Source organism: Megascapheus bottae, chromosome 16 (genome assembly GCF_031878675.1).
Source record: "Megascapheus bottae isolate mThoBot1 chromosome 16, mThoBot2.hap1, whole genome shotgun sequence".
NCBI lineage: Eukaryota > Metazoa > Chordata > Mammalia > Rodentia > Geomyidae > Megascapheus > Megascapheus bottae.
In genome coordinates this window covers 3,618,254-3,728,360 of record NC_143524.1, presented here as the reverse complement: position 1 = coordinate 3,728,360, position 110,107 = coordinate 3,618,254, and the positions used below count along the sequence as shown (strand labels likewise).

Below are 110,107 nucleotides of genomic sequence, written 5' to 3'. Positions count from 1 at the left end.
CAGATAATCCATCTTCATGCAGGCTGAGGAAGGCTCACTCCAAACCACAACTCTGCTGCTGGAATATCTTTCAACAAGTACAATGTATCTGTGTGGTTAGGAAATGTGGCAGCTGTGGTGATGATAGGAAGGGAGAGCTGCAGTGAAGAATGGTATACACTTGGTTGTTCAGGGAAGGCTTAGTAGCAGAGGATAAGGAGAAAGTGAAGTGAGGCAAGCAGAAAATATTTAGTTAGCTTTGCACTAAGGAGAAGGAAACAAAAATGAAGAAAACAACTATAACAAAAAGAAACACACACACACACACACACACACACACACACACACACACACCACAAGTAATGTTTCAGCAATCTAGTTACCAGCCAAGAGCATAGGTAGTGAGGAAGGGCCAGAGATAGGAGAGGGCGTGAGGGACAGGGCAGCTCTAATTGTGACACATGGGAAGTCCAGGTGGGGAGAAGGATCAGAAAGAGAACATGAGAACATTTGATTTTGAGATTGAATACTGAAAGGCAGATGTTGTGATTCAGGCACCATGACTTCAGGGGGCAAAAAATGGAGGTAAAAAGCAGAACTAAAAAAGAAAATGGGAGGGCCGGGAGTTTGGCCTAGTGGTAGAGTGCTTGCCTAGCATGCATGAAGACCCGGGTTTGATTCCTCGGTGCCAAATACACAGAAAAAAGCTGGAAGTGGTGCTGAGGCTCAAGTGGTAGAGTTCTAGACTTGAGAAAGTCCAAGGACAGTGCTCAGGCCCTGAGCTCAAACCCAGGACTGGGGGAAAAAAAAAAAAAGAAAAGCAAAAGAAAATGGGAGAGAGGGGGCCGGGAGTTTGGCCTAGTGGTTAAAGTGCTTGCCTAGCATGCACGAAGACCCAGGTTCGATTCCTTGGTACCACATACCTAGAAAAAAGCCAGAAGTGGTGCTGAGGCTCAAGTGGTACAGCTCTAGCCTTGAGAAAGTCCAAGGACAGTGCTCAGGCCCTGAGCTCAAGCCCAGGACTGGCAAAAAAAAAAAAAAGGAAAAAGAAAATGGGAGGTATAAATTTGTCTGTATGTGATATCCATCAAAATGATACAAATTAAACAAAATAACCACACCAAAAAGGTAACAAAAGAGCAACAGAGATAGACTTATACAGGGTAAAATATAAACTTCCTATTTTCATATGGGAATACACCTGTGTATATGCACACACACACACACACACACACACACACACACACACACACACACACCCCATCACCATCTCTTCCTTCAGGTTTCTGGTCCTCTCTTCCTTTGCTTTTCCTCTCTTCACAATCTACTCTCTTCTGTGTCATGAGCTTCTTCTCTTCAAGGAATGCAAAGGGCAGGTGCTTCTATCTCCCCACCTCCCCTGCCCGCTTCTGTTTTGCTTTTAGTCATTTTTCATATAGGGTCTCACATTTACCCACAGACCAGCCTGGGCCAGGCTTCCTTTATACTTCCCCTGTTGCTGAGATGGGGCCAGACAGGAGACAGATAGGAGATAAGAGCCTTGCTAACTTTTAACCCAGGCTGGCTTCCGATTATTACTTCCCTACCTCCGAAGTGTCTGCGATTACAGAACCCATCTGCCTTGATTACTCTGATTTTATCATCAGTTGAGCAATCCAAAAGAGAGAAGCAGCAGTAGCTATGGAAGGCAAGGGCATAGGAGACTGGCAAGTGGTTCCTTAAGAGTCAAGGGCAGGCACGCCATCGGGGCTAGGATTAGCAACTGGGTTTTAGCTGGCTGCCTGGCCTTAGGCCAGTCAAGATAAATCAAAACCAAACTGACAGAAGGTAGCTATAGACCACTGAGGTATGACAGCATCAGGGACAGCTAAAAGTAAACAGACACCATTGGGTCACTGGTCCATGGAATCGCCAGTGCTGTGTCTGCGAGTCCTGGCCCGAGGGGCAAACACTTGGGGTCTCAGCTGACCCCGGAGTCTAGGAACCTGCTGCTACATGATAGGTTTCGAGGGTCTCAGGGAACTCCTACTGCCTGGTATCTTCCAATGTCGGGGTCTACAGACAACCTCCAAGGCTCCCAGTCCACCCACCATTTCCATCTGGGCACCCGCCAGCTGGTTCGCGACACTTGCCTCACACGGGCAAAGTCCTGGCCTCCTTTCCCAGCACTGAGAAAAATAGTCCTCAACTAAATAAGCTGATTGACTCGCTAAAAGAAACCGTGAGGTCCGAGACTACAATCAAGACGTGGAGAGCACACAAAGGTATAAAAAATCAAGAAGCAGGTCACAAGCCAAGCGCCAGCGGTCCATGCCTTCCATCCTAGCTACTCAGGAGGCTGAGTCCGGAGGACTGGGATTCCCGCCAGCCTGAGAAGGAAAGTCTGTGAGCCTTTCATTTCCAATTGCTCGCCTTACCCCCCATACACACACGAGAACTGGAGGCGTGGTTCAAGTGGTAGAGCACCCATCTTGAGTTAAATAGGAAAGGGACAGTGCTCAGGCTTGAGTTTGAGCCCCAGTGACAGCACGCACGCACACACGAATTAGGTCATGCCACAGAGCCCATTAGATGCTCTTAACCATACATACAAAGTCCATGTCCTCTTTCGGTGAAGGGGTTCTTGGAGGGGAGGCCTAAATTCTATCCCTTTCGGGGTCTGTTGTCTTCTTCGTGGTGACTTCTTGTGAGATCTATAATTTCAGGCTGTGAGCTCTGCACCTCAGGGGCTCTGGGAGTGTCGGAGGCCCCTCCCAAACAAGGTACTGTCTGGTGGTTCCTAGACCTTATTGACTCTTCTTTCTTTGTAGGAATTCTAAACATATATAAACTAGTCCTGAACGTGCAGTTTTTAAAAATCCCACAGGAAATTTCTGTCACCAAAACCAAATGTACCTAAATAGAATTGTGTGTGTGTGTGTGTGTGTGTGTGTGTGTGTGTGTGTGTGTGCATGTGCCAGTCCTGGGGCTTGAACTCAGGGCCGGAGCACTGTTTGACAGTTTTTACTCAAGGCTATGCCCTGCCACTTGAACCACAGCTCCACTTTCAGCTTTTTCTGAGTTTGCAGTACCGAGGAATTGAACCCAGGGCTTCATGCATGCTAGGTCAGCACTCTACCATGAGGCTATGCTCCCAGCCCCTGGAATTTATCTTTCTGTCCTGTTCTTTAAGGGTTGTTTTTATATACAGCTGTGTGCGTGTGTGAACCAGTCCTGGGGCTTGAACTCAGATCCTGTATGCTATCCCTTCCTTAGCTTTTTCCACTCAAGGCTGATGCTCTAGCACGTGATCCACACTTGCACTTCTGGCTTTTTGCTGGTTAACTGAACATGACTTATATTTTTTTTTTTTGCCAGTCCTGTAGCTTGAACTCAGGAGTCTGGGCACTGTCCTTGGACACTTTTTGCTCAAGGCTAGTGCTCTGCCACTTGAGCCACAGCACCACTCTGGCTTTTTCTGTGTAGATGGTTCCGGGGAATCAAACCCATGGCTTTGTTCATGCTAGGCAAGCACGCGACCACCAGGCCATGCTCCGGACCCCCTTATAGATATTTCTGCCTTGGATTTTAAACTTGGATCCTCAGAGCTCAGTTTCCTGAACAGCTGGGGTTCCAGGTGAGAGCCACCAGTGCCCAGCTTCAAATAGACAAACTCACAGAATGGCAGAGGCTTCTGGAACAAGATGGTTCTCAGGATTCCAGGTGGAGGCTGCCTCGTGGATTGACCTACTTGGGATCCAGAGCCTTCACGAACCAAGAATGGGAGGCAACCAAGGGCCATGGAGATGCTTAACAAGGCCAGAGGTCGCTGAGGGATGGGACCTGGCTCAGATACCTCCACCCAAAAGAGCCAGCCTGCTGGGGCTTGCCACCCTGACCTGGGGCACTGCCTGTGTGCACGTGCTGCCGCGTGGGGCCTTTGCACATACACTGTGTCAGAGGAGCTATGTGTCCCATGTAAGTGTGGGGGTCAATCCCTGTGCCAGGAACAGCAAGAGCACTATGGGGTTACCCACGGACCACCAAAGGTCACTGCTGAAAGCCCTGAGACCCTCACCCCGTCCTGCATGGTGAGCAGCAGAGATGACTCTGAAGTGTGACAACTGCAGACCTGTTGTGCACACATACCCTGTCCTCTCAGCCTGCTTGGTGCCCACACACTAACCACGCACACGGCCCTGGCTCTCAAGTCCTCCGGGAGGCAGTGGGGCCCTGCCAGGTGGGGAGCCCTGCCTGGTGGGGTGGGAGAGCAGCCACCAGACCGCGCTGACTTGTGGGGTGTGCAGGCCCCCATCATCCCTGCCGCTGGTCCCCACCTGTGTCTGTCTCCCTTGCCTCACACTTAGAAGACAAAAATCCCCTTGAGTGCAGGTGGCCTGTCATCCTAACCACTCAGGAGGCTGACATCTGAGGGGCCCTCTTCAAAGCCAGCCCAGGGGAGAATATCGGAGACTCCTGTATCTCCAATGCATCTGCAAAAACCCAGAGACGGAGGTGGGGCTGACGGTGCAGCTGAGCAAAAAAAAAAAAAAAAAACAAGCTAAGGGAGAACGGGAGGCCCTGAGTTCAAGCCCCAGTAGCAGAAAGGAAAAACAAAACAAACCAAACAAAATCCCGTCTGTCTGGAAGAGTGTCAGGTCCCGGCCCGGGCGTCTTGAAGGTTCTCAGTGGCTCCTCTTCCATGGAGACCAGTCTTCAGGCCGGGACCTGCGGCTCTCGGGGACCCCTTGCCTGGTGGGCGCCTGGCGCGCACGGCTGGGTCTCCCCGGCCTCCCGTGCCCGCGCTGGACTGGCGCTCGGGGCACTGCCCCTGGGCCACCATTGGGCCACGGCCCCTCGCCCGCCCAGCGTTCTGGTGGCCGCTGGAGATGAGGGTCCCCTGGGCCAGGATCAGGGGCGTGCGCCCCTGGGCAGGAGCCGCGAACCCCAGAGCCGAGCGCCACCCGCGTGGGGCTGAATCTCTTTATTATTCGTTTTCTATCCAAAGAGGATCCTGAGGGAGGAGGAGACGCACCACGCGGCCGGCGCCCCAGGACCCCGGTCCTTCCTGCGGGCGCACAGAACCGAGTGGGGACCCTGGGCCCGAGCGAGGGCGCGCGGGGCTCACTGCTCCTCGGGCCCGTCGTCCCCCAGCGCCTGCTCGTAGGGGCAGAGCCGCCGGCGCTGCGGGCCCGGGGGCTGCGGGCCCGGCCCCCCGCCGTCCGCCGGGGCCCCCGGCTCGCGCTCCGCGTCGCTCTCGTCCGAGTTGTCCTCCTCCAGGTAGCGGTAGCCGCGCACTTTGTGCTGGGGCCGCGGGATGCGCGGCTGGCGCGGGGCCAGGCCCCGCCGCAGCTTCTGCTCCATCCACAGGTACGAGGCGGCCGCCGCCGCGAGAGTCACCAGCAGCACGGCCAGCTTAGCCTGGGCACAAGGCGGGGTGAGGGGCGGCCCGCCACGCCTCCCGGGGCCTCCCCACGCCTCCCCGGCCCCGCAAGGCCTCCCCAGCCCCCCACACCTCCCTGGCCTCCCCGGGCCTCAGATCCCTTGGGGCTCAGGTTCCCTAACTGTAATGTCGGCCTCTCACAGTAAAACTGAAGTCTAGAAACAGGTGTGGCCTCCCTAGACTTAGCTTAGGCCACCTCCATTTAAAGGCCCTGCACACAAGTGGGCTGCAGTGGCCTCAGGTTAGACCATAGAGCCAGGCCCGTTAACTCAGCCAGGGCGTAGGGATCTGAGCACAGTACCCGAGCCTGAGCCCCCACACTCCATGCCCTAAGCCCTCAGTTTCCCTCTTGCCTGGTGAGCTGGGGAGGGGCCCTGGGAAGCCAGGATCCCATCTATGGCTGGTGGACAAGGTTTCTGCCATCCCCCCTAGCAGCCTCACCTTCATGGGCAGACTGGAGCCCAGGTACACGACAAAGATGGCCACGGCCTGCCACCAGTGGTAGATGGTGAAGATGAAGTCCTGCCTCTCCTTGTCTTCGTACAGGATCCCCAGGAGTGCTGCGGGCAGTGGGGGGCAGAGGCAGGCAGAGCCAGAGCCAGGGTTAATGGATTTCCCTGTGGCTCTCCTAGGCCCCATCCCTGGCTAGGCTGGGCCTCCAGCACCCACTAGTGGAAGCCCTCTTACTACACTGCTCAGTCAGGTCCCGCCCTTGACCCTCCCATCCTGACACCAGAGCTGAGGGGAGCAACCAAATGTGCAAGCCCAAAGTGTAAGGCAGGGGCGCTTGTTTCTTCCCTGGGGATGAGCAGAAAGAGCGAGCACTGGACAGGGAGTGGAGTCAGGAGGCTGACTTAAGTGCTCAGGACTGAGTGGGACCAGAGAAGAGAAGTTAGAGGTGCAAAGATGTAGATTGAGATGTTGTTTCTGTGGGTGATTTGGGGGGCACTTAACTCCACTCCCCAGAGCTGCTTTCCCAGCTGTGGACCGAGCTCGCAACATATTACATGTTAAGTTGGGAAGCTGTAGAGCAGGCAAGCTCACTGGGCACCTGGCAGCCCAGGAGAGCTGCTCACTGTTAACTCTCTCTGTGTTCAGGCTCAGGACATGAGCAGTCTTCTGGGGCCCACTGGTGGTGACATGCAAAACGGTGAAGAGAGCCAGTGTTGGTGGCTCACACCTGTAATCCTAGCTACTCAGGAGGCTGGGATCGGAGGAGCTGTGTTTGAAGCTAGATCATGTAGATAAATCCATGAAATTTGTATCTGCAACTAATCAGCTAGAAGCTGGAGAGGGAGGTGTGGCTCAGCTGGTTTGAGCAGCAGCGCTGAGCAAAAGAAGTTAAGACAGAGTGTGAGGTCCTGAGTTTGAACCCTATTGCCAGAATACACAAAAAAATGTTTGTAATGGGACCAGCTGTCATAATAGACGCTGACACTGCTGACCCACGCGACTGTTGCATGTGACTGCCAAAGGCTCACCCAGGCTGGTGGCCTGGACTCTGCTGCTGCTGTGCTCTCAGCCTTCAAGCCCGCTTCTGTCTCAAAAACGCCCAGATCTAGATGTGTAGCTTAGCATTGGAATGCTTGCAAATGCAAACCCAAGGGTTACAAAGGAAAAAGAAAAGAGCTCAGATCTGTACCTACACCCTGGGGTATGGACAAGACCATCTGCTGTTATGCCCTGGTACAAACAAGACCCAGACGTTTACTTCCACTGTCACAGAAACTAGGATGGGCCTGGCCTGAGAAGGGGGTGTCTGGTATGCTTTTCCCGCTGTCTCTGAGGACCGTCCATAGAGCCTTCCAAGTCCACATTACAGTACGCCCTACACTCCTCCAGCTGTCCATATCCTTTCCACTGAACACAGAGGTCCCCACTTTCCTCTGCTTCCTCCACAGAACCCCGTGGCAGATCCCATGCCTGTCTGTGGACTGGAAATGCTCCCTGGCCGCCCAGAGGCTGCCACAGCCCCCCCAGCACCCCAGGGTCCAGCGCAGATACTCACTGCTGAGCCCGGTCTTGTTGAACGCGCTGCCCACACCCCAGAGGGCAGCTGTCACATAGAGGATCCATCTTTGTTGCAGGACCCGAGGCGTGGGGGCCCAGAAAAAGAGGACAAGGATGAGTAGCAGGTGCAACCCTGCCCCAGCTAGCAGGAGCACTGAACGTGACAGCCACAGCCCCAGCACACCCAGGAGGGAGGCAGCTGAGGCCCCCAGGCCGTAAGCTATGAGGAGGTAGGCCAGCCGCTCCAGCCCCACGGAGCACACGCCATAGCCCTGTGGAGACAGGAGAGAGCACCCACACAGGCTGTCACTTGAGGCCAGCCCTTGCTAGACGGGCACCTCCCCTAACTCAGGACCTCTAGGAAGCACGTGGATGGAAAACGTGAGTTTTTGGATTATGTCCCCGGGGCTATATCTCATCGGAAACCAAGTCCTTATTCCATTTCAGCTCCAGGGAGGGTAAAGCGAGGCTGTGCACTGCTGGTTCACCCCCATAACCCTAGGCTGAGATCCAAGGATCTCCATCTGAAGCCCACCCCAGCAAGAAAAGAAAATCCATGAAATTCTTGTCTCCAGCTAACCAGCAAAAAGCCAAAAATGGAGCTGTGGCTCAAGCAGCAGAGCACTATTCTTGAGCAAAAAAAAAAAGCTAAGGAACAGGGGCTGGGAATGTGGCTTAGAGGTAAAGTGTTTGCCTCGCATGCATCAAGCCCTGGGTTCCTCAGTACCACATACACAGAAAAAGCCAGACGTGGCATGGTAGCTCAAGTGGTAGAGTGCTAGCCTTGAGCCAAACAAGCTCAGGACAGGGTCCTGAGTTCAAGACCCAGTACACACCACCCACACATTAAAAATGACTCATCCACGATAGAGGGGACAAGAGTGGAAACAGAACGGAGAAAAACATTTGGATCTTCTCGTACATTGATACATGGACTAAAAAGTCAACCCTAGGCAGGCTGCACTTACCAGGGCGAAGCCAGTGCAGGCAAAGAGCACCTCGAAGCCGCTGTAGATGAAGAAAGGCACGAGGTGGCGCAGGCGGAAGTCCCGCATGTGCTTGAAGGGCAGCTGGAAGATGTTGCCCCAGCCCACGCTGCGCAGGTCAATCTCCTCTGTGGGCCGGTAGGCGGCGCCACACAGGCCCAGCACCTGCAGACAGGAGCTGTTAAGGGATGGCCAGCCAGGCACAGACCCTGGGCTTCAGCCCCGACTGGGCCCAAGAACCAATCCATGGGCACACGCAGGACAGAACTCAGCCCCGCCCTCAGCCCCAGGCCCCTCCTCCAGACACGCCCCCGACAGGCCTCAGCCGCAGGCCCCTCCTCCAGACACGCCCCCGACAGGCCTCAGCCGCAGGCCCCGCCCCCAGACACGCCCCCAACAGGCCTCAGCCCCGGGCCCCGCCCCCAGACACGCCCCCAACAGGCCTCAGCCCTGGCCCCGCCCTCAGACACGCCCCCGACAGGCCTCAGCCCCGGGCCCCGCCCCCCAGACACGCCCCCGACAAGCCTCAGCCCCAGGCCCCGCCTCTGGATCCAAGGCCACACCCCCACATTCCATTCCCTGCTCAGACCTCCTAGCTCAGCCTGGTTGCAGATCTCATCACACCTTCCAGCCCAGATCCCCTCACAGGTCACAGTCAGTTCCTTGGCCCCCCTTCCCCAGGACTCTGAGATTCCACCTCCAGCCATGAACTCACCTCGCAGGTCCAGAGTCCACTTCAAGGTCACTACCCTGCTTGTGCCACTCCAGGCTGCCCAGGCTCCTGTCTGGTCACACTCATCCCCTCTCTCTCTGCCCCATCCCCAAGCCCGGGCCTCACCAGCAGCATGGCCAGAAAGGCCACTGCCATGAGCACGCTCTCCACCACAATGAGGTTTCGGCTCCATGGCAGCGTCTGCAGAACTGTCTTGTTGAAGCCCTTGAGGATGCCATGGCTGTCAGTGCCTGGGAAGGGAGAGCAGGGCGTCACAAGGCAGGGAGTGGAGGCCCAAAGAAACACAGCAGTGGGAGCTGGGTGGTGGGACAGGCCGGGGCAGTACAAGCAAAGGAGGAGGGCTCCTCTGGGGGTCAGGAGGTCAGGGCCGCTAGGGAGGGACCAGTCCACCTCCCACCACTCTGTATTGACTGACTGCATGCCTCAAGCAGATGGCACCTCCTCCTCCAGGAAGCTTCCCTGTCCTCCTCCTACCCTCTCTCGGCCTCCTGTATCTAACCACATAGTACTGGGCCCTTTCTGTTCTTGGAGGCATGAGCCGTGGGACCGATGGATGAGGAGGCAGGCCTGGGGGACCGCTCCTAGCCTGCGTGAGACTCACCACAGCTACGCACGTTGCACAGTGTGTGGTTCAGGTCGTACAAGTAGTAGTTCAAGAAGTAAATCATAGGCAGCTGGGCGCAGGCAAAGCTCAGCTGTGGACAGAAGAGCGGCTGTGGCCAGACTCTGGCATGGAGTTCGGGAGAAACCCCCCCACAACGGGGCAGAAGCTCCCCCAGCTCCGAGGACCAAGGAAGGACTCCCCCTCCTCCAGTGGGTACTGTAAGCTGTCATGACAGGTAAGTGAGCAAGGGTCAGCTCCAGAAAAGAAAGGTAGGACTAAAGGGCTGAGGGCACTGCCATGGGCTCCACGTGTGGGATCTGGGCCTGGACCACTAGCATCCCCCGCCAACGTCCCAACGGACACACTCACGTGGAAGAAGCTATAGAAGATGGCTTGGAAGACCAGGAGGTAGGGAGCGTGCGAGCCCTGAGGCGGCCGGTGCTGCGGCCCGCGATCCTCCTGCTCCTTATAGTGAGAGTACTCGTAGTACTTCTGGGCCATCCTGGACCACAGACGAGTGAAGGCTCTCCCTGCCCCTCCGCTGCTCCCCAGCCCCCCACTCCCTGCACATAGAGCCTCAGGCTGGCCAACCCCAGGGGAGGAAGCCAGGCGGTGGAAAGCTTGCCTGAGGTGGCCTAGCTCAGGTCTCCAGCCTCCCATCCTGCTGGCCTCAGGCTTACCGGGTTATATAGTTGCCCATGGAGGCCCAGAGAGGCACGATGGCCATGCCCAGAGCCACGGCAGCAGGCACAAGAGTGTAGTAGCGCTCCCAGTAGTTGGTGGAGACAAAGAGGGCATAGATGCCTATGGCCAGAAACATCATCCACTTGGTGCCGAAAAACCTGCAGGAGAGGGGGGCATGCTGGCACCACAGGCTCAACCGACTGCTCAGTCCACAACCCTAGGTCCCAGCTCCCAAGGCTGTGTGAGGTGGGCACAGAGAGCCCTGCCTGAAGGTACAGTCTTCTCACCAGAATAAGTCTCATGGTAATAATGGGAGGGGCTTGATGAGTGACAGCATAAGAATCCAATCAAAGCAAGGAGGCTGATCAGTTAAAAATCCCTCCCCCAAAACCAGGTACTCAGGAGGCTGAGATTTGAGGATCATGGTTCAAAGCCAATCCAGGCAGGAAAGTTCATGAGACTCTTATCTCCAATTAACCACCAAGAAATCAGAAATTGCACTGTGGCTCAAAGTGGTAGAGCCATGAACAAAGGAGCTCAGAAACAGAGTCCAGGCCCTGAGTTCCCATGTCAGACCAAAAAAAAGTAAAAACAAACAACAACAACAACAAAAAACCACTCCTGGTTTCTGTATTGTGTTCATTACACCCTTTGTTTTGACTTCCAGGAAGTACTAAGCAGACCATGGTGGGTTTTCTCAAACTTTATCTTCCATTTCTCAGCCCCACTTCTCTTCTCATCCTCATTTGTTATCTAATACATAGATAAGCAGTCTTCTGTGGTCATACAACAGCACATTTGATAGAGTAAGTCAGCAAAACATCAACATTTTCCCTGCTGTGAGGATGTGGTTTAAAAATTGGCCCACCTGGGCTGGGAATGTGTCTTAGTGGTAGAGTGCTTGCCTAGCATGCATAAAGCCCTGGGTTCAATTCCCCAATACCACATAAACACATAAACAGAGAAAGCCAGAAGTGGCGCTATGGCTCAAGTGGTAGAGTGTTAGCCTTGAGTAAAAGAAGCTTAGGGACAGTGCTCAGGCCCTGAGTTCAGGCCCCAGGACTGGCCAAAAAATTAAAAAAATTTGACCCACCTAGCCAGTGATCCCTTTCTAATGGACAGAATGCAGAACCCTTTGGGAAAGCAGGCTGCACTAGGTACCAGTGGCTCACACTTGTAATGTTAGCTACTCAGGAGGCCGAGATCGAAGGGTGAAAGTTCAAAGGCAGCTGGGGCAAGAAAGTCCATAAGTCTTAGCTCCCAACAAAAGCCAGATGTGGAGCTGTGGCTCATGTTGTAGAGCGCTAGCCTTGAGCAGAAAAGCTCAGAGACAGAGACCAGGCCCTGAGTTTACACCATAGCACCGACACACACACAGATAATAATTACTAAAAAGAACCAAACTTAACAGGAGCTCAGAACCATGGCTCAGAGCCCCATCTCTGTCAAGGTTTTTTTTGTTTGTTTGTTTGTTTGTTTGGTGGGGCTTGGAGCTTGAATGTGGCCTAGGCACTGTCCCTGAGCTCTTCAGCTCAAGGCTATCACCCTACCCTTGAGCCAAGCCCCACTTCCTGTTTTCTAGAGGTTAACTGGAGATGAGAGTCTCAAGACTTTAATTCTCGGGCTGGCTTTGAACCTTGATCCTCAGATCTCAGCCTCCTGAGAAGCTAGGGTTACAAACATGAGCCACTGTGCCTGGCTTCTGTCAAGGTTTTGAAGTTGGCAAAACATTTAATCATGAATGCTGCAGAAAAGGCTAAGATATGTCCAGCACAAAAAACAAAGTGGGCCACACACCCATGTGCTCTGGTGTGCAAGGATGTGGACTTGATCTGCACGTGCTGGCAAGACAGTGCCATCTGCTGAGGAGCTTTCAGGCTCTTTTTCTCAGATGCCAGTTATAATGACCTAACACTGTGCAGCTGTGGTTACAGCAGACTTAAAAACAAAAAAGAAAAAAAGGAACTAAACTCATGCCATTTTTCCAGCAGTCTCTGAGTCCCTGTTCTGCAGGGGAAGGACTGATTTGTGCGCTGTCCAGGAGGCTTTACTAAATGCCCTGAGACACAAATCTACAGATGACCTTCTGTCTCTGCTGAGAGAGATAAACCCTCCACACCAGTCATCAGAAGTTGAGCCAAGAGTGGGTGTTTGGCTTTAATAGGATGATCAACTCCTCTCTAGGGCCCCCACAGATGGTTCTGGCAGGGGCTGGCACCCACGGAGACAGTGGGGAGGAAGTCATGCAGCCAAATACAAGCAGTCTGAGCATGGCTGCCTGGTGTGTCTGGCTGGGCCCAAGATCTCATTTCTACCCCAGACCCAGGTTTCCCTCCTTTACTCCCATCCTCTCAGGCAGGCTGGCAAGGGCTCCCTGTGAAACCTCAGGCCAGCTAGAGCCCTCGGGCTCCAACAGTCTCTATACCCAGCCTGGGAGGGCAGTGCTGTCACCTGATAAGCAAGGGTGTGTAGAGAAGGGCGGCGATGGGCGTCACGTTGATACCCATGAGCATCTTGCTGTCGATGTCAGGCAGCCCCATGTTGCCGTATTTCACTTCACGGTAGGTCTCGTCGTAGTGCAGGATCAGCTGGATCTGAAGGAGGCCTGGGGACAGGGGCAGCATGGAGGAGCGGCCTGGTCTATGGGAGGACTGAGCCAGCATGGAGGAGCGGCCTGGTCTGCGGGAGGACTGAGCCAGCATGGAGGAGCGGCCTGATCTGCGGGAGGATTGTGGATGGTGGAGGAGCAGCCTGGTCTGCGGGAGGACTGAGGATGGTAGAGGAGCAGCCTGGTCTGAGGGAGGACTGAGGATGGTAGAGGAGCAGCCTGGTCTGAGGGAGGACTAGGGATGGTGGAGGAGCGGCCTGGTCTGCGGGAGGATTGTGGATGGTGGAGGAGCGGCCTGGTCTGCGGGAGGACTGAGCCAGCATGGAGGAGCAGCCTGGTCTGAGGGAGGACTCGGGATGGTGGAGGACAGGCCTGGTTCGCATGCACCCAGGCAGAGGTGGGACACACGCGTGCAGGGCTGGAGGGGGGGACAGGAGGCAGGGAGCAGGAGGCAGGGGGCAAAGGGGAGGTGCAGGCGGCAGGAGGCAGGGGGCCAGGGGCAGGGGACAGGGGGCAGGGGCAGGGGGCAGGGGGCCAGGGGCAGGGAGCAGGGGGCAGGGGGCAGAGGGGAGGTGCAGGAGGCAGGAGGCAGGGGGCAGGGGGCCAGGGGAAGGGGGCAGGAGGCATGGGGCGGGGGGCAGGGGGCAGGGGCAGGGGGCAAGGGGCAGGGGGCAGGGGGCCAGGGGCAGGGGGCATGGGGCAGGGGGCAGGGGCAGGGGGCAGGGGCAGGGGGCAAGGGGCAGGGGACAGGGGGCAGGGGCAGGGGCAGGGGGCAAGGGGCAGGGGCAGGGGGCAGGGGGCAGGGGGCAGGGGACAGGGGCAGGGGCAGGGGGCCGGGGGCAAGGGCAGGGGCAGGGGCAGGGGCAGGGGACAGAGCTCCCGCGGCCCTGGGGCGCAGGTGCGCGGAGAAGCAGAGGCGGGAAGCGAAAGGGGAAGAGGCGGCCGCTCGGTTTCTCTTCCCCCCGGGGCTGCGCCCCGCCGCCGGCCCGCGGCCCCGTACCCAGGTAGACGCCGTAGGTGAGCATGCCGCCCGCGCTGGCCGCCAGCACGTTCTTCAGCACCCCGAGGCGCTTGCGGCGGTAGTAGCGGCGCTCCTCCTCCTCCTCGTTGTAGTTGGGGTACGCGCCCACCAGCTCGTCCAGCTGCGGACCCACAGGCCGCTCGCACCGCTCGTCCGTCCCGCCCCGGCCGCCCGGCCGCCCCTCCGCTCCCGAGCCCCGCTCACCGGGGCGTCGGGTCCATCGGGGGCCGCGAAACCGTCTTCGTCTCCCTGCAGGCCCGCGGGCCCTGCCACCGGGTAGAGCGGCGGCTCCGCCTCCATGGCTGGCCAGGCCCGGACCTGGGGCTCTGCGCTGGTCCACCACCTCGGTAGCCCCGCAGGACTTCCTCCCGCGAGCGAGCCAGACAGCGACGCTAGGACGGCCCCGCCCCGTCAGCCCCGCCCCATCCCATACGGCCCCACCCCGCCCCGTCAGCCCCGCCCCGCCCCGGACAGCCCTGTCAGCCCCGCCCCGTCAGCCCCGCCCCGCCCCGGACAGCCTCGTCAGCCCCGCCCCGCACCGGTCAGCCCCGCCCCGCCCTGGTCAGCCCCGCCCCATCCCATACGGCCCCGCCCCGCCCCGGACAGCCCCGCCCCATCCCATACGGCCCCGCCCCGCCCCGGTCAGCCCCGCCCCAGATAGTTTATGGTGGAATAATTGACATGATACAAAACTTTATTTTTGGCTTGTCACTAACGAGCTCCCCTCAATACTGCCTTTGCCAGACTCACCGCTGTCACCCCAGCCCACCTGCCATGTCCTAGTTTTCCGCCCGCCCTAGGGAAGAGGCGCTGGGGGCAGAGGGACTGCGGTGCTCTGTCCTACAGGGGAGAGTCCAGACACTACTAAATCTCCTGTATCCCCTATGGAGATGGACACCCCCCATCCCTGGCTTTCCACCTCCTTAGAAATGCCCAATATCCAATATTCAGTTCGTGTGTGTGTGTGTGTGTTGGGGCTGGAACTTGGCCTGGGCGCTGTCCCTGAGCTCTTCAGCTCAAGGCTGCTGCCCTACCCTTGAGCCAAGCCCCTCTTCCCATTTTCTAGAGGTTAACTGGAGATAAGAGTCTCAGGTCCTTTAGTGCCCAGACTGGCTTTGAGCCTGAGTAGCTAGGATGACAGGTGTGAGCCACTGTGCCTGGCCCTGTATCCCGTTCTATTTCACACTCTGTACCTACTGGTTGGAGGGCCCTTCCAGCCCACCCTGAGGAAGAGTGAGTACCACTATTTCCTACCTGGGTTTCTGTTCATTGTCTGAGAAGCCGGCTGGTACCAAGAAACCTAGGGCAGATAGTTGTACCAAGCTCTTACTCGGTGATCTGTAAACATGATTGGATGGATGGCCTAGGGACCAGATGACAAGCCCCACCCCCCCAGGGGTCACTGGGAGACACGCTGGACTCTGGAACTGGCAGAGGTTTTTAGATTTGCGTTGGTGACATTTCTCCAAGTGGCGCCCAGGTGCAGCTGTGGGTAAAGCAGGTCAGTGAATTGGCACAGTGATGCAGGTAGCTGGCTGCCTGGAAGTGGGAGCTGCAGAGGAAGCAGGGGAGAGGGTAGGGGCGGTTCAGGGGCTAAGGAGGGGGCAGCAGGCAGGAATGTAGGAACGTAGGTGACACCAGAAACTGCAGTGGGAGTGAACTACAAGGTTCCTTGTCTTGAGTGATGACAGAACCATGGCGATTTAGTGGTGTAGAATGCAGTGGGCAGGTGTGTGGCTGGGATAGGTTGGTGGCTGCTGACGTGGTGGTGTGGTACACAGAAGGGGGGTCACTCCAAGTACCCAAGAAATGCTGTGGGTGGGGAGCAGGCCTGGCAGGGCACAAGGTCCTACATGTCCTTCTGTGTGGCCCTGATTGGGTCACCACATTTCTCTGGGCCAGAGAGCATGCACAGAGATGTCTAATGGCGTGAGAATCTGCAGAGATGCCTGCGAGCTTTACTGAGGGGACAAACTGTGCCAGATGCAATCACAGCTGCTCTCTGAGCACCATTCCCATGACTTCGTAACTCTGCACCTGGGACAGCCACCCTGGCCTGGTGCAGGCCCACTCACCTGAGTCAGGAAGGTACTGGCCTCAAAGCTGGCAAGGCCAGGACCCGAGGGACATCTAGTTCCTTAGGAGAGCAGCAAGGAGGGCATGAGCCCATCCACACGGTTGAACTGCTGTGTACTAGCAGGTGATGTCCAGAGTCTCACGGCTTTTCCTGCCAAAGCTGGCTTTGAACCATGACCTCCAGACCTCAGCCTCCTGAGTAGCTAGAATTACAGGAGCCCTGAGGGACTAAGAAAGGAAAGAGGGGACAGCCTTTATTGTCCCACAAAGGTTCAGTGTCCAGTCTGTCTCTTCCTCCCCTCCTTCCCCCCCACCAGGCGTTTCGTTACCCAGGGACAGGCAGGCTTATTTGGGGGCGTCTGCCCAGGTTGTGAGGATGGGGGTCCCCCAAAGGCCCTCTAGCCAGAGCGGGCACCCTCAGAATCCACCAATGCCACTCCTGCACCAGGCTTCCTAGGTGGACCCTTGATCTGCTGGGTGGCCTTGGATCCGCGGGCCTCATGGCTGACTGACAGCTGCAGGCTCAGCCCCAGCCAAGCCCCGCCTGGTTCTAGGCTCTGTCAGAGCTTCTGCCTGGCTCAGCTCCAGAGAGCAGTGGAACAGAGCTGTCACATGCTGAGCCACGTGACAGCTGGCGGGTGGGGGCTGCATCCCATGCGGAGGCTGGGACTTCCGTGGCCCCTGACCCCCATCCCTACCCCAGGCAGCTAAAGCCACAGGGCTGCCCACGAGGGCGTGGGCCCAGCGACCCGTCGTCCTGCCCTCCCAGGTAGGCAAAGGACCCAGGGTGGGGCCGTGACACGCATCTCCCGGGTGCAAGGTCGGCCCAGAGGCCCTGGAGAGGAGCCTGCAGGCGGGCCCAGGGCACCCGCACAGGGAGCTGGTGGCAGGGTCCCCGGGCAGAGGCACAAAGGGTGTCCCTCCCCCACACCTGCAACCCAACCACCTGCCTGTCTGCAGGATCTTCCTCCTTTGTGCCAGGCTCCACAGGTGTGCCAGGTGGGGGGACAGGCCTCTGCACCACGCGGCAGGACCCCAGGGATCGCCAGGGTGACACGTAGTGTGGTGGTGGCTGTCCTGAAGGCGGGGAGCGGTGCCTGGGAGCTGTAGGGCTGTCTGAGTCTGTGGATGGGGACACGGGGGAGCAGCTGGGCCTGCTGCCCAGGGGTCCGTGTCACGGGCCTATCCTCTCGCTGGCCTCCGTGCCTCGTTGGTATAGTGCCAGGGCTGGAGAGGAAGGTCTCAGTGAACAGGGTACTGTACAGACAGACAGGAGCCTAAAAACCAACAGCAAAAAATCCCAGATGGGATTTCTGGACTTTTTTTTTTTTTTTTTGGTCAGTCATGGGACTTGAACTCTGGTCCTGATTGTTGTCCCTGAACTCTTCAGCTCAAGGCTACCGTCCTACCCCTTGAACCACAGCCCCACTTCCTGTTTTTCTAGTGGTTAATTGGAGGTAAGAATTTCTTTTTTTTTTTTTTTTTTTTTTTCCAGTCCTGGGCTTGAGCTCAGGGCCTGAGCACTGTCCTTGGACTTTCTCAAGGCTAGAGCTCTACCACTTGAGCCTCAGCACCACTTCCGGCTTTTTCTATATATGTGGTACCAAGGAATCGAACCTGGGTCTTCATGCATGCTAGGCAAGCACTTTAACCACTAGGCCAAACTCCCAGCCCAAGGTAAGAATTTCTTATTCTTTAGTACACAGCTGGCTTTGGACTATGATCCTCAGATCTCAGCCTCCTGAGTAGCTAGGGTTATAGGCGTGAGCCACTGGCATGCAGCTTGGACTTTCTTCATTTTACAGAGGGAAACTGAGGCTTCAGGTAGAGGATGCCTGCAGGGAAGGTTGGGGAGAGGGCCCTTTTTTGCTAGTCAAGGCCACCAGGCCCACCCACACTATACTTCCCTTCTCCTAGGGCTGAGCCCCTCATACACCTGCTATGTGTCCCCAGACTGGTGCCGGCCCTCTCTGGGCCCTGACCTCTCTGTGGAAGAGATCTAGATGCCTGAAGCACACAGTGGCTTGCCACTTCAGCTGGCCCAGGGCCAAGGTCAGGCACAAGGCCAGGGCAGCCCCACCCAGCGCTGGTGGTGTTGGACATTTCATAAGCGCAGAGCTGGGGCAGAGCTGGGACACCCAGGAAGAAGAGTGGCTTCCGGGGACCTCAGGTACAGCGTCTCGAGGAGGCCGGGACTGTGTTGATCAGGCAGGGCTGGGATCCTGGACACAAGGATAGCCTTGATCTGCTGGGAGAAAGGGGAAGTTGGAGGGGTGGGGGAGAGGAGGCCTCTCTGTCTGTCTGTGTGTCTGTCTGTCAAGCCCTTCTGTCAGGCTCGGTGGGTGATCTGTTCATCTGTCTGTCTGGCACAGATACTCTGTCTGTCAGACCTGAACTACCAGTTCTGGGGGTCTGAACATCCTGTGGGGGGCCCTGGAGGAAAGGAGCTTCCCGTGAACCCCCAAAAGAGTCAACGTCTCATTCAGATGACACTGTGTCCCGGGTGCTGCCAGGGAGACCAGGCTGTTGGGGACAGGCGCTGGACAACAGAAACAACTCTGCCTTAGCAATGGACTTTGTAGGCCCAGGGTAGGAGGGGCCCCCAGCAGAGGGATTTCCTGGCAGGCTGCCTCTCTGTGGGAGGGGCTGGGTGTGCTCAGCCTGCAGGCTGAGGGGTGCTTTGGGCTAAGCGCCCCAAGGGCCCAGGCACATCAGGGGCTGCGCACAGCTCTGGCAGGCTTCATGGAATCCAGGCTCAACCTACATGGCATCAGATCGGAACAGAAAACCCTGGGTCTGTGGGCTTTGAGGCCAGCCCAGCCATGACTTCCAGCAGACCTGATGGGGTGTGGTTGGGGTGTGCCCAGGCTATTTGACCAAGCATCCATTCTCCTCTGTCAGCCATGGCTGGATCTGACAACACGCTTTTATCCCCAGACCCACACTGGATCCAGGCCTGTCAGGCCACAGAGATGACCCACAAGTGTCGTCCAGACTCCCCAAGCTCCATGCCAGGCCCTCCCCACAGACTGCTGCAGACTCTGTCCTCATTTCACAGATGGGAAAAGTGGGCCACAGGGCCCAACAGCCCCACTCAGTGACCTCCAGCTAGCAAATGTAGTTGCTGAGATTTGAACCCAGGTCATGGGACCCGCCCCCCCAGACCATGCCATCCTGGAAGCTTGCTGAGGAGGTCTGAGCAAGGAGAGGTAATCAGCTGCAGCCTCTGCAGGGAATGGGGAAAGGGCGCCTCCACCCACCAATCCCCAGAGCCTGGGGCACAGCCCTGACTGCCTACCCATCCCTCCTCTGGGCTTGAACTCTGGGCCTGGGCGTTGTCCCTGAGCTCTTCAGCTTAAGGCTACCGTCCTACCCCTTGAGCCACAGCCCCACTCCTGGTTTTCTAGTCTTTTTAAATATTATTATTATTATTATTATTATTATTATTATTATTATTATTTGCCAGTCCTGGGTTTGAGCTCAGGGCCTGAGCACTGTCCTTGGACTTTCTCAAGGCTAGAGCTCTACCACTTGAGCCTCAGCACCACTTCGGGTGGTGTATGTGGTACCTAGGAATTGAACCCAGGTCTTCGTGCATACTAGGCAAGCACTTTAACCACTAGGCCAAACTCCCGGCCCTCCACTCCCGGTTTCCTAGAAATTAATTGGAGTCTCACGGTCTTTAGTGCCTGGGCTGGCTTTGAACCATGATCCTCAGATCTCAGCCTGCTGAGTAGCTAGGATGACAGGCGTGAGCCACCATGCCCGGCCCTCCTCTGGGTTTTTGCTGATTAACTGGAAATAAGTCTCTTTGATTTTATTGCACGGGGGCTGGTTTTGAACCATCCTCCTCAGAGCTCAGCCTCCCAAATGGCCAGGATTACAGACATGAGCCACTGGCGGGGAGGGGAGCGGCTGGGTCTGCCTGTCCCACCTAAGCCAATGAGGCAAGGAGACCCTCTGGATTGGGACCTGCCTAGAAAATTCCTACAAATGGGACTGAACCCAGCCACGCAGCCTGCTGCCCTCACCAGCACCTCTTCCTTCTATGGGCAGGGAAGGGCCCACCAGGCTCTGGTTTACAGCCCACAAGTGTCCCCTGCAGAAAGGAACTCTGACTGTCCCTCAGCCCCTGACGGGGCCACACCCAGGGAAGGAGGGCTTAGGGCCCTGCGCCACCCAATGCCTGGCTGGGAACCCTGGCTCTCTGGGTCCTCGGTGGCTCCCCAGTTCTCGGAAAGCATCCTTGCCAGCTCTGCTTACCTGGGTGCTCCTGGGGGCCTCAGTCCTGAGTGCGCAATGGGGGAGGAGGCAGGGGGTAGCCCTGTTGCTAGGAGCAGCTACTGGAATGTTCCAGACCCCGCCCCGAAGAGCTCCCTGCCCACAGGCTGCCATTGGCCCTGAGCGCTTCACATTGTTGTGGGCTCCACTAAACCTCCAGTGAGGGACAGGCCGGGCTGCAGTGCCGCCTCTGCAGTGCCGCCTCTGCCTGCATCAGCGGGGGCCTGGGGAGACGTGGGGAGAGTGCCAGCACAGGGGCCACACACCTGTAATCCCAGCTACCCAGGAGGCCGTGGTCTGAGGAACACAGGTCGAAGCCAGCCTGGGCAGGAAAGTCCCCGAGACTCTTACCTCCAGTTGAACAGCCTAAGGCCAGTGACTCCAGTGGTGGAGTGCCAGCCCTGAACAAAGAAGTTCAAGGACAGAACCCAGGCCTGAGCCCATGATCACACGTGCGTATATGCGCATGTGTGCACACAGGCCACGCGTGAGGGAGGGGAAGCAGTATTTGTGACCTTCTTAAGCATGGTTGACCTTTACTGAATGTCCTGGTGACCTGTGAGTTTTGTGTCACTTTCTCTCATGTGATGAACAAGGAAACTGAGGCAGGTCTCACGCTGGTAAGAGCCTGGCAGAGGGCACTCCGAAGATGCTAGGGCTACGTCCTCCTTTGCTTCTCCTGCCCTCTCAGGTCATCAGGGAGCGGGACCTCTGCCCAGGTCACCAGGTGGCCTGACGTCCTGTGCCTGTGGCTTTGGCTGGGGAGAGTGAGCAGGTGTCACTTTACTTCCCACCCCGCTGGGTCCACTCTGCGCAGGCGTCTGGGGTGGATGAAGCCGGCCTCGGCCCGCTGGCCCAGCCCTGGGGACAGGGAGCGGTGGTGCCCCAGGCCACCTGGGCTACACGCTGCCCCCCCAGGCAGGGAGCCGCCTGGCTGTGTCCTCGGGGCCGGCCCTGTGTGGTTGGGTGTCCAGGGCTGTCTGCCTAGCCAAGTCACGCTGTCCTGTCTGTCAGGATGGAACCACTGGAGGACACGCTGCAGCGGCTGCGGGAGGCCTTCCACGCGGGCCGCACACGGCCGGCCGAGTTCCGGGCAGCGCAGCTCCGGGCCCTGGGCCGCTTCCTGCAGGACCACAAGCAGCAGCTGCAGGAGGCGCTGGCCCAGGACCTGCACAAGGTGTGGCCACGGGGGTAGGGAGTGAAGGGGAGGGTGCAGGGGGACATCTAGGGTGACATGAGGGGGAGCAGGGATCACAGTGCTGAGTTTCTTTGAGAAGGAGATATTAGGAACATGAAGGGGGAGAAGGAAAGAGCTGTAGGGCACAGCATGTGCAAAGGCCCTGTGGCAGAGGGAACTTGATACATTTATGCTTGAGAAGCCCAGATATGGCAGATGAGGAGACCAGGGAGGTGGGCCACACCAGCAAGGTCCTGGTTGGCCCTGGAGGACTTGGGCTCCCTGAGGGCACTGTGGGTCTCTGCCTGGAGGTCAGTCCCAGTTCCACCAGCAGCCATGCAAAGCCACCCCCCCCCAAAATAAAAACACAGTAGGTGAGTCCTAGCCCATCACCCAACAAGGCCGCCCTCTTTCAGGACACCTGTCCAACAAGTTGTTCCAATGGTGGTTCTTCTCTGAGTAAAGTGTCCCTTCCTCCAGCCTGCTGGGTTCCCTTCCTGGGGACCCAGTCTCCCCGCCTGTCACCAGCCCAGCACCTCAGAGTCTATTTTCCCCTTCAGCTCAGATTTCGCTTCTGCCTTCCCATCCTCACAAAGGGAGCAGTGGCCCAGAAAATTCAATCCGTGCCTCATTGTGATCTTGGCCAACCTGCTGTCTGCATCTTCCCTGTACTCTCACCTCGTCCCCTTCCCAGAGCCACAGCACCCCAACAGGCTAATGTCCTTGTGCCCAGACAGCCAGGAAGGGCAGAGCCAGGGGTGAACCCTCCCAGCTCCCCTATTCTAATTCAAAGTAGCTGTGACTCTGGCAGGACGATGCTGGGCTGGTATTTCTGGCCTGGGCCCGGGCCCCATCCTGCGGGGGGAGGAGGGGTAAGTGGAGGGGGAGCACACAGCTGGCAGAGTTCAAAGCCAGATCCTCAACTCTGCCTCCTTCTCACTCCTGCTCTGGGCACCTCACAGTGGCCCCTGGGAACTGGGAACCCGCTCCCCTGCCCACAGCCCTGCCAGGATCCCTGCTCAGAATATTACAGACATGGTCCAGGTGTCCTGGGCTCCCCCTTCCCTTGCTTCAGATCACAGCTCGCGTGTGGGATCATGTAGCCAGGGGCGACGGGTACTCTGTAATCCAGCAGGCAGGTTACGGAAGCTGGAAGATGAGTGAATGAAGCCACCCTAGGCCAGAGGCCTGCGCCAACACCTTCTACGCTTGTCCTCATTCTCTGTCTCCTCCACCATCTTCCACTTTTCTCACAGAACTTGTTAGGAGCTAGCTGGGCTCTGGGCTGTAATCCCAGCTACTCAGGAGAAGTGAGGCTCGAAGTCAGGTCAAAAAGGTTGTGAGATCCTGTTTTTACAATAGCTGGGAGCTGGGGGTTACACAGCTGCCACCCAGCCTCTCACTGGAAGGGATCCAAGCTGCTCTGGGAAAAAGATCCTATCTCAAAAACAGCTCAAACTGAGGGTGTGGCTTGAATGGTGGAGGGCCTGCCCCGCACGCTCCGTACCCTTAGTTGCTGCTGTACTGCAGGTGCAGGAACACATCTGCAATGGGATGTGTCCACGGTGAATGAATGAATGAATGAATGAATGAGTGGTGCAGGCCCTGCAGGCATGGTGCTGCCCAGCTCTGACCCGTCCCTCCCTCTAGCCGGCCTTTGAGTCCCTGGTGTCTGAGATTGTCATCAGCCAGGGTGAGGTGGACTTGGCCCTCAGGAACCTGCAGGCCTGGATGAAAGACGAGCAAGTGTCCCGGAACCTGGTGAGTGGCCTGGGCCCGGGGGACAGGAGGGCTTCGGGGGCCGCTTGCTCCCAGGAGAAGGCCTCCCCCGCCCCTCGCCGCTCACCCAGGCTCCCCATCCAGGCCACGCAGCTGGATTCCGCCTTCATCCGGAAGGAGCCCTTCGGGCTCGTGCTCATTGTGGCCCCCTGGAACTACCCCCTGAACCTCACGCTCGTGCCCCTGGTCGGGGCCATCGCCGCTGGTGAGCGCCCTGCCCGCCACTGACCCCTCCTGGCAGGGTCTGTTCCCAGAGCTCACCCGCTGGTGTGGGGAGGGGCCCGGCCACTGTCTGCTCTTCCCAGCGCTCTCCCCACACGGCCCGCAGGGAACTGCGTGGTGCTGAAGCCCTCCGAGATCAGCAAGAGCATGGAGAAGGTCCTGGCGGAGGCGCTGCCCCGCTATCTGGACCAGGTAAACGGGACAGGCAGGCCCGTGAGGTGGCCAGCCTGGGTGTGCAAGGACCCTGGCGGTCCGTGCCTGGACTGGCTGGCCCCGCTCACAGCGCCTCATCCTTCCTCCAGCCTGGGTGGCCAGGTGGGGAGTGGGCTGGAGGGCCCCAAACGAAGGGTAGAGTCAAGCGGCCGTGCCACTCTGCAGAGCTGCTTTGCCGTGGTGCCCGGCGGACCCTCGGAGACGGCACAGCTGCTGGAGCAGAGCTTTGACTACATCTTCTTCACAGGTAAGCTGGGACCTCCCTGGGGAGAGAGCTCAGGAGGACCCAAGGAAAGTGGTCAGCCCTGGAGAGCCCAGACAGGGCAAGCCATCTGGGCACCTCCCCACCAGCTGTGAGGAGCCCTGGGGCAGGGATCCCGCAGGCGGTGGGAGGTCACTGGACCCTGCCCGCCCCTCAACCACTGTCTCCCAGATGGAGCTCCAGCCGGGCTCCCGCCCTCACCCCACTGCCTGTCCCAAGATCCCCAACTCCACCTGGCTTCAGAGTTTCTCCAATAGTAAAAACCCCAGAAGTCAGCAGTCTGCGCTTCCAGGGGCCCTGGCATCTCTCTGGACCCTTTTCCTGGGGGCCAGAAGCTGAGCTTGCCCAACCTGGGGACACCGGAGCAAAAAGGGGCTCCTGCTGGCTGAGGGGCAGGCACCTCCTGCAATCCCATGGGTGGGAGGGGCAAGAGGGGGGGGGCTCTGTCCACCAGGCCAGGACCTCCCTGCTGGCCTCCCCAGCTTCTCCAGGCCTCAGTTTCCTGATCTGTATGTCACAGGTCACTGGCAGGTGAACATGCGACGCTGTTTATCACAGAGCATGGCAGAGGCTCACTCCCTGAGTACACAGAGTCTCAGGCTAGAAGTTGTCTGGGCTTGGTTGGAGCTCAAAGGGGCTGGAAGTATTTTCTTTTCTTTTGTGTGCTAGGGACAACACGTGTGTCTAGCAAGCAAGTGCTCTAGCACAGAGCCAGTCTTAGCTCTTGGATTTTTGTTGGTGGTAGTGGTGGTGGTGGGGCTTGAACTCTGGGCCTGAGCGCTGTCCCTTAGCTCTTCAGCTCAAGGCCACCACCCTACCCCTGAAACCACAGCACCACTTTCAGTTTTCTGGTGGTTCATTGAAGATAGAATTCCGGACTGGCTTGGAACCTCGACCCTCAAGCTATTGGTTTTCTGAAACATGGTCACTGTAGTGCAAGATAGGCTGAAACTTGTGACCGTCCTACTTCTCTATCCTCAGTGCCGGGATTACAGGCACGGGCAGCCAAACCAGGAAGGACCTCCGAACTTTTTGAGTTGAGGGCAACCAGTAAGGAGTAAGAGGCGGCTTCCAGAGCTGGGCAGTGGGGTCGGGGGTACAGAATGACCGGTCAAGGCTGAGGGGCCTTGCTGGGGGCCCCCTGGACCCGGGAACCAGGAAGGAAGGAAAGAAGGATGTGAGCCAGTGGTCTCCCTCAGATCTCGAGCACAGGCTTGGAACGGGGCTCTAACCTCAGCAATAAGGACCCAAGCGTGCGGTGAGGCCTGTGGTATTCAGAGTCCTGGAGCGGCCATGGGCCCTGCTTAGGACGGGAACAAGGGAACTGTGGTGAACAAAACCACCGCTGCCTTTCTAGGGCCCTGCAACCCTGGGGCTCATCGGGGAGCGCTGGTGAACAGGACCCCAGCCTGCAAGATGGCAGAGTAGTAAAAGCCCAGTGAGGCCCTCGAGGGAGGAGCAGCGATCCCCAGGTCAGGGTGACTGAGGGACATGAGTTCCCTTTCACGCCCAGGGAGCCCTCACGTAGGGAAGATCGTCATGGCCGCTGCCGCCAAGCACCTGACGCCCATCACCCTGGAGCTGGGGGGCAAGAACCCCTGCTACGTGGACGACGACTGTGACCCCCAGACTGTGGCCAACCGCGTGGCCTGGTTCCGCTACTTCAACACCGGCCAGACCTGCGTGGCCCCCGACTACGTGCTGTGCAGCCCCGAGATGCAGGGGCGGCTGCTGCCCGCCCTGCAGAGCGCCATCACCCGTTTCTATGGCGACGACCCCAAGACCTCCCCCAACCTGGGCCGCATCATCAACCACAAGCATTTCCAGCGGCTGCAGGAGCTGCTGCGCTGTGGCCGCGTGGCCATCGGAGGCCAGAGCGACGAGAGCCAACTCTACATCGGTGAGTCCCCTCCCGGCCCCGGGCTGCCCGGGTGGGGTCCTCATGCCAAGGGCCCTGCCTGACCAAGGCTGCGCCTGCGCCCGCCACCTCGACACCGCTGCACGTGGGCTCGCCATGCTGCGATCCAGAACACGAAGGTGCCACACACCGCCTCAGTTCTGAGCCCTGACGCCTCCAACCCAAACCCTGATCCCACAGCTCCGGCCGGCTGAGCCGGGACCCAAGTTCCAGGGGTCCAGGCTGTGGGTCCAAATTCAGAGCCACCTTCTGCAGTCCCCTGAGGCCAGGACCCCAGGCCCTCCCAGGCTGACAGCCTGCAGTGTGGGGGGCAGAGCCAGCCTGCTCCTCCCTGGCGCCCGTGCCCTCTGGGCGCTGAGCTGTCCCTGTGCCCGCAGCGCCCACGGTGCTGGTGGACGTGCAGGAGACGGAGCCGGTGATGCAGGAGGAGATCTTCGGGCCCATCCTGCCCCTGGTGACGGTGAGGGGCCTGGACGAGGCCATCGACTTCATCAACCAGCGGGAGAAGCCTCTGGCCCTGTATGCCTTCTCCAATAGCAACCAGGTGGGCAGCGGGGCGGGTGCACTGTCGGTGTGCTGCCAGAGGGTGGCGGCAGAGGGCCCAGGGCTGCGGGGCTGGGTCCCTTGGCTCCGCCCTGTGGGCAGCTCCCTGAGGTTTTCTCCTTGTGCCCTGGGCTGGGCCCTGGCCTGCGTTCTTCCGTTCTTCCTCACAGGGCTCAGTCTGGTAGCCAGTGTCCCCCTTGGTGCCTGGCTGTCAAGGCACACAGCGATGCTGGCAGATCCCAGAACGGGTGCTGGGTCCCCATTCCCACAGGGGCCCAAGGGACGGCCTGGGAGGCAAGTGAGGAGTGGTGTCCCTAGCCTAGACCACCACAGGAATGACAAGCAGTCTCCACCAGGCTGCTGCCCCCATACGACTCTATCTGAACAATGACTTACTCTGTGCTGGTCCTGAGACTTGAACTCAGGGCCTGGGTGCCTTCTCTGAGATTTTTGCTCAACACTAGTGCTCTACCACTTGAGCTGCAGCTCCACTTCTTGCTTTTTGTTTCGCGTTTTGGTGGTTAGGAGATGAGAGTCTCGTGGATTTTCCTGCCTGGGCTGGCTTTGAACTTCCATCCTCAGATGTCAGCCTCCTGATTAGCTAGGATTACAGGCGTGAGCCACTGGCTCCCAGTGAGAAGTCTCTTTTTCTTTTTGTTGTGGAGCTTGAACTCTGGGCCTGGGCACTGTCCCTGAGCTCTTCAGCTCAAGATTACCACCCTACCCCTGGGCCTGGGCACTGTCTCTGGTTCTTCAGCTCAAGGGTACTGCCCTACTCCCTGTGCCACCGCACCATTCCAGTTTTCTAGAGGTTAATTGGAGATGAGGGTCTCTCAGTCTTTAGTGCCCTAGCTGGCTTTCAACTGCATCCTCAGATCTCAGCCTTCCGAGTAGCTAGGGCGACAGGCATGAGTCACCACGCCCGGCTTGTGAGAATCATTTATTTAGGTCACATGCCATGTCCCAGGCTTGTGACCACTTCTTCTTTGGTTCAACTAGGAGTTTGTGGCTCACCTCGGACCTTCCCCCTATGTCAAAACCAGTCCCCCCTCCATGGTGCCATTTACCAGAACTTTCTGCCTCGAGAAATCTTGTGTGGTTTCTGGGCAGTGGCTCCGTGGACCCTCCCTAGTCCTAAGACTTCCCTTCTTGGCATGGATTTTGTGCTCTCTCTGTCCACCCTCCAGTATGGCTGGTGTTCAAGCTGGTCACTAGGCAACAAAATGATAGCCGACCTGCTGGTGGGGGCCCCTCTGCCGGCCCTCACCTGAGCTCACCAGGGGGAGTAGACTGAGTCACAGTGAGCTCCTGATCAGTGCACACAGCCCACCCCCTTCCACCCTTCCCATAGCCCCACAGACAGAAGGGCAAGGGCGGGAACGAGGACCTGTGCGGCCTGCTTCTGTACTGTCTGACCCCTGCTTCCCAGGCCCTCCCTGCCCAACCACCTCCACTACCGTCCTCAGCACTCAGATGGGATGTGTGCTGGGTTCCGCTCACCCCGCTCTCTCTAGGTGGTGAGGCAGATGCTGGAGAGGACCAGCAGCGGGGGCTTCTGTGGGAACGACGGCTTCATGCACATGACCCTGGCCAGCCTGCCGTTCGGAGGCGTGGGTAGGTGCTCCTTACCACCCCCACCCCCCGCATGGAGACAGCAAAATGTCAGTCCAGCCTCAGCACGGGGCAGGCCAGGAGCCCTACTCCTGCCCCCAGTGAGCAGAACCTTCCCGATTTGTCTGCATTTACCTGCAGACCCAATTCTGCAGGTAGTTCAGGAACGCAAGTGTGTCCCGCCGTCTGCTGCGCCCCTTGCCTTCCTCCTAACAGCAGGCTGTGGTCTTGGCCTGTCCACCCACCCACAGTGCCATGGCCGCTGCTCCCTGGTGTGGGCTGATCTTTCCCCTGCCATGCCCCCACCTCTCCTGCAGGATACCCAGAAAGCCTTTGCCCCTGACCCCGCTGGTCTCCAGATCAGGAAGCCCAGGGCTGGCCCAAGCCTCTGTGTGACCCAAGTCAGCTCCTTCTTGTCTCTCAGCCCCTTTCCCCAGTGACGACAGGGCCACAGAGGGGACATACCAGCCCTTCACCTGCCGATCTCAGCAACAGCTTAAATAACAGTAGGACCTGGCTGGCTGAATGGTGGGGCCTGGACCTCCCCAGAGGGCAGCAGCTCCACCACAGCACTGGGTGGGCCAGCCTGGGTGAGCATGCAGCGTCCTGGCTGCAGACCCCACTCTCCAGCCTCCCTGAGCTTAGCTCTGGCCTGGGTCACTTCCAGCCCTCAGGGGGCGGTGGGGCCTGTGAAGAAGGGTGGAAGTCTGTCTATGGGCAAAGCTTAGCCTACTGCTCCCGAGCTTTGAATCAAGGCAGGCCTGACTCCCAGCGCACGGAGGCCACTTCTTGCTGCTCTTGCTCAGGAACCTGCTCAGGCCTCCCCTGTCTGCTCCCCCAGCCATACGCCATCCCCTCCAAGGCACTGAGTCCCTGCCAAGCTTCAGTTCCTCTGGCCCCCACCCCCAGCACCCTCAGGTCCAGGAAGTTCACATCTGACCCCAACTTCTCCAGGGCTGCGGGCCCTGCAATTCCCTGGTTTGCTTCCTTCCTCAACACTGAGTGTTCATGAGGGCACAGTCCTGCAGCACAGTGTGTTGCAGGTCTGAACACTTGATGACACCTGCCCTCACCTCCGGACCCGACCCTAAGAGGTAGAGCACAGGACACAGGCAGGCACCTGCCCAGACAGCTCTTCAGGGCAAAGCTGAGAGTCAAACGTTGTGGAATTTATGACCTCTGTGTGCCTATCTGTCCCCACCATGGTGTCTGCATCAGCTACTGAGCAGGTGCTGGCACCAGGTTGAAGGGGTTCACCCCTTTACCCACAGTGCTTTTTGATGAGTCTTCTGGACAAATGGAGAAACTGAGGTTCAGAGCTCAGGTTCACCTGACATCTGCTTGGTTGCTGACCCTGTGTTCTATGCTACCCTGCAGGCAACAGCGGGATGGGCAGGTACCATGGCAAGTTCTCCTTCGACACCTTCTCCCACCAGCGCGCCTGTCTGCTGCGCAGCCCTGGCATGGAGAAGTTCAACGAAATCCGCTACCCGCCTTACACGCCAGGAAAGTTGCGGCTGCTGCTGCTGGCCATGGAGGAGCGGCGCTGCAGTTGCACGCTGCTCTGAGCCCTCCCACTGCCTCCCACTGTGGCTGGGGCCACAGTGCAGCCTGCCCTGCTCTCCCCTGCTGGAATGGCAAGGGTGGGAGTCTGGGAAGCAGATCAGTGACCAGCCCCTCACCCTTGGCGCAAGTGTACGGGGAAAATGGTCAGACTGGGGGGGGGGCACTTCCCGTGGAGGGTGCAGCAAGAGTCCTGGTGCCAGGTCCTCAGCCCCAGGCAGATCCTCTGTAATCTGCCATGCCTGTCTTTTCTGAGCTCCTTCCCCAGATGGTCAGAATAAAAGGAAGGCGCTGCCGACTCGGGCCACAGGTGTCCTGTCCTCTCTCCTGGGGTGCAGCCGGGATGAGATCTCTGCACACAGCGCCAGCAGCATGGACCCGGGGCCACTCCTGCCCCTCGGGGCCCGCTCCGCCTCTGGGATCCACAACGACCGGGGCTCTCGCACCCTGTGCCCCGTCCCCGATCTCGCCTCCCCAGGCTCCTGCGGCCTGGAGACCTCGCACGTCCCGAGCCCCCATTCTTCCCCCCGCACAGGTCTGTCCCGCACGCCAGGTGCAGGTCTGCGGGAAGGAGAGGCGGGGGCAGCCACCGATGCAGAATGGTTCTTCCACTCTGCGCGTCCGGAAGCAGCCGCGTGGGTCCGGGGTTTCCGCAGGGAGCTTGTGCGGTCGGCAACTGTCACCGCACACCCTCAGACCCACGCCGCGCACCCGCGCTCCCGCCCCCAGCCGGGGCTTAGGCCACGCCCCGGACGTCCCGCCTCCGGGGGCGCGGAGCTCTCCGCCCATTGGTTTCTCCGAAGCAACATGGCGGCCCCCGGAGAAACTTCATGCCCTACCGCTCCGGCAGCCAATCAGACGGAAGACATGCGTAGATCCCGCCTCCTCCAGGGGCACAACTGGCCAATCGCAGAGGGCAGACGCGGCAAGGGCGAAGCCAGCAGCCCAATGGCAGTGTCCTTCAGCTAAGGTCCGCCTCCCGGCTGACCTGGCCGCTCCTCGAGGGAAGGAGCGGCGGCGCCTCAAGGTGGGTGTTCGGGGCCCCTCGGTGAAGCCTGGGCCCGGGCTGCGCGGCGTCGAGGACGAATCTGGTGTCCTCACCGGCCCCGAACCCCTACGCCCAGGTTCCATCTCGCCTCGCTCACGACCTGCGGCCTCCGCGTCCTCCGGTGCTGAGCGGCCGAGCGGGAAGCCGGCGCCCTCAGGGCGCGTGCGCGGCCTGCCCCGCCGCCTGTCGCGTCCGCGGGGTCGGAGGTCACGGGGAAGGTCGCCGAAGGTCGCCGAGGGTCGCCGAAGGTGGCGGGCCGGGAGCCTGGACCTGGACGGCGGGCGGCCGCAGGTCGCCGCGCGCGGGCTGAGTGCCAGGCCCCGGGCCACCTGCGTGGCCGCTGATCTCCCTGCCTCGCTTCCTCGACTCCTCTCACCTCACGGGCGACGTCGCCTGCCCAAGGTCATCCTGTGGGGAAGCAGGGAACTTGAAAATGATTTCTCTGTTCCGGGGTCCCCACCCTGCTAGTCCCCAAGCTCAGAGTGTGACACTGGGCCAGGCACTTGGGTGACAGGAGGACAGGAGCCGGTGAACGGGGAGGTGGTGGACACAGTCACTTACATGACAGGAGGACAGGGGCCGGTGAACGGGGAGGTGGTGGACACAGGCACTTGGGTGACAGGAGGACAGGAGCCGGTGAACGGGGAGGTGGTGGACACAGGCACTTGGGTGACAGGAGGACAGGAGCTGGTGAATGGGGAGGTGGTGGACACAGTCACTTGCATGACAGGAGGACACAGTCACTTACATGACAGGAGGACAGGGGCTGGTGAATTGGGAGGTGGTGGACACAGGCACTTGCATGACAGGAGGACAGGAGCTGGTGAATGGGAGGTGGTGGACACAGGCACTTGGGTGACAAGAGGACAGGAGCTGGTGAACGGGGAGGTGGTGGACACAGTCACTTACATGACAAGAGGACAGGAGCTGGTGAACGGGCAGGTGGTGGACACAGTCATTTGGGTGACAGGAGGACAGGAGCTGATGAATGGGGAGGTGGTGGACAGTCACTTACATGACAGGAGGACAGGGGCCAGTGAACGGGCAGGTGGTGGACACATGGGGAGCAGGAGCTCTGGGGATGGATTTCACAGGCTTCTGAGGAGGTGAGACGCGGGGGTTCACGAGGTCTCCCTGACTCAGCCCAGGCAAGGTAGGTCAGACTGGAGAGCAGAGAGGAGCTACCCCACTGACAGGAGTGGGGTCATACTGTGATGAATACCTTCCTCCCCTTCTCCCTTCCTCTCTCCCCGCCTCTACCTCCATGATCCCTGAGCTTTTATGCTCAAGGCTGGCACTCTGCCATTTGAACCACCACTTCACTTCCAGCCTTTTGAGGCTTAATCAGCCATAGTGTCATGGACTTTCCTTCCTTGCTAGTTTTGAAGGGAGCTCCTTAGACCTCAGTCTCCTGAGGAGTTAGGACTACAGGCGTGAGTGAGTCGTCGGTGCCTGGCTTCACCTTTCTCTTTTCTGTGCCCCCAGATGCGCTGTCTGACCACCTCCATGCTGCTGAGGGCCCTGGCCCAGGTTGCACGCACAGGTAGTTCTTGGAGCTTCCTGAGGTGGGGGAGCCGGGTTTCCTGGGCCACCGAACATCACCCCTTGCCTTTCCTTGCAGGACACCCCAGTGGCCGGAGCCTCCACAGCAGCCCAGGGACAGCAACCTACAGTGAGTACCAGGGTAGCCCTTGGCCTGGGCCTTCCTGACCGTTGCCCTGCTAGAGACCGCAGAGACCTGCCTTTTAGCCTTTTCCTTGCCGGGACTCCTTCTCTGGTCCTTAATAAAAGAATATATATATATACATATATATATGTATATATATATATTATATATTGAGCCAGGTGCAGTGGCCATGCCTATAATCCTAGCTGTCAGGGGGCTGAGATCTGAGGATCGCAGTTCAAAGCCAGCCCAGGCACTAAAGAACGTGAGACTCTTATGTCCAATTAATCACTAAAAAAGGGGAAGTGGGGCTGTGGCTCCAGGGCTAGGGTGGTAGCCTTGAGCTGAAGAGCTCGGGGACAATGCCCAGGCCTAGAGTTCAAGCCCCATGATCCACAATTTAAAAAAAAAAAAAAAAAGATATTTTGGGGGCTGGGAATGTGGCTTAGCAAGAGGGTGCTTGCCTAGCATGCATAATGCCCTGGTTTGATTTCTCAATACCACATAAACAAAAAATGCTGGAAGTGACACTGTCATGGTGGCTTAAGTGGTAGAGTGCTAGCCTTGAGCAAAAAAGCAGCTCAGAATCATTGATCAGGCCCTGAGTTCAAGCCCCAGGACAGAAAACAAACCAAAAAAAAAAAAATTGTAAAGGTGATACACAGTGGGGTTGCAGTTATATAAGTTAGGTAATGAGTGTATTTCTTTTTGAACAGTATTGCCCCCTCTTTCTCTCCCAATTTTTACCCTCCTGACTTACCCTGCCTTAGTTTTAATTCTAAAAATGACCACAATAGGCAGGGCACTGGTAACTCAGGTCTGTAATCCTAGCTACTCAGGAGACAGAGATGTGAGGGTGGAGGTTCAAAGCTAGCACATATGGAAAAGTTCATGAGACTTCTTTTCTTTTTTGTTGCCAGTCTTGGAGCTTGAATTCATGGCCTGGCCCGGTATCCATGAGCATTTGTGCTCAAGGCTACCACTCCACTTCAGGCTTATTGGTGACTCATTGGACATTGAATATGAGAGTCTCATAGATTCTGCCCAGACTGGCTTCAAGCCATGATTCTCAGCTCAACCTCCTGAGTAGCTAGGATTATAGGCATGAGCTGCTAGTGCCTGGGTCAAGTACTTTTTAAACCTTTGAATCCTCAACCTCTGCCAATGGAACGTTTGGGCTTCTGGTTGGCTGTACTAACCCCCTTTTTTGCCGGTCCTGGGGCTTGAACTCAGGGCCTGGGCACCATCCTTGAGCAGTTTTGCTCCAGGCTAGTGCTTTAACCACTTTGAGCTACAACACCCTTTCTGGTGGTTAATTGGATATAGTCTCACTTTCCTGCCCAAGCTGGCTTTGAACTGTGATCCTCAGATCTCAACCTCCTCAGTAGCTAGGATTACAGGCATGAGCCATCAGCATTGGCTGCAAGCTGGATTCTTTAACCTCCTGCCGTGGCTTCCATGCAGAGTATGTGAACATTCAGGAAACACCGACGGACATGAGGTCAGTGACTGACCGGGCAGCTCGGACCTTGCTGTGGACTGAACTCATTCGAGGTGAGGCCCTGGGGGCAGACTAGCAAGGTACTTTGTCAGCAAGGAGGCGTGTATAGGGCCTGTGCTTTCCTGACCATTGTCCTGCACTGCTCACAGGCTTGGGCATGACTCTGAGCTACTTGTTCCGGGAGCCAGCCACCATCAACTACCCATTTGAGAAGGGTCCCCTGAGCCCACGCTTCCGAGGGGAGCACGCGCTGCGGCGATACCCATCTGGGGAGGAACGCTGCATTGCCTGCAAGCTCTGCGAGGCCATCTGCCCTGCCCAGGTGAGCCTGGCCCCTGACCACCTCCCTGGCTCAGCCCCTAGGAGATGCGTGGCCGCAGGAAAATCCCTTTCCTGCCTTCCGCCTCTTGCTCCTCTCTGAGTGAACTGAGAAGGCCGTGGTGGCCAGAGGCTGTATGTCACCAAGTCAGCAGGTGAAGGCTGCGTGGTGTCTGCGTCCTGCCTAGGGGATCAGCCCGGTCCCATGGGTGGCCACTTTTCCCTGGCTCCACCCCAGGAGAGCGTGCAGCCAAGGTCCCCTCCCTGGCCTGGTGGCTGCTCCTCAAAAGCCTGTCTTTCAGTTGCCCAGATTTTCCCAAGTCAGGGCTCTTGGTGTAGAAATGGATGCAGTGTGGCTCGGGCCTGGTGTGTGTACCCAGCCAGATTGCGGGCAAGCCCAGGCCTTGCCATCTGCTCATGTCCTCTGTGCTGGGGCTCACAGGACTCCAGGCCAAACCTGGCTACTGCTGGGTCTTCCATGTTAAGGGCTGTGGTCTTGACACTCCTCCTTAGCCGCTGCCTGAGCACGCGCCGAGCTGAGCCGCAGCAAGGCTGGCTTCCAGGCGGTGAGCGCACTTCAGAAGCTAGGCACTGTAGCAGCCTTTTCTCACCTCTGGGGAGAGAGAGAGAAAGAGAGAGAGAGAGAGAGAGAGAGAGAGGGAGGGGAAGGGGGAGGGGGAGAGAGAGAGAGAGAGAGAGAGAGGGAGAGAGAATGTGTGTGTGTGCGCTCACACATGCACATGCTTGCCTGCTGTTACTGAGGCCTGAACTCGGGACCTAGGCTGAAACTCTGCCCCTTGAGCCACAGTTCTGCTTCTGATTTATTGCTGGTTAATTGGAGATCAGAATTTCACGGAGGGCCCAGGAGTTTGACCTAGTGGTAGAGTGTTGCCTAGCATGCACAAAGACCCTAGTTTGATTCCTAAGTACCACATACATAGAAAAAGCTAGAATGTAGCTCAAGTGGTAGAGCTCTAGCCTTGAGAAAGCCCAAGGAGGGAGCCCAGGCCCTAAGTTCAAGCCCTAGGACTGGCAGAAAAACAAAGATGCTGCCAGCCAAGAGGTCCCCTGTGAAGTCGGAGCAGCTACTCTTCGGGGAAGGTGTGAGGTCCTGGCCTCCTCAGAGGTCCTCCTGGCTGTTAGGCCTTTGAGACTGGGCTCTGCCCCACTTGCTGTGTGACTTCAGGAGCTCACCAGCCTCTCTGAGTCCCAGTTGTTTTGCTTTTTTTCTTTTTGGCTAGCCTTGGGGATTGAACTCAGGGCTAGGCACTGTCCTTGGACATTTTTTGTTCAAGGCTGGCACCCTTGAGCCACAGCACCACTTCTGACCTTTTCTGAGTATGTGGTACCAAGAAATCAAACCCAGGGCTGTGTGCATGCTAGATGAGTACTCTACCACTAGGCCATGCGCCTGGCCCCTCTGGGTTTTTTTTTTTTTTTTTTCTTATCCACCAAGATGGGATGAGTAGTGCTAAGTCAGAGGTTTTTGTTTTTGTTTTTTTCAGTCAGTCATGGGGCTTGAACTCTGGGCCTGAGCACTGTCCCAGGCCTAAGGCTAGCACGCTACTACTTGAGCCAGTGCCACTTCTGGTTTCCAGTGCCTAATTGGAGATGAGTCTCACGGACGACTTTTGTATCAGGGCTGGCTTTGAGCCAGGATCCTCAGATCTCAGCCTCCTGAGGAAGTGAGAGGTTTTCAGCTAGCTGTCGGGCACTTCCTGCACAGGGAGAGAGCCCTTAGGGCTACAGGCCTGCGAAGAACCGGACACAGACAACCTTCCCTCGGGGGAGTTGGGCCTGGGACCGGAGACAGAGCAGTAACAAATGCCAGGTGCAGGAGGCGTGCAGACCCAGGGCATGTTGGCCTGGGGAGAGTCTGGCTGTGTGAGGAGGGGAAGCCCGTGCAGAGGCCAGGGGTAGGAATGGCATTGGGGGTTGACCCAGCGCCAGTGCCTGGCTGGCAGTGACCTTGGCCCCTTCCCCAGGCCATCACCATTGAGGCTGAACCTCGGGCGGACGGCAGCCGCCGGACCACCCGCTATGACATTGACATGACCAAGTGCATCTACTGCGGCTTCTGCCAGGAGGCCTGCCCCGTGGATGCCATCGTGGAGGTGAGTGGGCTTCAGGGGGCAGCTGGGGCAGCGGCTCCTGGACGGAGCCTGACCCGGCTGAACCTGCGCTCTGCCCTGCAGGGCCCCAACTTTGAGTTCTCCACGGAGACGCATGAGGAGCTGCTGTACAACAAGGAGAAGCTGCTCAACAATGGGGACAAGTGGGAGGCCGAGATCGCCGCCAACATCCAGGCTGACTACCTGTACCGGTGATGCCCCTGCTGCCCGCCTGCCGCAGCCCTGCGGCCCAATAAACAGATCTGACCCTGCTGTGCCTCCTGTCCCGCCTCCTGTGGTCCAGGACCAGCCCAACCTTCCCCTTCTCCACACTTCTGCCCTGTATCTTCTCCAGTGTGGCAGTGCTGAAGGTCACCTTGCCCCTGCTTTTTCCACTGTTCTGGTGTCTGGGGGAGGGGCTGAGTCGTGCTGGCACTAAGGGCTCCCTGTGGCTTCACACACTGGGTACTTGGAGCCTCCCAAGGCCTGGGAATGAGGTACCTCTAGGAACTCAGAAGGGCCAGGGTGTGACAGTCATGAGGAGGTGACTGCCCTGAGCTGTCTTTGCCACATCCCCTTTTCACAGGCCTGCACCAGGCCATCACCTGGCCACATGACTTCCTGCCTTGTCAGTCCTAGCAAAAGGGGGTGTAGTTCCCTCTGGAGCCACTTTGAATAGTAACCGGCCAGCCCTGGAGCGTGGTGCCCAGGCTTGTTGAAGGTTCGCCCTTCCTTAGCAGGAAGTCACAGGCTTAGGTGAAATGCCTGGCTTGAGTCTCAAAGTGTATATACAGTGACAAACTCAGGACTCAAAGACTCTGTCCCCACCCTTCCCAAAAGCGCCTTTCACGAAATAGAAGTTTTCCAAGATGCACGTTGACAAGGACAGCGGTGCTCTTTGGGCCAGTGAGTAGGGAATGCCCCTAGACAGTCACGTTAGCCATTCGTCGCAGAGCCAGGCCTGCGAAAGAACTGCAGCTCATTTCCACACACACACCCCCAAATCCCTTGCTGACACTTGGGGCTGACCTTTGTCACCTCAGGGCTAACCTTTGTCACTTCATGGTGCAGATATGGCCCAGGCCTGCACTGGCCTCAGTGCTCAAGGATTGGGACTCGAGGGCCATGGGCACAGGTGAGTGGAAGTCAGAGGTCCTGAGTCCTGCACTGCTGGTGCAGGTGGCGTCTGAGGCGGTGCCTCCCTCCCTGAACGCAGGCCAACAGGCCGGTAGAGAAACGTAAGCACCTCTAGTTTTCCTGGTCAGAACCCCCATTCACAGCGCCCAGATACTGGAACATTTGTGTTAATTGTGGGGCAGCCTCTGCCCAGCTGGGACTGTGGCACTTTCTGATAACACTCCTGACACCAGCGTGTACCCTAACAAAATGCAATGGCTAGTTTTCCCTGCCCTAGGAAGTGTTGGCTCTGGGTCCCTCTGGCTGTGATGCATAAGTACTTGGCCCTCGACTTTCTGAGGACAGACCTCGCTCATGGCTGTTTCTAGGCCTCACTCAGGAGCTCTGTGCCCCCATCGTGCGCCCCCTCCTCCAGGCCCTTGCTGACTGTGTGGGGTTGAGGTATCACCAGAGCTGAGGGCCTCTTGGCCCTCTGCCCCTTGTCCAGAGTACAGAGACCATGCCGCACTAGTCCCAGTTCCTAGACACTGGTACGGGATTGAGCCTCGCCGGTGAGTGCCAGCCAGCCCTGGTGCTCCGGGGGGACCTTCCCAGGCCACTAGGGTCAGGGCTCTGTGCGGGAGGGACCTTTCCAATGCCCCGCTGCCACTGAAGCAAGGCCCGAGAGGGGCGGCTACTCCCAGCTCTACCCCTGCCATCACAGAAGACTGGCCCCAGCCCCAGTGGTCAGAGCAGGACAGTCAGTGAGCACTGGGCAGGGGTCCCGGAAGTGGAGGGGAATGTGGGGTACAGAGGGGCTCCTGGCCCAGTAGCCTAGGTCCAGAGAGGCCCCATCACTGGTGGGGCTGTGAGCACTCTAGGTAGGAGGGAAGGCGAATTCCTCCCATCAGGGGGTCCCAGCCATCCCCCTGCCAGTCACTCAGTCGTCTCCGCCCTCCAGCGCGGGGTCAGAACCGTCACCCTAAGGACTAGCGCCCCCCCCCCCCCCCCCCCCCGCCGTGAGACTGGAGACTGGGGCGGTGGGCGTGGCCTGCGCGCCGCGAGCGGGCAGCGCGCGGTGGGCGTGGCCTGCGCGCGGTGGGCGTGGCGCCTCGCGGCCACGCCCCGGGCTGGAATTAGCTGCGCGGGACCGTGGCGGGAGGCGCAGATCCGGCTTCGAACAGCGGGACGGCGCGCCCTCGGGGTGAGTGGAGGCCCCCGCTGCCCGCCACCCCTTCCCCTGCCCGAGGACGGGGTCCTGGCGCCTACCCAGCCGTGAAGGTGGAGGCCATTCCCGCGGTCACGCCGCCGGGGCGGGGGGAGTGCAGGGGAGGCCGCAAAGAGCAGGAGGATGGGGTGGTACCCCAACAACTTCGGAGCCCCCCGCCTGGCCTCTGCTCAGAGCGCCTTGTTGGAAGGACGGAGCCCATTTTACAGATGAGGAAAGTGAGGCTGGACCGTCCTGTAAGTGGCGAGCCCCAGCGCCGAACCCCTCCTCCGGGCCCCCCTCCCGCCCTGGCTTTCCCCGCTGGGCCGGAGCCGGGGGAGGCGGGGCCTGGAAGAGAGGCCGGCGGGCGGGCGGGCCGGCTGCAGGAACCCGAGGAGGGCCGGGGACCAGGAAGTGGCCTGTGTCCTGGAGACCGACCTCCGGACCTCCTAGAGCCCGTGGGCCAGGGTCTCCGCCCCGAGGTTAGCCCACGTGGCCTGGCAATCTCACTGGGGCCCCTTCTGGCTAGGGCAGGGACTGAGGGACTGGGGCCAGGGTGGGATGAAGCCAGAGGAGACCAGAACAGGAACTTGCACACCTGCACCCTGGTCCTGGCCCTTGCCTGGCTGTTTCCCCCACGGGTCTCAGCCTGAGGTGGCCTGGAGGACTGGGCTCAGTGCCCCTCCCCCTGCATGGCTGTTGGGGACTCCCGTGAGGAGGTCTGGGTGAAGGGTGGGGGAGGAGGAGCTCTAGTTATTCTTTTGTCACCTCCTTAGTCAGATCCTGTCTCTACCAGGGGTGTCCAGGTCCCATTCAGGAGGAAGTGGAGGCCCAGAGAGCGTAAGGGACTTGTCCACACAGTGACACAACATGGGCAGTGCCATACCCTGGGGCTACAGCCATGTCCTGGGGTAGTGGGGTAACAGGCCCCACCCTCCCAGTCCCTGCCCATCTGCAGTCTCTGGCTGTCAGGGATTCTGTTATTTCCCAAGTAGAGGGAGGGCTGCAAGTTCCTATTCAGAGTTAAGCAACCAGGTTGGCAGGGGGCCGGGGGGGGGGGGGGGGGGGAGGAGGATTGCCAGTGAGCCAACCAGACAGCAGGCAGGGCCTGGCCTCAGCCGTGCCTGTCCCCTCCACCCTACGCTGAGTGTTGAGGTCTCTGAGTCCCACAGAGGGCTCCTGGTTCAAGAGGAGTGGGTAGAGAGCTGGCAGGGCCTGCTGGAGGCCATCCTATCCCACCCTGTGGCCCAGCCCTTTCTGCCTGTCTACCTGCCAGCCTGCCTCAGTCTAACAGTTTTCACTTCCATTAGTTTCAACACTTGCCATGAGTAACTGCACCCTGGAAGCAGGCCTCAGGGGAAGCCTCAGCCGCTACCCCCCAGCCCGGCCACTCAGGCCCAGGAGAGCTTCCTTTCCATCTTTCAGCCTTTGCCACCCATCAGGAGGCTGAGGGATTCCCTGTTCCGTCCTGAGTTCTGTCCTGGTATGCCAGACTGGCCAGGCTGGACTGAAGGGTCAGAAAGTGTGTGGTGGCTCACGCCTATCATCCTAGCTACTCAGGAGGCTCAGATCTGAGGATCAAGGTTCAGAGCCAGCCTGGGCACAAAAGGACTTGAGACTCTTCTCCAATTCAAATGGGAAGTGGGGCTTGGCTCAAGGGTAGGGCTGTAGCCTTGAGCTAAAGACTCAGGGACAGCGCCCAGGCTGAGTTCAAGCCCGATGACCCACAAAAAGAAAAAAGGCAGAGAGGAAGGAAAGCAAGTCAGAGGAGCGGGCCAAGCCACTGATGCCAAAAGCCACTGGGGACAGGGTTTGTGGTTGGCTGTGGGGCCAGCCAAGGTGGCTCCCCGTGCCATACACTGTTTACTTCCTGTGGGCCTCAATCCCCCATCGCCCTTTCTGGGACCAGTCAACACTTTCCAGGATTGTGTGAACTGACCAGCATTCCCCTCCCCGCCCCAGAGCCATGGGCTCCTTGTTCCGGAGTGAGGAGGTGGCCCTGGTCCAGCTGCTCCTGCCCACGGCTGCCGCCTACACCTGCGTGAGCCAGCTAGGGGAGCTGGGCCTTGTGGAGTTCAGAGATGTGAGTCTGCTGGACAGAGCAGGGAGGGGCTCGGAGCCAAGCCTGGGCCCTGGGTGGGCATCTCCCCTCCCTGGCACACTGACCCCATCTTGTGGCCACCACAGCTCAATGCATCAGTGAGCGCTTTCCAGAGACGCTTCGTGGTAGATGTCCGACGGTGTGAGGAACTGGAGAAGACCTTCAGTGAGTTAGCCCAGCCCTCATCCCAGGCAGGCTCCCTGGAGGAGGTGTTGACCAAGCTTGTTCTGAAAGGAAGGGCCCAGTTACCCAGGTAGAAAGCAAAGAAGGGACATGTAGTCAGGCCCTGCAGAGCAAGGTAGACCAGCTGGGACCCGGGAGGGTGGTGTTGGGATGGGGATCTAGGTGAGTTGACAGGGCCTGGGCAGAGTGTTTGGAGAAGGGCTGAGAACCCTCTAGATACCAGATAAGAGGAGCGGCTGAGCTTTCCCCTGTGGGTGGGCTGGGGCGGGTGTCCCCAGCAGTTCCTTCCTGGGGTCAGGCGGGACCCTGTGCTGACGCTTCCCCGGCTGCCTCGAGAGGAACCTGGGGCCTGATTCTCTGCCCGACGCCTCTAGAGTAGGATGACATGGCAGGTCGTATTTTGTGGTGTGGTAGTCTGGGTTATGCACACATATGGAGCCCTTGTCCCAAGCTACAGTCTCCTCAGTGGGGCTCAGGTCCCGCTGGCAGTGGTAAGGGAGGAGTTGGCAGAGCACTGCCAGCCTGAGCTCAAAGGGACAGGAGCAGAGCTCCAGGGATCAAGATTTAGCTTGGGGTGTGTGTGTGTGTGTGTGTGTGTGTCTGTCTGTCTGTCTGTCTGTCTGTCTGTGTCCCAGTACTTGAACTCAGGGTCTGGGCACTGTCCCTCAGCTCTTTTTGCTCTTTTGCTAACGCTCCACCACTTTGAACCACAGCTCCCCACTTCCACTTTTTGGTGGTTAATTGGAGAGAAGAGTCTCGTAGACTTTTCTGCCCGGGCTGGCTTTGAGCTGTGATCCTCAGGTCTCAGCCTGGATATTTTTTTTTGGTAGTTTAGTGGAAGTGAGAGGCTCATAGATTTGTGCCTAGGCTGGCTTTGAATCCAGTCCTCAGATCTTAGCTTCCTGAGTAGCAGGAGAACAGGTGTGCAAGCCACCGCGCCCATCTTAGTCCTCAGCTGATAGTGGCTGCCTGCTGCCACCCTGCACGGCCCCTGACCCTGCCCCTCTCTCCTTCCCTCCCTCCTGCTCAGCCTTCCTGCAGGAGGAGGTGCGCAGGGCTGGCCTGGGGCTGCCCCGGCCAGAGGGCAGGCTGCCCGCTCCCTCGCCCCCAGACCTGCTGCGCATCCAGGAGGAGACGGAGCGCCTGGCACAGGAGCTGCACGATGTGCGGGGCAACCAGCAGGCACTGCGAGCCCAGCTGCATCAGCTGCAGCTCCACACTGCAGTGCTGGGCCAGAGCCACAGCCCCTTGGTCAGCGCCAGCCTGGCCCTGCAGGGCGGGGAGGGGGGGATAGCGGGCCAGTCCCCACCAGGGGATGGCTCACCGTGGCTCTCACGTCCCAGCCAGCAGCTGCTCATGTGGATGGGCCCTCCTCAGAGAAGACCCCCCTGCTCCTGTCCGCTGGGGGGACACACCAGGACCTGAGGGTCAAGTGAGTGAGGCCCCAGGGCTGTGGTCAGTGGCTAGGGATGGACCGGCTCGAGCTCCTATGCCCCGCCTCCTTCCCATATGACCCCGCCCCCACCTCCTGAGCACTGGTCTTCAGTCCACTCCCCACCCCCACCCCCTCGCCTTTGGAGGTTCCTTCCAGGGGTCTCCTGGCCTGGCTGGGCAAGGAGGGGTGGGGGTTGGAGCTCCCCCTCCTCCAGCCTCTGGTGGCAGCTTCGTGGCAGGTGCTGTGGAGCCCCACAAAGCTGCGGCCCTGGAGCGCCTGCTCTGGAGGGCCTGCCGGGGTTTCCTCATTGCCAGCTTCCGGGAGACCGAGCAGCAGCTGGACGACCCTGTGACGGTGAGCTGCTGGGGCCCAGGCCGGGGCTCTCCTGGGGGAGCCAGGACTCCAGGGTAGACCGAGCTTGGCTCCTCCTGCAGGGTGAGCCTGCGACCTGGATGACCTTCGTCATCTCCTACTGGGGCGAGCAGATTGGACAGAAGATCCGCAAGATCACAGACTGGTGAGCCATGCACAGCCGAGGTCCCCAGCCCTCCGTGTGTGTGTGTGTGTGTGTGTGTGTGTGTGTGTGTGTGTGTGTGTGTGGCAGGGAAGGGGGGGTGGTTCAGGGCTTAGGCACCATCTGTTAGCTTTTTTGCTCAAGGCTGGCCCTCTACCACTTGAGCCACAGCTCCACGTCTGGATTTTGGGTGGTTCACGGAGAGAAGTCTCATGGACTTTCCTGCCCGCGCTGCCTTTGAGCTCCAGTCCTCCGATCTCAGCCTCCCGCGCACCCAGCCCACTATGGCTTCTTGCTGCCCATAGGCCCGAGCTTCTGCTGTCCAATCCACCAGGGTTGGCCTGCCCTGGGTGAGCTTCCAGACTCACCTCCCGCCACCCCTCCTCCCTGCAGCTTCCACTGCCGCGTCTTCCCCTTCCTGGAGCAGGAGGAGGCCCGGCGAGGCACTCTGCAGCAGCTGCAGCAGCAGAGCCAGGAGCTGCAGGAGGTGGGTGGGGCCCTGGCCCAGCCCGCGCCGCCCCTGCTGGGGAGACCCGGTGCTTCCGCTGATCACTGGCTTCCGTCCAGGTCCTGGGGGAGACCGAGCTGTTCCTGAGCCAGGTGCTGGGCCGGGTGCAGCAGCTGCTGCCCCCCTGGCAGGTGCAGGTCCACAAGATGAAGGCTGTGTACCTGGTGCTGAACCAGTGCAGCGTGAGCTCCACCCACAAGTGCCTCATCGCCGAGGTGTGGTGCGCCACGGGCGACCTGCCTGCCCTGCAGCAGGCGCTGCAGGATAGCTCGGTGAGTGTGTCATGGCCTCTGGTTTCCCTGTGCCCACCCTTGCCCTGGGTGGGGATGGCACCTGAGTTCCCCCATCACCTCCAGGGAGTCCTCCAGGTGGCTCCAGCCCCATAGTCCTCCCTCCTGACTTCCCAGAGCCCCTGCAGGCTTCAGAAGGCAAGCAGTGAGAAACCTAGGTCACCTCTTGGTGCGCTGGAGCGCCTGTGGGTCACGTGTGTAGTCCTAGTTACTCCGGAGCCTGGATCTGAGGATCAGGATTTAAAGTCATCCCGGGCACGAAATTTGATGAGACTCCCATCTCCAGTTAGCCAGCAAAAAGCAGTCCTGGAGCTGTGGCTCCAATGGTAGAGCACCAGCCTTGAACAGAAAAGCTCAAGGACAGTGTCCAGGCCTGAGTTCAAGCCCCAATACCAGTACAAAGAAAAGCAAGCGAGCGAGTGAGGTCAAATCCAGGCACTGAGGCCCTGGTCATGTGACTTGCCTATCCAGTACCCCCAGGCTGTCCAGCAGAGCATGTGATGGCTTTTCCTGGGGAGAGCAGGGAGAGGGCGTGGTGTTAGACTGCACCCCACTGGGCAAGTGCTTAAGGTAGGGCTAGACTTGCTATCTTGGCCCCTGTTTGATGGACACATTTCTTTTCCTGAAGAAATCTGGCCTCTCCCAGTGTCCTTGACTTTCTTAGGGAAGGAGCTGCCCAGACCCCTCACTTCCAGCCCCCACCCCCTTGCCCACCCACCAGCCACTGTGCCTGGCTGGGGATCCCAGGGACCCTTGCAGGCCCTCAACCTCTGTCTCTGCCTGGTACTCCAGAGCGAGGCAGGCGTAAGCGCTGTAGCTCACCGTATCCCCTGCCGGGACCTGCCCCCGACCCTCATCCGCACCAACCGCTTCACGGCCAGCTTCCAGGGCATCGTGGACGCCTATGGCGTGGGCCGTTACCAGGAGGTCAACCCCGGTGAGAGCCAAGGCGGGCTCACCCCAGGCCAGCCCTGTGTTGGGGACTGGGGCAGGCTCCGCAGCCCGGGGATACAAGCCAGGGGGCGGGATTAGGAGAGCTCTACCTGGCCTGCCCCATGCTCTTGAGGTCATGCTCTGGCTGGGCTGGCCTTGGTCCTCAGTGTACCCCACTTGTGAAGTCCCGGTGGAGCCAGCCTGAGCTGATGCAGTGAATGGCCCCGCAGAAGCAGCCCAGGTTTGATGAGTTTTCTGATTTCTGAGCCCGTGTCTCCTCATCTGGAAGATGAGGACATCTCGGGGAAGTGTTGAGAAGGTTAACGGCCGTGAGAGGGTGCCCTGCCCTGCCAGCCTGCCACCCCGCTCATGAAGCTACAAATTGGTCCTTTTTTTTTTTTTGGCCAGCCCTAGGCCTTGAACTCAGGGCCTGAGCCCTGTCCTTGGATTTTCTCAAGGCTAGAGCTCTACCACTTGAGCCTCGGCACCATTTCCAGCTTTTTCTATGTATGTGGTACCAAGGAATCCAACCCAGGGCTTCATGCATGCTAGGCAAGCACTCAACCACTAGGCCACATTCCTGGCTCTTTCTTTCTTTCTTTCTTTCTTTCTTTCTTTCTTTCTTTCTTTCTTTCTTTCTTCCTTTTGTGGAGGCTGTCTGGGATTCGAATTCAGAGCCTTACGCTTGCTAGGCTTGAGCCCCTGAATTGTTGTTGTTTTTGAGTAACGTCTCACCTTTTTTGCCTGGCCTGGCCTGGCCTGGCACACCGTCTTCCCGTGCATTTCTCATGTAGCTGGGTTGACAGGTGCACACGGCGACACTCACGTGGTGTGGGATGGGGCCAGTAGCTCATGAGCTTCTGGTTTTGACTGATATCCAACTACCTTCTGCCTGCACCAGCTTTGTTAATAGCTGGGATTACAGGTATGGGCCATGGCGCCCGGCTCAGGGCTCTTAAAGACAGCAAGAGCAGCCTATGACTGCCTGTTGTCCCAGTTTTCTCAGAAGGCTGAGGCAGGTGCATCACTGCCAGGAGATCAAGGCCAATCCGGGCAATACAGCAAGACCTTCACCTCCCCAATCTCTAAAGCAAAAAGCAAGCAAACAGAAACACAGCCAGAGTGCTGCGTCTGTCGAGAGCCTCGCTGCCAACACCCTCTGAAGTGGGCATCTCCCTCGCACAGCTGGGGCAGCAGGCTCAGATGGGTGAAGCGGCAAACCCGTGGGCACTCAGCTTCCCAGTGGCAGCCTGTGGACTGCAGCAAGTGGTGCCCAGCTGAGTGGCTCCTGGGGTCCCGGGTGGAGGGTGACCGCCTGCTTGTGCCCGCAGCGCCCTACACCATCATCACCTTCCCCTTCCTGTTTGCTGTGATGTTTGGTGACATCGGCCACGGTCTGCTCATGTTTCTCTTCGCCCTGGCCATGGTGCTTGCTGAGGACCGGCCGGCCGTGAAGGCCTCGCAGAATGAGGTGGGGGCGGTGGGGGCTGGGCAGGGATGGGATGGGGGCAGGGATGGGGAAGCCCCTCACCACCCTGTCCCCCCCAGATCTGGCAGACCTTCTTTGGGGGCCGCTACCTGCTGCTGCTCATGGGCCTGTTCTCCGTTTACACCGGCTTCGTCTACAACGAGTGCTTCAGCCGTGCCACCTCCATCTTCCCCTCGGGCTGGAGTGTGGCTGCCATGGTCAACCAGTCAGGCTGGAGGTCAGGCCTGCAGCTGCCCCATTCTGCCCCATGGCCTCCAACCCACCCCATGACTCTGACCACTGTCCCCTCTTGCTGCAGTGACCAGTTCCTGTCCCAGAATCCTCTGCTCACCTTGGACCCCAATATCAGCGGTGTCTTCCTGGGCCCCTACCCTTTTGGCATCGACCCAGTGAGTGTAGCGGCCTCTTCCATGCCCATGGGTGGTAGAAGCAGGTGGGCGGTCCAGCCAGGCCTCTGGGCCCCATCTGTTTACTCCTTAGTGGGCACAGGACACAGCGCATGCTCCACTGGGCCTGTCCCTGTCACCCGAGTGAGCCAAGCGGCCTGTGGGGATGGCAGCCCAGCCTGTGCTGTTGCTCTAAGTGAAGCCTGGCCCATGTGACATTTGGGCTTCCATTAGTATCATCTCATTTCACTGATGCCCAGGCCACGTGCCCAGGCATATAGCTGGAAGGAATCTGGACTTAAGCCCGGGTCATCTGACCTGACCTGACTGTCAGCTAGCTGCCCACGGTGACGGAGGGTGCTGCGGCGATGAGGGACGTGGGCTGAGGGCCTCCTGGTGGTGGTGACCGGTTCCCTGTGTGCTTGCCCCTCCTGCCATTCCCAGATCTGGAGCCTGGCTGCCAACCACTTGAGCTTCCTCAACTCCTTCAAGATGAAGATGTCTGTCATCCTGGGGGTCACCCACATGGCGTTTGGGGTGTTCCTTGGCATCTTCAACCACGTGTGAGGGCTGGGCTGCCAGGAGTGGGGTGGGGGGTGAGCCCCACCAGTCGCCGTGACCCTCCTGCTCTCCCCAGCCACTTTGGCCAGCCTCATCGGCTGCTGCTGGAGACTCTGCCCGAGCTCGTCTTCCTGCTGGGTCTCTTCGGCTACCTGGTCTTCCTGGTCATCTACAAGTGGCTGCAGGTCACGGTGGCCGACGCCGCCTCTGCCCCCAGCATTCTCATCCATTTCATCAACATGTTCCTCTTCTCCCGAAGCCCCACCAACCGGCCACTCTTCCGGGGACAGGTGGGCTGGGTGGGGCGGGGGGGCCACGAGGCTGTGCCAGGTCTCACCAAGCGAGGGGCGCTGGGAGGATGCGGGGAGCAGGAGCAGCCCTTTACCCCGGCCCACTCTCACCCACAGGAAGTGGTCCAGTATGTGCTGGTGGTCTTGGCTTTGGCCACAGTGCCCATCCTGCTTCTGGGCACACCCCTGTACCTGCTCCGCCAGCACCGCCGCCGCCGCCGCCACCCTCAGAGGACACCTGCTGGTCAACAGGTAGGGCTGGGAGCTCATGCAGGGCTGGGGGTGGGGACCCGTCTTGACTTCCCCGGGGGCTCCTGGAGCCGGGGTTTGTGGCACCTGCTCCCTGCCCTCCACTCACAGGGTGAAGACAATGCTGGGCTTCTGGACTCTCCTGAGGCCTCCGCCTCTGAGAATGGCTGGGGCTCTGATGAGGAGAAGGCAGGGTGCCCGGGGGAGGACGAGACTGAGGTGAGTGCAGCACCTTTGTCGGGGTCAGGGACTGAGGGCCTGGCTGCGGCCCTGACCGCCACCTACCTGTCCACACAGTTTGTCCCCTCCGAGGTCTTCATGCACCAGGCCATCCATACCATCGAGTTCTGCCTGGGCTGCATCTCCAACACAGCCTCCTATCTGCGTCTCTGGGCCCTGAGTCTGGCCCATGCCCGTGAGTCACCTGCCACAGGGGTGTGCGGGGCAGGGGCGGGTACAGTGGGCCTGGGCTCTGCTCTGCTCGCCGAGTGTCCTGGGCACATCCTTTCTCCTTGGACCTCAGTATCCCCATGTGCCTTAAGCCAGGCCTTGGTGGCTCACACCTGGAATCCTCGCTCCTCGGGCGGCTGACACACACGGTTTCCGTTTGAAACGGTCGACTTACTTCCACACGACCAGCACAATCCAGACAGGGAGCTGTGGCTTAGAGTGAAAAAATCTCAGGGGCAGTGCCAGGCCCCAGGACTGCTATGAGGGGGGCGGGGACAATGCCTTGTCAGCCCTATAGGCAAGATTTGGGGCCACCCACAGGGCCGGCAGGTGCCCTCTGGCCTTGCTCCAGTGCCCGTTCCTTGGCCCCCAGAGCTGTCGGAGGTGCTGTGGGCCATGGTGATGCGCGTGGGTCTGAGCATGGGCCAGTTGGGGGTGGCGGCTGTGGTGCTGGTCCCCGTCTTTGCCGCCTTTGCTGTACTGACAGTGGCCATCCTGCTGGTGATGGAGGGGCTGTCGGCCTTCCTGCACGCTCTGCGGCTGCACTGGTGAGTCCCCTCCGTATTGGCCAGGGTCGTGGGGTGGCGCCGGGGATCTCCCAACCAGCTTCCCCCTTTCCCCCCAGGGTGGAGTTCCAGAACAAGTTCTACGTGGGTACTGGCTATAAACTCAGCCCCTTCTCTTTCACTGCGGAGGATGAGTAGCGCTGGAGGTGGCGCCCGTCCCTTCCCCACCGCCCAACGCAAAAGGAATAAAGAGCTGTTGGGCCTGGGAACTGCGGTTTGGTTCTTTGGGACTCCAGAGCAGGCCTGAGGCCAGCAGAGGCAGAGAGCCCTGGCTCCTGCCAAGCCTGTCCTTCCTAGCTGAGGCAAGCGTGGGGTGTGTGGGGCTGGCCTGGGACCTGGGACCGTGGACTTGGGGTCTGAATGTTTTCAGGAATGTTCTAGTTGAAGTGAGCAGCAGGTTCCCCCCTGGAGATGTGGACTGGCCGAGGCTCTGGGCTGTTTGGCCAGGGCACCATGCCTGCTGCAAGTCCCCGGGGTTCAGAAGTAGAGCAGTGTGGGGCTCTGTAGGACAAGAACCCCAAGTGTCTCAACCAGGCCGTGCCTCTCCCATTTCCCCACTGTGGATGAAGGGAGCGGCAAGGCCAGAGCTGCAGGCATCCCAGGGCACTACGGGGCCCTGTGTCAGGCAGCTGCAGGGAAGGCGTAGGGAGCTCTCCCAGAAAACGCTGGGCGCAGAATGAGCAGCTCCACGACAGCTTCACAGGCTGGCACCCGGCTCAAGGGTGGCTTGGCAGAGACTGGCAAACATGGCCTCAAGAGGCTGCAGCCAGATTAAGCTAAACATAGAACCTAAACCCTTCTCTGCTGTCACAGAGCTGAGCATACTTGGGGGGCGGGGGGACAGGGAACAGGCTCACAGTGGAGCAGGGGTCCCTGGGAATGTACCAGTGGGCCCTGCCCTAGCTTCAACACCTGGGTATCTGAGCATGAGCAGCTGCCATGCGAACAGTCCTCTGCTCTGCCCAGAGGACTGTGGGGGCCAGACTGGATCCAACCCCTATTCCAGGAAAAGCTGTGGTGGGAGGGCAGGTGGTGGCTGACATGGGGTGAGGTGGCTGCAGTCTGGACAGCTGACCCAAAGGCAGGGCACCTCACTCACAAGCTGTGTGCCTGGCTGAGGCGAAGCTGGAGGCAGGCAGTGAGGTCGGCGGCATGCTGTCATACCCTGAGACCTCAGCCTTCTGGAGCTGGGGCCTAAGGAGGCTAGAGCACATGGCCCAGGAGTTACAGTGGCATGGGGAGGAGTCCAGGAGCCCCACCCAGCTGCTGCTGGCAGGGCCCTGCACTGCCCACCCAGGAACAGAACCCTCATAGGAGTTAGGACATATGCAGGGTAACAGCTGAAGTCAGATTTTAACTTTTTATTTATCTGTATAGTACAGTCCCCAGTAGCAGAAATATGTGCACAAAAGAAACAAGTAAGAGTTTACAGAGTTAAAAAAAAGTAATAATGTTTCCATCAGACATTCAATATACAGGGATTTCACAGCTCCAGTCCACCCATGCCTCCCCCAGCACCCAGGCTGCTGTCTCCCACAGGGACACCAGGGGCAGGGAGGGGAGCCAGGCCAAGAGCGCTGGTCCCTCTCAGGGAAGGCCAGTGGCAGTGGACACACCAAGGTGTCGTGGGCAAGATCCTGAGAAGCCATCTGCAGTGGGTGCCGAACTCCAGGCGGGTGGAGAGGAAGGCAAGGATGTCTGGGGACGCTGGGCCACAGTGCCCCTCCCTGGGGATCCCCATACTGCCAGAAGCTGGAGCTCAGAGCATTCGGGGTCAGGAGGGCAGACCAAGGCAGTGCCTCCAGGGACAGAAGGCAGCACTGCCCCTCAGCTCCCAGACCTGCAAGGCGTGGACCCCACACGGCCGCAGCAGCCGGCAGAGCCTCTTCACAGTATGTCTGCTGGCTCACCTCCTCAGGATCGGGGCAACCTGTCCCTGGCTCATCAGCACACACTAAGGGCCGAGGCCACGCGCTCCAGCATCAACCAGAGGTCCCTTGGAGACACTGCTGGCTTGCTGTGGGCTGTTAGCCTGGAGGCCTCAGCCCAGAACATAAAACATCCCTCTAGGTGGAGGGTCTAAGATATTGCACTATATTTCTGCTTCCTAGTAAGATCGTAAACGAGATAGGGAAGAAATGTTACTCCACTTTAATACAGTCTTTAGTATCATACACATCTGTGCGCAGTAAGTGAGATGTCCAAGGCCTCTGAACCCAGTGCCATGGTGCGGGACACAGGGCCTGGCCGGGCCACCTCCCGCAGTCCAGTGGTGAGGGGTGGAGCCCTCCTCTGTCACACCCCAAGCTTCCTCTTCTGGTCAAAGTAGGCATCGAACCTGGCTTGTGCATAGTCCTGAAACAAAAATAAGAAAGACCTCAGCCCTGCACCCAGCCGGGAGCTGTAGGCAGACTCTCAGCACTGTCCCCACTTTGCCTATAAAGTGAGCTCTCTGACTTACGCATGCGTGGTTCTGCGCCTGCTCACCTGGATTGAGCAGCGATGACACAGACAGAACAAGGTGACCACAGTGACCAAGGTGACCAAGCCTGCTTTGTGCACCACGGGCCACCAGTTTCTTCATGGGGCAGGCAGAAAGAAGGTGCTGCAACTAGATATTCCAGACCACAGCCTTGCATTCATGAAGGCCCCTTCTTACAGAGATGCCCAACACAGGGCTTCCCTAATGGCTAACGACAGGGGCTAGGGCAAGGCCAGCTTTTTTCTCTCTCTCTTCTTTGAGAATTCACGCAACACCTGGGCACTGGACCTGAGCTTTAGTGCTCAAGATGAAAGCCAGTTTCGCTTCTGGCTTTTGGTAGTTAACTGGAGGTAGGAGGCTCCCAGCCACTCCTGCCTAGCCTGGCTGTGGACTGCGATCCTCAGATCTCAGCCTCCTGAATAGCTCGAATTATAGGCATGAGCCACCAGCACCTGTCTAAGGATATTTCTTTCCTTTTTTTTGGGGGGGGGGTCAGGGGGCTTGGACTCTGTCTGGGCCCTGTCCTTGAGATCTTCAGCTCAAAGCTACCTACCCTACCCCTTGAGCCACAGCACCATTTCTAGTTTTCTAGTGATCAATTGGAGATAAGTGTCTCAGGTCTTTAGTGCCCAGGCTGGCTTTGAACCATGATCCTCAGTTCTCAGCCTCCTGAGTAGCTAGGATTACAGGCATGAGCCAGCATGCTAGGCTCAGGACATTTCTTAATGTTAGGAAAAAATGGCAGTCTTGCTTGGTGACAATGTGCTACTGAAAGCTAGGTCTAGCCCAAACGAGGTCCAGGCTCCCTCTGAGAGCAAGCTGACCTTTAAGGCAACTGCAGCCTTGCTGGGAAGCTCAATGAGCCGTGCTGGACCAGGGTCCCAGGTCACTGAACTTGGGGACTAGGTGACCCTCTGTAAGTACTCATCAGTCGCTGCACATACAGTGATAAGCATTTTTCCCCAGAGAAGACAATGGCCCCATAAACATACCATGTACCCAAATTCAATGGAGGAAATCTTAGCCTGTACAATGGACCAAAGTGCCCAGAAGAAATGGGAGGCGAGGGCAAACCTGTAATCACAAAAGCAAGAGACTCACATGAGCTGCATGGTATCTGGCATCCTGCGGGCCCCGTGGACACTGGAAGGCCTCCCCTGGACAGCAACAGGCTGACATGCAAGTACAGTATGCCTGCTGCCTGGCCCAAACACACAGTGACACACACAGCGACACACGCAGCGGTGAGTGCCTGCCTTGCTCCTACTGTGAGAGTGAAGCGTGTGCAACCGAGGAGCTGCCGCTGGAATGGGCACCTCCCTGGTGAGAAGCTTCTGGGACACAGCACACGAGCCACCCCACTCCAGCCCCTAAGACTCCTCCCTACTGCGCTGACGCTCCCCCGTGACAGTCTCTGAGAGTTACCTGTTGACTTCAAGCAACATTTCCTCTTCAATAAGGGATTGTTCTTCGCTACTGAGCTCTTCAAAATCACTCTGGAATGTACTCAAGTAACTGGAAATAAAATGGAGCTTAAAAGAAAAGGAACTGGGTTAGGATCAGAATGGCTAGAGTCAACGCTGCCACACCCCCTCAAGGCACACGTGCATGACGACTGGCGACGGTCAAGGTGGCCCTGGAGAGCAGGGCTGGCCTGCAGGGGTGGTCTTGCTGGACTGGGCAGCATGTGGCTCAGGCATGTTTCGTCTTCATGGAGCCCACACTTGGATTTCACTGCATGAATCTTGTCCACACTGGCCAGCATTGCACGGAGCCGGAAGCCCAGCAGGTGTGACGGTCACTCCCTGGAGTGGAAGTGGCCTAGCCAATGCCAGGGGCCTTCAACGCCGGATGCTATGGCTATGTTTAGAGACTGGCAGTTTAGCTTCAGTCTGAAAAACAAGTTGGCCTATGGCTCCTGCAGCACTGTAAAGCACAGCACCCATCACCCAGGCCTGCCTCAGCAGCTGTGCAGGGCCGCACGCTGACATGTCCACACCCAGTAAAGGAGTCTTTGAGGAAAGCCTCACACGCGTGCAGAAGCTTAACACTTGATAGGAAAGGCAACAGGGGATACCTTTTTTTGTGTGTGGTTTTTGGGGCTACACGCTTCTCCCACCAGCACGGACACATGACCACATGACAGGGCAGTGTTTCTGGGCCCCCAGAGTCCCCATTTGAACAGCGAGCCCTGAACACAGCCCACCTCCCCAAGACGCCTGGTCCCAGCCCTGGCTCTGCACGCGCAGGAGCCCCCATGTCCCAGGGTGTGAGGCTGTGCCCACACGCACTCGGTGAGCTGGGTGCACTACTTCCTGCAAGCCCAGCTGTACCTCCACAGCTGGGAGCCTCCAGGCACCTCCACCACGGCCTCAGCGGGTCGTGGAGTGGAAGAGGGGATCCCAAGGAGAGCCTCATGAGACCCCACCCTCAAGTGACGGGCCGCCTGCAACTCGGGGCAGGAAAGGAAACTCCATGCCAAAGGCATCAGCTTTGCTCTAGCTACTACATCCCAGGCCCAAGACAATGCTACTCCATACAAGAGACGAGCAGGGGAGGGGCCCAGTTACCAGACAGAAGGCTGGAGCACAGAGGCTGTCCTTGTGGGAAACACCGCGCTCCCCTCTGGCTGAGTGAAGCACACACTGGACCCCAAAGCCAAGTCTGCACCACATTAAACAGAAGTAAGTGTGTGGGTGTGTGTTTCCGTTCGAGGGAGTGAATCCAAGGTCTTTTGCTGTACCGCTGAGCTACGTCCCCAGGTTTTTACCTTATTTTGAGTTCAACCCAGTTGCGAGGCTGGCCTCCAACTTACCATCCTCTCAACCTCCTCAATACGGGGGGACGAGAGGCAGGAGCCACAAAGCTCAACCACTTTAATAAAAGCAAAGGTTTGCCTGGTCATATTATAATTTAAAAAGCACTTTTAAGGCTAGGACGGGATTCCAGTGACAGAGTACTTGCCTAACATACAAGAGGTCATTAGATCAACCCCGAGCACCCCAAAGCAGTAAATAAATATGTGGCGATCTTTAAAACTGACAATGTAGTTGCATAAAATAAAACTTGTGCATAAAGTTCATCAAGTCTACTGGAAATTGATTTCCTACCTGTTGCCTCCTGGTAGGATACTTGTGAATGTTTGCTTTGAAAAAGGGATATTTTTCATAGGTGTAATCGTACATCCATTCGCAGAAGTGATTCCCAATGTCGAATCCCCTGTGAGAAGAAGGCAGGCAGGTGAAGGGCACCCTGGGGCCTACAGAGAAAAAGGCCAACACTGCAACTGGACATTTGCGTAATTACCTGTAATTATAGCTGCTGTATTCAAAGTCAATGAGCATCAGTCTTTGCTTTTCAGAATTCTCTCGGCCTTCCAGCAGTAAGATGTTACCTGCAGACAAGTTTGGTGACAGGACTGTCATGATAACAGAAGGCAGAGCTGACGGTTCTGGCTCTGGCGGGGCATCCTGTGTGGCTTAGCTTCAGGTTCCATGCACGACGGGGGCAGACAGCACACATGTGCTGCCGTAGGAGTCTGGGCAGACAGGCTCTAGACCCACCCTTCAGTTCTGGTCCCCCTAGCTCCGTGTGGAGCAAAGCCAGGCCTGTCACTCAGCGGCTGGGGCAGCGACTTCCTAAATGCCTGTCCACCACTTCCTGTGCTGGAGGGGGCCCAGCAGGCGAGAGCTTGACAGACAGGGAGGGAGGGGCCTTGCTGGCACTGCTTTTTTTTTTTTTTTAATCAGCTGTGGGGCTTGAACTCAGGGCCTGGGTGCTGCCCGAGTGTGTTCCAGGCTAGCGTTCTACCTCTTGAGCCACAGCGCCACTTGCAGTTTTTGAGTGGTTAATTAGAAGTCAGTTAAGTCACACAGGGACTTTTCTGCCCAGGCTGGTGTTGAACCTCGATCCTCAGCCTCCTACACAACCAGGATCACAGGTGGGAACCACAGGTGTCCGGCTAGCTCCACTGCTTTATCCCAGTGCTCCCTCCCATGGGGAGCAGACAGGGTCCCTGTGCTGGCGCTCCCTTCAGTGCTGAACCCTGGGCATGGTGTGGGCTGGCTCAGCGCCAGCCTGGTCAGCAAGGTGAAGCTCTGACTTGAAAATACAACAAAGCTGCTAGGTGGAGCTGCGAACCTGTAGGGACACTAGGACGTTAGGCAAGCCAGCAGGAGGCTATCACACTGGTTTAAACTGTGTGACAGGGACATGTCCCTATAACTTATACCAAAGCTATCAATGGTGCATGCACTGAGGCTGAGAGAGATGGTGGAGCTGAGAGAAATGGCTCCCAGCCACCCGGGGGCAGTGGGAGAATAAAAACTCAAGGCCCATAGAGCCAAGTTTCTAACACCCTATCTCCAAAACTCAACACAAGCAAGAGAGCTGAGGTGTGACTCAAATGCACTATACTTGCCCAGCTTGTGCAAGGCACATGCTGGGTTCAAGAAAAGAGAGGGATGGAGAGACTACATGAGTGGGTTCATGAATGTATGTTGTACAACCTTCTATAGCCATCATGAAGTCATATGTAGAGTAGTGATTTTAAAATATATGAGAAATTTTAGTATTGATTAAAAATGCTGATGTTGATTTAGTGCTGAATACATTACCGATTTTAAGATTAGAGACAGAAAGGGGCCGGGAGTTTGGCCTAGTGGTATAGTGCTTGCCTAGCATGCACGAAGACCCGGGTTCGATTCCTTGGTACCACATACTTAGAAAAAGCCGGACGTGGTAGAGCTCTAGCCTTGAGAAAAATCCAAGGACAGTGCTCAGCCCCTGAGCTTCAGCTCAGGACTGGCAAAAAAAAAAAAAAAGAATAGAGACAGAAGCAGCATCATTTTGTGAAGCAATCAGTATTAAATTGTAGAATCTTTCTTATTAATAACTGATTTTTTGGGGGGGAGCAGTCCTAGGACTTGAACTCAGGGCTTGGGACATACTGTCCTTGAACTTTCTCAAGGCTAGAGTTCTACCACTTGAGCCACAGCACCACTTCTGGCTTTTTCTATGTGGTACCAAGGAATTGAACCCAAGGCTTTGTGCATGCTATGCAAGCACTCTACTACTAGGCCACACTCCCGGCCACAACTCCATTTTTTTTAAAAAAAAAAAAAAAGAAAAAAGAGCCAGGTACTGGTGGCTCATACCTGTAATCCTAACTACTCAGGAGACTGAGAACTGAGGATTGTGGTTTGAAGCCAGCTTAGGCAGAAAAATCCATGAGACTATCTCCAATTAATCACAGGTGGTAGAGTGCTAGCCTTAAGCAAAAGGAGCCCAGGCCCAGAGTTGAGTTCAAGCTCTAGGAGCAGAAAACAAAAGTGTGGGGGGGAGGGGGCAGGGGGGAGGGCAGAGGCAGGAGGTGTTGCTACATTTAAAGTATGTTGTCTGGTACAGAAGACTGGGCAGATCCTAACTAGGTGGTGATCCTGGACTTTCGCTGCTGCTGTGGTTGGTGCACCAACACAAATCACCCCAAACACCAAAGTTAGTGACTATTCTTTTCTATTTTTCCCATGTAAATATTTTACTGGAATATTTTTGCTGGAAATTGTTTTTAATACTCTACATATTTTTCTTCCTTTTGTGGGGGGGGAGGCGCCAGTCCTGGGTCTTGAACTCAGGGCCTGAGCACTATCCTTGGGCTTTCTGAAGGCTAGAGCTCTACTACTTGAGCCACAGCACCACTTCCAGTTTTGTTTTTTTTTTTCTATGTATGTGGTACCGAGGAATCGAACCCCAGTCTTCGTGCATGCTAGGCAAGCACTCTTACCACTAGGCCAAACTCCTGGCCCTCTAGATTTTTTTCTAAAACTTGCTTTTTCTCTTAGTTGGCAGGCTAAAACCCAACCTGGTTGCTCTAAAGGTGCACAAGATTGTGTCCTGTCTACTGTCCACCCCAGCGGTGTTCCTCACCACTCAGCACCTCCAGGAACACACATCAGCCCCTATTTGCAGCAAACTGAGGCAAGCTTACCTTCTTGGCAATCATTGTGACAAAATACAACTGGAGATGAAGTGGACTCGAGCAATGATCTGGGAAAGACAAGATTTAGTGTCACCTGCCGAGCTTTTTTTACTGTTGTTGTTGGTTGTGGGGCTTGAACTCTGGGCCTGGGTGCTGTCCCTGAGCTCTTCAGCTCAAGGCTATCGCCCTACCCTGAGTCAAGCCCCACTTCCTGTTTTCTAAACGTTAATTGGAGATGAGAGTCTCAGGTCCTTTTGTTCCCGGGCTGGCTTTTGAGCCTTGATCCACAGATCTCAGCCTCCTGAGTAGCTAGGATTACAGACGTGAGCCCCTGGGCCAGCTATCTTTTTATTTTTTGAGGGGGGTCAGTGCTGAGGCTTGAACTCAGCCTGAGTGCTCTCCCTGAGCTTTTTTACTCAAGGTTCTACACCACCTGAGCCATAGCTCCACTTCCAAGCTTACATGTATTAACCTTTCTCTTATCCGCTTTCACCACCCTCGGCTCCAACAGCATCTCTTGCCCTAGACAACAACCTGTCCTCCGAAAGTCTGCTTTTCCATGAACTCTCCCTGGGCCAACAGGAAGTACCCGTTCTGGGTTCACGGGCTGCATGCCTCTACCAGGGAACTGGAGCCAACACTCACCTCAGGTTCTCCAGTTCCACAGGCAAGTTGTAACTAAGGAATTTTTGCAGCTGTTTCACTCTGGACTCTCCAGTAAATGTAATTCTTAGCACTTGATTTAGGTACCTGATAGGGAGGGGCCAGAGAGAGGAGCCGGCTTAGTTCAGCAGGCATGAGGTCAGGCCTCAGCTATGCACCACACCACCCTGTCTTCTGCCTCCTTAAGAAGTATGGAAGGGAGTGGAGGCCTTTTTCTCTTACCCCTTCCTTTTTACAAATAAGTCTTTCTCTGTCCAGGAATGAACTGCATCCTACAAGGGTGAGATATTCATGAGATACCCGCGCACCGAAATCAAAGAGGCCCCAGATGACCTGGCAGACAGGGAACAGATGCCTGCTGCTACGGCTGCCAGGAACTTCCCACAAAAAGACAATGAGGACTGGCTGGTATGACCACTTACTTTTCCATTGTTACAAAAAGCCATTTGGGTTCCTTATTGAATGGCATTTTCATGCCATGAAACGTAGCCATTTTCTCAGCTATTTCCGTAGAAATATCTGGCAACATTAATTCTTCAGTCTCTAAGCGCCGACTCTGAAAGATTAAAAGAGAGTTAAAACTTGCCATTTATCCCAGGAACCTAAGATGTGGGCTCCTACTCTCAGGGGAAACTTGCATTTGTAGGGCAGTTAATTAAGGCTTATTCAGTATATAAAGTTCCCTTAGCAGAAGTGGAGCTGCCCTTGAGCAAAAATGCTCAGGGACAGCACATAAGCCCAGAGTTCAAGCCCCAGGACATACACGCACATATTTCCATAGCAACAGATGCTGTGTCCCCACAGACAAGGACCCAGAAATTGCCATGCCCCTCTACCATGAAGATGATGATTTCACTGTGAACTCTTCTAAGAGGGAGAGTCCACCCTCACACATCACAAATAACGGGAAACCTCCCACAGCACCCTCCCTCACAACCCTGCCTCCTGCACTTCTCCCTGTGGCCTTAGCGCCTGGCCTGGCACTGAGGCGGCTTCCGAGGGCCGCATGGACAAGGGGACAGTCATGGAAGACAGACCCTGCCTCTGGAAGTAGCACTGCCCAATTGTTCTGGTGGCCCTTCCACAGCGGGATTGGGGAGCCAGAGGGTCCCAGCCTTTCCCCGAGAGCCAAGGCCCTAGAGGCAGCAAGCATGGGGGAGAGGGAAAGGAATCATATCCCACAACACAGGTAAAATCAAGTGCAGGAGACAATGATGGAGCCATGGGGCTACATCCCACAGGACCCTTCTGTAAGTAAGAACGCCCTGTAAACTCTATTGCTGTAAGCCGTCATGTGATTAGCAGCACACAAGCTTGTGTATTTTACACCAGCATCACTATCATGTTTCATGATGGCACTGTGACAGCTACAATGTCACTGGGTGACTGAAACTGTTTTCCAATATGGGATCACTGTCATACAAGTGCTCTGTCATTGCCAAACGACAGTGCATGAACTGTGTTTTGTTCGGCAATGTGGAAAATGTAAAGCTAACATGCCCAAAGATGAGCGAATCTAGTATGCCAAGCTCCCTGGGCAGCACAGAGGGGCTCTACCCGAGGCTGCTGCCATCCCACAGGCCATCACCCAGGCCTCTGACAAACGCCTGAGGCTCAGGAAGAAACCCACAAGTTGTGGAACATACAGGATGAGGGGAAATCAAATGAATGTTTTTCCTCTGCCATGCTGGGAACAGGATCCAGGGCTCAGAGCTAGGCAAGCGCTCCACCACAGAGCCACATCCCTAATGCCAAATCGTCTTTTTTTTTTTTTTCTGGTGGGTCATGGGGCTTGAACTCGGCCTGGGCACTGTTCCTGAGCTCTTTAGCTCAAGGCTACCACCCTACCACTGGGCCTGGTTGTTGTTCCTGAGCTCTTCAGTTCAAGGCAACCGCCCCATCTTGAGCTAAGCCCCACTTCCCGTTTTCTGGAGGTTAATTGGAGATAAGTCTCAGGTCCTCTTGTGCCTTGGGCTGGCTTTGAACTTTGATCCTCAGATCTCAGACTCCTGAGTAGCTAGTATTACAGGTGTAAGCCCACCATGCCTGGCCCAAACTGTCATTTCCATGGGTCAAAAATTGTTGAATATGGCACATACAAATGGCTTGATTTGGTATTTTCAATGAATTTATAAACAATACACACACATTTTTTTCTTTTAGTGGGGGGGAGGTTGTGGTATTTGAACTCTGGGCCTGAGCACTGTCCCTGAATTCTTCAGCTCAAGGCTGTTGCTCACCACTTGAACTATAGCACCACATCCACTTTTCTGGTGGTTAATTAGATGTCAGTCTCACAAACTTTAGTGCCTGGGCTGGCTTTGAACCACAATCCTCAGATTTCAGCCTCCTGAGGAGCTAGGATTACAGGCGTGAACAACTGGTGTCCAGCTAACAATTTTTAAAAGGGCTTGGAGGCATGGCTCAAGTGGCAGGGCACTTGCTTAACGAAAGCAAGGCCCCAAGTTCAAACCCCAGTACCCATCAATTGGTCATTAAACCTTCAGTGTGTTGTGAACAATATATACAAAAAATGGAACAAGAGGCAGGAGTGTAGCCTAGTGGTAGAGTGCTTGCCTAGAATGAATGAAGCCCTGGGTTCGATTCCTCAGTACCACATACACAGAAAAAGCCAGAAGTGGCTCTGTGGCTCAAGTAGCAGAATGCTAGCCTTGGGCAAAAGTGTCCAAGGACACTCCAAATTCAAGCCCCAGGACTGGCAAAAAATAGTGGAACAGAACTGTTGCACCAACATGCTAATCTTGGGCCCAGGGCCTGACCCCTACTTTGCTCCTCTGCACTTCTGTTATTCTCAACTGGTAATTCCCTACACACTCACACACTCTCTCTCTCTCTCATGCAATCATGCACGCACGCACGCACGCACTCACGCGCATGAAAAGGGGGGGAAAAAAGGAGCCTTTGGTACACATTTGCTAGTAGACAATTTGTTCCGTCCAGCTACAGGATCTTACTATGTAGCGGAGACTGGCTGCAGATGCCAACCCTTCTGTCTTTGCCTTCCAAGCTCTGGGAGGAAGACAGGAGCCACCACAGCCGACCACAGTTCCACAGATCCGACCACAGCACGGCGGTTCATGTTGTTTCTATTGGGCTTTGTCAATATGCATTCTTTTATGTTTCTATTTATTTATATATGTACGTATTTTTGGTCAACCATGGGTCTTGAAATCAGGTCCTGGGTACTGTCCCTGTGCTATTCTGCTCAGGGCTAGCACTCTTACCAGTTCTACATCCCATTTTCTGGTGTTTAAATGGCGTTAAGAGTCTCTTCATGGACCTTCCTCCTTGACTTGACTTTGAGTCACACTCCTCAGATCTTAGCCTTCTAATGGTTAGCATTCCGTATGCTGAAATGTTTTTATGGCTTATGTTCTATGTGTGTGTGTGTGCGCGCACAGATACCCTCCAGTACTCAGGGCCTTCTACTCTCACTTGGTTTTTTCGCTCAAGACTGGCCTCTGTTGTCTAATGTCTATTTGTTCCTCATGTCTGATAGGTGTGTGAAAACACATAGGTACCAGTCAGTAGGCTAAAATGCCTGGTAAAGGTACCATGTGCTCCTGAAACACACTTAGGGTCACAGCCTCACACAGAAGGCACAGGTGTCAGCCAGAGCAGGACAGCCCATGTGGGGATGGACTCTGGAATTAGCGGAGCCTCCTTCCCCAGAGACTGGTTGGCTATAGGTTGAGCCAAGTGCCTTGTGCTGGGCTGTGTCGACTCAGCTGTGTAGGATAGCCCTGCACACACTGGGCCTCTTGTGCAAGACGTCCACGAGGCTGGGCAAGAAAAAAGCCACTGGGCTCCTCGTCCTCACGGAGCTGACTAATGGAGAATCTTTTATCCCTTCTCCAAACCTGACTGCAGAGGAACCAGCCTGGCAAGCAGCCAGTTCCAAGGTCACATCACCCGTGATCACCAAGAAGCCCTCTTCAGGACAGGTGTGGTAGGGAAGCACACAAACACAGAACTCATATTTACACACATACATGGAGACACAACACAGTGCAAGTGTTATACTAAAATACCTCAGGTGAGATGGAAGAGCAAATACTCCTGGTGTGGAAATAAGGGATTTGAGCAAGCTCTGTGATGGGGACCTAGGAGTCTGGTGGGATGGGGGGGGGCTAAACACTAGAGACCAGCAGGGCTTGGAGAGGTGGCAGGTATGGGTAATGCTCAACAAGTCCTACAAGAACAACTCAGAGCTAAGAACAGGCAGTCGAATGCTGCGTCTCCCGTGAATTTCCCATTTGGATGACTAGTCTTGTAGGAAACAAAGGAAGTTCTGATATATACTCAGATTTTTTGTTTTTATTTCAATCCAGTTTAATAACAGGTCTCATCACTTCAAACTACAGCACTTTTGGGGGCGGTGGAGGCATTCATCTCATGCCTGTGGCTCGTGTCTCACTCGCCCTGGCACTCAAATCTTCTCCCCTCCCGCCCGGGGAGAGGGAGGATGGTCATGGGGCTTGAACTCTGGGCCTGGGCACTCTCCCTGAGCTCTTCAGCACAAGGTTAGTGCCCTACCCCTGGGCCTGGGTGTTTTCTCTGAGCTCTTCAGCTCATGGTCTTTAGTGCCCGGGTTGGCTCTGAACCTCGATCCTCAGATCCTAGCCTCCTGAGTAGCTAGGATTTCAGGTGTGAGCCACTGCACCCAGCTCTTGGCATTCAAATCTTACCGGGATGAACTGCTCCAGGCGGCCTTGGGGGAAGATGCCATAGAGTTTGGGTCCAAGTGACCGCTCTGCGAGAATGGCAAACATAACACTCTCCACAACCATCGCCTCAGTCCCCTACAACAGAAGGCAATAAACAGGAGCTTACTGAGTGTGTGCCATGTGCCAGCACCAAGAAACACGCCTCAGGAGCTGCTTCCCCAGGTCTCACGTTCCTCGGCCGAGCGCACTACCATAGGCTCTCAAGTCACTGGGCAGGATCCATGTTTGCAAGCATTCTATCATGTGGCCGAACTTCAGATTCAACTTGAATGCAGGTTTCTAGTCCCCAAATAGCATACTGTCTGTGTTCTTATTGCTTTTACATATTTATAACATGACAAGTCTCTCAGTGAAGATACCACACACTGTGCTGCAGCTGAGGGCCCGTTGGAGAGGTCTAGTGGAAACTGCATCCACACTGGTGTGAGAACTGTTGACCTACTCCACACGGGCTTTTCGGTCCAAAGCATCCCTGGCCTGCAGCATTCCGGGTTTCTGAGCTTCAGTTTCCTCCTCACCTTTCTCTCTATGCTTATGCTAAAGGATCTATGTTCTATCTCTACCCAGATAACTAACGTGGAATCTAGCACCATTTTGCTTTTAAAACTTTTTTTTTTTTTTTTTTTTTGCAGTCCTGGGCTTGAGCTCAGGGCCTGAGCACTGTCCTTGGCCTTTCTCAAGGCTAGACTCTACCACTTGAGCCTCAGCACCATTTCTGGCTTTTTTCTATGTATGTGGTACTGAGGAATCGAACCTGGGTGTTAGTGCATGCTAGGCAAGCACTCTACCACTAGGCCAAACTCCCGGCCCCTTCATTATTATTTTTAAGCTAAGCTAAAGACATATGCTAAAAACATTATTATCTTTAAGCTAAGCTTAAAGAGACAGTGCATGTTATTCTCTCATATGCAGAAGCTAGATCTAAAATATTCTGGGCCATAATAAATTATATTGATTTCAAGGCACACACAGTGAAATCAAAGGGTGTTCTTTTTCATTTTTTAAAAATTCTTATTCTTTTTTTTTGTTTGTTTGTTTTTTTGCCAGTCCTGGGCTTGAGCTCAGGGCCTGAGCACTGTCCTTGGATTTTCTCAAGGCTAGAGCTCTACCACTTGAGCCTCAGCACCACCTCCGGCTTTTTTCTATGTATGTGGTACCAAGGAATCGAACCTGGGTCTTCATGCATGCTAGGCAAACACTCTACCACTAGGCCAAACTCCTAGTCCTTAAAACTCTTTTTGTCTCAGCTTAAATTCACGTGTTTTGTCCTTTTCTTCCCATAGTAAATTATGGCCATCCACTAGGATGAAGGGGCAAAAAGAAAGAAATCCTCTAGTTTTTGTCATTATTTTTTAAAGTGCTAAAAATCACTTTGTATATAACTTTTTTGTGTGTGTGCCAGTCATGGGACTTGAACTCAGGGTCCGAGCACTGTCCTTGGACTTTCTCAAGGCTAGAGCTCTACCACTCGAGCCACAGCACCATTTCTGGCTTTTTCTATGTATGTGGTACCAAGGAATCGAACCCAGGTCTTCATGCATGCTAGGCGAGCACTCTACCACTAGGTCACAGTCCCGGCCTATATATCACCTTTTTAATAATCATTTTTTTTAATGGAGATTCCTAGCTGATGTGTTTAAGGAAATGCCCCAGAAGGTGTGTTGTGAAAAGGTGTTCAGATCATTCTAATTCATCTTTCAGCAAGAAATGCATCGTGCAGGAACATGACCCCAGGGGATCAGTGCTGACATTCCACAACAAGTCGAGCACCCAAGGAACCCTGGCAACAGAGGAACACTAGTCTAGCAATGGCAAAAAGAGGAAAAGGCTGTCACACCCCATTCAAGAACACCTTGTGGTGACAGGCCGATTACTGGTTGTTCCCCACACTGTGGTCTAACCGTCTCCTCCTGTGGTCCCCAATTTGCATGTTCCTGCCATGGATCTCTACTAGTTAATACAGTTAATGAGTTCTACAGCAAGAAGGGCCTTTACACCTTAGCCTTACAGAACATGATCACCTGTACAGATGAGTGAATGTTTTCCATAGCTTGTCAGTCCCTCCCAGGGCCCCGGCCACAAGGGACCATGTTTGTGGGATGGCTGACCTCGAGCCACAGGACAGACAGCAAAGCATCCTGCGCTTCCCAAGGGCAGCACTGCTAGGCTCTGCAGGGTGGCACCAGAGGCTGGACAAGGCAAGACAAGATGGGGCTGGCCTCACAGCATTTTGCCACCTGTCTCATTTCCCCCCAAAGTTCTATGCCATCCTCCAATTATTTCCAAAGAACAGAGTTAGGATTCTGTTTGTCTATATCCAGAATTTATTTAAAATTAAGATATGCTTCCCAGCTTTCCTCACTGTAGTGCCTTACAGGGGGGCATCAGAGCCCTGTCCATTTAGGAAAGCTGCCTTTACTTACTCGTGGCAGCCCCGGGCCTGGGAAGCAGATTGCACACTGTCCAGACCCTCCGCAGAGCCATCAATCATGTCCAGAAATGGAGCCAACAGAGGGACTGAGACAGGAGACTCTCAGTTACAAAACCACTGAAAACCTTTGTCCTACCGTATTGCTCAGCATTTACCCATGGCAGGATCAAGGCTGGGGTGGGATGGAGAGAAGAGGGGCAGACCTTGGAGAGGAAGCAAGAGAACGTCACCAAGGAATAAGTAAGAACTGCTGACCATCACCTCACTGCTTCTTCCTACTCTACCTTCTGCGGCTACAGAAAGCTGGGCTGCGGGGCTCAGCCCAAACCTCCACACCAAGCCCAGGGCAGCCACACATGGCTCTGAAATGATGCAACTATTCCGCTGACCTCCAGTTGAAAGTTTGTTCATACATTCTCCTAAAAAACACTTGCTGAATTTCTGCTGTGTGCCTGGAAATAATGAAAAAACCCGTCAGGCTGCACCTACAGAGAGCTCCCATTCTAGACAAAATAGGAAGTGAGAAAAAGCAACCAGAGTGCAGCTGAGGCGGTGGCAGCCATGAGGGACAGAAGGCTAATTCTAAGAGGACACCAGGGTGCAGGGAGAGGAGTGAAGGAGCTGGGGGGAGTTCTGAAGAGGCCTGAGCACTGGAGGAGCAGGAGGGCAGCACGGGGGACAGTCAGGAGCCGCCCTGCAGAGCAGCCTGGGCCAGGACATCAGCTTCTGAGCCTCAACAGCTCAGAAGCACCGAAAACCTATGTACTCGACCTGCGTCCCAGCTACACAGGAGGAAAAGATCTGACAATCATGGTTCAAAGCCAGCCAGGGCAGGAAGGTCCATGAAACTCTTATCTCCAATTGATCATCAATAAGCTGGAAGTGGAGCTTGAACACAAAAGCTCAGAAACAACACCCAGGCCGAGTTCAGGAATGGCCCCAAAACAACAATAACAAAAAACCAATCAACTTTATGGGTAAAAGCCAGGGACAGAAGAAGGACCAACAGCAGAGCTGAGAACTCCCAACATTTAGCACAATGGCCTGTAGACATATTGTCACCACAGTAAGAGCACTGCCCACAGGAAGGGGCAGGGCATCTGAGCCCAGGGGCCTGGAGGCACAGTGAGCAACAGAATGAAAAAAAAATATTAGTGCTGGCCTTAAAAAGGAAGGAGTGCTATTCTATCAGATGAATGTCCAACAGAAGGACAGGAAAGTGCCACTGGACCTGGCAACAGGAAGCTGCTAATGATAAAAACAAGAACAGTGGGTTAGGAGTTTGGCCTAGTGGTAGAGTGCTTGCCTTGCATGCACCAAGACCCAATTTAATTCCTTGGTAGCACACACAGAAAAAACTGGCAATGGTGCTGTGGCTCAAATGGTAGAGCTCTAGCCATGAGAAAGCCCAAGGACAATCATCAGGCTCTGGACTGGCAATAAGTAAGTAAGTAAGTAAATAAATAAATAAATAAATAAATAAAAGTAATTCTTGCTGGGCACTAGTGGATCAGCGCCTCAGGAGGCTGAAATCTGAGGATTTTGGTTCAAAGCCAGCCCAGGCACAAAAGTCCGTTAGACTCTTATCTCCAATTAACCACCAGAAAACTGGAAATGGTGATGTGGCTCAACATGGTAGAGTGGTAGCCTTGAGCTTTGAAAAGCTCAGGGACAGCACACAGGCCTAGCATTCAAGCCCCATGACCAACCAAAAAGGAAGAAAGGGAGGGAGGGAGGGAGGAAGGGAAGTTGAGATCTGAGGTCTGTGGTTCAAACCAACTCAGGCAGACAAATCTAGAGATTTTATAACCAATTAACCAGCAATCATTAGAAGTGGAGTTGTGGTACAAGTGGCAGTGTCGGCCTTGAACAAAAAAGCTAAGCAAGAGCACGAAGTTCTGAGTTCAAGCACTACAGACAGGCAAATCAGTATTTTTTAAGGGAAAAAAAATGCCATTAAGAGGCTGGGCGTCAGTGGCTCACACCTGACTGGGGGAGGGAAATGTCAAGAAGACAAGCAGGGCTGCGAGTTTGGCCTAGTGGCAGAGTGCGTGCCTAGCATGCACGAAGACCTGGGTTCGATTCCTTGGTACCATATACATAGAAAAAAGCCAGAAGTGGTGCTGCGGCTCAAGTGGTAGAGCTCTAGCCTTGAGGAAAAAAAAAACAAAGGGCAGTGCTCAGGCCCTGAGCCCAAGCCCAGGACTTGCAAAAAAAAAAAAAAAAAAAAAAAAAGCTGGGTGGAGGTGGGAAGGGCAGACATACACTACACTACAGAACAGGGTTAATGATGAGGGCTCTTCTCACAGAGGAGCTGGCATGTAGACATGGAAAAAAGAAGGTCCTTCAATAGGGATGGTCAGTTGAAATGATGACGCAGACAGAGGGCTTTGAGGTGGAAGGATGATGGTGAGAGAGAAGCAATCATCAAATAAGTCATTGCCTGTTTATGGTGCAGGCAGGGAGGTCAAGAAAAAACAGGTCTGCCAGATAGGGTGGGTTAGGTACCTTGGGGCTAACCCAATCCAACCCAACCCTGAGAAAGCCCGAGGACAGTGCGCAGGCCCTGAGTTCAAGCCCCAGTACTGGAAAAAAAGAAAGGAAGGAAGATAGGAAGGGGAAAAGAAAGACAGGAAAGGAGAAAGAGCAAGCATTAAGTAGAACTGGGTCTTCGTAGAGTAAGGCAAGTGGCAGTGCACCCACAGATGACAGATGCAGGGTGGGGGGCAGGGTAGCGCACACGCTTCTGAGGAACTGGGGTTTCTGGTGGAGGAGAAATGGGCTGCAAGAAGGAAGAGGAGACGGTTGCCTGGCCTGTGGCCTGAGCCCATACTGTGGCCTGAGCAAGTACTGCGAGGAAAGGTCTTAGGAGAGAGAGGCGGAACGGTGTCCAGAAGAGATGGTTCTCAGTCCAAGACAGACAGTCGAGGAGCTCAAAGGAAGCCAAAACCAGCTATTCCGCTCTCACTCTCACTTGCCCGTGGCAGCCAAGGGATCACAGACAAAAACCTGAGTCTGTGGGTTCTACAAAAGATGATGTGGAGGTATGCTGGGACTGACAGCGCTGAGGCCCGGGCAGGTAGCGCAGGCGCACCTGAGACGCTTGCTGGCACCACGCTCATGTCAGACAGGCAGACTCACAGCCCTGCCCTGTGATGACCAATGCACACACACGCCCCGCCTCTTACATATAGGCCTGGACACAGGTAAATGACTGAAAGGCCCCATAGCCCTGGATCACACTCCGTCCTATAGTCTTCAAACCCCCTGCATGTGTGCATCTCTGGATGTGGCATCATTTTAGCTCAGTCTCCAAGTCCACCCCGGCCACAGGATCTGCACTGCTTCTTTTCCAGGAAAAGAGGGTGGCCATCAAACAACCAAGATGCTTACTTTCTGGTGAGAGGCATGGAAACGGCCCACGATGCACAGAACTAGCAGTAACCAGGCACCTTTATGTCAGAAGTACTAGAAATGGCCCCTTACCAGTGGCTCGTATCTGTAATCCTAGCCACTCAGGAGGCTGAGGCTAATGAACACCTCAAAATCATCCCAGAAAATCTGAGAGACTCCTATCTCTAATTAATCACCAAAAAAAGTCAGAAGTGGAGTTGCGATTCAAGTGGTAGAGCACCAGCCTTGAGCAAAAACGCTCAGGGACAGTGCCCATGCCCTGAGTTCAAGTACACACAGCATTACTAGAATGTTATCCAAATCTCCATCACCTCTCAGCACCCCAAACACTTTTGGAAATGCTCTCAAAAAAAGACAACTTCACTTTCTATACCTGCAGGAGGAGTCAGAGACCCCAGGCTCACGCTGGCCTTAGGGAAGCGTGTTTCCAAGGCAGAAGAGGTCCTGCCGGGCCGCATCAGAGAGGCTGGCCACCAACAGAGTTCACCTCATGCAGATGCAGAATGATCTGGATTACTTACTTGAAATTCATTTTCTTTCTGAGCTTGTTCGGATCCCTCTTTATTACAGGACCTCTATGAAGGAGAAAAAGCAAACACTTCCGGTGAGATGGAGAACACTGAGCAGACACTAACTTTGCAACCACCAGAACAGTCAGGGTTCAAAACCTCAGATCTTTAACAAAGGCCTTGCGGCCCCCGTGACCGGGCAGGCAGCAGCAGCCTCCAGCACGGGTGCCAATGCCTTACAAGTGAGAAAAGGGGTGTGCCGCTGAGAGCAAACAGCTGCGCGTCTCACAGCCGCCCCGGGTACCATGTACCTTGCACAATCTCACTGTTAGAGGAAAGTCACTACAGTGCTCGATTCCCTTCGGGCCTTCTAAAGACAAGCGCGGGCCGAGGCTCTCCTCGATTTAGCTACGTGGCTCTCTCAAGTCAACCTGCAAGGACAGGGGTGTGAACACGCCTATGGACGGCCAGGGCCAGCACAGACGCAGACATGCAGGCAGGAAAGCTGGCCCAGGCTCTCACACTGGCCTCTCCCACGGTGGCCCTTCTACAGCAGCCAGTCATGGCTCCGTCTCAATTGCTCTTCCAGCAAAGAGAGGGAGGACTGTGTGAATTTTAACGGTCCAAGTTAGCTGACATGGTTATACATTAGGGTTACTTTGATATTATCACTTTTCTCAATGAAATTGCAAATGACTGTGACCAGGACTTCAACAACACAAGCAGATCGTCAACCACACCAGCAATGTGGCCCAGGCACATTCTTTCTTCATTTCCAAGCCAACCCCCCGCCCCTTCAACTACCCTTAATAAGGGGAAGGGTCCTATCAAAATTTTATACCCAACTATTATCTCCAAAAAGTTATTTGTTACAATTAAACAAAGCCTGCTTGGAGCCAAACCCAAGAGGAATCCCTTAAAGGGAATCTTAAAACGAATTGTAAGGTAACATTCTTGACCATCCCATGGAAAACATACCTTTCCATTCCACAGCTTTATCAAAAATACCTGTACCAAGGGTGAAAGTGTGGGCAGGGAAAAAAAATGCCACGTTAAGCAACACCAGCTACTCTGCAGCATTCTAAAACCCCTGAGACCTTACGCAACCACTCACCCACCACACACCACACCGCACCGCACCCCACACCGTTCAGGGCATGTGAGTAAACTGTTTACCTTACTCTACACGGAAGTATACAAAGTAAGCATCCATGTTCATAAAGCTATCTGCAAAAGGCTTCTAATGCAGGCACTCATGGATACACAGGCTATCACATCTGTAACATAGTTATACACATTTGGAACAAAGTACAGGAAGTACGAATGGGGGAGATGAGTCTTTCATCTGTGTAATCTGCAGACACTAACTGATGAAAAGATGTGACAGGTGAAATCCCGTTACACGGCAAGTGGTAAGAATCTCTATTACGAACCCCACTGGGCCTTGCTTGGTGACATCGGGTGGTCTGCTGGAGGGCCAAGCTATCATGGAAGCTGGAGCCTCCCCTTCCTTCTCCCCCACCCCACACTCGCCCAGCTCAGCAGCTGTGGACTTCCACCCACAGAGACTCTGGGACTAAGTGCTCCAGGGCTTTCCCATAAGGTGGATGAGGTGCTTGCTCTCCTCTTGGATGGCATGGTACTGCTGTGCCAGGAACCCAAGGAGCAGCCTGGGCAGGGAAACTAGAGTGAATGAGGACATGGAAAAGGGCCAAAACAGTCCATGTCCTGTACCAGCAGAGAAAGGGTTTGGGGGAAGATAGGGTTAATTTCCTTTTGCTTTGGCAGCTTAGAAAATCCTTGTTGGCTTTATAATGCCAGCTCTTCAGTTATAACTTAATATCTCTTCTAACAGTTGACAAATGAGTGTTACCAGGCAACAATGCCATTTTCACTGGTCACTCAGAGCAACTTTTATGTTCTTAATAATATACTTATGTTCTCCATATGTACTTATACACAAATAAGTATATAAATATGCCAATCTATTCATTGCAAAGGTCTTGGGTGGTTTTTTTTCCTCCTCAAGGATATGAAAAGTTTTATAAGCCGATACAATGACTATTTTGTAGTAAAAAGGTTAAGACTAGGAAGAGTAAGTGTAATGACATTTGCTGTACCGGGATTTGACCTGCACACAATTCTAAATGACTATGGTTACTCCTGCGCTGTTACTGCTCTAACTGTATCTTCTTAGCAAGATACAGTTAATGGTTACTTATCTAACAGAAGCCCCTTTCCCTGTCAAATGGTGCTCTCAAAAATAACTCAGTTTACTCAAAGTTACCAAGCAGCTTAGTTCCAAGGCCCCACACTCACACTCGGGCCTGCTTGTTCATGGCTAGTATTCTACCAGTTGAGCCATGCCCCAGTCTGGCTTCATGCTGGTTAGCTGGAGAAGTCTCTTGGGCTGGACTGGAACCTGGATCCTCCAGGTCTTATCCTCCTGAGTTACTAGAATTTCAGGTGTGAGCCACCAATTCCCAGCTCAAGGCCACACCACTCCTTTTGGACTCCAAAAGTGACCATAAATCAATTTTGTTAAGAATTTCCCCACATACCCCACCCCACCTGAATGTGTGATTTCTACCCTAAGAGCACCATGGTGAGGGCAAGATGGACTTCTGTAATATGCAGGCCTGTGTTCTGTTTCCTCAGTACAAAATGCCCTAGGTAAGCAAGAGCAAGGCCTGGAAATGTCACAGCAGATTAGACAGACATGAACCTGAGAGGAAGTTACCTCCTGTCACACACACACACACACACACACACACACACACACACACATACACAAAGAGTCAAAAAGTCAGAAAGTCAGAAAAGCTTTCTGTCTAGGAAGATACCAAGTCAAGTATGTCATGGAATTTTCTGCCAGTTGCAAGTATTAAAACACTGTACCAGGGCTGGGAGTTTGGAATAGGAGTACAGTGCTTGCCTAGCATGCATGAAGACCTGGGTTCGATTTATTGGTACCCACATGCATAGAAAAAGCTGGAAGTGGTGTTGTGGCTCAAGTGGTTAGAGCCTTGAGAAAGCCCAAAGACAGTGCTCAAACCCCGACTTCAAGCCCAAAACTGCCCCCCCCAAAAAAGAACATTGTACCAATATTTAGCACTTCACACTTTCCTCTAACTTGCAAGTTAATTAAAAATACTATTTTGTAAGTGATAAAACTTATTTTTTTAGCTTATTGTGTGTGCACGTGTGTACATGTGTGTGAGAGATGCTGAGATCAAAGCCTTGTGAATACCAAGCACTGGATTCTATTCTTAGTCCTCCTTTTTGGTTTATGGGAACACAATGGCAAGCACTTAAAATAATAATACATTGTTTGTAAATACACACTAAAATATTTATGGGAGAAATACTTCCAGGAGTGGAATTTGCTTCACAAGGGGAAGCCCACAGCTGACACGGGGCGACACCCTCACCTGCAATTCCTCATACAGGAATAGTGCAATTTCAGCACCTAGAGAACTCAGAATGCCCCAAATACACAGAAGACACCTACCTAGGAACATGTATTTTAAAACTCAGTGCGTTACATACCTTTAAGGGTGAATTCTATGTAATGAACCATTACTACCACTTCTCACTTTTTAATTTACTTATCTCATTTTGCACTTGGTTTTTCAAGAGAATCTAGAAACCAGAGCCATGTATTCATTGGCCTGTGGTAGAGGAGATACAGGTGAAAGTTATAACAATAAAAGGGAGATAAATTTTTTGTAAGTTATGGCAGAATTTTTTAAAAGATGAACTTTTGTTTTATTTTGTCTTTAGCGGTGCTGGAGTTTGAACTCAAGGCCTTGTACTTACTAGCCTTTCTTGTCTTAGTTATTTTTTTTGATAGGATCTCACATTTTTTTTTTTTTGCTCAATCCTCCTACCTGTGCTTCCCACATAGGATTGGAGACACAAGCCATCATGCCTGGCTTATTTGTTGAGATGGGAGTATTGATAGCTTTTTATCCAAGCTATCCTTAAACTGAGATCTGATCTCCATCTGCCAAGTAGCTAAGATGATAGGCTTGAGCCACAATGCCTAGCTGTTTTTTTAAATTTATTTAAGTTATTATCAGAATGACCTGCCTCATTTACATTAGTTCTTACTGATTCTTCCTCTAGTAATGAGGAAGGACATGCCTAAACCACCATATTCAAATTCAGTATCAGTTTCCCCAGAGTCTATGCACAGGTGGGATTTAAATCTAGCACGTTAGTGTAGTGGCATTCAGCTGAGTAAACGGAAGTGTCTTTAAAACCCACCATGGTCTGAATTGCTCCTGGGATCTACTGGTAACTCAGTCCCAAAATGTAAGAGCTGAGAATTCTACTTAAGAAACCAAGTAAGGGGGCCGTGAGTTTGGCCTAGTGGTAAAGTGCTTGCCTAGCATGCACAAAGGCCTGGGTTTGATTCCTCAGTACCTCATACATAGAAAAAGGCTCACTCCTTTTCAATGCTCTACATGAAACAAAGAACAACTGTGGCTTTCTAAAACACTCATAATTAAAAAGTAACCCAGCCATTGGCTAGACTCAACTCCTAGGACATGTAAAATGGTCTGTGAAAAGGCCTCACTGCCCCAAAGCCTGGGCTGTCCTGAGCTGAACCCTGACTGCTCCTGGCCAATCAAAACCCTGGGGCTGGAGAGTAAAGCCAGGAGTTTGGCACTTGTTTGGTTCTGGACTGTGCTGCCAGCTTATGGCTTTGAAAACTACTAACATCCACCCCAGTTATGGACCAACCTGACTTTCTAGAAGAAGTCTTACTAGCGTAGCATGGCAGTACTGTAACCCTACCATCCTATTTCATCTCTGTGGGGGAGGAAGAACGCACAAGTCACGTGCTCTCCACTAAGCTTCACTGCATGTGGACTCCTCAGTACTGTAATGGGGGCTCACCTGCCTTCTCCCTCACGTCTAAGGGGGTGGGGGAGGGGAGGATATCCTGTTTCTACTGTTTTTTAAGTTTACTTGACATTCTGTAAAAATATTTTACAGAGCATTTTAAAAATGTGAGATCTGGGGCCAGGAGTTTGGCCTAGTGGTAGAGTGTTTGCCTAGCATGCACGAATACCTAGTTCTATTCCTTGGTACCAGGTACCACACACATAGAAAAAGCCGGAAGTGGTACTGTAGCTCTAGTGGTAGAGCTCTAGCCTTGAGGGAAAAAAACCCAAGGACAATGTTTAGGCCCTGAGCTCAAGCCCAGGATGGGTTTAAAAAAAAAAAAAAAAAAAAAAAAAAGTGAGATCCCTCTACTTAGGCTGAGATCTAAAAAATCAGGATCAAATCCTAGGTAGGAAAGTCCATGAGACTCTTATTCTCAATTAACCACCAAAAACCAAAAGTAGAGTTATGGCTCAAGTGGTAGAGCACTAGCCTTGAGCAAAAAAGCTCGGGAATAATGCACAGGTCCTGCTGAATTTAAGCCCCAGTATGTACATAATGGTGTACACATACACACACACACACACACACACAGATCCCAATGCAATGACTTAAGTGATCTGTTCATGAGCACACAGAATCACAGAACTTTAAAGATGAATGTTCCCTGAGTGCTGAGAGGAGTAGGAAAGAAGAAAAGCCCAAGTACTTCAATTATGTTCTTGGGTTGAGGCCCACAGTTTCTTACAATTACTAACTGATCGTCATTTTCTACTGAGGAAACAGAAGACAGGGACCTGATTCGCCTTGGACAAAAGAACAAAAACAAAGTGATAATATATTCAACAACATTTGAAATCTTAATTCACTATACCTCTTTAAACACAGTAAAAACTGTAGCTGGTGCTACTTAACAAGCATTATGATTTTATTTTTTTAAAAAAGAACAAAAACAAAACATTTCTTAAATCCACAAACTGAAAGAAAGGGATGAGAGCTGTAGAGGGCGCTCTAGCTTCGGAGGTCTCATACTATACCGTGAATCGTGACTGTCACCTGGAAACCAGAGTGCTCCAGGCACGATCGCATGGGCAAGCCTGCAGCAGAGAACACATGCACATACAACTAAAGTGGCACATTACCCACGCCCTCGCTCCACCCGACACAACACATTCCTTCCCAGACAGGGCGCCTGCGGGCCAGCCAGGTTCTGGGCACCAGAAATCTGCATTGGCTTTGTGTTCTATAAGTCTCACACATTTAAGACCAGCAAGACAAGGACACGTGGACTATGTCAAAACTAGACTCAGTAGCCTGTGGTTTATGTAGTTATCAAAGAAGGCACCAAAGCAGGTATGGAAGGACAATGAGGAGTCAATTGGCAGCGAGGCTAGCTATGAACTTAGTAACATTACGTCAGACCAGATGTGAATGTAGCATGGGACAGATTGAATCCTGAAAGTTCTAACTAATTCAGAAATAGATATAATTATACCGTACTTGAAGTACAGGAGATTTTTAACAGAATTAATCAAACAACTTGAAATCATAATGACTCTAAGGCAGTGAGGAAAAGGGGCCGCTCAGGCCTTGGTTATCAGGCCTGGCTCCCCTCCAGGAGTTTAGTCGTCAGTGCACTGCACTGTCACCTACATTCTGCACAGAAATATCTTTAAGCAACTGATTTCTCAGAAGCCAATAGTTTAATATTCACTATCAATGAGCTGTTCCTTATTTTTATTGTGGTTTAATTTTTAATTACACTGTGGTTAAGAGAAAACAAAGAAAAGAACATTTTGTTTTCTGGACTCAAACCTCCTTTTGAATAGCTAATACATATCTGCCTTGTGCCTTGATGCCTTGAACTGTATTATGATTAGTATTCAAACCAACAGTAATATTAGCCCTCTATTACTCAAAAAACGATCACACACATTTCTCCGGACAACACTCAAGAGAGACCTTTGATGAGTTACAGACACTCCTCCCAGGAGGCGGGTGTCCATCCATGCAAAGAAGCTGGCTTAACACAGGGCCACTGTTCTGACAGAGGAGGGGACAAGGCACTCCTCTGAGACGTCTGCCAACTGGCACAGGTTACATTGAATGAACAATACGTACTGACATTTGTGTCCTCCACAATTCATGATAAATAAGTTATTTGTAATCAGCCACACTTGCTTCTCTGAGAAGGCTGCTACTGGACGTTGCACAGCTCATGTTCCTTCCCAGTACCAGAAAGGAAAAAAATCAAGTTACACTTCCAGCTACTTTTACACTTTCAAGCTCTCTTCTAGCAATTACATCACCTTCCCCAAGGCAAAGGCATTACTTACTTTTGAAAACTTCCATTCAACTCTCCTACTTTTGGAGCTGAGTTTGGTTTTCATCCTCTAGCTAACTAATGAATACAGCCTTCTTCCCTAGTCTATATAAAGCAGACATTATATTCTAAGTTTATGTTAACATCAGCCCAATATTTTTAATGTGTAATAATTTCCTCCAAGTAATGCTGTGAATGCTATCTCCTCATTCATGTTTCCAATGGATCCACATGCTCACCTTGTTTAGTACAGGGCTTTCATGAGCCATATCCTGAACAAAACTTCCAGGATATTGGCAGGAAGTTGGCCTATGTCCTATCTTACAAAGAATTAGGGGCAGGACCAGTCAAGTCTTTGGGGGATCACACTGTGGACCCTAACCCAAGAAGAAGGCCCTTAGAGTTTGGCTTTCTGGTATCTAACCCTTAAAAGAACTAAACCAGTGAGTAGTAGTCTTTTTCACTGTTACCTGAAGATAAAGGAAGTTAGACATCTTGTAATACCAAGAGGAAGAAGTCTGAGAAAATTTGGAAGCATCTGTTTATTTTAACCTAGTTATTTGCCAATCCAGCTGTCAATGAGTGAGAAATATTTCCACTTCCTATTTGATTCTCACAGGGGTAAAAAGTTTAAAAGCTTAAAACAAGGAAGGGGGATTGGAAAGAAGGCACATAATAAACTAGTCATCTATCATATAATTAAAATAGCGAAATATTCTGAGAAAACGCATAGGTCTATCATTATGTATAGCAGCCTTCAATTAACATTCGTCAAGGATCAAGAGGTCTGACCCCTCAGAGGTCTGAACTCCTCATGGCATTTACACCATGCTCCCGACATAGGGGCCAACAGTCCTTTCTCAAGAACTCATACATGTGCATGCTTTCCTACAAGGCAGCGAGGAAAAGGAGGAAAGCAGAAAATCTGAGTCGTATTAGATCTGTCTTTAGTCCATACATCTACTGAAGTAATGGGGTTTATTCCTGGGGGCTCCATACTTGCTATAACTCTTAATGTTAATCCTGACAACTTACTATCAATTTTGTCATTTTTTTATTGATAAGAACAAGGACTCACTGTAGACCATAAATATCTCCTTTTCCACAAGAACTTAACCATAAATCAGCAATCTAACTGTGGCTACATCTGGACAGTGGGGCAGAATAACAGACATTTAAAAACTTTAAAGAGGCAGTAAATGTGTGGCAAATCCTGGCCCTTTTCTGTACCTTGCTTACAACCCTGTATGCTCCTTGCCTCTTCTGCACTCCCTCTTCTCCAGAACATAGCCATTTGCAGAGCCTGAGGTTTGTTCCTTCCTTGTCAGTATGTCCACTGACCAAAGTCTATAATGTCCATACCTGGAACTCTTAGTTGACAGTGTGGTGCCTTGTGGGAATGCTATAGGTTTCATGGTTTACTTTGGTTAAAGTTCAACCAAAAAGTATACTTGAAATAAAGACTGAAGCAAGTGGGTAATGTGACTTTCCACTTAGGAAGCAACAGAACTAGCTTTTCCTAATAGAATGAGTTTTCTGTCTAATAAGCCAATCGTGAGATTCAAACAGGAAAGACCTTCTACCCAGATGCTTGCAAGCATGGCTTCTACCTGCCACAGGGAGGTTTCAGGAATGGAGACAAACTGAACTCAGTCTAATAAAAATGTAACTGACTGGCTAAATACACAATGCCTTGCTTCAGTTAAAATAGTTTACCTTTTTAGTTTAAGAAGAGTTGATTTCATTTGAAGTGACTTTCATCATTCAGTTATTTTCTGAAGTTACCTAACAGTCTTTTAAAAAAAATTCCTGGGGGCTGAGATGTGGTCTAGTAATAGCGTGCTTGCCTAGCATGCACAAAGCCCTGGGTTGTTTCCTCAGTACCACATACACAGAAAAAGTCAGAAGTGGTATGTGGCTCAAGTAGTAACAGTGCTAGCCTTGAGAAAGCCCAAGGGTGGCGGCTTAGGCCCTGAGTTCAAGCCCCAGGACTGGCCAAGAAAAAAAAAAAAAAGCTCAAAAGTAAAAATGGGCATAGAATTGTTTCAACCCTTTTTTTCCAGAGTGAGTGCATTTGCTAGAGGAAAGGTTGCCCAAAGACGCAGAGCACGCTATAATGCAGCGGGCAGCTGGGCACCTCCAGGAGCTGCACTGTCCAGCACAGAAGCTCCAACGACAGAAGACCATTTCCATCTCAAGTCACTAACATGGAATAAAATTTAAAATTCAGTTCTTCAGTCACACTGCCAACATTTTAAGTGTTCAGCAGTTCAGCTGGCTGGTGACAAGGGTGGAGGACAGTAAAGCCATCTCATCACTGCGACACTGCCCTAGAGCACAGGACTGACTCCTGGTGTGGCTGACCGGGCAGAGCGCTGCGTGCACAGGTGCAGTCCCTCCATGACGCACTTTTACTTACAGACACGAGTGAAAACCTCGTCAGTCTCATGAAAGTATCACACACCGTCAGCAGCTATTTATTAAACTAGTCTAAAAACACTGCTTAAATGCAAAATGCACAGAAGGCTGGAAATGAGAATTATTACAGACTGTAAATAATCCTCAAAGGAAAAAGGGATAAAAAGACAAACTTCACTGAAAGTGTCAAAGGCATCAATTATTCCAGAAAGCACTTTGTTCTGCACCTGTACTTTCCACAGTTAGTGTCCCTGGGGCACTGGGGCCAACTCGAGGACTGAATTACAGGCGATGGCCTGAGCAATGTGGAATGGTGGAGTACACCGTGTGTGCAACAGCCACGCACCGATCAGCACACTAACTCATGCGTGTGTCTTTCTGCCACTCTGACAGCTTAACTCAGTCAACGAACAATTACTCCATGAAAGGATTCGTTGGAATTTAACATATCAGCAAGAATCATAGATGTGGACACGCTTCTTGACTGAAGCTGAAATAGACTGATTTTAATGTCGTCAGAAAACTATCCTATTCTACTTTATAAAAAAGACACCTTTCGAAGATGAAAGCCTACCATGGGTCAAGTCAACATTCCAACATGTAATCAGTGGCAGAAAAAAAAAAATCAGACAAAGAAGTGGTGGTGGACAACTATGTGTCCAGAACTCAAGAGGCTGAGTTGAACTGGAGTTTGAGGCCTTAGGAATGCTCTGTCTCAAAAACAAAAACAAACAAACAAATAAGAACAACAACAACAACAAAAATCCACAGACATTTGGGATATCCTATAACTGGTAAGACAACTGAACAAATAAGGTATCTCAAATTTCAAATTAAATTTAACTAGTATAAAAACTTAGAAACAAGTAATAAATCTAACATGTACAAAGTTTTAATCTAAAAATCAATCCAAAGTTTTAAGGAAGTCTCAGAGAAATACTTAAGTCCAATTATATAAAGCTCTTACTTGGTTAACTGAAACTATTCTCTATTTTTTTATTTTTACTTGACAAAAATAAGTACACATGTTTATGGGACAAAATCTTTTGATTACATTATAAAAATAATATCTGTTCCACTTTAGCATTCTACAATTAAGCCTGAGTTGAAAAGGTCAGTGTAGAAAATCCAAGAATCATCAAACATTATTACAGCTGAACCAACATTGTAACTTCTCTAGGTATAAAACTAAGAGTTGTTCACGAATAAATATTAAGTAAAACAAGAACTCAGTAAACAATAAGCCAAGCAACACATGAAGTCTCTTTTTTAGTACACCACTTACAGCTTCCTTACCCCACCCCCGGAGGTCACTTAGCTCACCATCTTTAGGATGGCTCCATATAGCCTGAGGAGCACAGTCCGAGGTTCATCCCCCACGCTGGCTACGGTGTCAGGTAAGGAACACTGGAACAGCATGTTACTGAGGCCACCTCTGTAAGAGATCAGAGGACAGTAAGCATCTAGGAATGACTAAGTCCTTTGGGTAAACATTGACAAGAAGTCAAGGTTATCCAAGAATGAGACATTCTCTCAAGACACATGAAAGCCTGAATGAAGACCTCCGCAGCCTTCAGATTCATTCTGCAAGTCACGTGAAAAACAGAAATTCCCAGTGTGCCTTCTAAAGTACAGTTGGGGAAGAGTTTAAAGTTTAAAAAGCCCGTGTAAGCCAGGCTCTTGTGGCTCATGCCTGTAATCCTAGCAACTCAGGAGATCTTAGCTCAAAGCCAGCTTAGGGAAGCAAAGTCCATGAGACTTTTTTTTTCTTGCCAGTCCTGGGCTTGAGCTCAGGGCCTGAGCACTGTCCTTGGACTTTCTCAAGGCTAGAGCTCTACCACTTGAGCCTCAGCACCACTTCCGGCTTTTTGCTATGTATGTGGTACCGAGGAATTGAACCCGGGTCTTCATGCATGCTAGGCAAGCACTTTAACCACTAGGCCAAACTCCTGGCCCCGTGAGACTTTTTTTTTTTTTGCCAGTCTTGGGGTTTGGTCTCAGGGCTGAGCACTCTCCTTGGACTTTCCTCAAGGCTAGCGCTCTGCCACTGGAGCCACAGCACCACTTCTGGCTTTTTCTGTGTATGTGGTACCAAGAAATCGAACCTAGGGCTTCGTGTATGCTAGGCAAGCACTCTACCACTAGGCCACGCTCCATCCATGAGACGTTTATTCATGAGTTCAAGCCAGAACTGGCAAAAAAAAAAAAGGGGGGGGGGAGTAGGTATAAATATGTGATGACTTAAAAACAAAACAACAAAAAACAGTCTGCTGTCTGGAAATGTGGCTTAGTGGTAGAGTGCTTGCCTAACATACATTCATGAGGCCCAGGGTTTGATTTCTCAGTAACACAAAAACAGAAAAAGTCAGAAGTGGTGCTGTGGTTTAACTGGCAGAGCACTAGCCTTGAGCAAAAAGCAGCTCAGGAACAGTGCCCAGGCCCTGAATTCAAGGCTGAGACTGGCAAAAAATAGATAAAATTAAAAAAAAAAAAAACACAAACAGGGCCAGAAGTTTGGCCTAGTGGTAAAGTGCTTGCCGAGCATGCATGAAGACCCAGGTTCAATTCCTCAGTACTACATACATAGAAAAAGCCAGAAGTAGTTCTGTGGGGCAAAAGGTAGAAGAGCTCTACCCTTGAGAAAGCCCAAGGACAATGCCCAGGCCCTGAGTTCAAGCCCTCGGGTCTGAAAAGAAAAAAAAAAAAAGTCTGCTACATAGCCCACACTGGCCTTCAATTCCAATCTTCCTGCCTGTTTCCAGAGTGCTGAGCTTACAGAATCTATCAGGTTCATTTTGATTTTCATCTTCACTATTTAAATCCTTGAACTGAGTGCCAGTGGATCACACCTGCAATCGGAGGCTGAGATCTCCTGGTTCCAGGTAACCATGTGTGATGGTATACGCCTGACGTCTCAGCTACAATGGAAAGGATCTCAATCAAGGACGGCAGAAGAAAAAAGTAAAGCCCTAGTTCAAATCTACCTAAGAGAAAATAAAAACAAAGCCGGAGCTAAAGCATGGCTCACTTCTAGCAAATAAGAAACCTTGTGTTCAAATCCCAGTATACTATCCCCCCCCCCCAAAAAAAACTTGACTGCTTTTAAGTTTTCATTAGCTGACTTTAAAATAATTCTAAATGTCTAGGGATAATAGCAAGGGTAAAGATCCATTTTCTCAGAACACAATCGAGAACTGTCACCCCAGTTCAGAAGGTCAGAAAGAAAAGAGAACCTAAGGTTCCTGGTCTTGAAGAAGCAGGAAGAAATGGAAGCAACACAGCTTTCTGCTCTGCTCTGCTCACACAAGGCAGCACCCCTCAAACCCCTCCCCCATTCCTCCATCACAGCCAACAGGGTTTCTCTTCTCGTTACCAAGCAATAGGACCCGCACTGCATCAGGGTTAAAAGACCTCGTTTTTCTTCCTGGCACATACTGGCAAAGAGTTACTCACATAAACACCAAGCACAAACAGATGAGCCACTGTTCTAAACTGTGGGACTTGATTCAAAGTTTGTCCCCATATTTAAACAGAGGGAAGGAAGGCTAGCTCTGCCAAAAACAAGCTTACAACTGGGGGAAATCCTACATTCAATGTGTTACCTGCAGTCTCTTTCATTACAGGCTTTGGTGACTGCTGTCATTAGTGTTGAGTGACAGTGAAAATGAAGCAAGGTTATTGGGCAAAGAATACCTTTGATAGGAAAAAGCCACTGATTAATTGAGTCCAATAATATGACTTAGAAACAAGAGGGGTTGGTGGGCAGTGAAATTCCAACTATATGTCAGAGGAACATATAATCTGTTTAAATAAAACTAAAACAAAACCCCAGCCAGGTGCTCTTTCAAACAAAACCTCTTACTATCTTGTATAACAATGTTATACAGGCTAGGAATGTGGCTTAGCAGCAGAGTGCTTGCCTAGCATGCATGCACGAAGCCCTAGATTCAATTCCTCGGTACCATAGAAACAGAAAAAGCCAGAAGTGGCACTGTGACTCAAGTGGTAGGATGCTAGCCTTGAGCAAAAGAAGCTCAAGGACAGTGCCCAGGCCTGGAGTTCATCAAGCCCCAAAACTGAGGAGCGGGGGAGGAAGCACAAGAAAGCAATGTTACAATAAATATAAATAAACATAGAAGGCATAAAATAAAATATCAAAGTTAAAAAAAAAAACCACCTCAACTGGGTGCTGGTAACTCATGCCTACCATCCTAGGAGGTCTGAAAATCACAAAGCCAGGACATGCAGGAAAGTCCATGAGACTCTCATCTCCGATTAACTACCAGAAAACCAAATATGGTGCTCTGGCTCCAAGTCATAGAGCACTAGCCTTGAGGAGAAAAGCTTGAGGACAGCACCCAGGCCCCACGTTCAAGGCCTAGCCCCATGACTGATAAAAAATATTAAAAATTAATATAAAAGCAAGAATGATGCATTTACTTCACATTCAATACACTGAGCCACCATGACAATGGAACTGGAAAGGACAGGGAGTGCTACGGCAGTCCCACCGCCTCCGGATTCTGTGGACCGGTACCAATAACTTCTGACCCAGTGGAATAGCAAGTACACAGAAGTTGTTGCTGTTTGCTGGTACTGATAACATTTTGATACAAAAAGTTGCTAGAGCTTGTCATCTAAGCTATGACAGAAAGCAAAATATAGGAGAGTCACAGCCCAGGCTGGAATCCAGACTGTATCTCAAAAACTAGTGCACAGCAAACTCAAGAGAAAAAGGTGGAGGAGATCATGGGTTGAAGGTAGCCCAGAGGAAGTAGTTACTGAGAACTCATCTCATCAAATACAAGGCACATGTTTATGCTCCAAGCTCCAGGGGAGATGTACTGGACGACTACTGTCCAAGGACATGCTGGGGAAAAAGCAAGTCCTTCAAAATATTACTAAGGCAAAAAGTTGGGGCATGCCTCAGGGTACACAGAACCTGCCTAACAAGCCCAAGAACCCAAATTCTCACTCTAGAACTACCAAGAGGGGGAAAAGTGGACTACATGCTTCTGAGTTTTCCTCCTGACAATTCACTTGGTGTTTCTCATGTTTGTGACTGCCTGGAGTCCGCTTCACAGGACCCTGGAGCAGGACTGCTTTAGCCTGGATGTTGTAGACCAGAACAGTTTCATTAGCTGCATTAAAAGAAAAAAAATAACTAGTGCACAAAAGGGCTGGTGGCATGATGCAGCAGTAGAGTGCCAGCAGAAGGCCCTAAGCTCACACCCCACAAGTACTGCAACGAGGGAGAGGGAAAGGAAGAGGGAAAAAGGGAGAGAGCAGGGCGGGGGGGGGGGGGGGGGGGAGGGTGAAACAGCTTTTGCTGCCAGGCCTCAATGCCCTAGGTATAGGAGGACCAAAGTTTCAGTCTCCTATAACTGACTCCAGACATACCAAACAGCACTCCACCCCTCTGTTCACCCCACAGTCTCTATCACACTCTCCAGACAGAAGTTCCTCCAATAATAAAGGCCAGGGGAAGGAAGGAGGGGGGAGAAAGAGAGAGAAAAGGAAGGGAGGGAGGAGGGAGGGAGGGAGGAAGGGAAGGAGGGAGGTAGGGGAGAGAGGAGGAAGGAAGGAGGAGAAAAGTCACAGAGAGAAACTCAAATTTGTACTGACTCCAAAGCACAGTGGGGGAGGGGGAGCGCGGGGAATGACTCAAGTGAATTCAATACTCAGTTCTGCCAAAAAAGAAAAGGAGAAAAAAAAGGAGGAGAAGGAAGAGGAAGCACACTGGTAAATGTTTCTAATTGTTTCAACAATCTTGCTTGGTTTTTTGCTTATTTTATGTTTACTTATGAAAGAATATAGAGAACTTTCTGTGAATCTAACTGTAGTCTGCACATTGGCTACTCACATGCTTTAGGTAATAGTCAGGGTTCTTTCTGGGACTTTCTTTCCCAGACCTTTCACTCCTGGATTTCCTGACTGAATCCCTTAGCAAATGCTCTTCATTCACATGAGTATACAAGGACTAATTTACTTTTCCTTAGCTTTTCCTATTCTTCAACTTCAAAGAAAGTTCTTGCCCTTTCTTCACTGTTTCCCAGCACAATTTGCAGCAGCACCAACTAAGTAGCTGAGGGCATGGCCCGGAGCTCCCTTCAGGAAGCACAGAGCCCTTCAGCTCCTCTGGACGTTCCAGATCTGAAGATCTCAGTTTAAAGCCAGCTCCAGCAGGGAAGTCTGCAAGACTGGTATCACCCAGACACGGAGTTCAAGTCCCAAGACTGGTACACACGTAAACACACACACACACACACACACACTAATGTGGAAGAGCTCCCAGAGCCTCAGCCAATGTCTTTTGTTCCTTTGTGTCACCACTGCCCAAGTCCTGCAGGGGGGGGGGGCGGGGGGGGGGAGGCACAGTGGCCCAGCAACACCCCGGGGAGGCTGGGCCTGGGTCTGGCATGGCTGACTTGAGAATTCTTTGCTCTGGGAAAGTTGGACTTCCGCCACCACATCATGACAAGAAAATGTGTCCAGCCATTAGAGGAACAAGTGTCAGGGACTAAGGCAAACTAGTCCTCTGACTTTTGTTTTTGGTGCAGGTCCTAGGGCTTGAACTCAGGGCCTGGGTGCTGTCCCTGAGCATATCTGCTCAAGGCTAATGTTCTACCACTTGAGCCACAGCCCCACTTCCAGGATTTGGGGCAGTTAATTGGAGATCATTGACATTCTTGACCCAGCTGGCTTCAAACCACAGTCCTTAGATCTAGGATTACATGCATGAGTCACATAACTTTCCGTGTGGTTTTTTGTTTGTTTGTCTGGTTTTTTTTTTTTTTGGTCGGTTGTGGGGCTTGAACTCTGGATCTGGGTGTTATCCCTGAGCTCTCCAGCTCAAAGCTACCGCCCTACCCCTTGAGCCACAGAGCCACTTCTGGTTTTCTAGAGGTTAATTGGAGATGAGTCTCCCGGACTTTAGTGCCCGCTCTGAACTGCGATCTTCAGATCTCAGCCTCCTGAGCAGCTAGGATTACAGGTGTGAGACACTGCACTGGGCTACTCTTTATGCTTTTTATTTTCCCTCTTCCCAAACAAGAGTCTAATCTCTAGTTTGACCTCCAACTCAAAACGTTTCCTTCCTCAACTTGAGACAGTATCTTGTCTGACTCATCTCCTTCAGCCAACAATAATGCCACTTCCCCACTCCCCCAAGCTCAAAGCTCCCCTTCCCTTCCCTTCCAAGCCTGGTCCTCATCACATTCCCAAGCTTTCCTCCTTTCACATTCTCAAATGGGGATCATCCAGCCGCTCCATCACAGGTCAGTCTCCCCCAGTCCACCCCAGAACTGGTTCCTAAAATGCCCCCCTGGAGCCATCTTCCTCATGCTGGGTAGCACAGTGCTTCTTCCTGCACAGCCCCACTAGCAAAGTCTTCCCTCCTCAGTGGTTCCTGGGGCTCTCAGACCTCCCAGGGTTCCTAAGAGCCTCCTTTCCCCACAAGGACCACCCCCTAGTCCTTACCTTTTCATTGTTCATCTGCCCTAGGCCTACTGTAATACTCAACAAAGGAGTACTTAGCACCCAGCAAAGTGTAAATCTGTTATGGCAGATAAGGAGATCTCAAACTCCGTGTGACAAGCTAAAGATAAGGGCTGTCCAGGGGCAAACAGAGAACGATGGAGTCCTGGAGGCCAGCTTGCTGAAAGCTGCAGGAGTGGATAATCAGGGGAACAGGAGATACACCGGGAATAGACAAGCCAAAGGATAACGCTAAAAGCCATGGGAGAGAGGAAAATGGGAGAGAAAGTCAACCGCGTACTGCATAATCTCATCATCAGTGGTCCTAGAATGCTACACAGGTGAGGATGAAGCTCCTATCAGGGTACATGCTTACCACGATGAATGAGACTCCAAGTCAATCTTGAGGACTACCCACCCCCCTTGGCAAAAAAATAAATAAATAACAACCTAAAAATTAGCCGGTTGCTGGTGGCTCACATCCATAATACTAGCTACTCAAGAGGCTGAGCTCTGGGGCCAGGAGTTTGGCCTAGTGGTAGAGTGCTTGCCTAGCATGCACCAAGACCTGGGTTCGATTCCTCGGTACTGCATACATAGAAAAGCTGGAAGTACTGTTGTGGCTCAAGTGGTAGAACACTAGCCTTGACAAAAGCCCAAGGACAGTGCTCAGGCCCTGAGTTCAGTCCCCAAGACTGGGGAGGAGGGGAAGAGGCTGAGATCTGCCAGACCAGGCAGAAAACTCCAGTGAGGCTCTTCGCACCAATTAACCAGCAAAAAGCCAGAAGTGAAGCTGTGGTTCATGTGATAGAGAGCCAGCCTTAAGTGGAAAAAGCCAAGCAAGAACACAAGACCTGGGCTGGGAGTTTGGCCTAGTGGTAGAGTGTTTGCCTAGCATGCACGAAGACCCGGGTTCAATTTCTTGGTACTACATACTTAGAAAAAGTCAGAAGTGGTGCTGAGGCTCAAGTGGTAGAGTTCTAGCCTTGAGAAAAATCAAAGGACAGTGCTCAGGCCCTGAGCTCAAGCCCAGGACTGGAAAAAACAAAACAAAACAAACAAAAAAGGAACACAAGACCTTGAGTTCAAGCACGAGTACACACGTACACACACGCTTATCAAAAATTTAAAGCTGGTATATATGAAGCTGAGAAGGAGCCTTTCGTTCAACCTAGCAAAAAGCTGAACAAATTGAAAAACAACAGTTCTTAGATCACCCCGTGAAGTGATTCATGGAGCATAAATGACAAATTGTTGGGAGACTCATTATAGTAAAAAAAAAAAAAAAAAAAAATCACAGGAACACTAATCTGGGGTTCCCATACTGCTTTGATTTTTACTTCCATAAATTCTACCACGTCTCTTACAAGTGACTATTAGAGAAAAAAAATTATCCAAATGGCAGAGCGCTATCCCTGAGGAAAGGACAGTGCTCAGGCCCTGAGTTCAAGCCCAAGAACTGGCAAAAAAAAAAAAATGTAGGCAGACAAAGGGGAAAAAATGAACCATTCTAAAAATACACCACCATACTCTGTCCTCAGGAAAGTACCCCCCGGGAAATGCTCACAAAATGTGAGATTCTAGAATATACTACTTCAGTCCTCTTTAGTCACCTCTTTGGTCCACCTAAGGAGGAAAGAGGAAGAAAAGCAAGAAATGGGAACTAGACATAGCTGTACACTCCTGCCATTCCAGCATGGTAACAAGCTTTGCAGTAAGAATAGGAACCAGGGAAGGGCCTTCTTCTCACCACCCCTTATCAACACTTCTGGAAGTTCTAACTAATAAGAAAAGAAAATGAGGTAGAGAGGATAAGAGGGAAAAAAGAAAATTACTTTTGTTCGCAAGATGACATAAACATGTATGTAGAAAATCTAAAATAAATTATCAAATAATCCTCTGGAACTAATAGGAACAGCAGGGTTGTAGGACACAAGGCTAACCTATAAAAGTTGACTATTTTCTTACATACCAATAAGTGAACAAGTGGAATGTGAAGTTGAAAACATTCTACCATCCAGGTGTGCTGACACACCTGTAATACCAGCACTTGGGAGACTAAAGAGGAGGATGGAGTGTTCTAGGCAAGCCCTGGTATACAAGCTGTTTCAAAAAACCAAAAACTAAAAATATTTTGGGGCCCAGTGAGTGATCTAGTGGTAGAGTACTTGTCTAGCATGCACCAAGTCCTGGGTTCAATTCCTCGGTACCACAAACAGAAAAGGCTAGAAGTGGTGCTGTAGCTCAAGTGGCAGAGCACTAGCCTTGAGCAAAAAGCGTTCAAAGACAGTGCCCAGGCAAAAATTTTAAAAAAAGAAAAGCAAGCATGGCACTGGTGGCTCACGCCTATAATCCTAGCTATTCCAGGAGGCTGAGATCTGAGGCTCATGGTTCAAAACCAGCCAGGACAATCCATAAGATTCTTATCTCTAATTAAGCATCAGAAAACTGGAGGTGGGGCTGTGGCCAAGTGGTAGAGAACTAGCCTTGAGTAAAAAGAGCTCAAGGACAGCAAGCACCTCAGCCCTGAGTTCAAACTGCAAGATCAACCAAAAGGAGGGGGAGAGGGAGGGAGGGAGTTGCATGTAACTAACAAGACACTCTCTACTTAGCTTAGTTTCAGAAACATATCCAGTTCTTGGCCAAGATTCCACCTTTTGATATGTAAATTATCCTACCAGGAAGGCAGATCCCAGGGTATCTGTTCTGTTGGAGGATTTCCTTTTGTCTGTGTGGGGGTGAAGGGGGAGGGAGGTCTGCCCTTGGGGTGTTATGCAACAGATGTTTGTAGAAGTTTTCAATTGTTCTCAAACATCCTTTCACACTAAACTTCATTTCACAATTGATTGTGATTTTTATCAGTAACAACTGAGAAGGATGATCACAAACCCTGGATCTGATTGATAAGGAGTGGGGCTGCAAGGGTGATATTGTTAGGGCACCTGTCTAGCATGTGGGAGGTCTTGGGTCCAATTTCCAGTCCTGAAGAAAAAAATGAAAAGGAAAAACAGGGAGAGAAATTAGGGCTAAATTGGTAAGTGGTCAGTTCATGAATAACAATTTTCATGTTTTGACATTTTCCCCTCCTCTACCTTCCAAAGCAACCACGGTGTGGTCTGTTAGCAAGCCCTCCCTCCCTCCTTGTTTATCACACTGCTAGGAGGCCAAAATAACTATTTCTACAGTAGGCAAGCGTACTGTGTGCCAGGCAGGACTGTTGGGCTAAAGATAGGGGAAAAAATTCATTCTGTCTCATTTTCTCGGAGTAGGCCCTGAAGGAATTCTGAAAGGTGACATTAAAGGACAGGCTGCCAAGCAGAGGGGCATAGAAAGGCTGGTAAGTGAAAACACAAAGCTCATTCAGAAAACACAGCTCCAGTCACTCTGCTTAGGGAAAGGGATTTTTAAAACAATCACAACAAAAAGAATGCTTCTTACAGACAAGTGTGGATTTTACTCCTGAGCTACAGGAGCCACAGGAGTAACTTGATCTTGGGCAATACCTGGTAACAGGCTACAGAAATGGACCAAGGCAGGGACCACTCAAAGCCTCCCCACCCCCTCCGGAGCCTCCAGCTACAGTGTCCCAGCAAGAAGAGCAGACCAGGACTCTCCTGGGCAGGGAGGGGCAGGGACTCTGGGGTAAGCAGAATTGGAAGTGATGTTAATAACTCAGAAAAGCAGAAGCCTCTTCCAGGGCTAAGAGGAGTCAAAGGGTCAAATTTAGGAGACTGAAATAACGGGACTGAGGTGGTATGGTTGTCTGGATAGAGTGCTTGGGAGGGATTGGCACTCAGGGTTATAAAAGCCTCAACCTCCTGCCCTCAACTTGCTTAAAGCTAGGCATCCCTAACGTTCCCATGTCCAGACTCACATTTTCTCCATGTGCTAGCCATCCCATGATTCCTATTCCAGAACACAGGACAGATAGAGAAACAGTGTCACTATGCTACATTATTTTAAAAAGATATGGGGGGGGGTAGTGGGAGGAAAAATTAGGGAGGGGGTAACAATGTTGTACAAGAAATGTACTCAGGGGCTGGGAGTTTGGCCTAGTGGTAGAGTGCTTGCCTAGCACGCACGAAAACCCGGGTTTAATTCCTCAGTACCACATACATAGAAAATCCAGAAGTGGTGCTGTGGCTCAAGTGGTAGAGCTCTAGCCTTGTGAAAGCCCTGAGCCTGAGCTCAAACCCAAGCCCAATCCCAGGACTAGCCAAGAGAGAGAAGGGAGAGAAAGAGATGAGAGACAGAGAGGAGAGAGAAAGAGATGAGAGACAGAGAGGAGAGACACAGAGAGAGAGAGAGAGAGAGAGAGAGAGAGAGAGAGAGAGAGAGAGAGAGAGAGGGAGAGAGGGAGAGAGAGAGAGAGGAGAGAGAGAGAGAGACTCTGCAATGCGAGCTAAGTGCTGATGACTCAATCTTGTAATCCTAACTATTCAGGAGGCTGAGATCTAAGGATCTTGGTTCAAAATGATTGGGCAAGAAAATCCCTGAAACTACAATTAAACACCAAAAAAGCTGGAAGTGGATACACACACACACACACACACACACACACACGCATGCACACAAATCTAGTCTTTTAAGTACTAAGTCTTAGAAAAAGAAACAAGATGTTCCCGATGTTTTCACAGTGAGTGGTTTGAATGAACAAAACAGAAAGTCTTAACTCAAGAAAGGTCTTCAGGCCAAATACAGGGTATCCAAAGATTTCACTGATCCCACACAAGGCACTGGGGGGAGGGGAGGAAATTGAAAAGTGACCTAATCATATGAATCTTTTCTCTGCTTCCTACCAACTGCCTTTTAAACTCTCCTCATAAAAGTAAGTTGAAGAGTGACCTGAAAAGTACGCAGAGGAAGAAAAAGTCCCAACAGTTCAATTTGCTGCATTAATGGCTCTGGCGACAGACTGGGCACAGAAAATGAATGACTAAAATGGGACTGGGGGATTACCCATGGAAGATGACAGCACTTTCTAGATAGTTTGTACTCATCTTGGTCCTCACACTCAATGTGAAATGTTCCCCCTAGGGAAGGGTTATCCTAAAGTCAAGGGGGGGATGTGCTTCTGGTAGGGGTGAGTATGTACAAGGCATAACTCTGTTTTGCCTGTGTCTGTGCCACACCCACCGCCGGTCCTGGGGCCTGGACTCAGCCAGGGGCTAGGCCCTGTCCCCACTGTCCCCAGCTTTTTTTTTTTTTTGCTCAAGGCTGGTGTTCTACCGCTTGAGCCACACTTCTGGGTTCTGGATTCTAGGTAAGAGCCTCGGGGACTTCCCTGCCTTGGCTGACTCTGATCTCTAAGGCCTGCTTCTGTGGAGTCATGGGACCCCAGCTCCTAAATTGAATTTCACACCACAAGGAGGTTAGGGAGGGAGGGGGAAAGACACACAAAACACGTCTCCCAGCTGTACCACGACCACAGCTCCGTGCCCTCTCGAGCCTCAGAGGGGCTCTGCCAACGAGACCCTCCTCCTCCCCCACACAACTCTTTCAGAGGAGAAAAATCAAATCACGGACTGGGAGGGACCCCCCCAGCCCCGCCACGGAAATCTCGCGGAACCAACCACCAGGGGAGAAGTTAGCGACGACCCCGGCCGCAAGGGCCTCCACGCAAGGTCTTAATCCTCCCGGGGACGGCGCGGTTATTGTTCTCCAGGAGGGGGGACCCGCGTTCCCCCGAACGCCTGCCGCGGGGTCCGGATGCGCGGGCTCGGGCTCCGCCGGGGCGCACGGCGTCCCCCGGCCGCCCGGCCGCGTCACCTGACCCGCCCCCGCCCCCGCGCCGCCCGCCCCGGCCCCGGCCCCGGCCCCGGCCACCGACCTGATGACACTGATGCGGAACTGGTCCTCGCGGAGGCCCCGCCAGGCGCCGGGCAGGAACTCCCGGCACCACAGGTAGGCCCTGCGGCGCGTGCGGGGCTCCGGCTGCTCCTCGGCCGGCGGCGGCGGCGGGGGCGGCGGCGGCGGCGGCGGCGGCGGCGGCGGCGGGGGCGCGGGCAGCGCGGCCGAGGGCTGCCGGCCGCCCAGCGGCTTGGGCTCCAGCTCGCCCGTGGCGTCGCGCTGCTGCCCCACGCCCGGCGCCGAGGCCGGGCTGCCGCCGCCGCCGCCGCCGCCGCAGCTCAGCAGGAGCCCGAGCGGCGAGGGTTCCGCCTCGCCCCCGGTGCAGAACTTGGTCTTCATGCCGGACCAGCGGCCGAGGAGGCGCGGGCGGCCGCCGCAGCGCGAGAGGGCGAGGCTCAGGGTCCGGCCGGGCGCCCCCCTGCGAGAGGCCGGGCGGGGGGGGTCGTTCACCGGCTCTCCGCGGGCCGAGCGGGCGGCGGGGGCTGCGCGCGGCGGGCGGCGGTTAGGGACGCGCGGGGCGGCGGCGGCGGCGACGACGACGAGCGTCTGCGGCGGGCGGCGGCGGGCGGCTGGGGCTGCGGTGCGCGGCGCCCGCTCCCGTACGGAGCCGCACGAGGAGGGCCGCGCGCTATAGCCCGCCCCCGCGCTCGCCGCTCATTGGCTGCCCGCACGCATCACAACCGCCGCCGCCCTCACCAGGTCGCCTTCCCATTGGCTGCCGCGGAGCCCTCCCCGCCCCGGGGCGGGGGCGGAGCCGGTGCGGGGGGCGTGGCCCCGAGGCGCTACCCGGGTCGCGGGGATCCCGGAAAGGGGCGCTGGGGCTGGGGACGCTCAGAGGGCGCCGCCTGGCCGGGCTCCGGGCTGCGGCGCGGAGCCGGGCCGTGCGCCCCGGGGTGACGGCGGGAGCGGGGCGCCTTGACCTTTGTGATCGCAGCTCCCCGCGACTGTGCTTTGTGATGGAAACTCCGTGGACCCCCGCAAAGCGCGTGACTGCAGCGGCCGCTGGGGGCTCGGCCCCGGCCGGCAGGAAATGGGCTCCGGGGGCCCGCTGCGCCCTCCGCACGACCCCGCGGCCGGGCTTCCCCGCCGGGCCCGGGGAAGGCTCCCTGCCGCAGCTGAGCGCATCCATGCCAGGTCCAGCCCTGGACTGGAGGCCTGCAGTCCGAGGCTTGGAATCCGAGGCCCGAAAGAGGAAAAGGTAACGGACTGGAGGCCACGCAGCCCGCCGGCGCTTCCCGGGCGGCCAGCCAGGCCCGCCCTCGGCCAGCCTGCCGCCTCAGTTTCCCTGTCCGTGGTGCTGAGAACGCTGGGCTAGAGGCCATAGCAGTGGGGAGCCAGGCGTTTCCCTGGCACGGAGCTGCTGGTCTTGTGGACACTGTCATCTGCACCCCCCCTCCCCCCGCCACAACCACATGACCATGACTAATACACCTTTGCCCTGGGCAGCGGGGGTGGGGCGTGGTGGCCCCTGCGTTCTCTCTGAATGCAATCCTGGAAGTCAGACAGAGAATGTCAAAACTACAAATCTAAACGGGGACCCATGGCCTAGGCTTGAGATCAGAGGATCCCGGTTGGAAGCCAGCCTGGGTAGGAGAGTTGTGAGACACTTATCTCCCAATAACTGCCCAAAAGCAGGACGTTGACCTGTAACTCAAATGGTGAGTGCCAGCCTTCAGCAAAAAGTCAATACCCAAACCTTGCGTTCACTCCACGCCATTACCAACACACACACAAACACACACACACAAACACACACACACACAACTATGTTGTGGGACAAGAGAGTTCCCTGGCTGCCAGGAGTGTAAGAAGTCCAGTACAGGGCACACAGGAAATGCTTCTTTGCAAGAGCAAAAATCTCTTCAAAAAGTGTTTGCACTTGGGCCGGGAGTTTGGCCTAGTGGTTAAAGTGCTTGCCTAGCATGCATGAAGACCCGGGTTCGATTCCATGGTGCCACATACATAGAAAAAAGCCGGAAGTGATGCTGAGGCTCAAGTGGTAGAGCTCTAACCTTGAGAAAGTCCAAGGACAGTGCTCAGGCCCTGAGCTCAAGCCCAGGACTGGCAAAAAAAAAAAAAAAAAAGTGTTTGCACTTGTCTGAACCTGCTCCAAGAAAAATGATCTTACCAACAAAAGCACACAGAGGAAAGGGAACTCTTGACACTGCTGCTATAGAAACAGGCCTGGAAGTAGATCAGAGGAGAGGGAGGAAGGGGAGAGGCTGAGCCTCTGCAGAGGCTGCTTCAACTTTGAAAAACTCAGAAAGCAAGGGCCCCTCGGGAGACATTTAGACTTTGCTTAAAAACACCAGTCCACAAGAAAGCCAGACTTGATCACTGGCCTGGCCAGGTGAAGGGTCCCTTTTGTCCTTCCACCACCTAGGACTGTAGCATAGAAGTAGAGCAGTTGCTCAACATGTACAAGGTCCTGGGTTCAATCCCCAGCACAAAGAAAAGCACTAAGCACCTGGGAGCAGACTTTGTAGCTTTTACCTAGCTCCCAGCCGCCAGCACAGTGAGTCTGATCAGTGCCTCCATCTCTTAGGTCAGAAGGCAGCTTTACAAGTTAGGAAGGGTGGGATGAACCATGTGGCCAGAGCCAGCAGGTCCTGGGGCGCTGCCAGGATCCCACCCTGGAACCCCTGTCTTCCTATCTTGTACCCAAAAGATGGTTGGCTAGCTAGCTGCTTCCTTTGGCTGGGCTGTTGCTATAGTGCCAATTCCCTAAAGAGCTGGAGAATGAAAGGCCCAACTGACCAAGCTCCTGCCCCTGCCAGGTTCACCAGGCCCAGGCCCCACTCAAAATCTAGGTTTCACATCCCTGATAAGAGCTCACGACTGGCCTGCAACTCCAGCTAACTACTTACTCTGCAGCCTGGAAGTCTCTGAGCTGAAGTGTGATCTTATTTGGCATGCTTCCACCATCCATGCCAACCTCATACCCACACCTGGGACCCAGAACCACAACGGGCTGGGTGTACACTGGTGATTTCATATGCCCATTGTCTGGTGAGAGGGGTGGCACCCCCTTCTCTACCTGCCCACCCCTCCACCCCCAGGGATCCTGAGGACAGCATGACAGATACAAGTCGGCCTTGGAAACTCAGTTCCCATGAGCTATGGGACCTTGGAGCTGGACAATCATCTAAGTGGTCCCTGTCATCAGATGGAGATACTGTAAATGTACCTGCTGCTGGGGAGATTGCCTAAAAACACCAGGAAATGCTTGGCATAGATCCAGGGATCCACCAAGGAGAGCTGTGCCTGATCACCGGCAGCTGGATTCCCAGAGGCAGAGAGCAATGGTCCCCCACTATTAGTAAGGTTCACCCCCACTGCCAGTGGGACAACGGAGCCAATAAGCACTCTGGGGAGGGGATACCCGAGGTTCCATCAGAGCCTGGAGCTTTTTCCATTCTTGGAGGCATCTAGCACCTTCACAAATAAGTGAATGACTAAGTCACCAAAACTGAAACACACTGGAGACTCTTCAAACTAAGGCTTTTGACACACACACACACACACACACACACGTCTCATACAAGATCATGGATTGATTTCAGATCGTTTTAATTGAGATTTAAGATCATAATTGTAGAGCACTTCCAATGACACGGTCTCTAAAACCATTTGATCACTCTATTTACAAAAGACATCAAAACAACAACAAAAAATACCACCAGAAAAAAACAACAGAACTCTAATGCCTGTGTGTAATTGAAGACAGTCTATTGCTCTCCTGGAGGCGATGTCTTAGGTTCCCCTGAATGGCTTTCCTCTATTCCCATATCATGTTTTAAATCAGATCATGAAAATTCACTTTTTAAATTTGCTACAAACCTATCTGATTTTGTGCATTAAACTCAAATTACTGTTGTGTGCCTGTACTGAGACTTGAACTCAGGCCTTGGTGCTGTCTCTGAGCTTTTGTGCTCAAGACTAGTGCTCTACCACTAGAGCCACAGCTCCATTTCCAGGTTTTTGCTGGTTAATTGGAGATAAGAGTCTCATGGACTTTCCTGCCCTGGCTGGCTTCAAACCACTAACTCAGATCTCAGCCTCCTAAATAGCTAGGATTACAGACATGAGCTACTAGTGCCTAAGTTACAGGCTGGATTTTGTTTGCCTAATGACCTCTTGATGAACCTCTGCAGAAAACCTGTACAGATGGGTAAACTGATCAAATTGCCCCCCCCCACACACACACACCCAGATAGGCAGGAGTCTGTGGCTCTGATTCCTGTATGCTAGGCCCAAACTGGAGCATCTTCCTGTAAGGCATTGCTGTCTGTACTTTAGATGTCAAAAGCTTTCTAAGGGACCCCCAGGCCTGTCCTCAGTGGTGAGAAAGGGAAACAGTCTCTCCACTTGGTAGAAACCATCAGAGGCGGGTAGATACACTGTAAACTTGGCTGGAACCCAAGCAACCCGCTTGAGGGGACCTTGGAAGACCCTGCCATGTCCTGGGGAACAGAGGTCTCCTCCCCCATTCCAGCAGCAGGGTGAAATTCCAAGGCCAGCAGCTACGCAGGAAGAAGTAATATCCTGTCTGACTAGATTCCAGCATCTTTCCATCCCAACAGTCCTACAGTGGGCTGGCTGGGGAGTGTAGCTAACAGGCCAAAGCTTGGCCTTGGGAGTTGATGGCTAAAGTTCAGATGCTGTGCAGAACTAATGGGGAGCATTTTTCCTTTTGTATCACTAGATGGAAGAGAGCTGGCTTTGTGATTAGAATTTGTATCTTTCATGCCCATAAATGGCCAAAAGCCCTAGGCTGTTGTACCCATTCCCTGTGCCACGGAAGCACTACAGAGCCTCCCCAGCTTCTGTCCCCAGCCCGCAGGTCAATATCTGCCTGTAGCTGACTAAGCACTGCTATTCCTTAAATGTCAGTATTGACATTGGCCCTGCCTGGCCAAGCTCTGCTTTTTTCTCAACTTTAAAAATGACATCTGGGGGGCCGGGAGTTTGGCCTAGTGGTTAAAGTGCTTGCTTAGCATGCATGAAGACCCGGGTTCGATTCCTTGGTACCACATACATAGAAAAAAGCCGGAAGTGGTGCTGAGGCTCAAGTGGTAGAGCTCTGGCCTTGAGAAAGTCCAAGGACAGTGCTCAGGCCCTGAGCTCAAGCCCAGGACTGGCAAAAAAAAATAAATTAATTAAAAAAATAACATCTGGGGGGTGGAAAGGGGGCCAGGAGTTTGGCCTAGTGGTAGAGTGTTTGCCTAGCATGCACAAAGACCTGGGTTCCATTCCTCAGTACCACATACATAGAAAAAAAAACCAGAGGTGATGCTGTGGCTCAGGTGGTAGAGCTCTAGCCTTGAGAAAGTCCAAGGACAGTGCTCAGGCCCTGAGCTCAAGGCCAGGACTTCCCCCCCCCCAAAAAAAAAAGTAACATCTGGGGCCAGGGGTTTGGCTTAGTGGTAGAGTGCTTGCCCAGCATACACAAAAGACCCGGGTTCGATTCCTCACTACCATATACATAGAAAATCCAAAAGTGCTGTTATGGCTCAAGTGGTAGAGCTCTAGCCTTGAGGAAAACTCAGGTCCTGAGCACTTTTTTGCAGGACTGGCAAAAAAGTCAACCTTCATGCAACTCACTGACTTTAGGCAACCCCCTGTGGACCCTCCCAGGATACAGGCTTCTACCACCTATTGTCAGCCCTCCACTTCACCTTTCCTAGGTGTAGAACCAGCCCTCATAAATACCACCTTCCCCGCCAAGAAGACACATGATGAACTCCCCTGCTCTCATTGCTTTTCTGTTTCTTGGCCCCCTCCCGCTCATTTGCAGTGAGCTGGGAATTCCGTGGCTTGTTACTTGGGCCACTGCTCTCTCCTGGGACAGCCTGTTCGCTTTCTCTTTTCCGTTGTGCCTAATGTCAAAAGACCCCAGAGCAGAACTGTTGAGTCTCAAGAGGCCTGAGCTCCCTGGGGCCCCCAATCACCACATGGTAAGATTATTTAGGCCACCACCTAAACAGACCAAGACACAGAAGTGACACGGGTCCCATGGCCAAAAGCAGGCATTGCCTTCCTCATATTCTTCTCTTCACTAGGGGGCTGCAACATAACAGTAGCAGCTAACAAGGAGGGAGGAGCCTAGATCCTGTGCTACAAATGAAGGAGAGGCCAGGGACACAAGGATGAGTCTATGTGAGACCCATGGAAGCACAGCTTTGTGCTGTGCAAGCTATTGAGAGCCAGGGGCTGCTTGTGACAGCAACTGACCTGACCTTACCAGCCTATCACTCTTCCCAGCATGGTCAACTAGTCAACCTTAGCCCTAAATGAACTCACAGCCTCCTTTTTTCTGTCCTTCTCAATTGTCCTTGAAATGCAGAGTGTTTCTGAAGAATGTGCTATAACTGGTTCAACTCCTTTTACTTTAAAGTCATGGCCAGAAATGAGATGAGATCCTTCTCAGGCTTCCCTCTACCCTTTCCCACACACCTTCCGTCAGGCAGTGTCCTGACACTGGGACAAAGCACCTGGGTTAAACAATTTATAAAGAGAAAATGTTTAGTTTGACTTATTGGGCCCCTCTGCTGTGGGCCTGTGGTGAGGCTGAACATCAGGACAGAAAGAACATGGTAGAGGAGATCTGCTCAACTCTTGGTGTTCAGGAAGTAAAAGAGACAAGAAAGTGTGTGTCTCAATATCTCCTCCAGGAACATGGCTGTCGTGACCTCACTTCCCCCTGGAAGGCAGAGAGCTTGTTGATGAAGCATGTGGGTGGCCAGTATAGAAGTCACTGTGCAACTCTCAAATCCTCTGTGGACATATAAATTTTTTTTTTGCCAGTCTTGGGGTTTGAAGCAAGGGCCTGAGCACTGTCCTTGGGCTTTCTCAAGGGGAGAGCTCTGCCACTTGACCAAAGCCCACTTTGGGCTTTTTCTATGTATATGAAACTGAAGAATAGAACCCAGGTCTTTGTGCATGCTAGGCAAGCACTGGACCACTAGGCCCATTCATTTAAATTTTTTCCCATTTCTTTATTTTTCAACAAAGCATAAACATTTTATAGTGAAGTATTGAAAAATAGTTTGATTATGGAGAACATAAATATGTCTCATGACCCTGTGATTCCACTCTGGGACAGATAATCAACAGAAATAAGTTCTATGTCACCCAAAGAACCAAGAAGTGATGCCTGGGTCTCCCATTCATGGTGGCCCAGCAACAACTAGGATGTCGCATAAGACTGGTGTGGAAATGTAATACCTGTGACTCATTCTTGTTATCCTGTGAGGATCACAGTCAAAAGCCAGCCCAGGCAGGGAAAGTCCATGAGATTTTTATCCCCCATTTAATTAGCAAAAAGCCAGAAGTGTAGCTGTCGCTCAAATAGTAGAATGCAAGGGGAAAACAAAACTAAGGGACAGCATCCAGGTCTTAAGTTCAAGCCTCAGTACTGGTACAAAATACTAGTCGAGCTTGTCATTTTCAGTAGATTGAGAGATACATAAGAAATTAGTAAACAAGGGGCCAGGAGTGTAGCCTAGTGGTAGAGTCCTTGCCTAGCATACACGAAGCTCTGGGTTGGATTCCTCAGAACCACATACAGGGAGAAAGCTGGAAGTGGTGCTGTGGCCTAAGTGGTAGAGTGCTAGCCTTGAGCAAAAGAGCTCAAGAACAGTGTCCAGGCCCTGAGTTCAAGCCCCATGACTGACAAACTAAAATTAGCAAAGCACTCTCCTGGGGTGTGTATGGAGTGTTCCATGAGGGCTACGACCTAATGAATTAATAACATGACAATGTGATTGAGAGGCGGTGAAAGGTAGCAGGTAGAGATAGGAGAGAGTAGATCCTTAGAGCCATGCCTGTATCTGTTCCTCCCTGTATTTCTTCTCGCTTCCTGTCTGCCAAGATGAATAGACTTTCTGAAACCATCTGCTGAAATGAATAATTTCTTTCTTGAAGTTATCAGGTATTTGGCCACCACAACACCAAACGAACCAGTAGTATGTGTCCCTTGTGAAGCATTAAGAGGCAGACCCTGGAAGATGGTTGGACCATGAGGCTCTGGCCTCATGAGTGGGGCAATGAGTTAGTGAATTATTAGCTTATTAGGCTTATTAGGGAGTGCCTTCGATGTGAAGTCACACTCTCTGGCTTCCTTGCCTTGGCTCACCATGTGACGAAGGCAATCACACCATGACCCAGTACAAAGTCCTTGCCAAATGTCAGGGTTGTTTTTTTTTAACTGTATTTTTTTGTTGTTTTTGTCTTTTCTTTTTTGGTAGTGGGAATTGAACCCAGGATGTTGCACTTGGTAGGTAAGCACTTTGCCACTGAACTACATACCAGCCCAGTCCTTGCCAAATGTCATTTAGAAATTCCCAGCTTCTAGAATATCTTACCTTTTTTTTTTCTGCCAGTTCTAGGACTTGAACTCAAGGCCTGAGCACTGTTCCTGAGGTTCCTTTTTTGCCAGTCCTGGGCTTGAGCTCAGGACCTGAACACTCTCCTTGGACTTTCTCAAGGCTAGAGCTCTATCACTTGAGCCACAACATCACTTCTTGCTTTTTCTATGTATGTGGTACCAAGGAATCGAACCCAGGTCTTCGTGCATGCTGGACAAGCACTCTACCACTAGGCCAAACTCCTGGTCCCTCCTGAGGGGTTTTATGCTCAAGGCTAGCACTCTAGCCTTGAAAGTGGGCCCCAGCCCCACTTTCAGCTGTTTTGGTGGTTAACGGGAGATAAAGCTCATGGATTTTCTGCCCAAGCTGGCTTTGATCCTGAGTTCTCAACCTTCTAAGTAGCTAGGATTACATGTGTGAGCCATTGGTGCCCAACACAGACTTTTTCTTGTTTTTTTCTTTTCTTTCTTTTTTTCTTCCTTTTTTTTTTTTAAAGCAGTTGTGAGGTTTAAACTGGGCACTGCCCCTGAGTGCTTTTGCTTGAGGCTAGCACTCTACCACTTGAGCCACAGCATCCCTTAGTTTTCTAGTGGTTAACTGGAGATAAGAGTCTCACAGACTTTCCTCCCTGGACTGGCTTTGAAACAAGATTCTCAGATCTCAGACTCCTAGGTAGCTAGGATTACACGCATGAGCTACCAGTGCCTGACTAGAATAGATAGATAGATAGATAGATAGATAGATAGATAGATAGATAGATATAGCGCCAGGAGCTTGAGCTTAGGGCCTGAGCACTGTCCTTGGACTTTCTCAAGGCTAGAGCTCTACCATCTGAGCCACAGCACCACTTCTGGCTTTTTCTATGTATGTGGTACTGAGGAATTGTACCCAGATCTTTGTGCATGCTAGGCAAGCACTCTACCACTAGGCCAAACTCCCAGCCCCAGAACCTCAATTTACTAACTATGGCTCTGACTCTCAGCCATAATAATAGAAAAAGTCCTAAGACATCTTTGTTAAACAGAAAGCAGCCCAGACACCATCCAGAATGGGATACAGAGACAAGCTGGGATATGTTCACAGGAGTGACTGGTACTTAGCAAGACAGATGAGAGAATCCTGATACACAGCAATGTGGGAGAATCTCTCAGACATAACATGGCAGGGAAGAAGATGGGCAGAAGAGAATATACTGCTTGAGCCATTTATATAAGTTCTAGAACAGGCAAAACTAATTTGTAGGGTTCCTGATATGAATGACTTGGGAGCCTTTGGGGGTGGGCAGCGGTATTAATGTTATAAGATAGTAGTTCCAAAAGAGATAGGGCCAGGAATGTGGCCTAGTGGTAGAGTGCTTGCCTAGCATTCACAAAGACCTGGGTTCCATTCCTCAGTACCACATACACAGAAAAAGCCACGATAGCTCAAGTGGTAGAGTGCTAACCTTGAGAAAACCCAAGGACAGTGTCCAGGCCCTGAGTTCAAGCCCCAAGACCAGCAAAAAATAGAGAGATATAACTTGTGTAAAATAAATGAGTTGTATGAGCTACTTGAGAGGATAAGAACAGAAGGAGTAAGGTGTGAGGCCAACTGAGGCAGAAAAGTTCACGAGACTATTCTCAAGTTGCAGGCAGGCACAGTGGCATGCATCTGTCATCCCAAGCTATGTGGGAAGCTGAGATTGGAACTGAGATGTCAGTTCCAGGCCAGGCTAGGCAGGAAAATGCCAGGATACTTTGTCTGCAGAGAGGGAAGGTAGACATGGCTGTGAGAGCCTTTCACCCCAGCAATGATGAGAAACCTAAAATAGGCAGATCTCGGTCTACACAGGCGTTCAGACAGGAAGTAGGACCAATCATAACAGTATCACTGTGGGATGCTGCAGCTGCAGCCCTCAGGAAGAGGTTCTAGTACCCAGATTCCTCCTGGAGGAATCCTTAGGCCCAAGCTGGAGAGGACATTGGAGGAACAATGGTTCCGTTCTGGTGTGAAGGCTCCTGGGATGAAGACTTGGTTTGAAGATAGTACTATTTCCAGTAGTGTGGGAAACATTGGGACATCAGGCCTAGCTGGAGGAAGTCGATTGTGGGGGGAGGGGTGACTTTGAGGGCTGTGTCTTCCTTGCTCTCTGCTTCCTGGCTGCCATCAGGAACACGGGTTTTCTCCATTCCCTTCTGCTTTGACTGGCCAGCTATGTTCTGAAATACCTGACACCAGAAACAAACCAAATCTTTCCTGCCGGAAGTCGCCTCTATCAGGTAATTGGTCACAGCGTTGAAAGTAGGTAGACACTGGTCTCTCCCTCCATTCCTCAGCCGTGGTGGAAAATTCCACTCTACAGAGAGGGTATCAGAGGTAGGGCAGCTAAACAAAGCAGGCAGTGCTCCTGTCATGTGATAGGCAGAGCAGTGGGTGTGTGCCCAACACTGCCTGAGCTTTCTACATGATTACACATGGAACCCTCACCTTTGCCCTATGCGGGTAGGCATGTTACTCTTCCTGTTTTATAGATAGGAGGCAGGCTCAGGGGACTTTGACTACCTGTCCAGGACCACAGGGCTCTGCAGCTATATGCCACTCTGAGATCAGGGACACCGTGTGCCAGACTCTTGGCAGGGTACTTTCTAGACTTTGTTAGAGCCAAGGGCCTGCTGGCCAGTCAGTGTTTCCCTGCTACTGGGGCTGCCGCTGGGTGGTGCAGGGCCTGGTCATCTGAGAAGTACATTCCTAGCATCCCCCGCAGCAGGTTTCCAGGCAGTTTGTGTCCATCGTGGGCACTTACTTGAGATCTAGAAGGCCATAGGGAAGCAGTACTGGGGTGAGCAAACGGACACTCTGCCCATGACCACCGAGTGTGTGGGTTTTCCTCTAGCTCACTGCCTTAGTGATAGGGTCCAGAAGTTGCTCAGTTCCTAATTTGAGGGCTTCCTGGCCCTCCCATTTTATTAAATTCACATTCCTTTCTGGGTGATAATCCTTTTTTTTTTTTTAAAGCTAAACCTTGACAAGACAGAACCTAAAGAAATTTGGCACTTAATCCTAATTGCCATCGTGTATGTGTGTGTGTGTGTGTGCATGCATGTGTGTGCACTGGTCTTGAACTCAGGGCTAGTGAGCTCTTCCTCAGATTGTTTGCTCAAGGTTGAAGATTTTTCTTGTTTTTTGGTTTTTTTTTGCCAGTCCTGGGCTTGAGCTCAGGGCCTGAGCGCTGTCCTTGGATTTTCTCAAGGCTAGAGCTCTACCACTTGAGCCTCAGCACCACTTCTGGCTTTTTTTCTACGTATGTGGTACCGAGGAATCGAACCCGGGTCTTCATGCATGCTAGGCAAGCACTCTACCACTAGGCCAAACTCCCGGCCCTCAAGGCTGAAGTTTCACCACTTGAGCCTCCACTTCTGGCTTTTTGCTGGCTAACTGGAGGTAAGAGTCTCTTGGAATTGTCTAACCAGACAGGCTGTAAACTGCGTTTTTGAACTGAACACGATCCCCAGATCTCAGCCTCCTGAGTAGCCAGGATTACAGGCGTGAGGCACCGGTGCCAAGCTTCACATTGCCATCATTGTGCCTGGGAAGACTAGCTTGGGGTGGGGGAGGGAAAGACCCTCCTGAAAGAGGGTGCTGCCATCCCGTAGGCCTGCCCCCAGATCCGGGGAGGAGGAGGAGGGCCCAGCCGGCCCTGACGAGGCCGGGGGCCTTCGACTTCTGAAACCTCGCGTGGTAATTCGTTTTCTCAGGGTGTGGGGGAAGATGGCGAACTCGGTAAGGTATTAATTAATGGAAGGGAGCTAGGGACCTTGGCGTTGGGATGGGAAGAACAACAGGAAAGCCCCAGCCCTTCTGTGGGCCACGGACGCGCTGTCCGCAGGCGCTGTCCGCAGGCGGAGGCGTCGGCCTCCCCTCGGGGGCTGCCAGGCCCGCCGCCCTTGAGGGCAGGGGACGCTGGGAGGCGGGTCACTGACCTCCGCCCACAGCCGGGGCTGCGGCCCGGGGGTGGAAGGCTTCCGGCTCCCGTTCCCTGGCGGGGCCTGGGGCGTCGGGCGTGAGTCACCCCGGGAAGGCCAGGAAGCAGAGCCGCTGCTCGCCCAGGGCGGGGCAGGGCCAGGCCGGCTCGGGCGCACGCGGAGGGGCCTGCGGCCGGGAATCCCGCCCGACCTCCGGGCCTGGCTCACCTGGTCCAATGGCGAAGTGAACCAGGCTGGGATGGCGGGCACTGGTCTAGTCAGACGCAGTCCCTTGGCACCGCGCGTGCGCGTGGAGGCGGGGGGGGGGGGCAGCCAGCGAGGCCACGCCCACAGCCGACGGCGAGGCGAACTCCGGGGGCGGGGCCGGGCGGGGCAGCGCCTTTGTCTCAGATGCCGGGGAAGTCCCAGCTCGCACCTGATTGGCCAGGCTCGGTCACGTGTTCATCCCTGGTCCAATCACGGAGCTCGGGGGGCAACCCTGCTGATTGGCTGGCCCAGGGCGAGCAGACCTTCTCTACTGGGAACCACGTGACTGGGAAGCGGGGATTCGATGGCCCTCGTGGCCGCAACCTGGCACGGGACCCTCCGCCCGGCCCCCGGGACCCCACGCCGGGCCCGAGACCCTCCGCCTGGCCCAGACCCCACGCCGGGCCCGGGACTCTGCCTGGCCCCCGGGACCCTCCGCCCGGCCCCCGGCCCCTCCTCCGCCGGGCCTGCCCACCACTGGCTTCCTTCCTGGCTTAGGAACATTCCGAAACTCCGAGTCCAGGAAGCGGTGGAAGAGCCCTGACTTCCCTGGCTGGCCCCTGTGTCTGTGACCCCATCACCAGACACCGTCCATCTTCCCACAGCGCCAAGGGCTGGGATGTAGTTTAGTTTCAGGGGCACAAAAGCAAAAAGCAAGCCCGGAGGATTGCTTCCGCAATCCCTCCCCAGGGGTGCCCGACCCATCACGGCCCCAAGCTCACAGATGTGTGCATGGATGTCTGTCTCTGCTGTCAGACTGATGGCCACCTGAGGGCAGGGAGAGGGGATCCTCCGCCTGGACTGTCCCCTGTGTCTTGAAGGGGAAGTGCATTGCTCTAATACAGCCCTGGGCAGCCGAGGCTGTGTACACAGAAGCTGCAGCTCCTGAGGTCAAGTCCAAGGTCAGTCTGTCTTACAGGCTTCATCAGAGGACATAGAGGCCTTGGCAAGCCATGTGGCCCACAAAAGCTGCCCGACTGCCGTCCCGGAGCCAGACCTAGGGGCTGGAATTCAGGCTGTGACCCAGTGTCTGCGGTGCTGCCTGTAGCTTCACCATGGACAGAGCAATCTTCTCTGCTCACAGCCCATCCACTTGTGGGGAGGTGGGGGCCACCTGCAGGAGCATGGCCAAGTCACTTTTGGCTCTGCCCCTGTCTGGCCCAAGCCCTCATTGGGCCTCTGTTTTCCCCTCTGCATTTCCTCTGTGTGTGTGTGTGTGGTAGTGAGGTTTGAACTCTAGACCTCCTACTCGTAGGTGGCTTTTTCATTCAGGACTGGTATTCTACCATTTGGGCCATGCCTCCAGTTCCAAATTTTGGGTATTTATTAGAGAAAAGGGTCACATGGATTTGTCTGCTTGGACCGGCTTCAAATTGTGATTCTCAGATCTCAGCCTTCTGAGTAGCTAGGATTATAAGCATGAGCCAGGGCCGGGAGTTTGGCCTAGTGGTTAAAGTGCTTGCCTAGCATGCATGAAGACCCGGGTTCGATTCCTTGGTACCACATACATAGAAAAAAGCCAGAAGTGGTGATGAGGCTCAAGTGGTAGAGCTCTAGTCTTGAGAAAGTCCAAGGACAGTGCTCAGGCCCTGAGCTCAAGCCCGGGACTGGCCAAAAAAAAAAATAAGCATGAGCCACTGGCTCAAAGAGAGAAGTTTCTATGTTCTTCTAGAACTTCTCCGTGGCTGGATGAGTGTTTTGTTTTTATTCCCGAGCTCAGTGCGCTTGGTGTGGTGGGAACACCTGAGAGGGGTGTGGTTTTGTGTCAAGAGGTGAGCTGGAGGGCCAGCCACAGTCCACGGTAGTCCCCAGCTGTGGTAGGCTCACATGAGAGCTGTTCTGGCTTCACTACTCCAGACTACAGGCCGCGTCCAGGGCCCACCACAGAATAGGCATCGTATGCTGCTTCTGCCCTTTCTCTTACTGGGGAGTAAGACGTCAGAGTGGAGCTGTCCTCTAGCATGGCCTCCTGGGAGACATAGAGGGGCGTGGCTTTCCCAGAACTCCTATGGCCAGTGTGTCTGAGCCCTTTCCAGGTTATATACTGTGGCCCTTGAGAGGCCTGAGTAGCTGGCATCCTTTTCCAGCAGGGGTGCCCCTTCCCCACCAGCCTGCAAGGCCTCCCTGGGCCCTGTCCTGGTCAGCTAAAGGGACTCCGTAGCTCTGAAGATCAGAGCTGCATGGAGGGGAGTCCAGGGGCCTCAGAGATGTGGAAGGTAACAGCTCCACAGACTCCTGGGAGATACAGGGTGTGGCTGCCCAGAGAGGGCTACAGGTAGAGGGAGAAGCAGGTTCAAAGGTCATTGTGACTGCATGGACCTAGGGCCAGGTTCTGCCTGCTCTGCCTGTCCTGGGGCTTGAACTCAGGGCCAGGACACTATCTGTTAGCGCAAGGCTAGGGCTTTATCACTTGAGCCACAGCTCCTCTTCCTGCTTTTTGATTAACTAGGGATAAGGTCTCATGGACTTCCCTGCCCAGGCTGGCCTCGATCCTCAGTCTTCAGATTAGCTAGGACCACAGGCAGGAGCTGCCCAGTTCCTGGTTCTAGTGCACTGGGGCTCAGGGAGTTGAACATTAACTGGGGATGAGTAGTTCCAGCAAAGCAAACACAACTATCACATATCAACAGTAGCTGCCTCCTGGCTGGGCTACAGCTGACAACGCAGAGTGCCCTACCTGGTACTGCTTGCCACGTTGGCACGCAGAGGCAGGGGAGCTCCATATGCCAGATAGGGCAGGCCAGGCCAGGTGCCACCTGGTCAGAACCCAGCCCGCCTCTGTCTCGGCTCACCTCGTGATCCCGGCAAGCCGCTGTCTCTGTCCTGACATTCTCTGCGGTAGCCTCTTAGGATGGCCAGGTCCCATCTGCTGACATTACCATTTTCCCTGTCACCCAGTGCTTCCTTCTCACCAGGACTTTGCACATATACACTGTCTTTCTGCCCTTTGGATTTGCAAACTCCTGTCTATCCTTCAGGGCCCATCTAGTCTCACCTCCGTGCAGTCTGAATTGCTTCCTCTGCACTCCCATAGGACTTCTCACATACAGTACTCTCACCCAAGTTTTCTTGCTCCCTCTTGCTGTTCATGTATCTATGTGCCTCTCTCAGGGGTTCAGACCCAGCCCTATTTGCCACTCAACTAGAGACGGCTGTCCTAGAGGCAGGGAGTCCAGGGCTGTGGGAAGCCAGGGAGGAGCAAGGTGACCCAGTGACTGTCCCTGGGGTGGCACAACTGCATGGGCCAGGGGAGACAGTTACTGGAATGGCTTGGTATTCATGATAACAGTGGAGACTGAAGCTTGGCTGGACCGAGGCGGTTTGAGCAAGGGTCAGCTGGAGGGGGCAGAGGCAGAAGCAGAGAGGAAACCCGTTAGGAGTCAGCTGCCAGACCCAGACTACCAAGACGTCCCAGGGTACCTCCTGAGAGGCTGCTGGCTCCAGAGCCAGGCTGAAAGTCGGCCACAGGCGGTTTAACAGCACACTTGTATTTAGTCCTCAGTCCTATAGGAAATAAACGGCTGTCAGCTGATTACAGGTAAAAAAATGGAGACACAGAAAAGAGCAGATCTGCTCATACTCTACAGCAAGAAAAAAACAAAACAGCAGGAGGGTTGGGTGACCTATGTGCTCTGCACAGCCCAGCTGCCAGCAGTTTGAATCCCAGGCTGAGCAGCAGCTCCTGGATCTGTTCTGGTTCACCTGGAGGCTGGTGAGGCTGGGCCCTTCCGCTCACCCTGGAAGGAAAGGAAGAGGAGCCAGAGGAGCTGTCTGTGTACAGGAGAGTGTCCTGGGACTTCCCCCAGCCACTCAAGACTCGGGAAAACTCAAGTCTTGAGATTCTTGGGCTGATTTCAAAGTTAGCTCCTCAGATCCCAGTCTCTTGAGTCGCTAGGTGTGAGCCTCTGGGCTGAGTGATGGGGCTTGAACTCAGGCCCTGGGCACTGTCCCTGAGCCTTCACCGCTCAAGGCTCATGCTTTACCACTTTGAGCCACAGCATCACTTCCGGTTTTCTTGGTTACTTGGAGATGAGAGTCTCATGGACTTTGCCTGTGTTGGTTTAGAACCATGATCCTCAGATCTCAGCCTCCTGAGGTCTAGGATTACAGGTGTGGCCCCCAGCCACTGGCCCCCAGCCCCAGTCACTTCTGATCAGTGCTGGGCTTTGGCATCTGAGGTTGGTATGGGACTCTGTCAAGTCCACCAGAATAGCAGGCATGCATGGAAGGTAATAAAGGCTTCACTCAACAGCCATCTTACTGACAGTTAACTTTGCAAATATAGCTGTACTTTCCATTGTAATCAAGGCTTCCAAGATCTGTGGGAGAAAGCAGGCAGCAGTCCCCAACGGTGACAGTCCTGGTGTCTCTGAGGCAGGCAGACTCAGAAACCTCCTCCCGATTAAAGTTATTCTTTTGCCCTTAGAGCCTTTGGTAAGGTGACCATTAAGACCATGGGTCCTAAGCTGGATGGAAGTTGCTCATGCCTTGAATCTTAGCTACTTAGTAGATCTGGGGATCAAAGTTCAAAGCCAGCCTGGGCAGGAAAGTCCTTGAGATTCCCATTTCCAATTAACCACCAAAAAGCCAGAAAGTTTTAAGTTGTAGACCAACAGGCTTGAGCACAAAAGCTAAATGAGAGTACCTAGGACCGGGGTTCAAGTCCCCAATACCAGCACAAAAATAAACAAACTGTGGGTGTAGCAGCCAGTCAGTCTTGGTGGTCTGGTATGTTGTCCCTGGCTGCTGTGTTCCAGGGGCCTGCAGATAAAATGGGGTCTGCTCCCCATCAGGGTGCTACAGGCCCTAGCCCTGGTGAGAGCAGCTAAGATTGCCAGTACTGCCCTTTCCATTTGCACGATCTGTCTAATAAGTGTAAGTCATTGCTGATTTGAACAAAGCTCCCTTGGCTCTACCGGTTTGATGGAAAGCAGGCTAAAAGTAGTGAAGATCTGTCATCTCTGGAAAACCCCAGGAGACAGAGACTACCAGAATTGTTTGGCTGGGGGTGCCGGCTCCAGGTATGGTTATAGACAGAGCCCGGAACATGGAGTCTGCAAACCTGAGGCTGGGACTCACTGGGTAGGTTTCGTTCCTTGCTGATGATGGAGAAAGACGACGCGTGGATGCCCGCTTTCCCTCGGCTTGTCTGGCTGCTTGTTGGGTGAGCCTGCTTGGGCTCCAGGACCCTGGTTCTGGCTGGGCATTAAGTGAGTTATACAGGAGGTCCTTCACTGATGGCTGTCCATCTGTATCAATGCTATGACCACTCCACCCCAGGCTCAGAACCTGGCCATTACCAGGACAAGCAGCGCTGCACACTGCCCTGCCAGTTCTGCTTTGGTGTGTGTGTGTTGGTCTGGGTACTGTCTCTGAGCTGTTTTGCTCAAGGCAAATGCTAGCAGACACTACCACTTTCACTAGAGTTGCACTTCTGACTTCTGGGTTTAACTGGAGATAAAAGTCTCATGGACTTCCCTGCTGTGCTAGCTGTGAGCCAGGATCCTCAGATCTCAGCCTCCTAAGTAGCTAGGAATTCAGGTGTGAGCCACTGGGCTGGGAAGTATTGGCTTAGCTTCCATAGTCATGTCTCTTACCTCAGAGCCCTTGTTTCACCTTCCATGACCTTGCCTCCCACTTAGAGTCAAGACAGCTGCTGGGTGCCAGTGGCTCACACCTGTAACCCTAGCAGCTACTCAAGAGCCTGCCATCGGAGGATCAGAGTCCAAAAT

At 53.5% G+C, this 110,107-nt stretch overlaps 5 protein-coding genes across 9 annotated transcripts; 3 read left to right on the top strand and 2 right to left on the bottom strand.

Annotated features, from left to right (window-relative positions):
• Positions 1 to 5,071: 5,071 nt before the first annotated feature.
• On the bottom strand, positions 5,072 to 14,408 carry Unc93b1 (unc-93B1 regulator of TLR signaling). Its single transcript, XM_090347241.1, has 11 exons — positions 14,252 to 14,408; positions 14,027 to 14,168; positions 12,870 to 13,023; positions 10,415 to 10,576; positions 10,104 to 10,236; positions 9,732 to 9,825; positions 9,236 to 9,360; positions 8,380 to 8,562; positions 7,410 to 7,683; positions 5,843 to 5,961; positions 5,072 to 5,379 (listed from the first exon to the last, which is right to left on the bottom strand). The coding sequence occupies exons 1-11, from the start codon at positions 14,345 to 14,347 to the stop codon at positions 5,083 to 5,085; spliced, it is 1,779 nt and encodes a 592-aa protein (XP_090203367.1). The 5' UTR covers positions 14,348 to 14,408; the 3' UTR covers positions 5,072 to 5,082.
• Positions 14,409 to 18,678: 4,270 nt separating this feature from the next.
• Aldh3b1 (aldehyde dehydrogenase 3 family member B1) lies at positions 18,679 to 29,782 on the top strand. The gene is made up of 10 exons (XM_090347239.1): positions 18,679 to 18,712; positions 21,419 to 21,581; positions 23,232 to 23,342; positions 23,445 to 23,565; positions 23,689 to 23,774; positions 23,961 to 24,042; positions 25,571 to 25,957; positions 26,353 to 26,519; positions 28,033 to 28,132; positions 29,507 to 29,782. The coding sequence occupies exons 1-10, from the start codon at positions 18,693 to 18,695 to the stop codon at positions 29,695 to 29,697; spliced, it is 1,428 nt and encodes a 475-aa protein (XP_090203365.1). The 5' UTR covers positions 18,679 to 18,692; the 3' UTR covers positions 29,698 to 29,782.
• Positions 29,783 to 30,615: 833 nt separating this feature from the next.
• Ndufs8 (NADH:ubiquinone oxidoreductase core subunit S8) lies at positions 30,616 to 36,608 on the top strand. Of its 2 annotated transcripts, none has more exons than XM_090347237.1 (7): positions 30,616 to 30,719; positions 32,226 to 32,283; positions 32,362 to 32,412; positions 33,871 to 33,960; positions 34,057 to 34,229; positions 36,211 to 36,339; positions 36,421 to 36,608. In XM_090347237.1, exons 2-7 carry the CDS (start codon positions 32,226 to 32,228, stop codon positions 36,550 to 36,552), a joined length of 633 nt encoding a protein of 210 aa, XP_090203363.1. In that variant the 5' UTR covers positions 30,616 to 30,719; the 3' UTR covers positions 36,553 to 36,608. The 2 variants fall into 2 exon arrangements, with proteins under 2 accessions (XP_090203363.1, XP_090203364.1); XM_090347238.1 differs by lacking the exon at positions 30,616 to 30,719 and adding an exon at positions 30,765 to 31,142.
• A 1,969-nt stretch (positions 36,609 to 38,577) lies between these two features.
• Positions 38,578 to 48,823, top strand: Tcirg1 (T cell immune regulator 1, ATPase H+ transporting V0 subunit a3). Its single transcript, XM_090347236.1, has 20 exons — positions 38,578 to 38,656; positions 40,622 to 40,742; positions 40,847 to 40,925; positions 41,974 to 42,194; positions 42,287 to 42,375; positions 42,606 to 42,732; positions 42,813 to 42,895; positions 43,286 to 43,379; positions 43,460 to 43,672; positions 44,483 to 44,627; positions 45,955 to 46,094; positions 46,172 to 46,329; positions 46,411 to 46,501; positions 46,943 to 47,061; positions 47,136 to 47,349; positions 47,467 to 47,601; positions 47,710 to 47,817; positions 47,896 to 48,013; positions 48,422 to 48,596; positions 48,674 to 48,823. The coding sequence occupies exons 2-20, from the start codon at positions 40,626 to 40,628 to the stop codon at positions 48,750 to 48,752; spliced, it is 2,505 nt and encodes an 834-aa protein (XP_090203362.1). The 5' UTR covers positions 38,578 to 38,656; positions 40,622 to 40,625; the 3' UTR covers positions 48,753 to 48,823.
• A 1,137-nt stretch (positions 48,824 to 49,960) lies between these two features.
• On the bottom strand, positions 49,961 to 92,244 carry Chka (choline kinase alpha). Of its 4 annotated transcripts, XM_090347235.1 has the most exons (13): positions 91,779 to 92,244; positions 79,796 to 79,907; positions 69,817 to 69,846; positions 68,851 to 68,904; positions 62,446 to 62,559; positions 58,159 to 58,292; positions 57,719 to 57,823; positions 57,083 to 57,141; positions 54,403 to 54,490; positions 54,207 to 54,315; positions 52,522 to 52,628; positions 52,089 to 52,170; positions 49,961 to 50,969 (listed from the first exon to the last, which is right to left on the bottom strand). In XM_090347235.1, exons 1-13 carry the CDS (start codon positions 92,135 to 92,137, stop codon positions 50,910 to 50,912), a joined length of 1,413 nt encoding a protein of 470 aa, XP_090203361.1. In that variant the 5' UTR covers positions 92,138 to 92,244; the 3' UTR covers positions 49,961 to 50,909. The 4 variants fall into 4 exon arrangements, with proteins under 4 accessions (XP_090203361.1, XP_090203358.1, XP_090203359.1 ...); XM_090347232.1 differs by lacking the exon at positions 69,817 to 69,846 and having other exon boundaries at positions 91,779 to 92,243; XM_090347233.1 differs by lacking the exons at positions 68,851 to 68,904; positions 69,817 to 69,846 and having other exon boundaries at positions 91,779 to 92,241.
• Between the last annotated feature and the right edge of the window lie 17,863 nt (positions 92,245 to 110,107).

What these genes read in the sequence shown, in the direction of transcription:
- Tcirg1 (XM_090347236.1), top strand. Translation starts at nt 40,626, where the DNA reads ATGGGCTCCTTGTTCCGGAGTGAGGAGGTGGCCCTGGTCCAGCTGCTC. An exon ending in AGAGCCAGGAGCTGCAGGAG is followed by an intron (nt 43,380 to 43,459) that starts GTGGGTGGGGCC and finishes GCTTCCGTCCAG; the next exon opens with GTCCTGGGGGAGACCGAGCT. An exon ending in TGAAGGCCTCGCAGAATGAG is followed by an intron (nt 46,095 to 46,171) that starts GTGGGGGCGGTG and finishes TGTCCCCCCCAG; the next exon opens with ATCTGGCAGACCTTCTTTGG.
- Chka (XM_090347235.1), bottom strand. Translation starts at nt 92,137, where the DNA reads ATGAAGACCAAGTTCTGCACCGGGGGCGAGGCGGAACCCTCGCCGCTC. An exon ending in ATGGAGCCATCCTAAAGATG is followed by an intron (nt 69,847 to 79,795) that starts GTGAGCTAAGTG and finishes CCCTTGGTACAG; the next exon opens with GTATTTTTGATAAAGCTGTG. An exon ending in GCCTGGAGCAGTTCATCCCG is followed by an intron (nt 58,293 to 62,445) that starts GTAAGATTTGAA and finishes TTAATCTTTCAG; the next exon opens with AGTCGGCGCTTAGAGACTGA.
- Ndufs8 (XM_090347237.1), top strand. Translation starts at nt 32,226, where the DNA reads ATGCGCTGTCTGACCACCTCCATGCTGCTGAGGGCCCTGGCCCAGGTT. An exon ending in GTGGACTGAACTCATTCGAG is followed by an intron (nt 33,961 to 34,056) that starts GTGAGGCCCTGG and finishes CACTGCTCACAG; the next exon opens with GCTTGGGCATGACTCTGAGC. An exon ending in AGGCCATCTGCCCTGCCCAG is followed by an intron (nt 34,230 to 36,210) that starts GTGAGCCTGGCC and finishes CCCCTTCCCCAG; the next exon opens with GCCATCACCATTGAGGCTGA.
- Aldh3b1 (XM_090347239.1), top strand. Translation starts at nt 18,693, where the DNA reads ATGGACTTTGTAGGCCCAGG. An exon ending in TGGCCCAGGACCTGCACAAG is followed by an intron (nt 21,582 to 23,231) that starts GTGTGGCCACGG and finishes CCCTCCCTCTAG; the next exon opens with CCGGCCTTTGAGTCCCTGGT. An exon ending in AGCAAGTGTCCCGGAACCTG is followed by an intron (nt 23,343 to 23,444) that starts GTGAGTGGCCTG and finishes CTCCCCATCCAG; the next exon opens with GCCACGCAGCTGGATTCCGC.
- Unc93b1 (XM_090347241.1), bottom strand. Translation starts at nt 14,347, where the DNA reads ATGGAGGCGGAGCCGCCGCTCTACCCGGTGGCAGGGCCCGCGGGCCTG. An exon ending in GTGCAACGTGCGTAGCTGTG is followed by an intron (nt 9,361 to 9,731) that starts GTGAGTCTCACG and finishes CTCCCTTCCCAG; the next exon opens with GCACTGACAGCCATGGCATC. An exon ending in CCTTTCTGGCCATGCTGCTG is followed by an intron (nt 8,563 to 9,235) that starts GTGAGGCCCGGG and finishes TCCTGTCTGCAG; the next exon opens with GTGCTGGGCCTGTGTGGCGC.